This window comes from Erpetoichthys calabaricus, chromosome 14, assembly GCF_900747795.2.
Source record: "Erpetoichthys calabaricus chromosome 14, fErpCal1.3, whole genome shotgun sequence".
In the NCBI taxonomy this organism is placed as follows: domain Eukaryota; kingdom Metazoa; phylum Chordata; class Cladistia; order Polypteriformes; family Polypteridae; genus Erpetoichthys; species Erpetoichthys calabaricus.
The window spans coordinates 67,859,814-68,003,992 of NC_041407.2; positions in this window are offsets into that span (position 1 = coordinate 67,859,814).

The following is a 144,179-nucleotide window of genomic DNA, read 5'->3' on the forward strand; positions in this document are numbered from 1 at the left end:
AATCAAAAAAGACTTTTTAATGTCAGAGTGAAAACAAATCTCTGAAAAGTGATCTAAATTAACCACAAATATAAACCACAAAATAATCAATCACATGAACATTGGCCCCCCTTCAAATGACACCTCTAAATCATCAGTGGCACAACCAATTGTCTTTAAAAGTCACATTATTAGTTCAATGGATATCACCTGTCTGAGGTTTCCACTGATTGTAGTATAAGCACCTTATTTGGAAAGTCCAACTTGTGGTGAGTCCATATGGTGGCCTAATCTAGACTATGAAGGTAAACAAACACTACAACTAACTCTGTGAAAAAGGAATTGAAAAGTAAAAGTCAGGCAATAGACACAAGAAAACATCGAAGACACTGACTATCCATTGGGGTCCATTAAATCAATCATTAAGAAATGGAAAGAGTACAGCATAACTGTAAATCCTGAGCTTTTTGGCCATCAGCCTATACACCATGTTACATTGTACATTATCTTAAAACAGGCCTTATAAGGCTTATGGGTGTATAGAGTAAAATGAATGCAGTAAAATACTGATAAATCCTGGAAGAAAACCTGATGTGATCCACAAATCTCCTAAACCTTAGGAGATTTGTTTCCAAGCAATCCAAGAACCCCAAACCATAAAACCAAAGCTACACAGGAATGGCTCAAAAAGAAAAATGTTATTTTCCTGGAACAGCCTAGTCAGAGTCCAGGTCTTAATCCAATTGACAATTTGTGGCTGCTCACTGACAAATCCCATAACATCATGACGGAGCTTGAGAAGTTTAAAAAAAAAATGGGGAAAAACTGCAGTGTCCAGAAGACTTCCAAAGCTGATAGAGGCCTGGCTATCATGGCTGCCAAGGATGAATCTACTAAATAGATGCAGGACTTTGGATACTTTGTAACATAAATTATAAGAGAACAAACAGCCCTGGACTTTGATTCTCATCCTGCCTTAAAAGGGTCCTTCAACAGATCCAAGTACAAAATACAAGGAAAATACTGTAAGAGAACCTTAACCAAACAGAATAAATTTAACAAACTATATGTACTTAGACAAATAGTAAATTATCAACACAAAGCTATAAAGAAAAGAATGGAAAATAATGAACTAAAATGAAAAGTGAACAAAAAAGACAAAAGTAAGCCATTTAAACATACACCAGGGGACCCTGGCTTGACCATGAGAATTCAGTAGTATGCATACATTTGTGCAAAACAAATATATTTTTCATAAAATTTTGTCAAATAAATACCTCAGGAAATTAAAAGCAATCTTTAAACAGAAATCCCATTCACACTTTACTCATGACCAATGAATGAGTGGGAGAAGTAAGTCTTCAGTTCAAAAGCATTGATCACCATAAGCTCCTATTGTCTTAAATGTCGCTATTTCCATTCTCCATGAAAATGTCAGATTCAAAGTTTTTCTCACCCATCACTACAAACCACATGGAGTAAGTAACATATACAATTCTTTTTTTTGGTGGAGTATTCCTTTAAGGCCAGGTGAAGGTGAATTTAATTGGACAAACTATGAACATGTGAGAAATTACTATGAAAAATGTGACATATTGATTCTTACTCTATATTCAACAACATTTCGTCATTGCTTTTATTTTGTCACAATACATTTTGAAAGCTGAATGTCTCACAGGGTTGTACTATGTTACACCCTGTAAAAAAATTTAAAAAGGTTTTGGACTACAATACTATTTTCTGCTGGCATCCACAATCTGAGGCAGGCATGTAAGTGCAGCTCAAAAATTCCCATGTTTAGTCATAAACCTTTTCTGCTGGCTTCTTTGTATCATTTCATTCCTTTCAGTGTGCACAAGAACACTTTTTGACTCAAAACAAAAATTTGTTTCAGAGCCTTTAATGAAATGAAACCCCTAGCTGCTATACACAATTATTAAAGCAGATATGTCTATAAAAATTGATGCTGCTGTGCGAAGCCAAAGTGGATACAATGTAAGAAAATGTTTACAGTTCATGCCAAAACACATCAAGGCGAAACTGAATACTAATGAAGAAGAAATTGTCTAATTTCATTGTCTTGATGAATAATGTAACATTGTGGTTCTTGTGGGTTTTGTATTTTCCCTAGCTTTCAGTCACTGAGGCTAGCCACCCTTACTGCCATGGAGGACTGAGGTTGGCATTAGCTTAATGGGAAACTTTCTCAAAGCTGCACCTTGTATTCCAGTAAAAGACTTCAGAGGGAGAAAATGCAATGGACAGTCCTTCTAGTAATGAGCCTTTTACACTTTGTCATTAAGGACAGGGTCAAAGCCATAATTGTTGGCTAGTCTGTCGCCATAGAATTTTATGATTCATCTCACGTCTAATGCTGTAGCTGTGTTGCGTTTGAGAAGCTAAACTACCACACAACACGTTTTTTTTTGTAGGTCCATTTTCCAGTCTAATGCAAAAAATAAAATAAAATGTAATAAAACATGTGGTTGTTTTATGTTTTGTTGCCACCAACAGCCCATATATCATGGAAAAATTTTAAACTGGTATTATTGTCCTTAAACTTGTAATTAGTGTTAAAAACTCACTTCAAAGTGTCTCTAACAATGACCAGCCTACCAAAGGACATTCCAGGTAGGATACAGTTGCTTACAAATTTCTACATTTAAAAATTACTTTTTCATGAGCACATAGTAAACCAGAATTGAACTATAATATTATGAGCCCAAGCCCACCTTTTCAGCTACTGCTCTACAGTGTAATATTGTTGTGGCGAGTGCCCTCTTCTACGCGATGGTGTGCTGGGGAGGCAGCATAAAGAAGAAGGACATCTCACGCCTGGACAAACTGGTGAGGAAGGCGGGCTCAATTGTAGGCATGGAGCTGGACAGTTTGACATCCGTGGCAGAGCGATGGGCACTGAGCAGGCTCTTGTCAATAATGGAGAATCCACTGCATCCACTGAACAGTGTCATCTCCAGACAGAGGAGCAGCTTCAGCGACAGACTGCTGTCACTGTCCTGCTCCACTGACAGACTGAGTAGATCGTTCCTCCCCCACACTATGCGACTCTTCAATTCCACATTATGCTGCTGCTGGAGTATGTGAATTTCCCCTAGGGATTAATAAAGTATCTATCTATCTATCTATCTATCTATCTATCTATCTATCTATCTATCTATCTATCTATCTATCTATCTATCTATCTATCTATCTATCTATCTATCTATCTATCTATCTATCTATCTATCTATCTATCTATCTATCTATCTATCTATCTATCTATCTATCTATCTATCTATCTATCTATCTATCTCACTTATTTATCCAGTCACACATCGATTCACCAGTGGCACTAGCAAGAAATGTTTTCATTGTTCCCTAACTTTACAGTAACTTGAACCAAACTAAACTGAATTTAAAGGCAGACTTCCCCATTTTAACTAAAACATTCAAGTGTTTATGTCAAGTTCTAGTTCTTAAAAAAAAGTTGCTTGGATACCAACATGATTCCTGTCTGGCACAGTTTTTGTGTGTAATTTTTTTTTTCCAACAGCTCCCTTGCACGATCTAAAATTATTTACTCTTCAATCCTTAGTCATATAACTTTTTCAAGATATTATCAAAATGAGATTTAAAGTTTCAAAAGTACTACATGATTGGTAAAATTATTCTGCATGTCTATGCCTTTGTGTGAAAAAAAATAATTAAATGTCTGTGTGAAATTTACCGAAGTGTAATGGAACAGTGGTTTATGCAATTTTGGCACAAATTCTAGTATCTAATCCAAATATTTTAATGACTGTCAGGGTATGTGTCTTAAACTTATGGTTTAGTTATGACATATTCCTACAACCTTTTGTTCAAAGAAAAGTTTCCTGGTGTCAATCTGAAATTCACTACCCCTTAAGGTCCACTTGCGTGCTTGAGTTCATGGTTTACTGTCTAAGAGTCCATCTTGATCAACTCTGTTGATGTCTATAAGAAATCTGAATGCAACAATTAGAGTCCCATATGGCCTTCTCTCCTTCTTCATGCTTTAGGTCATGATTTGCTGTCTAACTAGATCAACTTAGGCAATATCAATGAGACAGAGCCAATGCAGCCTTCTCTACTCCAGACAGGCTCATTTATGTTTTGTCCACCTAAGTAACACATACACTTTATTCTAAGAATTCATTTGGCTGCTTTGCAATAAACAGCTTCTGTACTAGTAGAGTATGTCTTTCTTGATCAGAAATCCACAAAGTGCTCCCATTGCAGTCTTAATAGTTAATTACTGACCTGGGGCATAATATCACTCAATATCAAATCAACTAACAGTGTATTCATGATTTTAATTGCTGTTGTACATGGTTCGGGGAATAAGAGTGTTATGTCAATGCTGACCTTTAAATCCTTTATATAAGTCACTGTCACCCATCTTGTAATTATAATTTTTGTTCTTTTGACCAGCATGTAGCCCTGTTCCTTGTCTGTATTTAACTACATTTTCCAAGTGTTTATCCAATTACTGGACTCATCCCCATACATTTGAAGTAAGAAGACATTAATGCTACATAATTATCTTTCCAATAAAAACATACTTGCCGTAAAATGTCAGTACTGGTTAATTATCATCTAAACTTTTCCATCATTTTGGAATATTGCAGTATACCATTTAGAACTAATGTTTATTATGCAAGGGGTTCATTCATTCCTTAGTTTTTGTTTTGTCTAGACAGGCCTAATTAATTGTCAGCATGAAGGCGGAACATATTTGCTAACATGAGTAATTTAGTGCAAGGCGAGTTGTAAACTTGCTAAAATAGTCAGGTGGAATGTATTAGCTGGGACTATTGAATTATGGAGAAAGCTGGTTTCTTTTTTATTGGAATGCCAGATCCATAATAAGCACATTGATCATTTGTCTGAGAGTAAACCATGGTGTTTGGAGGGTTGGCAGATATTCTTCTTTAAAGAGGACAATGGAGAAGGCTCTAAAATCAGAAGAAAACTCCCCTGGTGCCCATCTCTATTGGGCATTAATGTGTAGGCAGTAACACAAGAAATGATGACATAAAATGGGTCCCAGGGCTGGCTGAACAGGGTCAGAGATTGCAGTTCTGGTTGCAATTGACTTTTTTCCCACAAGTGGTCTCCTTGAAATTTGTACAGAAAAAAAACAGAAGAATGCAACAAGCTTATTCATAACAAAGCAATAACTAATAAGAATATTGTCTCGTTACAGTGGTTTGATCTCCAGCCAACATGCTCTCTTGGGAGACTTCAATAAGCTGAAGAAGAAAGCTTAGCTATGGTGAGCCTGACACCCTTGATGGGTTGAAAATGTCATAGCATTTATCAATCATGCCTTCTGCACGACAGTATTTTTGCCAGCTGTTAATTATCCACACGTCAAACAAGAGTGAAACATCATTGCACATGCAAGCTGCTATGAATTTTGTTCACAGTATATTTATATTGCGTTATAATTGAGTGTGATTCATATTATATCCTAATTGTGGTAACTGCTGTGAGCTAAGAAGTAGGATCTTGCGGCTGTTTCTGCAAAGCAATTCAATGCTGACTGTGTAAGAGTGATATGATCGAGAGAACCATTGAGGAGCACCTAATGTTTTTCCATTGTATCCTTTAGGTAGCACCCTTCTGTGGTACTTCACAATTTACCGATTTAAAATTTAATTACAACACAATAAAGTGAGCAGAAAGTGAAGAGGTATGAGTACTTTGTAAATCCACTATAAGTTTGAAACTGAAATATCATAAGCAGCAAATTAATTTTGTAATATGATTTTTTTTTCTCTTCATTTTGTGTGAACTGTTTTTACTTTGGAGTTCGCTTAAGTCTTTAAAACCAAAGACATACTATTGAAAACAATTGAACATTTCCAGAAGCATCAAACAAATGTAACTACATCGAGGGGGCTGAACAGCAGAAATTAGAAACTAAAACCACAGCAGTTTGCCTGAGGCCTGCTGGGTGTTTAAATGGGCAACGCTGTGTCAGGAGGACCCAGCTCCTTAGGTCCATCATACAAGCTAACACAAATTAAAACAATTACCAAAGTTCATCATTTCAAAGCAATTTAAGAAAAAGTCTGAATTAGCATATGTTATCCTAATTCAGGGTGTTCATACCAAATGTAATGATTTACTATATGATATAGAAGTATAATAAACATTAGAACAATCTAGATGAGAACAGGGCATTCAGTCCGTCAAAGGTTGCCAGTCCTATCCACTTAATTCTACCAAAATAACATTAAGTCGAGTTGTGAGAGTCCCTAAAGTTCTACTATCTAACAGGGGTGCCCAATGCGTCGATCGCAAAGGTAGTGCAGGTAGATCGCGTTGCATTCAAAAAAAATTTTTTTTAAACAGTAATTTTAAAAAAAATTGTTTGGGGAGGGTATGGGCTGGATGTGGAACTGGAAGAAGATTTTTTTTTCTCACAATGTCACAATCAAAGTGCGTTTGTCTGATCTGTCAATCAATCATTGCTATTCCAAAAAACGGAAAATGTGGAAAGGCACTTTTGAACTGTTCATAAAAACTACGAAACTGAATTGAAAAAATAGCACGTCCAATCGGAACGTTTGTGCTATACACATGCAGAGCAAGTTAGAGATTATGAAAGCAGTGGAATTCGAAAGACTCAAAAAAAAAAATAGTTGGCGTGATACACATGTAGAGAAAGCTAAAGAATATGAAAGATAGGAAAATTAGAAAGTATAAAAAAAAGAAAGTAAAGATTGCAGGAGCGCAAACAAATAGAAATTATTACTCGAAAAAGGGAAAATAATCACCAAGGACCAGGTGTCATTAAAAAAGAAAAAACAGGATAAAGCAAGGTCAGAAATAAAAGAGAGAGTAGAAAACAAAGTAAAACGTCATAAAAAGGTTAAAAAAACTAGGGGGCCAAACACATGCAGAGCAGGTTAGAGATAATGAAAACTGGAATTCAAAAGACTAAAAAAAAATGTAAGCATGAAACACATGCAGAGCAAGATACAGAATATGAAAGCAGAAAAAAAGGACAGTGTCAAAACTTTGACAGACAGTTTCAAGACTCAGCTTTACTTGAGCCAATCGCTACATTTATGTGCTATCCATTTAGGGAAGATGTTGAGGGCGATTCACCCACATCAAAAATTGCAGCACTGTTTCACCTAAAGCTCCTCTACAGTGGAAGATGAGATTTTGACTAAACAGGATGACATTCAGCTGAAGTATGGGGCTTATGGACAGTTTTGGAACTTACTCACAGAGGAAAAGTACCCAAACATGAGGAAATGTGCTACCTCCTTGACTGCATTATTTGGCTCTACTTATTTATGCGAGTCAGCCTTTTCCCACATGAAGATTATTAAATCCAAAAACTGTAATGACAATAAATCTATTGAATTGTTATTGTGCCATAAAGGTTATTCAGCTATGCAAGGTACGACAACATATATTTTATGTATAAAGTATACTCAGCATATATATATATATATATATATATATATATATATATATATATATATATATATATATATATATATATATATATATATATATATATATATATATATATCTATGCACATACTAAATCGACAGGACACACATTCAACTGGGACAATGTAAAAGTAAAATTTAAGGCCAGTACTAAAAGTGCCAGAGAGTTGGCCGAGTCTTGGCTATCAGATGAAAACGCCATCAACAGACACTTGGACATAAATCCAGCATATGCTAACTTAAGAAGAACATGTACATAATAAATAAACTATACAAACCCCCCCCCCCCGATCATACGGACTTAGTCACCTCCCCCCCCCCCCACTTAATGTGTTGCTATATATTGCCTTTGCTTCTTGTAAGTCTAAGCATTATCCTCTGATGAAGATCCCTGATAGGGGTTGAAAGCCCACGAATAAAAACTACTTTATGATACATGATTCATTTTTTCTCCCTTCGTGGATCTCCAGCTGCAAATATATATATATATATATATATATATATATATATATATATATATAGCATTTTTAATGTAGGTAGATCTTTTTGACCTGGTTATTTTAAAAGTAGCTCGCAAGCCAAAAAAGTGTGGGCACCCCTGATCTACCACAATACTTGGCAGTTTGTCCCATGTGTCTGTGGGTCTCTATGTAAAGAAAAAGTTCCTAATGCTTGTGCGAAACTAACCCTTAACAAATTTCCAAATGTGTCCCTGTGTTCTTGATGAACCCATTTTAAAGTAACAGTCTCAATCCACTGTACTAACTCCCTTCATAATTTTAAACACTTCAGTCATGTCACCTCTTAATCTTCTTTTGCTGAAAAGGTTCAGCTCTTTTAATCTTTCCTCACAATTCATCCCCAGCTGTCCTGGAATCAGCCAAATCTCTCTTCTATACACTTTTTCTAGCTCTGCTATGTTTTTTTTTTTGTAGCCTGGCGACCAAAACTGCACACAGTACTACAGACGAGGTCTTACCAGTACATTATGAAGCCTCAGCATAACCTCCGTTGACTTGTACTCTACACATCGTGCTATCAAACCTAACATTCTCTTAGCCTTCATAATGGCTTCTGAACACTGTCTGGTAGTTGATAGTGTCGAGTCCACTACGACTCCTAAGTCCTAAGGTGTACGTTCAATTTACAAACCTCCCCTTGTGTTTTCAAACCTAACATTTTTACTTCCTATGTGTAATACTTTTCATTTATTAACATTAAATTTCATGTGCCAGAAATCTGCCCAGGCCTTTATGCTGTCAATGGCCCACCGCAATGATTCAACAGATTCTACATTATCTACCAATCCAGCCAGCTTGGTATCATCTGCAAACTTAAACAGCTTGCTATTTGGATTCTTATCCAAATCACTTATATATATATTAAAAAAAGCAGTGTCTGTGCCAGTTTTCCTCTCATCTACAAAAAACATTCTGAACTCCCACTTGTTTTAGTTTGATGCTCAACCTCATATGTGGCACTTTATCAAATAAAGTATACTTCTGTCATATTTCTGAAATATTAAAATGTGTGTTTCATGTTAAATGTTCAAAATAAAAAAAATCTTGATTGTAATAGAAAAAAATAACATCAGGTTTGTAATCTCTGACCTTGAAATAGTCTAAAAAGATACCCCACATGCTTATGTTTGAAGCCTGTCATTTTTAACCTTAGAGGGTTAAGACCACCAGTAAAGAATTAAATATCAAAACGTTATCATTATCATGATCAGCAACCTCAGAATAGCATTAAACAACACTTTATGTTTCTCTATTACTGAACCCCATTTTTTGAACATTTTGTGTAAAGGAGTAAATTTGACCACTTTTATCCCATTAAGGGGTAATGTGGTTTCAGTTGATGTGGTATACTCAACTTCAAGTCCTTCAAATCATTTTTCCCTGAAGACACCGATTGGTTTAATGTTTACAATAAGGGTTTAATTTCCTGCACAAAATATAGTCCAAGGGCGGCACAGTGGTGCAGTGGTAGCGCTGCTGCCTCGCAATAAGGAGACTTGGGTTTGCTTCCCGGGTCCTCCCTGTGTGGAGTTTGCATGTTCTCCCTGTGTGTGTGTGGGTTTCCTCCGGGTGCTCCGGTTTCCTCCCACAGTCCAAAGACATGCAGGTTAGGTGCACTGGCAATCCTAAATTGTAGTGTGTGTGTGTGCCCTGCGGTGCTCTGGTGCCCTGCCCGGGGTTTGTTCCTGCCTTGGGTCCTGTGTTGGCTGGGATTGACTCCAGCAGACCCCCATGTCCTTATGTTAGGATATAGTGGATTGGAGGATGGATGGATGGAATATAGTCCAAAGATTGCCTAAAAAATGAGAGTTTTTCAAGTTTAGAGGGGAAAAAACCAAAAAGCTTGAATCTTACATAACCAGACATCAAGAGGAGTCCAACAGTAGTTTTCTCACATCGAGGAATCAGAAGGTGTTCAGCAAAAACAACTGAGGTGATTTTAAAGCATCCCTAAGTAATTTTTATGAAGACAAAAAAATTATCAAATGAAGGAAATTAACATGAGTAACCATTACAAAATAATTAATAAAAAAAAATAACAAAACAAATAAATTTAAATACATTTAAAGAGAGTAGGGTCAGGGAAAGAGCTATGGTAAGACTATGGCAGCAGTGAACCAGATGGAATGTTGTACTTATCATCTAAAATGTATGGAACTTTTAGAAATAATAAAATGTGGTATAAATTTTAAAGTCCTTGTTTTATGTTACATAAGTTTTTATGTAACCAATAAAATTTGACCTTCTGCAACCCATGATATATAAAATCCATTCACAATATCTACAAGACGGATAATTTTACAGTGTTGAGAGACAGGTTTGTTGCACAGTATTAAATATCAGTTGCACAATAAAATCAGCAATAAGCCAACAAACATAATCCAGTGCATACCATGTTACTGACTCTGGTGCAATTTTGCTTGAAGCACTTTGGCAGCAACATTAAGCAATAATCATTTCAGCAATGAATCAGAATGAGACTCAATGTGTGTATGTGAAATTTTCACCTTGACAATTAAAATTGCAGTTAATGTGCATTGCTTGGATATTTGTGAGTGTGTGTGGATTTTGTTGTTGTTGTTTTTCTCTCTTTTGGTATCTCCAGATGAGTTCTCGGCTTGGTCAGCTAGTCTGGCTTAGGTACCTCTAGCATGAACTTGTTTATTTTAAGCAAACTATCAGACCTTAAATCTCCAAATTCACTGAGACAAAATAACTCTGTTTGAGTGACTTCAAAGGCTGTTTGTCAAAGATAACAAAAAAAGACACTTCCTGTAAAGGACACAAAAAAAGAAATGGCTGAATATGTGTCTCTTGTTGTTCAGCAGAATCTTGTTGCCACAGATTACATTAGATACGCATTCCACATGATTTTTGGATTGGCTGCCAGTACTAACATTTTTGCATTCAAATATTTTAGCTGCACAAACAAGACCATCATTCCTGCTCACTTCCTCAGAGAGATCCAGTTACATCTAAAAAATAGAAATAAATAAAGAAAATCATTCAGTCACATTCTTGTAAAACTTTAAAAATGCATTTTAACCAACCTGAGACCTGTTGGAAGTTAGAAGTCTCAATGTATTGTATTGTGCAGTGATCTGCCAATAGAGGGCAGACAAGCTTACTATTTTAAAGGCTGGAGTGAAGATTTGATTTAACAGCATGCCTGGAGCTGGTTTGGTAGCAGGTAGTTTTGGGGTTACCAACAATATGGAGCTGGGCTTGATTTCCATTCTGGACATTGCATTGCATTTTCTTCAGGTATCCAAATCAAGTTTAACACCCTGAAGGCGTGCAGTTTGGATTGACTGTCAGTTCTGAATTTACCTGGTTTGAGCATGCATACCTGTTGTGTGAAACTGCACCCTGCAAAGGCCTGATGGTCCATTCATTGTTTTATCTTGTGATGCACCCAGAGCTGCTATTGCAATTGAAATGTTTTAAATTTATTTAATTCATTATACACTTTTATTAAGACTTCCTAAATTTCTTTAGCTTCATAGTTTGATAATGCCACATTGTTTTTTTTCATCAAGATAGTTTGTGATTGTATTTACAGTAATCCCTCCTCCATCGCGGGGGTTGCGTTCCAGAGCCACCCGCGAAATAAGAATTTTCCGCGAAGTAGAAACCATATGTTTATATGGTTATTTTTATATTGTCATGCTTGGGTCACAGATTTGCACAGAAACACAGGAGGTTGTAGAGAGACAGGAACGTTATTCAAACACTGCAAACAAACATTTGTCTCTTTTTCAAAAGTTTAAACTGTGCTCCATGACAAGACAGAGATGACAGTTCTGTCTCACAATTAAAAGAATGCAAACATATCTTCCTTTTCAAAGGAGTGCGCGTCAGGAGCAGATCATGTCACAGAGATAGAGAAAAGCAAACAAATCAATAGGGCTGTTTGGCTTTTAAGTATGCGAAGCACCGCGGCACAAAGCTGTTGAAGGCGGCAGCTCACACCCCCTCCGTCAGGAGCAGGGAGAGAGAGAGAGAGAGAGAGAGACAGAGAGAGACAGAGTTTGTTTTTCAATCAAAAATCAATACGTGCCCTTCGAGCTTATAAGTATGCGAAGCACCGTGCAGCATGTCGTTTCAGGAAGCAGCTGCACAAAAGATAGCAACGTGAAGATAATCTTTCAGCATTTTTAGACGAGCGTCCGTATCATCTAGGTGTGCGAACAGCCCCCCTGCTCAATCCCCATACGTCAGGATCAGAGAAAGTCAGCGAAAGAGAGAGAGAAAAGTAAGCCGGGTAGCTTCTCAGCCATCTGCCAATAGCGTCCCTTGTATGAAATCAACTGGGCAAACCAACTGAGGAAGCATGTACCAGAAATTAAAAGACCCATTGTCCGCAGAAATCCACAAACCAGCAAAAAATCCGCAATATATATTTAAATATGCTTACTTATAAAATCCGCGATGTAGTGAAGCCGCGAAAGGTGAAGCGCGATATAGCGAGGGATTACTGTATTTATTTTTTACTGTTTCTTGCATCACCATCTTGTTAATTTTTTTGGCCGACACTGGTTTGGGTTGCCAGCGGATTGGCCGAGAGTTGTGACACGAGATGTTATGAGAGGTTTTAAAAAGCCATTGTCACAGATGTTGAATCAGCTGAGATTGTAAAGCTGTTTTCTTCAGCGACTAGGGGGCTCCGCCCCCTGCTCGCTTCGCTCGCCAACCCCTGGCGTTGGGGCATGACAAAGAGTGAGATGTATGAATTAGATATAGAATAGTGTGCAGGTGTGGATGATGCATATAGAAAGCAAAAAATACAGTGTTTGGCACAGAGTAATGGTTTATTGGAATATTTCTTTGTACACAACATTAGTAGTAAAGATGGTGTTCTGTCCTTGAATGAGTCTTTCTTGGCATGGAGCATTTATAACTTTAACTTTAACGTCAGATGAACGTCGAACACGTGAGAAGGCAACATAAAGTTGTCCATGTCCAAAAATGGGCTCAGAGAGGTAGATGCCAACCTTGTCCATGGTTTGTCCTTGTGATTTGTTGATGGTCATGGCAAATACAGGTTTAATGGGGAAGTGTCGGCGTTTCAATGTAAAAGGTAATTCTAGGTCAGAACTCGTAAGGTCAATTCTAGGAATGAGAACAGCATTGTTAGCATGTGATCCTGTAAGAACTGTTGCTTGAATAACATTGTGTGTCATGGTGTTGACGACTAAACGTGTGCCATTGCATAAACCCTGTTTAGTGTTAAGGTTTCTTAATAGCATGATTATTGTTCCATTTTTAAGGTTAAGATTGTGCTGTGGTAATCCGGCTGGGTTAATAGTGTTCAAATATTCTAAGGGGAAATTTAGATGTTCATTGTCGTTATCAGAGTCAACTTTGTTAGAGCTTAGAAAGAGCCGTGCCTCTCCAGGAAGTAATGAAATGACCTGGTTATTAATGTGATCAACATTAATATTTTTTGGACATAATATAGTGCGTTGTGTTAAAAGGGGCATTTGGTCTAATGAGACCACTGTTCCAAATATCTCCATAAGTAAGTCGTCGCAGATGAAGGGTTGAGGAATTGTAATAATATCTGGGTGAAGTCCATCTGTATTGGTGAGTGTATAATGTTCTAGTTGTAATCACCAATTGTTATATTCGGGATCTGGAAATCGCATGTTTTCTACCAAGTGTATCTTTAGAAAGTAAAGCCAATTTTTCGCGTAACATTTTTTGTTCCGCGGTTTTAGAAGCGCGCCGAGGTGAATTTTTTTGTTTGATGCGGGTTCGTGTTTGTGGTCCCGTTACTCGAGCCGTCTAGTTTTGTATCCGTGATCGTGAATTGATGACTTGTTTGATCTTTATCGTTAGGAATATGGATAAGTAATAAGTAGGATCGAAGTCACTGTTAATATGCGGACTGTTCGTTTCTTCGTATTATCACCAATCAGGTCTCGCGCCTGTATATGTATTGTAGTTCGGTCTCGTGTTGTTTATATGACGTCGTCGCGTATTTTAAGGTGGACTGAATAATAGCTGAGCGTATGGCATGTGGAGCAATAGGTAAGCACTGTCTAAAATCTACTCCTAATAAAAGTACCTTAACTCCAAAGGGAATATTATTACTCATCAACGCAATGCCAATTGTCCGCGTATTTTAAGGTGGACTGAACAATAGCTGAGCGCATTGTAAGTGGAGTAATAGTTAAGCACTGTCTAAAATCTCCTCCTAATAAAAGTACCTTTCCCGCAAAGGGAATATTATTATTCATCAACGTTTGTAGAAGTTTAACAATGGTGTTGAGTAAGTGACTGGATGCCATTGTACATTCATCTATAATTAATAGTGTGGCAAGACGGATGTCACATGCATTGTTACTGTGCATTGTCATAGTGGATACCGATGTTTCTGTGATTGGGACCGGTATTTGGAATAAGGAGTGACATGTGTTTTTGGAGCCGAGACATTTTTTCTTCCGCGGTTTCAGAAGCGCTTTGTAGGTGCCGACGTGATTTGTGCATATTTGCGTTCTTGATTTGTTTCAGGGTGCACTGTTCCAATGCAATGTAATATTTTTCCACATACGCGAAAGCAGTATGGGTCACTGCCTTTTGGTGACCTGATATTTACTCCGGTAGATGTAAAATGAACTATTGTAGGATGTAATGCAGATGCGCCGCCGTGTATTTTGTTGTTTCATGCGGGTTCGTGTGTTTGGTCCCGTTATTCGAGCCGAATCGTTTTGTACCCGTGAGCGTGTATTCATGACTTGTTTGTTCCTCAGCATGCGAAATATGGATAAGTAATAAGGAGGATCGCACTCACTGTTAATATGGAGCCTTTTCTGTAGTTGAACGGTTAATAGTGCTTTATTGTAAGGAGATCCACCTATGCTGCCTAGTGTGAAGGTGTTGAGATGATGTATGTTTAATATGGACGGTTCCTTTAGAAATGGGGCTTTGGGTGTCACTTCTTATTGATGTTAGTGTGTTTGTGGGTCTGAATCGTCGTTGTTGTGAACGTTTCGTGTGCCATGTCTCGTCTCTAATGGGCCTGGCGTGGCGGTCACGGCTTCTTTTTTTTGGTGCGTTAGGAGCTTGTTAAATCCTCCTGTTTGTGTGGGTCCCGTTTCGTGTGCAATGGGATTCGTGCGGCGCTGTGTGCTTTTGCGGCGTCTGAGCGGTTGAGGGTGAGGATTGGTGGGGCCCGAGCGTCTTCTTTATTTTTGTGTGCCAGGGGCTTGTTGAATCCTCCTCTTTGTGTGTGTCCCGTCCGTTGCTTGTAGGGTGGGTGGGGTGATTTTGGGTTCTTTTTTTTTTGTGTGCCAGGGGCTTGTTGAATCGTCCTCTTTGTGTGTGTCCCATCCGGTGCCTGTAGGGGGGGGTGGGGAGGGGGGCTTGCAGGTGGGCAAGGTTCTTTTTTTTTGTGTGCTAGTTTCGTGTGCAATGGGTTTCGTGCGGCACTGTGCGTCGCCTGCGTTTGACTCCTTTTTTCTGTGGTCGCGGGGCCTCATTTCTTTGACTCCTTTTTTCTGTGGTCGCGGCCGCCTCTCGCGGAGCCTCATTTCTTGGGGCGCCTGCGCAGTACGTCTTTTTGCGGCTACGGCCCATGGCCGGATGTCCCTGCGTCCATCCAGTTTAGCATTCTCGGTTAGTAATATGGATATTCTGATCAAGATTGTTTCTGATTTTGGATTAATGTTTTGGTTTAGGCATTTTGTTTCTTAGCCTTCCTGGTTATTAACCCTTTTCTGACATTAGATGTTGTTTTCATCCCCTGGTCTGGTTCTGTTTCTATATTCTGATATTTCTTTCGTTGCTAGGATAAATTTCAGATTTTTCGCACACTTAATAAATGGGGTGCTTAGTATCAAGTGAATGTAGTCAAGTATTTATGCAACTGATGATTACTTGGACTTAGATTCTGAATAACTACAAAAAAGTCTTACATAATATTTAGGCATCCTTTTTTCTCTGAATGTTATTTAAAACAAACATAGAAAGGTAGTGAAATATTCAAAAGGTCAGGAATTTTTCAAGATATTGTCAGATGTAGCTAATTGTGATTCTGCTTTTGGATTAAAACTTTCAGAAGCTCTCAATCAGCTATTTCAATTTCCTCAGTATGTTTACTTCAACTACCTCCGACAGTCCATTAGTATCAGGTTCTAGTAATCATGTTTTGCAGGATAGTAAAAAGCCAATAAAAGTTTAAAATTCATTCATTTTTGCAAGTCACCTAATTCAATGCAGGCTTGTGGGGAATATCAGGTACCACTACTTTGTGGATGCCTTCTTTACAGTCTCTAAAAAGTCTGAAACATTTGAGGCATTTCTTCAATTCTGAATGGCCATCAGGACTGAGTACCTCTAGATATACTACTGTAATGAGATGGACGTCTCCTGTTTACCTCAAGGTTCTTTTTATGGAAATTAAAACAAAGACATGGAACTGTTTGTAATTTAAGAACATTGAAGTGTTCTCTAATATGACTGCCTGTTCATTTGTTGTTTTATATAATTGTTAAAATAAGTATTGCACTACTTGGAATTTTATGTGTATTGTTTTAATAATTTAGTATTAAGCTCATCTTCACTCTTTTATATTTTCTTTAGAGCATCAGGCACCAGCATGGTCAAAGCTGTACATGGTGGACAAAGATTCACTCTACATCTTGAGGATGTGAAGAAAGAACAATATAATTTATATCCTAAAATAAAAATAGCTTTTCAAATTATTAAACATAAACATTTTGGTTGAAATTTTTGGTTTGGTTGAAATTAATAAAAGTCTAATGAATATTACCTAACCTAAAATGGAATGCTCCTTCCTGTCAGGTATTCACAAAATACCTTTATTAGTTGAGAGGTTAATATACATTTGGGTCTGCTGATTAGGCCAGTTGTTTAATATAAGTGGTGAGTCCAAATCCTATAAACAGTTAATTACCCTACCACACAATAAAATACAGTATGTGTGTAGAATCTAAATTAATAACTTTGAGGTCCATAGGCATTGAACATATATTGAATAAATGTACCAATCAGACTCACTGACTCATTCTATGACTGAATTGCTGAAGAATAAAACTGAATGAACACTAAGAGAAAATTGGGTGTAAGAATTCTGTTTTTTAAATGGAATAAAAAAGGGTGCCAGATGGTAATTTAAAATACTCTTTTTCCATAAAGAAATGTTTATTCTAAATTGGCCCTAGTGTGTGCTTGGTGTGTGGGTGTGTTTGTGTGTGTCCTGCGGTGGGTTGGCACCCTGCCTGGGATTGGTTCCTGCCTTGTGCCCTGTGTTGGCTGGGATTGGCTCCAGCAGACCCCCGTGACCCTGTAGTTAGGATATAGCGGGCTGGATAATGGATGATGGAAGAAATGTTTATATTCTAATAGCAATTTTTCTTTTATTAAAAGAACTGAAAATACTACATGTGGTTTAAAATTGCTCCAAGAGTCCTGAAATAATGACCAAATAGTTTGGATTATTTCAGCCTGAACATAAATGCAAAGTTAGTTTTGACTGAATGTCCTGCTCAAACCAAGCTTATTCTTGTTGTCATCCTACCTTTAGAGAACAGTTTATGGGTGAAGGCACTTGTCAGATATCTACAAGGATGCTGGTTAAATCTCTACCACTGACTCACTGTATGACCCTGAGCAAGACCTTTAATCTGCCAGGGCTCCAGTTATGCCAGAAGTGTTTTCAGATGGTGTTTATCTTTGCTTTATAAAGATACTATATAAAATATGGGACAAAAACAAAAAAAGATGAACTACACTCCTACAAATATTGGTTCTTTAATAGCACTTTATGATTATAGCTGTTTAACTCTTTTAGGGTGGATGTCGACTTTTGTCGACAGGAGGGGTTGAGGGCGAATGTCGACAAAAGTCGACATCCAGGGATAGAGGGCGACAATCAGCTGTTAATGGCGACAAAACTCACTGACACGTCGCAGGCATTCCCTCTGTGCAACTAATCCTTGCGTGTGCGTGAGTTGCGAAATGTAAACAATGGCAAGATGGTATCGACATGTCACAAGGGAGCGAAGCGAGTGCAGAAAAGAAAACACTCGGCAGAGAATGTTTTGCGCATTATCGCAGAGTCGGACTCTGATTTTTCAGAATCGGATTTTATTGACAGTGATCAGGAGATCGAACAAGAGAGTGAGAAGCCGGCATCAGCTGATTGGACACCAGCCGATGCCGCACCAGATGATCCACTGCCAGCTGAACGCATTCGCATAGCTGATGCATCTACGGCAAGGTTCGCGTGGGAGGAATACACAGACATTGATCCGTGGGCTACCGGACTTCACAAGATGGCATGGCTTGCTGTTGGACACGACAGATCACCAGCTGCTGAACTACTTCAGGCTGCTCTCTCCTGATGCTGCTTTTCAGCTACTGTCAGACGAGACAAACAGGTAGGCAGAGAAATTTTTTGAATCGCGGGCTGCGCTTGCATCGCATTCTCGTTTTTCAAAGTGGAACCCCACAACAAAAGATGAGATGAAGCGTGTTGTGGCATTACAAATAGAGATGGGACAGAACTGGTGATATAACTTCAGAGAGCATTGGTCCAAACGTGCTTTGTCCCCTGGTGGCTTTGGACAGGTTATGCAGCGTGATGATAGGTACGTGAGGCTGCCAAGTTTTATTCAGAAAACTTGATGGCAGTGGCATGGCACAATGGCAAATGGATGACTTGTCTCTCTACAGTACACACTAAGAATATGTGAGAAAGTGCAGCAACAGACAATTGAAAAGTAGGCACCAAAGCAACACGTATTGTAAGGAGTGTAATGTGGCAATGACTGAAATTGGCTGCTTTGAGCAAGATCAGGCTTTGTAGGACTTTGCTGTGTAAAATGTATGTGATATGTATGTGAAATCATAGAGTATGCAGGCTCTTACAACATGCAAGACAGTAACATTTGTCAAAAGTAAATATTTTTTGTTGATTTCAATTGCTTTGTGTTCTTTTTGAAAAAAAAAAGTTAGTTTTTAAAAAAATATTCAGCCCTGGGAGAAAAGAAACAAAAAAAAAATTAGCCCTAAAAGAGTTAAGGGGATGTGAGGTTCCTTGTTGAACCTTTGCTTGACAAAGCACCATTTCACTCTGGGAAGGATTCTTTACATATGAAGTTGGTTCTTTGTGCTTTGAAAAACTTCCTAATATATAAATCTTTAATGTATGGTAGGCAACCAAGCAGCACACTTAACAGGTTAAGAAAATCTGGACCTAGGCTGTGTTATTGTATGCAGTCCTTTTAAAGTTATGACCCACTGGTTTTTCACAACCACTTTGTCATGTTTATTTACTGTATGGAGCAATGTTCCCTCTAAGGAGTAGCATATAGTGAGCAAAAAACATTGTTTATGAGCGACATTTTGTTTAAGCCAAAAATTTATGAGCACCAACTCCGACGGTCGGAGTGAGCGATCGTGCGATAAGTACGAGCGATGCCGTCGGAATGAGCGATCGTGCGGGAAGTATGAGCGACGCTCTGAATTCATGTGAGCAATCGCTCACACGCTCAACTTAGAGGGAACATTGGTATGGAGCCTGTTACAGATCTAAATAAATAAAGGTTCTTTCTGCAACTTTTATGTAGTTGGGTCTTTTGAGAATCAAAAATGGTTCCACTATGGCATTGGTATGAAGAACCAGTCTGGTACCTTTATAACAGTGTACATGGTTTTGGCTGGAGAGATGGACTATCTTTTATAGAACAAATAGTGTAACTGTAATAAATATTTAATGCATAGACACTGTATACAAATTCTAGTGTTGCTTTTTGTTTGCTTCAAACTATTAACATTTTTACATTTCAGATCTTTAATGCATTGACTAGCAGAATGAAGTTAAACAGGGGACTTACAGAAGAAGTAATGAAAACATAGGCAACGCTTTAAAAGGCTGAGCATTTCTTAAACAGTGAGATTTTATTTTTTGTTTTAATACAGTAATTGATAAAAGCAACACCCACCTTATTTATAGATGGTGAATGCATTTCAGGCACCAAAATGATGCTAAAATATTAATCAAAACTGGGGAGAAGGTTACTGCCATTACAGACACCAGCTAAAATGACTCTGAAAGGAGAAGCTCCTTCATTGTTACCCACTTGTGCACATATTAGTAATTAATTGCAGAAATACCCTGAACATTAAAAAATAAAAGGAAAAAGAATGAATTCTAACCAATCTGACATATACACATTCATGCTTCATTGCCAATTTTTTCATTTCTGGAAGGTTACAGAGAAAAGCCAAGCAAAATGACACCTTTTATTGGCTAACTAAAAAGATTACAATATGCAAGCTTTCAAGGCAACTCAGGCCCCTTCTTCAGGCAAGATGTAATCAATGTCAGGATTCAGAAAAACAGAGAAACTGGGAAATAACGGCTTGCTTAATTAAGGTTTGAGTCCAATTAAGAGAAGAACGGGACGAGACAAACACCTGCCGAACGTGAGAAGTTGAGAACACTGTGAGTCTACGGGTAGACCGAGATTTCTGCTTGGCGGCCGCGTATTCAAGGCGCCCTCTGCAGGTAAATGGCTCCAATTACAACCTGCTTTTGTATCCAAAGTTTCCATTGGACTCCTACAGTAAAGCAAAATGCGTCTAGGAAACTTGTTAAGCTTACTATTAAATAAAAACTCAGGATATCCAGGGAAACGCTCACAGTGTATAGGAATGTTCAAATTAAGCACATTGATGTAGTTAAAGCTACACAAATACACAGCAAAACCGTCAGTGTTAAATTAACTCCAAAGTAACTTTTAGAAGCTTATAAAGAATGATCATAAATAAACATGTAAAAGTGTTAACACTGGTGATTTTGCTGCGTTGTGACTATTGCTTTCATAAAACGGTCTTGGGCTCACCAGAATGAAGAATAATGTAAGTAGTCGCTGAAATTATTTTTTTTCTGTTTAAATAAAGCCTCTTACATTATTATATCTTTTAAATAAATGTAAAATAATAACAGAAAAGAGCCCACATAATAGCCTTGTATTTCTGTCCAGGTACAGTCATTTCATTCATTACAGGCACCCTGTCGAATTGTCATCGACTTTAGGGCAACCAGGAGGACACCACGACAAGACATCTAGTCGTTACGCAGAAGCTAAAAAGTCGTGCATTTTACGCCTATTTGCGCCTTTAAGTGCTAGTGTTTATGCGTGTCTTTCCTTAAATCTACCGACTTTCTGTCCACGGCCCACCATCCATCCAACCTTTATCCAACCCGCTATTTCCTAACAGAGGGTCACGGGGTCTGCTGGAGCCAATCCCTCATTTGGATTAATTGGGATTAGTAAATGGATGAATGGGGTGATAGAGGGATACCTTGTATTGATGTTGCGCCAAATTTGCCTTCTTTGCTTTTGTCGAATTTTCCGACAAAGGACTAAATGCAATTTCCATAAATCACAGCTGTTGGTCGTGGTGAATTCCCCAAATTCTTAGATAACCAAAGAACGTTTGGCTATTTAGTAGATTAAGCGAAAGACACCATATTACACTACAATGTCCAAAGACTGCCCTTGTCACCCTGATGGGCCACATCTTTTATTGACTTTGATCGTATATTTTAATTTTGGTTTCTAAAGACACTACGTGATGGTGTGCTCAAACTGAAATTTATGATCACATCTTTCAGTTATGAGGCGTTCATTTCCATACCTTGAAAATAAAACTTGAAGGATTAAGAATATGAGATTTTGGGGATGGAATTCGGGATCTGAGACATCCTATAAGATCAACTCAGATAAGGATTTTTCCATTTCTGCCTTTTAATTGTGTTTGTCTTGGTAATTTTTCATGTATTATTTGTAAAACACTTTGAGGAACAATTTTGTATTTATAGAGCACATTTCATATATGTTGCTGTTAGGAGCTTCATTCCCTTCTTCTATCCTAAAACTCCTGAAAATGAAAATACAATAAAGTAAACCCGAGAGATTAAAAAAAATCAGTTACCAAGCAACGATCTGAAAGTTTTCATTATTAAATTTGTTATCATTTAATGGCAACGAAGAAAGTCAGGATCCTGTATCATGACAAACAGTTCAGTTTAGACAGTGGAAGTTAAATATATCTGTTAAGTGAGAAGACACCTGAATTTTTCACACTAGACCTCTGCAGCTTGATTTATTATGTCTTCTAATATGTAATGGCAAAAGAAAGTCACGTGCTGGCTGTCACGATAGATAGAGTTTTATTTGTGCCGAAGGAGAAATTGCGCTCTTTACAAACGATAGATTACTTTAATATATGGTGAGGATTAAATGGCTATTGGTAAAAATTATGATTGTATATGCGCTGTCTTAATAGATTATGTTTCTTGTTTGAAAAACCTTTTATTTTAACCTCCCAGAAGTATAGGGATTTTAAAGTTGACTGGATTATTTTCTTTTGCAAATGAGAATATTGGAGTGTTTTTTTGAATATGTGTATGTTGAAGTTGAGTCGTAGGCCTTTGCTTCCACCATGTGGATAAACAGTGTATTACAATTATACATGAATAAATAGTCAAGACGAACAACCGCGAGGAATGTTAACTGGCCAACTAAGGTATGCATATATTGGACAAAGTTAAATTATATTTGGTAGCTAATGCTTTAAAATATCATTATAATAATCTGTACAATTTTATTTATTTCAGTCAGACCCTGAACTGCTTTTTATGCAGGTTTCAGGTCATTTAGGAAATTAATTTTTGACCTAACAAAATACCAGAAGAAGGCATCAGCCTTGCCCTTCCCCATGTTAATATATATATATATATATATATATGTATATATATATATATATATATATATATATATATATATATATATATATATATATATATATACACATTCCTATTATTTGCTGATCCTCATCCAAACCACTTCACAGTCAGTTAAAAACTATTTTAGTGTATGCTGGGGATGAAAGTGTCTTGGAGTGGAAAGACAAACAATAGAGATGCCAATTCTCAGGTCCCCAAGCTGGATACTCCTCAGGCCTTGGTTGCACCTTGATATTCTATAAATGAAGACTATGACCAGTATGGGAAACAAGATACTGTACACTAAAGCCTTAACCTTATATCTAACAGATTTGATTCATTGCTAAGAATGCCAACTAAGCTCTCACTCTGCAAAATACAGAAAATTGGAAGAAATAGCATATTTGTCATAACTCTCCAAGCAATACAGTCATACGCTTAATGGAAAGTTTTCAACTTTACTTAAACTTGTGTGGGCAGGATTTGCAAAGCATTACAGGCTCAGAAATATTTGTGGAAGTTTCGAGGATTTAGTCTACACTTGTCATATTCAATTTGACTTTCAAACATAAACTAAATTCTCTTTTCCTTCAGCCTTGTATAGACTGAAGACAGAGAAACAGAAAATATCTGGGTCCTTATTTTTGAAAATAGGGGCTACCATTCAGGAGTCCCATCAGGAAGTACAGTCTGTATTTTCCTACAAGCCTTTGAAGTGATGTGATACTAAAATATTCCAAATGTATTCTGTAACTTGAGCATATTTGGGCAGATGTTCACCAACCCTACATTCTTGCCACTGGGGAGCTTTTCAACTATCACAGGCATGTCAGTCATAGAAAAAGATGCAGTTCCATCAGGGGTATATATATCTACTATGTCTGCTACATAATTAGAGTTCCTCACAACAATATAGAGTTCTATATTTCCATTCCTGAAGCTCTGTTAAACTTTGTAAGTGAGTAAATCCCATTGTGGCTGCCTGAAAGTCACTCTTCATGGTCTTGTCCAGTAATCAGGCCCTCACATTAACTACTGTCTTGTACTGATGTTTATTATACTTAGCAAGTACTTTATATGAAAAATAACTGCTGCTGGTACAGGAACCTGAGGTTTCAGGCTTTTAAAACCTCAAAGGTGCCAAGAAGAACTGAAATGCACAACCACTAAGACTACACAGGTGCAGGTATACAATACTGTATTTAATCATGAACAAAATAGGTCAAAACAGTTTTGACTCAATAGTTTTTGCAAAATTGAGAATAAAATTCATTTTGCATGTGATTTTACAATTGGGAAACACAAAACACTCTAAAAAGTTTTTGGGAAATTCTAAAGTTTTTTTAGGATGGAAAAAAAGAATATTTTTCTCTAAAGCCTCATTCACACTTCCGTGTTTACCGTTCATCTTTTCCGTACTACGTAATGCATGTAATCTGTCGCACAGCTTCAAATCAATTCTATTTATGACTCTCATTCACATCACCGTGGAGGAGTGCAGCATGTTTTTTAAAAATTTGACATGCTGCATTTTTTCCACACAAAGACACATCAAAATGCTCCGTTCTGAACATTGTGCACAGCATATTGCATGCTCTCCACAGGAAAATCTCTCCACAAAAGAAACCATATTCCACTCCCACTGATGCATAGCAACTACACTTTCTTGTTTTTTAATTTCTGTGCATGAGATGGAGGATATACACTCAGCAAGTGGCATGGAGCTTCGAGTTTCTTTCTGTCTCCAAAACATTTTTAGGGTTGTGATGGCCAAGATAGTTATCATAATGGCAAAGTGGGGATCGTACTACCAGGACACATCCACTGCATCAAGAAAATGTCTGCAAGTGACAGGGAATGAGTCTTGTGGGTTTTTTTTTTCTTAGTAGAGATCTTTATTTAAATACTAAATGGCATACAGACAAATGTGGAATTAATGCATTTAAGTGCTTCCAGGCAGGACTAAAAATCTTTCTTGTTTCAATGGCATGAATTTCACCAGAAGTGAAACACAATTTGTTTTTCAAATGTTTTTGTAAAGAAAAACATAAGCAGACTTTTCCTGTGAAATCAGTTTTATGCAAATTGTTTTTCTCATCACTATTTATATTCCATCATATTACAGTAATGTGTTTTATGAAGGATCAAATTCTGATACTTATGCATCTTTCACTATAGGCTCTAACGGCCTTTTAATTACAACTTCTTATTGCCATTCATATGGCCCAATATGAATCTATTGCTTCCGTTTCAATAAGATGCAAGAGAGACTGTGCTAGAGGGGATATTTGTAGATGTATGGGCTAGGACCCTGAAGATAGTTATCGAAGGGGAAAATGAACAACTGAATAGCAATTTGGAAAGTCATGTTGATCATTGGGAGTGACAGACTTATTGAGGAAGGTATGTCTCTTTTAACATTAGATGGCGGTCAGAAGTACAACAAAAAAAAAAAAAAAATGAACAAACAACCTGTAACTCTTATATACGGCTCCAAGGCTTCTACACAGCACATGTGACACTGAATGTGGCTCCTGGGTATTCTGCCACAGAAAGAACTGAAATAGAATTTTATGAACAAGGTTTGAGAGAAAAAACATTGTTAAAAGTTAGCCAAGATGGAAAGTCGATTTAACATCAAGCCTAAAGTTAGTTCGAGCGGAGTGGTGGCTCTGAGGCTAGGGGTCTGCACTGGCAATCGGAAGTTTGCCAGTTCAAATCCCTTAAGTGTGAAAAGTGACTCTACTTCATTGGGCCCTTGAGCAAGACCCTTAACTTGCAATTGCTCTATCCTGGGTATGATGTTAATCTGCATGTAGGCCCTCCAAACTGCAGAGAAAAACCTGGGGGTTGGTAGCAGAATTGGCACTCCAGCCACCATATAAAAAACCTCATACTGTTTCATATCTATCTGAACTAGTGTGGTGCTGAGGTGACACCCATTCCATGGCTGCCCTCGAGTCCTAACCTCGGATCCTGAGTTGGTTTGTCATGTGCTGGGTATGTCAATTCTCTGTATCAGTGCATAACTCCTAACCTCTCTCCTCTAAAGTTAGCTCCAAAAATTAAAGTTAAAAAAAAACAGACAAAGCACAGGGTGATAAACAAAATGCACTAATAACAATCAGGGTTTCTATCCAAAAATGTGGATTCCAGGAAGAATATCAAGCTATGGAAAAGCTGACCAGCCAGCCACTCCAGATGGTGTATGGATATTCAGCTGGTAAGCCTATACCTATTTTTCTCATTTGCTTGTGTAATGGTCATTTAAACCTTCCCGTTAAATGAATCAATCGTGGATGTCATTTTTCATTTCAAGCAGAAGAAGTTTATTTTTGAATTAAAATAATAAAAAGATTAGTCATAGGGCATAGTTCAGTACACAAGGTGAACAAAGCACATGTGTCATGATGATGGTAAGAATGAAAGCAAAACTCAAGGTTAATAAAGAGGCAAAGATCAAAATCAGTTGCACCTCTTAAATCAAACTGCTAAATAATATTTTTATTATTATTAGATAGATAGATAGATAGATAGATAGATAGATAGATAGATAGATAGATAGATAGATAGATAGATAGATAGATAGATAGATAGATAGATAGATAGATAGATAGATAGATAGATACTTTATTAATTAAAGCCTTCCTTTTATTTTTCTACAGCTCATATGCCATGCAGATGCCAAATGCAAATGATTATCATGAAGTCATACTGCATAGTGTGCATTCAGAAATGACATATTGTCATACCAGTTGACTAAAATTGCATGAAGAAAAGGAGACAGTGTCAATGGAAAACAACCCTCATAAAAAGATGTGAACAAAACAGCAGAAATAATTGTATTTTTGGAAATGAGTAAAAATTAAGCATGCCCAGAACCCATGTTTGCTATGCTTTATGCTCTCCCTGTGTGATCCTTATAATAAAACACCTTTTAATTTATATTTTTGGGCTCCCTAGTCGTAATTTAGATTCAGGTGCCCAGTGGGACTCTCAGTATATTTCCACTTTCCTACACTGTCCATTGTTTGTCTCATTCATGTCACTGCACAGTGTGTCACAGTGTAATCTTCTGCACAGAGATTCCACTGCCTTTTGAATCTTTATATATAATCTTCATTTGGATCTTGATCTTTATTTGTTCACAAATTCATGTTCCCCAGACACTGCCTTGTGTGGTGTTCCTGCTGTGTTCAGTAGGGGGCAGTAGTGATGGAGGAGAGGAAGTGAGGGGGAGGATCGTTGGATGAGGTTGGAGTGTGGTGATTAAAGAGGATTGAACTAAAGGAGGCTATGAGCTGTTTGTACTGGCTGAATACACAACATCTTGGTTGTTACTTTTGTTTAGAAACACTGTCGATACCACTCTTTGTGTTTAGATCTGGCATTGACACCGTGCTTTGTGTTTAGATCTGGCGTCGACACCTGCTTCGTTGTCGAGACTGTGGTATTTTGTGTTTCTATCAACTGTCGTTGGCAGCACTTCCTCCAAATCGAGTGTTCACCCACTTCTTGGAGTCGGCAGTCAGAGTATATAAGTCGGACACACTTCTGTGATTTTCCATCAGTCGGCGTTTGGAGTTCAAAAAAGAAACATTGCTTCTTCCTTACTCTTTGGATTGCCACAAAGCAACCTGCGAGATTGGAGAAAGGTTGAGAAGAGATCGTGAGAGGAAATAACAGCGTCATGAAAACGAGATGGACTGTGAACGGAGAGAAGCAGAAATGCTCCTCCACCACCACATAATTACTATTCGGACAGTGATTCCGAGTAGGCCGTTCCATCCATCCATCCATCCATTTTCCAACCCGCTGAATCCGAACACAGGGTCACGGGGGTCGAATCAATGTCCAAGGGTTTTGTTTTGTAATTTTGTTTCCCTTATAAAAAATCATAATGCTGTGCGACAAAGGGCCCAGTTCACGACTGGCAGCCGCGTTTAAACAGGGAGCCCTTCACAGACAACTTTAACACGCGCAACGTAGTTGGGCGCACATGGCTAGTATAGATATATTTCTTAATAATTAGTCAGATTGTCAGTATTTATTGAGTTTTTCCAAGCAACTTGTTACATATCCCCTGGACGTTTGCTGTGTTAGCTCCATTTACAGAATACCGTCTTATGAAAGTTCTTCAGGCCAATCTGATCTATTGGGATGAACACAACAACCAGGAAGAGAGCTCAAAGAGATGCAGAAATCACTGCAGTAAAGTTTTTGTGTAAAACCCATTTAACTTCCTCTGAACTACGAGAGTTAGTAAAAAGAAAAGCAGCCCCAGACTGACATGACAGTGTGCAATAAAAGAGAAAAGGTTCATGCTGAATCAAAGTCCAAACACTGGCAACAGCTGGGAACTAAACAACTACTAAGAAAGTGAACAGCAAGGTCAAAGCCCAGACCAGAATCATAGTCAAAAAATAATCATTGCAAGACCGTCATACACTATAACATTCTTCTAACCAATACAGGATAGATTGGAATTAATATCTAATGCACAGATAAATTGTGCAAAATGCTAACATCTTCAATAGAGACCACATACTGATATCACGTTTCTCAAAGCTGTCCAGTACCGAGCCAAAGGATATCATTTCTATAAACAAAATAGCCACAGAATCAGATATAAATGCCAAAAGGGCATTGTGACAAAATCATTGACATTAAAATAATATAAAAATATTCAAACCTAACAAGTACATAGAAATTAAAACAACAGGTCCAAAACCATAGATTAAAACACTGGGTTTTGTTAAAAAATATGAAAATGTTGTTGACACTTTAGCTTAGGTATCCATTATAAGTGATTAATAACATTCTGCACTATCAATGAAAAAAGAAATCACAGTAACATATTTCAAGAGTCTATTATTATTTTTCGTGTTAATGTATTATTGTTAATAGCATACTTAATATGTTTATAAACTATATTAAACATGTGAACATAGGGAGTGTTTTGTGGGCTTTTGCTTAAAGAATATAGAGAAGAAAACTAACATTTGTTACACTTATTTCCCCAGAGTGGAGGAAGAGAAATTGCCAGAAGAGTGTAGGCATCATTTCATGTCCCAATGAATCCTGCCCAATTTGGTCTCATAGACACTTAAACAAAGCAACCACCAGAGTCTGGGCGGACTTTTATTTTCAAATGGCTTAATGCTGGTGCTTATTTTTCATTTCTTCCTTTAAACAGTCCAATTAAACAGGGCATTCTCCAGGACCCCATCACAAATTTTCTTGTTCTTGTCTTTTGCTTTACAACTGTTAACAGCTGGTTTATAATGGATACCTTAACTTGAATGTGACCAAATTGGGAATCACAGACCTTTTTCAGATTCCTGTTTATTATACTCAGTTTGTGAAACTGTGTGTAAATTATATTTTCATTAAATATTCCTAATAACCCCTCTTTGCCTAAAATGACAGGGCCAGATCCTCGCCAAATAGGCAACCCATTACATCTGAAGCATCCTTTTGTAAACCCCACCAATCAGTTAATTCCCTCACACAGATTTTACTTTTATAAGACTGTGGAAAGCCTCTTTTATGGAATTGAAGTGTGGTATGTAATTATAATATTAATTGGAATAAACATTTCTAGAAGTGAAAGCAAAAAATTACATCTTTGTAAAACTCTAAGGTACATGGTTCAACCATGCAACTTAAGTATCTGTCAGCTTTAGTGTAAAAGCTTTGAAGAACAAATTTTACCTAGCATAATTGTAACCTAAGGGACTAGCAGTGTCATTGTCCACTAAAAGGCTCCTGGTGTTATAAGGGAACTACAATCTGGAAAGAACTATGAGAGACAAGTGGTAGGAGCATTATAAGTAATGTCAGTGTGGTAAAAATAGCTAAATATATGCTGTGTACCCTAGAAGGGCAAAAAGCAAGGATTAATGGGAGAAAAAGAAGTGGGTCCTGGACAGGTAATTCTGGGCTTTGGCCATGGGTAACCCTGGGGTGGGGTCCTAATGCTTGTTTCCTGTTGGGGGGAAATGGTGTCTAGTGACTGGCTGGCAGATGGAAGAGAGGCCAGGATGGAGAGAAAGCTCATCAAGAGTTGGATGAGGAACAGGGCGCTATTAGACAGAGAACGTTGATCAGGAGTACTTGAGGCACCTTAATGCATGCCAAAGGGCAAGCCACCCCACCTGGCTAACAATAGCTTGAATCCATATAAACAGGACTAAAGAGGATGTAGGTTCCGCTTTGTGTTCTGTTCTTTGTTAGATTTGTAACAAATAAATAACTTGGGAAATCATCCCTTTCTTGTGCTTATTCTTAACTTTTCAATAGTTTGGTCCCAGTGCCTTTACTGTGGTGTGCTATAAATGCTGCTTCCATTATACTGTGAGATTATCAGTAAGAGAATGTTCAGTGCTGTGTGATTGTGGATAACTGCAAAATTCAAAATGTGATAAAAGATGCAGGATGTGATAAAAAATTTGTAGAATCAGAATTGTGCATAGAGCTCTAATTAGCAGTCAAACAAAATGTATTAAATTAATTACAATTCAAATAATTAAAATATTATACTACAACTAGTACATATTATTATTATTATTATTATTATTATTATTATTATTATTATTAATGACTAGAATACATTTAATTGAAATAATTTAATTGTATTATGTGAGAACATTAAAAATGTCCTGAGTTCCACCAATAAGAACACAATGGTACACTGGGTTGGACTGTCTAATTGCATTAATTTGGGCTGCAAGTTAACTTTCATGGAGGAGTACCTTCCATGTCTAGTATGTCATTGGTTTCTGCATTTATGACATTCTTTTAACAATTGGTGGTTAAATGGTGGCTATAAATTGCAGCCATTTTTCTGTGTTTGTCTTTCTGACAGTTTGCATCTATTGCTTTTAGGTATCATTATGGACACTTCCAGACCCCAGTGAGAAATTTGAGTGCATTAAATAACTGAGCACATTTTTCCTTTTTGAGCAATGTGATCTACATGATGGAAGAACTGGCATCCAGGCTGAATGGGTAGATAAAGCTTTCTTACCTGGCCTGGGAGTCACCATGGATGGACAGTATAGATGGATGCACATCTCCAGCTGGTATGGCTCCTATTTCATTTCCCAGTCTGGAGTAGGATATACTAGATGGGCAGAGGCAGTCTGTCTCCTGAGAGCAGCTGTTCCCTCACTGCAAAAGATGGCAGTGCTCCTCTGGCATGCCTCTGGTTTGGACAGCTGCAGGGCTGCATGGTAAGTATAGTTCTGAAGGGCAGCCTTGTTGCATTCCCTGGGTGCCATTATGAGGTACTGCCTGGAAAGGACTCCCTTTCTCAATGCTGGTTCCAACTGACCAGGAATTACTTCATGGATGCAATGTTCTGGGGAACTGTTGCCAAGTCTGGCATAGAAACAGCTGCTCTGTCTTACTCACTTGAGTCAGAGTCAGGCATAGAAAAGGATGAACCTCACCTGAGGTAGAGGCAGTGGAGAAAAATAAAATAAAATAAAGATAAAAGCAGGAAGGATGAGGAAAGAACAAAGAAAAAAGATCGTACCTGCTGCCAAGTTAAAGAAGTATGTCTAATGGACTCCTTTTGTATCCAGGGCCTGTGTCTACCTCAGATTTGTCTGGTGTTTGGGGTCTGAAACACCCCTTACAGGCCACAAAAGGAAGTTTTTATAATGCTCCAAGTAGAACTACTTAGAAGAGTAAACTACACACCATTCTTTTAATTTGTTTTTTGCGGAATCTAGTTTGATACATGATTATAATGAAGATCTCCACAGCCCCAGCTGTTCCACTATTTTTACTATTAACACAAACCACATTAGAAAATCAATCCTGAGAGAATGATGAGAGAAGGATGCAGACTTTAAGCGGTGATAAGGATGTGCATTTTCAAAGAGCTTTTATATCTGTCACCCATTTTTACCATGTATATAGTATCTCAACATTGAAATTGCAAATCTGACAGTAGTAGGATAAAAGAAGATTATTAAAATAACACACATCACATAAAATTCAATGTACAATATTGCAGTACTTGAAATTACGTGATTATATTTAGGCAAAATATGGTATTTCTGATAGATTGCATGCTTTCTATATACATATACTGTATATTGTAATGGATGGCATGCAGGGACTGGCTTCCCAGCCGAGACTGAACAAAGATCTTAACTTGGCAGAGAGGCCAGTATAATAGAAGGACAGGGGAACACAAGTCATTTGGATTATTTTCTTCCCCAAAATGATTTGTGGCAATGTCCCTGGGTTATGGTACCTTTACTGATACCTATAAGGCAGGTTTGGAACTGTAGTTCCAAAGAACAGCTCTCTTGTGTTCCGTGGGTGCCACCAGGAGGCATTGAAGGGATTAATGGTCCCTACTTTGTGGGGTTACAGCCTTACCTGGAAGTGCTTCCAAGGGAGAATCCTGTGAAAAGTTATCATGAGTGTTAATTTCAAGGGTAGAACTGAAGTTGTCTATCTTCTGATCTTTTTCCATGAAACACGTGGGAGTTGCATCCCACACTGGCAACAACTGCCCATTGCATGAGACACGCACATATTGAATCATATCATGCTAATTTACAGTCACCCGTTCACTTAACATGCACATCTTTGTAATTTGAGAAGAAAAAGAAAAAGCAAAGGAAACCAACCATGATGTACCGACAAAGACTGTGGCCAAAATCTGTAGTGGTCCGGTGCCACTAAGATTCACACCGTCGATGAGAGTGTGATTTATTTATTTTTTTGGTGGAGATTCCATTGACGCACCCAGCCTTGGCCCGACCGACACACACTCAAAAGCAGAGTCACAAAATCAATGAATGAATAAATAATATAATAAATAAAAACCCAATACACAACAACAACAACAATCAGACAAACCTCCCCTTTCCCCTATGGCAATGCAGTTGTAAAATAACAATGAACCACAACGATAATCACTCACAACAATGTCCTAATACAGTCCAATACAGCAAATGCTAGAGAACAGCTTCCATAGAAAATGAGTGAAACAGTCCTACCGGTAGTCCTGAGTGGCGAGGGGTGAGATTTGCTGGAGCGCTCCTTTAGAAGACGCATGACGATTAATCCACCACTATACACACGACAAGCAGGTTTGGGTGGATTGTGATTGAGTACTCTTTCCAGAGGCCCATTAACTTGTCTGCCTAAAGCTAAATATGCAGGGGTCTTACCTGTAACCTCATGCACCGCTGTGTTCAATGTGAACCAGTGCTCAGGCAGCCACTTAGTCCAATCCTGATGGTGGTCTCCGATGAAGGATGCAATCATTGTCTTCAGGGTCCGGTTCACCCGCTCAGTGAGTTTAGATTGGGGGTGGTATACTGTCATCTTCAGGTGAACAACCACTCATTGTCTCCAAAATTCTTCAGCCACTGAGCCGGTAAACTGCGGGCCCCGGTCTGTGATGATGTTCTTTGGCACCCCCCGTCGGGTAAATATCTCGTTCTTCATGGTGGAGCATATCTTCTTGGCTGTGACATTAGCCATGGGGAATAGCTCCACCCATCGGGTAAAATAGTCCACAACCACCATCAGGTAGGTCTTCCCGTCCTTACTGGCAGGAAATTGTCCAATTAGGTCCACGCCTAGGCACTCCCCTGGGGTAGTGATGGTTATTGGCTGAAGCTGCCCAGAGGGGAGACCAGGGGTTTTGTACTGCTGACAGGTGGTACAAGTCTGGACATGGAACCAGATGTCTTTGCGTATCGTCGGCCACCATGCCACCTCCAGTATTTTAAACAGTGTCTTTGTGCATCCAAGGTGACCACCGATCGGGCTATCATGGTAATATTGTAGGAACTTGGGCACATATGTCTTGGGCATAATGGTAACCCCGATCTTTTGCTGGAACACAGCGATAGAGTGTCCCTTAATGTTCCCTATAATGTATGCAGTCAGGCCTCCCCGCTGTGCTCTCTCTCAATTCCTGACATACAGGACTTGCTGCTTGAGACTGAACAATTTCCTGCATGCTCAAGTGAAGATCAGGCCAAGGGTTAGAGACCGATACCACACATACCGCTGAACCCATGACACGGCATTGGGCACAACATAAGCACAGCCCTTTCAATAGCACACCTTGAATGTAAACTGCTGGAGGCGCAATACCCACCTGGTTAGCTTAAACAAGGTCTTTGGGCAATTAAATACCCAGGTCAGAGCCTGATGGTCAGTGTAGATTTCAAATGATGTCCCCTCCAGGTAGTGGCGCCACTTCACCACAGCCCACACGACAGCGAGGCATTCCTTCTCGGTGGTGGAATAATTATACTCGGTGCCCTTTAGTGACCGTGAAGCATAAACCACAACTCTTTCCTCCCCCGATTAATTTGGGAGAGGACGGCGCCGTGCCCAAGGTCACTTTTGCCAGTGTGGATCTGAAAGTTTAAGAATGGATCAGGCTGTGCCAGGACTGGTGGTGATGTCAGTGCCTTATGGAGCCTCTCAAAGGAGTCCTGGCATGCCAGCGACCACTCCCAGGGAGATCCCTTCCTCAGCAGCTGGAACAACGAGGCAGCAATGTCGGCAAACCCATGGATAAATTTGTGGAACCACCCAGCCATCCCCAGGAAGCTTTGGAAGCTTTTTAGCTCCTGGGGTGCTGGGTAGTCCAAGATGGACTTAATTTTCGTTGGGTCCACCCGGACCCCATCTGCTGACACTTCATAGCTGAGGAAGGTCAGATTGTCTTGTAGAAATCTACACTTCTTGGTGTTGAGTATAGGATGAGCCTTGCGTAGTTGCTGGAAGATGGCATCATGGTCTTTTAGATGTTGATGGACAGATGGGGAGAACACAATGAAGTTATCAATATATATGAAGTAGGTCTTCCCAATGAGCCCCCAGAGGACCTGCTCCATTAGCCGTTGGAATGATGCCACTGCGTTTTTAAGTCCAAAGGTCATCTCCCGAAACTGGAACAACCCCTCCGGGGTGATGACAGCCGTTTTCACAATGCTCCTTTTCCCCATCCTCACCTGCTAATACCTGAACTTCAAATCTAGGGAGCTGAACACTACTGCCCTATGCAAAGATTCCAAGATGTCGTGGACGAGTGGCATGGGGTAAGCATCATTCATGATCTTCTTGTTCGGCTCCTGATACTCCACACAGAATCAGTAGGTCCCGTTGGGCTTTTGAATGAGCACCGCAGGACTAGCCCATAGTGAGGTGGAAGGCTCGATGACCCCATCCGCCATCATCTGGTCGACCCACTCCTTGATTATTCCTCTTTTCAGAGTTGACACAGTAGGCTCTGTGCCGGACCGGGACTGAGTCAACTGTGTGGATGTGGTGACACACCACCTCAGTCAGACCCAGTTTGTCCATCCACACAGAGCGCCACCCCCTAAGCAGTGGATGAAAAAGCTACGGCTGTTCAAGAATTGCCTTCTATAAGACGGTGATTTATTTTTTTTTTTTGGTGGAGATTCCAGGGACGCACCCAGCCTTGACCCGACCTGCACACAACCTCACAGAGACAAAAAAGCAACCAGTAATAAAACAACAATTAAAGAATAATATTAAACAATAATAAATGAAATATAACTACATGCTAAAACGATCCCAACCCAGTTCCCTTCCAGCAATTACACAACAAACACAAACAAAAAAAAACGCACACTATAAAGTTCATGGAAAACAGCAAATGATGATATGCAATGATGGAGTCCAGAGATCAGCATGTTGAATGGGAATGTAAAGATAGTCCTATCAGTATTTCCTGAAGATGAAGATGGGTGAATGGGATCAGGAGCTCTCAATTCTTCACAAGACGACAACAAATCCTCAGACAGTCCTCATACAGCAGGAAACCACCAGACTGTCCATACACCCAAAACAGGAGATGATCCAGGGCAAAACAAGAATCCACAAGTATCAAACGGGAAGGCAAACAGACAGGCAACTCCAGACACAAAACACAAAAGACTTTCCCCTTTTTGTATCACTGGCCCCTTTTTAAATGTTGCGTTGTCCTCCTTGTACCCAGCAGTCCCTGCAACCTCAGCCGATGACCGCTGCAGGGGCCTCTGGGAGTTGAAGTTTTAATCCCCAATAGCACTGTTACATATGTTTCTGAAGCTGGAAGGCTGCAGCACTAATCACTTTGTCTCCCAGGATTTACAAACATTTGGAAAGCAAAATCAGTCTCGGAAAGATTTTAGCATTTTTAGAAGGAACATGAACATACCAGTATGCTTTCTCTTTCTAATGCATGTTTTAAATGATGTCATATTGTAAGCACAGAACATAATACAAACACATAATACATTCTTCCAGAATGCCTGCTGAGGGGTGCCCTGAAAAGCATTTCTGAAGATTGCAGAGGGTTTGGAAAGTTATAATCACAATGTAGAGATGACCAATGAAGGAAAAACAAGGACATCTTAGCATAACAGCATTGTATGGAGGTTGAACATTGAGTTTTATATGCAGTGGGATGGTGGTTTTTAGATTGATACTATAGAATTTTAATCTAATATTTTTAATCAATACATAATTTTTACAATTTAATATAAGCATATACTTAAAGTTGTAACAGTGGATTGTTAAAAGTATAAGTATAAGTGAGTGAGAGCAGAATGTAAAGGTAATGGCAGCTAACTTGTTTGCTTTTTGTCTTTGTTTCTTTTTCATTTTAACATGCAGCGCTGGGTAGTGTTTGTATGTTCTCTTGTTCATGGGATTGATTAAAGTAAAAACTTAAAATACTAAGATCTTACTGTGGCATGGAGTCATGCAAGCAAGGAAAGAGTGCAGCAAGAGAGTAAGAGAGAATTCTGTATGAGGAGAATGAAAGGTATGAAATATGAAAATGCTTTAAACGTGTTGAAAGAATGCTCCATGTGTTTGAAAATGCTGTTCTATGACACGTGAATGGGACTTCTTTGTCTGAAATGTATTAGTATTGAATGTTCAAAGTGTCTGCTGAAAATATACAGTGCACACACATTTTGAAAAATCTGATATAAATTTCCAGAGCTCAGTGTAAGTTTGGGTTAAATGAGTTTTGAATATGTATTTGTATATATGCATATTGTATGAGACGGCCGGCAGCTCAACCTGGCCTGGACGCCCCTGAAATGGAAGGATGGGGGAAGGCAGCTGCTTTGGGACACTGCCTCCCCCAGGACGCTAGTTAGCAGCTTCCCTGCAGCATAGCAGTGCCCCGGCTTCCCGCAGGGCACCATGGGATCAGCAGTTCAGCTTCACAGCCCTGCTGGGTACCGTGGGTGCCGCCAGGAGATCCTGCAGGGAGACTGGTTGGTTCCTACTGTTTAAATAGCCAGAAAGTACTCCAAAGTCACAGGGATGGAAGCACAGAAATTACAAGTTCTCCATCTGACCCGGAAGTGCTGATGAGTCACATGGACAGAAGGACAGGAGCACTTCCGGGTCAAGGACTATTTAAAGGACTGATGGAAACCCAGCAAGCGAGCCAGAGTTGGGAGGAGTGTGACAGAGCTTGCTGGGAGGTGTGGAGGAGAAATTTGTGTTCATTATTCGTGATTATTATTGTGTATTGCCAGTTTATTGTGGCTAAGGGTGCTTTGGAGGCACTACTTACAAAGAGAAAGAATTAAAAATACTTCTGAGTGCTTTTAACCTGTCTCTGTGTCTGTCTGTTGAGTTTAATGGGGCGTCAGCGACCCCTAGCATTCTTTCAATATATATTATTTCAAGATCTTACTACTTTCAGTTGCCAGAAGCTCTGAAATGCAACAGATTCATTTCAGATGTTACTTCATTAGAAAAGTGTAATAAAAATCTTACATTTTATTCACACAGAATAAATAATTATGTTTTACCCTTATACCAATATACCCTTAATGGAATGAGGATTAAGTGAAAAGTTGTATCAAACTTTTGACACTAAGACTTGGCTGCAACAATGCAATTAATCAGCCCAGATGTAAAACATGACAATCAATTTAATTTTCTGTCATTTTGTATGTAGAGGAATACATATTCACTTTTTTTTCTTAAAATGAACTAAAACCATTTAGCTTTTTTTGACAATTATCTCTTGTAGATGGACAATCACGCAGTCCATGATATGATTGATCATTGCAATAGAAGAAAAGATGTGCCTGTACAAAAGCATGATAAAGAAACTGAGATCTGAAGGTGTTGGAGATTGACAGCCACCTGCTTATCTCCTTGACCAAACCTGTTCTGGATCAGAGATTCCAGACACCAATATCTCCTTAAAGAATGAAAAGTAATAAGATATCCACTATATCATCCATTGTCATATCTGCTTAATTTTTCTCATATTCACGATTTACCCCTCCTTTCCTATCTGATCCAAACTCAGAATCATGTAAAAATTAGTTCATTTTTCCTTAGGTAGTTAATACTGCACACACCCACAAAGTAGGCAACAAGGATGAATAACACAGGCTAAACAATAAAACATTGTCAAGCAAGTGAGCTGCCGAAGCCATTAATCTTATCATTTACTCTATGTTCTTGCTTGCACATACTTTTGTAACTTCTCACTGTGCTTTGTAGTCCAGTATAAAACATGTTCTGTCCTGCTTCTGAAGTGTCAAGTGACCCTTAGGGCTTAGTCAGTTAGTTCTTGCAATTACTTGGTTCATCCCTGTCAAAATGGGGATTGAGTTTTGTCCCCAAACCCATCCCTTTACATGCTGGTTGCCCCTGTCTGCCACAATATGTTGCTTGGCAACACAGATTAGTAGTCAGATGATGGGAGGTGAAAAAGGAAATAAGACCTTAAACACTGTGCTTCGAGCCTCTGTAAAAGCCAACTAATAGATTTTTTTCCATTGTTTTACATCTCTTGATTGACCTTCTGCCTGTTTCTTGAGGTTTCTGTCTTGAGATTGTTGCCTTTAATATATTTAAGAGAGAGAGAGGGGTAAGGAGCATGTGCTGATACAGCGCATTACCACACCCACCACATGACAAACCAACTCAGGATCCCAGAGTAGGACTTGAGTGCAGCCATGAAATGGGTGACACCTCAGCACCACACTAGTTCAGATGGAATGGAACAGTGTGAAGTTTTTTATGGTGCCAATTCTGCCACCAACCCCCAAGTTTTTCCCTGCACGTTGGAGGGCCTACATACAGGGCTGGATGCAGATTAACATCATACCCAGGACAGGTTAAGGGCCTTGCTCAAGGGCCCAATGGAGTAGAGTCACTTTGGACATTTACGGGATTTGAACCGGCAACCTTCCAATTACCAGTGCAAATCCCTAGCCTCAGAGCCACCACTCAGCCCAGCATTTTTACAAATTTTGTTCTTGATTTTTCATAATTACATTATTTATAAACCATCATGTTCTGATTTGCAATTTCAGTTTAGCTTGCATTGTGAATTAGCTGCCACAGGGCATCATTTCTCTCTCTCAATCCTTATGATATGGCTGCCACACTACTGAAGAGAGTGCTGGAGTGATTGTTTGTGTAGTGGTCTCATTAGTGTCTCAGCCTTGAGTTTCACTTTTTCTGTAATTTGCTTAATATTTGTTTATTTGATATTCTGTTAATTATATTGTAATTGTTAGTTGTTGTTCAGACCTTTTGTTAAATCCCTTTTGAATGGCATTAATTATCTAGTTTTATTTCTTATTAGGTTTTGGGCATGAGATGCTTAATTAGGTAACTATCCTGATCTGCTATTAGGTGGTTATAGCAGTACCACCTGTTAGCACTACCTAGACAATTTGGGATAGATGCAGTTTGCTATGAGCTCAGGATGATCCAGTGCTGTTCTTGTAATAGTATGTATTTATATTTATATTTATTTATTTACACCTCTAATTTTCAGGATTAGCCTTTTGCAGTGTGCCTCAGAGCTGTTGACGAGCAGCGGACTAAAACCAAGACTAAGTGCAGTGCTTCTTGGAGACAGAGAAAGGGACCAAAGTTGTATACTAACTTAGACTATCCTATGAGAATGTTTAATGTAATTAGTACAGTGGGTAATTTAAACTTGGTATTGTTCTTGGTCTGCTGATCACGTAGACTTGAGGATCGTCTCCACTTCGTACTGTAATACGTAGCTTGGTCTTGATCCGCAGCTAGTAGCAGCTCAGATACACTGCAACTGACCCATCAGCATTAACCTTGTGTGGTGTTTCTTTTCTTGTTTGTGGAGTCTTTTTTGTTGATTCTTTGACTTTTTAGCTCTATTTAAAGATATTCAATTAAGATTGCTGTTCTTTTTGTTTTGATAATGAATTATTATTTCGTTTTTCTTTTACCCATACTTAATTTTTTTGTTGTCTTTCATTTTCTGGATTTTGAATTTTTACATTTCTTATTTTGTAATTTAAATTTTGAATTCTGTTAATATTTGTCAGGTTTTTTTTTTAATTTTATCAAATGCCATTATTTGTTTAAGACATTTCTTAATTATTATAAAGTACCATAGTGGCCAATGATTCTGCAGACAGTTTCACCCGTGTATGGCATTCATTGGGTAGCACAATTACAACAGGTTAGTGCAAGCCTGGCAGTAGTACTGACTCTTGATTGTTATGATTGGGTCGTCTTGACAATTAATTTCCTAACATTATACATTTTTCTTTTCTAAACTTTTGGATCGCATGTTTTAAAATATGAAAATCGCAACTATTTGTTTACTTTTGTTATTAATTATTGTTGTAACTTTCTAAAAAAAATGTATGGTTTATTTTGAAATAATTGGTGCCACCATGGGCGGCACGGTGGCGCAGTGGGTAGCGCTGCTGCCTTGCAGTTGGGTGATCTGGGGACCTGGGTTCGCTTCCCGGGTCCTCCCTGCATGGAGTTTACATGTTCTCCCCGTGTCTGTGTGGGTTTCCTCCGGGCGCTCCGGTTTCCTCCCACAGTCCAAAGACATGCAGGTTAGGTGGATTGGCGATTCTAAATTGGCCCTAGTGTGTGCTTGGTGTGTGGGTGTGTTTTGTGTGTGTCCTGCGGTGGGTTGGCACCCTGCCCAGGATTGTTTCCTGCCTTGTGCCCTGTGTTGGCTGGGATTGGCTCCAGCAGACCCCCGTGACCCTGTGTTCGGATTCAGCAGGTTGGAAAATGGATGGATGGATGGTGCCACCATTTTGAGCACTGGAGGATAAAGACATGTTTGTGGATTGCTAGGTGATGTCTTTCAGAAATCACACCAATGACACCATGCGATTTATAAGCCAGCATTGTGGATTATTTATCATCCAAGATAGTGGACATGTTCTCAAGAGCTTAGAGTGTTTATAGTTAAAGACTTAGGGAAAATGACCTAGTGATTGTGTTGTTGACTTGGACTTTAGTTTGTATTCTTGTTTTAATGAAAGATCAGTTTGAGTTGTTGATTTGACGTTAGCATGCTTCTGACCCATCATTTTCTGTCCTTGCAGTTGCCATTTGTCCACATCTTGGCAGTGCATTGATGGACCTGTCTCATTTAGCTCCTTTAAAAAATTAAATGCATCTCAAATATGTGGAAGCTTCTACTCTGGCAACAAATGATGAATAGGGTGAGGGACAGTTGTACATTACTGTGCTGATTGTACACCTGCTGGCCTAATTCTTCATCTAGTAAGAACCACGGCTACACCAGAGAGTAGCTTGCACTCTTTGTCAAGCTTGCTTCAAGTATTTTAATAGATGTGTATATGTATGTGTGTGTGGTATTTTGTCCTCAAACAAGCAGGCAGAGTCAATGAGCATGTTACAATGGCAGAACAAAATGCTGTGCATGAACAATAGTCTTGTGGGGTGTGTCTTGCCCAGCTTAAGCATGAAGCAGGGAATTTAGCACAAGTAGTGATGATTGAAATGATTCCAGTGAAACTGGATTTGTGGCAAAACTTAGAGTATCGCTTCACACAAATTTGCAAAGCAAATTGTATTTTGCAATAAGTAAAATCCTCTCCATTACTACGTATATTTTCATCTCATATGAAACCTTTTCCTCCAAGTGCAGAAGCATGTAGGAATTTATTTTGTTTGCAAAGAGATGTAGCTGGAGTACTGCTCCATTACTAAAATCCATTGGCTTGGGTGCATGACCACTGGTGAGTTTCTGGAAGAATACTTGCTTGAATTAGCTTATGCAGCCTGGAAAAGTTAGTGCAGATGGTGCCAGCTGTCCATTAAAATGATCAATGCAAAGCAGAAGGCAGGCAAGAGCATGTGGAGTTGTACGGAAAAAGTTGTGGAAAATCAGGTGGGAGCTGCAGCATTGAAGGCTGGCTAAGGAAAGAAGTGCAGGTATTGGCCACAGAAGAACCTTTATGAAGTAATATTGCTTGCTTTCCATACTAAACAGCATAAAAAAGTGAGCTTTTCATTTTGTAATTTAGCTAAACAAACTTTTGGAGCAATTTCAGGAATCAGTACGCAAAATAAAACTCCACTGTTTTGTTTATTACTGGTTACACTGAACTGATGTCTTTAGAAACAGTCTGAACATGCTTCAGGTGCTCCTTCTATCTCTAGTATAATACTGTTTCAAACAAAAACAATAGAAAGTAAAGAAATACTGGTGTCACTCAGAAGACCCATCATTTGGCATTGAACCACTGTAACTATTCTGCAGTTGTGAGAAAATAAGGTAGACTCAACTGAGACAGATACTAGGGAAAAGAGCTAGAAGGAAAACATAGTCAAAAGAGTAGCAAGGGTCAAAACCAGAAATACAGAAGCATGTGTTCAACAACAAAATCACTAAACTAGAAACGTTTGAGTCAATATAGCAGGAATATAATAACAAGAGGGTTTTTAGAAGACAGCTTATGGATATTTTCAGAACTAGGATGATAATCAAATCACTGTCACATGTTTTTGTGAACAATTGTGCAATTTCTGATGCCAGAACCCTAACAACTGAATGTCGCATCTTAACAAAAGTACCACAAAATGACAGTGCCCAAGGAAAAAACGAAATGGTGTTGTGATACCCATACAGTGTAACAGTTACAGCATTCACTTATTTGAGGACACATTCTGGAGAAGAGATAAAGTTAAATTCAGATTTTCCATGAATTAAACACATTCTAAATGACAGGAAAAAAGGTATCCAGTGAGAAACACATTTTTAAAGTTCTTCAGATCATAATAGTAATGGCTGAGGGCCACTTCTTCACTTATAATGACTTACTGGACTGCGGCCTCCAGATTGACTTAACCTTTAAAATGGCAGCATGGTTTCACTCCTCATGTTCTGAGACTGTTCTGTCTTTTAATTGTGAGGTGCGGTTTTCTACTTCTATTTACCCTGTTAACCATTTTAATCCTCTAGTATGCTGGGGGGACACTTTCCAATTCCTCTCAGGCCACACATTCTTTCTTACTGTCTGACTTTGCTGAGACCTATTTCTGCCACTATTTCTTCACTTGATAGCCTTTACATTGGAAGCAATTGAGGAAGCATGTTTTTTTTCTGTCCTCCCTGGCCATCGGACCTTACTCTTATTCTATGTTAATTAATGTTGTCTTATTTTAATTTCTTACTTTGTTTTTTGTTTTTCTTTTCTTCATTATGTAAAGCACTTTGAGCTACATTTTTTGTATGAAAATATGCTATATAAATAAATGTTGTTGTTGTTGTTGTCAGAAAAAGTGCATTAAAATTTAGAATAAAATGAAAAGAACACATTTTCCCTACCTCATACCTCAGCCACCCTGTTTGCCTTCCTTCTCATTTTCTAAAATGTGTAAATCAATCAAATGTTGGACAAAAGATGTCATAATGGTACTTATCCACAAGCTTTGTCATGCACTAACTAACCTTTAGAGCTGTAGTGACAACTTCATTAATGGGATGAATACATCTAAGTGAGCTTTTGTTGAACTGGATGTTTGTGTCCTCATGCTTTAATTGTATGGCCTTCAATAATTCAGATTTAATGTATGTGTTGTAGTTATGGCAATAAAGTAAAATATATAACTAATTAAAGCTGTGATAACACATTTTAAGTTTCTTAAGTACAGTTGCTTTTCCCTGACTACAGTAAGACATGGCATAAAAGCAAAGAAAGGTTGTCTAATTTCAATACCGAGTCAAAATGAAAGATTATGAAGAACATTCAGCTACATTCTATTCTATGGCCAAATTTATGGTCCTTTGCTATAGTGTACTGTGGTGGGTTGGCACCCTGCCTGGGATTGGTTCCTGCTTTGCACCCTGTATTGGCTGGGATTGGCTCCAGCAGACCCCCGTGATCCTGTGTTCGGATTCAGCAGGTTGGAAAATGGATGGATGGATGCTATAGTGTAATCAAAGTTCGACTTCAGTACTATCCTGACACATTATCATTAACAATGATCCCTCTTAAATTATTGAAATGAAGTGACCAAGGACGAGTAAATCAAATATTGTGCATTCAGAACTGAGCTGCATAGCTTTTTATAGACATAGCTCCATAATATGAAGCAGAGCTGTCCAAATGGCCTCAAAATAGGGCATAGGTTATTGATAAGTGAACAACTCAATTCCCAGGCAGAGTTCAATTGGCATAAACGAGGATTTAGAGTCCACAACAGTTTGAAAGCTTTTGTACTCCAGCCATAGACTGCAATTGCACTGTATTCATACATAAGTGCACACACTGTGCTCCTAGATTGTGGATTCTCAATTAGCAGGCAGAGGCATTTAGGACAGAGGTCTGTGGTAAGTGCTGCCTGTTCTGCTGGCCTCTGCTTTGAATTTTAGTTCTGATACAGCAAAGTGATTAGAAAGATCTCAATGGCAGTTTGATTATTTCACTCTCCATGGGGTGATTTACGGCATTGGAGAACCCTTTCTGACTAACCAATCTTGCAGTATGGCAGACCCAGCACAGCTGGTGAGCAGAGCCACAAATTAAGCACTTGGAGAGCAGCCTTTTGGAAATGAAGCAAGTCTCAAATGAAACTGTACACAACAATTTAAATGCTTTTGTCTTTTTGTTTTTGAAAATGAAAGTGGCATAATCATGAGTTGAAATGGTAGTGAATGGAAGTTAGACAATGAGGTATGTCCTGCTTGAATAAAGCATTCTACGTACAGTAGCATTGAAGATAACTGGTTAATGGATAGTACTGATTGGGTGACAGAGTAGTGCAGCGGTGAGAGCTCCTGCTTCCCATGTTTTAATGCCTTTTCTTTATGTCACAATAACAGTAAAATCCTTCACTGAGAACTATTCTGTATTATTATCCACTAGAAGCAACACCCAGTGTTGCATGGGTAAGTATCTTAAAGCTTTGGGCAGTTTTTATCTGTTAGTCTGTTCTGGTGTTTCACTTGTTCTGAGCCACTAGTTGGCACTGTCGTTCAAAGTGTAGTGAAAGGTGCCGCCAGGGTCAAAATGTTGTGTCAATATATACCTATGGTCTGCTGCATATCAAATGCTGGAGGGGTGTACATTTTAGCAGAGATTGGTCCATGGGTTTGGATTTATACAGTGTACCAGACATATACAGTAAAACCTTAAGTAATTGTCAGGGCCAAAAAAAAAAAAAAAAACCTGCACAGGCCAGGACTCACTTATTACTGCACTATTACGCTGTGAGCTGTGCACATTGAAATAAGTCTCCCTTGTGCTATCTCATAGTGTTCTTCCTCAGCACCACAGTATCAGTTACATACCTTCAGTTATAATATCATTTCGTAGCTTTTCTCTTTTGATATAATTAACAAAATGTTCACACATGCTGAAACAATTTAAAATCACCATATAACCTAAAATACATGTCTTTGGGATGCTGCAGTAGACCAAAGTGCCCAGAAAAACATTTAACAACTTATATCTTATTCATATTATACTATATATTTGCATAGATTATATCATCACAAGGGGGCTTCGCCCCCTGCTCGCTTCGCTCGCCTACCCCCGGCGTTTTGAACCCGTGCCCGCTGGGCAGCCGTAGTTTCAGAGGCGCGTTGTAGGAGCTTGTGTTGTTTTGAATCCATGCTTGCACTGCTTCTGTGGTTTGAGACGCGCGTTGTAGGCGTATATCCGTCAGTCGAGCTCATTCGGTTTGAACCCGTGCCTGCTTTGCCTCCGCAGTTTCAGACGGTGGGTCGCGTTCGGCGTTTTGTACGATCCCAAGCAGCACATTATTCCTAACTTCACTTCGCAGTAGTGCCACGCACAATATGGCGGTGACGCCTGCGCCTTCACTACGCAGTAGTGCCACTTACAATATGGCGGCAACGCCTGCGCTTTCCATATTATGTCGGGTTTTACCATGCTGTGTAGGCGCCTTTGTCTTTCGTACTTTCCCGCTCCTTCCAACGCGCGATGTAGGTGCCTGCACCTTCTGGGTCTGCCTCCGCTGTGTGGTGTGGACGTTTAACTGTCGTTTTTCTGCTTTTATATTCTGTATCTCGCTGTGCATGTGTTTCGTGCCTAGGTTTTTTGAAGCTGTTGCATTCCAGTTTTCATCATCTGTAACCTGCTCTCCATGTGTTTGGCCCCGTTCTTTAACCTCTTTATGACGTTTTACTTTGTTTCCTACTCTGTCTTTTATTTCTAACCTCGCTTTATCTTTGCTTGCGGCATGTCAGACGGTTCGTAGTCTATCCCGTTTCGCTCTGGGGAGGGGGGCTTTGTGTGGCGCCTGCGCACTATGTCTCCTGTGTCCACGTGCAGGTCCCTGCGTCCATATCCGGTTTACCATTCTCGGTTAGTAATATGGATTCCACTTTACACCATAAGTACTTCACATTTGATGGCACAGTTTCACATTGTTAGCATTGCTGCCTCACAGCTCAAGAGTCTTGGGTTTGAATCCTTCAACCAGTTGTGTTCTGTGTGGAGTTTGCATGTTCTCCCTGTCTGTCCGATTTATCTTTGGATACTGCAATGTTTCTTCCACCTCCTTAAAGATGTGCATGTTAGGCTAACCTGCAACTCAAAACTGGCCCTTTATGGAAGCATGCATGAGTGGGCCTGCAGATAGATCAGTACCCAAAGCAGGCTGTCTCATACTTTGCACTCAGTGTATCCAGGATAGACTTCATCCCTCCAAATTAGAACTGATTTATTAAGTTATTTCTTTTCTTTTAATATTGTAGTCCTACTGAAAGTATTAAATCCTTTCACCACATAATCATTCTCACAGTGGGGAGGTCCCATAAGACACTCAAACAACAGCAAGTGAAGGGATGCCCAATGTATTAGGGTGACAAAGGAGACTATGTACTGTACATGTCCCAGCTTCATAGAGAGATGCAGGAATATTTTCCAAGCATTTTTATGTTATGTCTGGCCGTTAATATTTTTGGATTGGGTTTTGCTTCCAGACCCAACAATGACATGTTGTTTCATTTTACAAGTAGTTGCATGCTACTCTAATTATATATTTCAGGGGTGGTCAACTCTGATCCTGGAGAGCCGCAGTGACTGCAGGCTTTTTGTTCCAACTCAGTTGCTTAATTAGAAGCCAATCTTCACCAATAATAGATCTAATTTAATTCATGACTTGTTAGTGTTTTAACTCCACCATGACAGTTCATTCTTAAATCATCGATTTTTTTTTCCTTTCTAATGATACATGTATCACCCAAGTGATTTGAAGCCTAAAACATGCAGATGAGTAATGTTTAGTTCTTCACTTTCTCTTGAGTTCCCAACTGAGTACTTAATAAACCCAAATAGTGAATGATAAATGCACATGGGTGGAAATGGAAAGAAGCTAAATGCAGTACTGCCTTTATCATTTGCATTTTACTGCTAAAAAGGAGTAGTTAAAACAATGAATACAACTTTTTAAGATTAAAATAAACAATTAAGGGTTCAAAATCTTAACAAGCAAGACAACTAAAATGAACAAGAAAAATGTCACTTGAGCAATAAGTGCTTCGTCAGCAATAAATGATTTCTCATGAAGCAATGGGGTTGGAACAAAAACGTGAAGCCACTGCGGCCCTTCAGGACCGAATATTACTCAGCCCTGATTTAAAAGGTTTAAGTCTTAAATAGCAAACAAACTAAATAAGTTAATTAGTAGCAGAAACTAGTCACTATTTAAGAAAATGATTAGAGTGAAAACCTGCAACCACTGTAGCTCTCTAGCATCGGAATTGGTTACCATTGTTATACTTGCTCCCTCTTCTTCTTTTCATGGGTTGATAAGGTAGCTGAGAATCTTCATCCTGTACATAACTTTTAACCTCCTGACTTAAAAGTTTTCTACCTTAATCAAACGTTATGTTTGTATAGATGTATATTATTTAATCATCATTCATATAAAGATTAGCTGTTATGGCTCTCCTGATATTTTTGACATTTCACACAAGTGCTTCATACTTGTTAATAGTGATCCATTCACTGATATTCACCAGCTACTGAATTCTGGGTCCTCAACAGTGCCTACCTTCTACATTTACTTCAGGTACTCACCTCTACATTATGTCCCACCTTACCAGACAAAAAAATGCAAATTTCTTATTGATAATGAATAGTACATACCTCTTTTAATTCACCAGATATACAATTTCCTCAATACTCATTATCACTGTCCAAGGTACCTTCAATAACATTCTATACATTTGCAGCATTTTTATCTAGTTTTATATTCATATAATAAAGGTGGGTATAGGTATTATTTGCTGATTCTTTCGATTGTTTTGAAATTTGGAGACCACAATTTAACAATCTTTTGCATGCTGTTAAACAAATCTTTAGCTTTATCAATTCTTTTGTTTTTCAGCATTCTATTTTCTATCTTTTGTTATTGTATGACCCAGGTATGTAAATTTTCTAACTTGCTGTAATGTTTTATCCATTAATCTTAATCTTGGTCCTTGGGACTATCTCAGTTCCTTTTTTTCAGCATAGTGCTGTCTTCTTTACAGTCATCTTTATATCAAATGACTTCACCACTTCATTCCATCATTTAAAATCTCCTGCAATTCTGCTTCTGTCGTCAACACAGTGTCATAAGCATATCACAACTTATTAGGAATCATTCCATTGATGATTAGTCTCTTGATATTATCAATGCAACTGGAGATGTTTATAGAATATACACTGCCTGGCCAAAAAAAAAGTCACCACCTGGATTTAACTAAGCAAATAGGTACGAGCCTCCTATTGGATAATTACTGCATGGGCGATTATCTTTCAGCTGGCAACAAGTTATTTAACCCCAACTGGTGCAATGAGTTGCTTCTCATTTCTTAAACAACCATGTCGAAAGACACATCTTGTGGTCGTGGAAAAGATGTTAGTCTGTTTGAGAAGGGTCAAATCATTGGCATGCATCAAGCAGAGAAAACATCTAAGGAGATTGCAGAAACTACTAAAATTGGGTTAAGAACTGTCCAGCGCATTATTAAAAACTGGAAGGATAGTGGGGACCCATCGTCTTCGAGGAAGAAATGTGGCCGGAAAAAAATCCTGAATGATTGTGATCGGCGATCACTTAAACGTTTGGTGAAATCAAATCGAAGAAAAACAACAGTAGAACTCAGGTCTATGTTTAATAGTGAAAGTAAGAGCATTTCCACACGCACAATGCGAAGGAAACTCAAGGGATTGGGACTGAACAGCTGTGTAGCCATAAGAAAACCACTAATCAGTGAGGCAAACAGGAAAAAAAGTCTTCAATTTGCTAGGGAGCATAAAGATTGGACTCTGGAGCAATGGAAGAAGGTCATGTGGTCTGATGAGTCCAGATTTACCCTGTTCCAGAGTGATGGGCGCATCAGGGTAAGAAGAGAGGCAGATGAAGTGATGCACCCATCATCCCTAGTGCACCATCATCAATGCAAGATCTTGGTGAAAAATTAATGCAACACTGGATGGAACTAAATCTTGTGACATTGCAGAAGCTTATCAAAACAATGCCACAGCGAATGCGTGCCGTAATCAAAGTTAAAGGCGGTCCAACGAAATATTAGAGTGTGTGACCTTTTTTTTTTGGTGGCGACTTTTTTTTTTGGCCAGGCAGTGTATAATGAATAGACACAATGAAAGAGCATGTCCCTCCTAAACTCATCTATTAAACCAAATTTGTGGCAATAACCTATAATATGTTTGAATAAAAGCATTATGATTCCAATAAAGATTACAAACTAATCTTAAATCTTTTGAATCAGTATTAATTCTGGTATAACTGAGATGATCAAATGGTTTCTCGAAAACAATTAAACAAATATACAGAATCGTTACTCAGTTAAGATATCTATGTATTATTGCTCTTAAGTTGAAGATACCTTTCCTCTTGCTTTTTCACAGAAGCCTCCTTAACTACTGCTTTAAAAATCTGGTTGAACATGAAATGCTCTACTATCAAGATCTTGTTCTCATACGTTATTCTTCATTTTACCCACCGTTCAAACGGCCCCGGTTCGCTTCAAATGCGTTCCCCCATCACTCTGCGCTTCATCTTGGGGATTGTTGATTCCAATTCTTCATTTCATCTTCTGCATTTTTAATGTCACTTTTGGATCCTGCCCTTGTCTTCATTCCACGCTCTCAGCTTGTAGCCTTCATTTCATGCCTTCGCTTTTTTTCTTCATTTTTCACACCCCTTTTCTAATCTTCCCCTCATTCCGTGAATTTTAAATCTTCATTTCAGGCCGTCACTTTCATGCTCTTTCCCGGCACTTATGTATTCATTCTTCAATCCGCCCACTCCATTTCTTCTTTTCTTTTCGCACTCTTTACTTTATTCTGAGACCACCATCAGTAACGTGTCTCTTCCATCTATCTTATCCTCAATCTCACATGAACTCCGTGTCATTCACCTTCCTCTTCTTCTTTCTTGCTCTTTCGCTCACGTCACCCACCCCTTCATCATTTCCTTTAGGTCTCCAAAGTGTCATGTTTTTGGAATATTGAGTAATCCTGACACGTGGGAGCGGGCAGCCTCCCAGTCCACTACTGCTTTGCTATTCAGTTGGAAGATGCAGCGCAATGCACTCAGCAGACAGTTCTTCAGATCAGTACCCTTACAGGTGCAACGAAGGCCATTCTTCCCACTAGAGAGTAACACCGATTGAATTACTTGAACAATTCTCACCGTCAGCCGTCAGCTGCCAGGTGGCCAAAACATGTGCTGTGTCATTGTGCTTATTATAGGGCCTACGTGAATCGATAGCTAGTAAAGAAATAAAGACAAGAAGGAAAAAAAGTAAATAATTAAACAACAACAACTCCAGGTAAAGGTGTGTCTTTATTTCAGCATCCCCTTCGCAAACGTGATTCGTGGGCTGGGATTGCAAGCCAGCACTTCGGTCCTGCACCTTCGGCAAACTACGCACTGACAGGCGATTCCCTATTCACTGTACTGTACTCTTTGGCCACACACGCTTACGCTAGAAGAGACAGACTCAGGCTGGCGCATGCCCACGGACTTTTTTTTGCGTAAATTACACAGGGATCCTTACGCAAACTCTTTGTGAATACCGACCCGCGTAGGAATTGGCGTAGACAAAGGCTCCCTGCATAAGCCCGTTTTAGTCATTGGACTGCAGGAGGAAGCTGCACAGGGCCATTTCATTTCAAGTTGAGATGTTTTAATGTTCCCTTTGTGCTGACATTTTTTTCAGTTTTGATGGCTTGCTGCATTCGTCTTTTAATGACGATTTCAAACACACGCTCTGCTGTCAAGTTCACTCTCTGAAACGTTACTCTTCAGGCCATGCTGGCAGGGCGCACACCAGCCCCATGGTGGCGACGCGCCGCAGCTGCTGTCCACCATTCAAACGACCCCAGTTCCCTTTCTTTGCATTCCCCTTTCACTCTGTACTTCATCTCTGGGACCTTTGATTCAAATTCTTCAGTTCATCTTCTGCATTTTCAATGTCACTTTCGACACCTGTCCTTGTCTTCATTTCATGCCTTCACTTTTTTTTCTTCACTTTACGCACCCCCTTCCTAATCTTCCTGTCACTCTCTGAATTTTAAATCTTCATTTTAGGCTGTCACTTTCTTGCTCTATGCTTCCATTATACTAGGAGATTATTGGTGAGAGAATGCTCAGTGCTTTGTGTGTGTGAATTACTGAAAAATTCAAGACGTGATGAAGATGCAGGATATGATAAAAAATTTGTAGAATCAGAATTCTGCATACTACTTTTATTATCAGTCAAACAAAACTGCATAATTAATTACATTTAAAATAATTAAAATATTATACTACTTCTAGTACAACTAATAATAGTAATCACAAGTAAACAATGACTAAAATAAATTTAATTGAAGTATTATAACTGTGTTACGTGAGTACATTAAAAATGTCCTGCGTTCAATCAATAACAAGATAATGGCACACTCGGTCGGACAGCCTATTTGTATTAATTAGCTGCACGATCACTTTCATGGAGGAGTACCTTCCATGTCTAGTATGTCATTGGTTTCTGCATTTATGACATCCTTTTAAGGATTGGTGGTTAAATGGTGGTTATAAATTGCAGCCATTTTTCTGTGTTTGACTTTGTGATATATTGCATCCATTGGTTTTATGTCTCATTATGGACACTTCCAGCCCACAGTAAGAAATTTGAGTGCAATAGATTGATGAGTACATTTTTCCTTTTAGGGCAACGTGATGGACATGATGGAAGAGCTCACAATCCCACTGGATAGATGGATGAAGCTTTCTTTCCTGGCCTGGAGACCACCATAAATGGTCAGTATAGATGGATGCACATTTCCAGTCTGGGGGGGAGGGGGTATGGGACGTGGGTTCCTATTTCATATCCTGGTCAGGAGTAGGATATACTAGATGGGCACAAGAAGTCTGTCTCCTTAGATCAGCAGTTCCCCCACTGCAATAGGCTGCAGTGATCATCTTGCATGCCTCTGGTGTGGACTCCTGCAGGGCCGCATAGGAAGTATAGTTCTGAAGGGCAGCCCTGTTATGTTCCCAAGGTGCCATTATGAGGCGCTGCCTGGAAAGGACTCCCTTTCTTAATGCTGGTTCCACCTGACCAAGAATTGGATGCAGTGTTCTGGCACTAGAAGTGCTCCCAGGTTTGGTATAAAAAAAGGCAGTCTGCCTTACTCACTTGAGTCAGAGTTAGGCTTGGAGAAGGATGAAGCTCACCTGTGATGGAGGCAGTGGAGAAGAATAAAATTTAAAAAAATAAAAGCAGGAAGGAAGAAGAAAGAACAAAGAAAAAATATTGTACCTGCTGCCTTGTTAAAGAGGTATTATGTCTACCGCAGATTTGTTGCTTTTGGGTTCTGAAATAACCCCTACAGGCCACAAAAGTCTGTTTTTATAATGCTCCAAGATCATTATATGTGTACAGCACTATAATGCCTGATTCCTGAATAAAAATATTGCAAATAGGATATAAAACATTATTCTTATTTTGTTATACCATAATTTTAACAGTCTACCCTGTTTCATTATTTACAAGTAGATGTACTTGAGAGCTTAGGCAAATCCAACAATCCTTTCAATAAAAACTCGAATGCAAATATGATTCTAATGTATGACTAGTGGTGTTGTTTTATTCTGCAAATTATATGTTTACAAACAAAACAATAAGATTTTCCAACAAGATTACCATCGTTGTTAGAAGAGCAAACTGCATGCCATTCTTTTTAATTTATTTTTCACAGAATCTAGTTTGATAAATGATTATAATGAAGATCTCCTCAGCCTGAGCCCCAGCTGTTCCATTATTTTTTCTATTAACACAAACCACGTAAGAAAATCAATCCCGAGACAATGATGTAATAAGGACACAGACTTTAAGCGGAGATCAGGATGTGCATTTTCAAAGAGCTTTTATATCTTTCACCTGTTTTCGCCATGCATACAGTATCTCAGCATTGAAATTGAAAATCTGACAGTTGTAGGATAAAAGAAGATTATTATAATAACACACATCACCTAACATTCAATGTACAATGTTGCAGTACTTGGAATTACATTACTATAATGAGGTAAAAGATATTATTTTTGATAAATTGCGTGCTTTCTGTATATACATTGTAATGGATGGCATGCAGGTACTGGCATCCCAGCCATGACTGAACAAGGACCCTTATGCAGCAGAGAGGCCAATATAATGGAATGGCAGGGAAAGACAGGTCATTCAGCTTATTTAATGTGTGATTGGTGATATGGAACCTCTATGGATACCCACAGGGCACGTTGGGAAGTGCAGGTCCTGTTGGGATCAGTGGGAGCTGCCAGGGGGTGCTGAGGGGATTAATGGTCCCTATTTTGTGGGGCTTCAGCCTTACCTGGAAGTGCTTCCAAGGGACAATCTTGTGATACCGGAAATACTAAAGGGTTCTATATAAAAGGAGTTGTCCTGCTTCAGTATAGTGAGCTGGAGTTGGGTGGAAGTGGATGAAGTTGCCTGGAGAAGCAGAGGATAGAAGGAAAAGAGATAGAAGAATCATAGTGTGGTTTGGGTTGAGCCTTTTTCACCCTCTGTATAAGGTAGTTATAAGATTAAGCATATATAAATAAATGGAGAAAACCATAAACTAAAGCAGCTTTTCTCAACCTTTAGGTATTTGCGACCTGAGTTTTCATAACAGTTTTAATCGCGCCCCCCTAATGTTTTTTTGAAACCCTAATAAAATTTATTCCTATATTTTTTGCTGCCAATACACCACTGCAAGTTTAAAATTTCCCTACAAATAGCGAAATTACACCACATATGACAACTGTCGCGCCCCACAGTTTGAGAACCACTGAACTAAAGTATGAGTAAGGAATTTAAACTTAGAAGGTATACATTTCTTGTACTCAAATTCAGTTAAGTGTTATCATTTTTGTTCATTTTAAGGGCAGAACTGGAGTTGTCTACCTTCTGATTTTTTTCCATGAAATACATGGTAGTTATAGCCCACACTAACAACACCTGCCCATTGCAGGAGACACTCACATATTGAATCATACCATGCCAATTTACAGTCACCCATTCACCTAACATGCATATGTTTGGAATTTGAGAGGAAGAAAGAATAGGCAACAGAAACCAGCCATGATGTACTGTATACAGACAAAATAAGCATACCAGCATGTTTAAAATGATGTCATATTGTAAGGACAGAACATAATAAAAACACATCCATTTTCTGTTCATTATCTTAGCTTGTCTACTAAAGTATTGTACAATGCAGGCAGTAATTTAAAAATCAGTATTTAAAGAAAAGTGTAGACATTAATCAAAAATGTTTTTTTATTGTATTGTCATAAATAGTTTTCTTGAACATTCCCTGATAATACATTTAAATACAAGTCTTTACCATTGGAGGGCACTTTAACACCACAAAATGGAAGAAAAACCTAAGACATCTTTAAAATGTTGCCAATGTCAACCCTAAACACAATTGTATATTTATGTTTTTATTTAGGTGACATTGTTATGCAAAGTGATTTTCTAAAATACTAGTGCACAAATACAAGAGAGAGGAAGAGAAGCACTAAATCAGTAAATTAGAGGCAATTCATCAAAATGACTTTGAACTGCCGTACAGTTAGTTACTTCACAGGTTAAGCAAAGTAAAAGTCACAATTAAAATGAAGAGAATGAGTACTACAGGAGATGTAGGAACAGAGTTATACAACCAGAAAGTCTGCCTGAGGGGTGTCATGAAAAGGCATTTCTGAAGGTTGCGGATGGTTTGATCAGTTCTAATCAAAATGGAAAGATGACAAGTGAAGGAAAGACACACACGTCTTAGCATAACACCATCGTATGGAGGTTGAGCATTGAGCTTTACATGCAGTGCGATGGTGGTCTTTAGATTGATAGGCAAATCTTGCCATGCCATTGACCTCAGCTTTATGTTGGGCAGAAAAAGCTTTTCATGAGAATTTTAGCATGTGTGTATCATCATACAATGGCTGTTTTATTCTGCTATTTCCAGAAGTTATCATTCAAAATCCATTTATGCATGCTTTTTAAAGAATTGTTTTTAAAAAGTAGGACAAAATCATTCGCCCCATTACTGCCAATGTATTAGCAGGTATGTGTGTTAATATATTATTGTCATTTTTGTATCTCAAAAGTGACTATTCATTTCTAATAATGTATGGTTCCTTAATAAACTGATTGAAAACATCTATCATGGGCTGTTCAAAAAAACTCAATAAGTAAGCATTGCATCTATCATTGTAGACACCTAGCGTCTAGCTATTGATAAAGTGACAGTGAAATAGTAAAATAAATATCAATGTCAATGCAAAAAATAGAAATAAAATCAGTTTTCCACAAGTATGTTTAAATAGATTTTCAGTGATAAACCATGGTGATTATACCGTATATCTTAGCAGTATGTTTATCAATGTGGTGCACAGGTGGGTTGATAAACTAACTGTTGTATGATGTTAAATGTGTTACATGTATAATATCTTAGGAGAAGTGGGAATCACTAAGTATATACTGTAACTTCAAAAATAAGAATTCAAAATTATTTCAAATATTTTGGAAGTGGGTAAACATGATATTAAAAGGATCCAAGCCTTTCATGACCTTACATAGAGAAGCATTCTCAAACTGCAAATGAAGAGAATATTATTAACCTGCCATTTTATGCCTCCTATGGAATTGGCACAAGGCACCACTGCGCTCATGGTTTGTACATAATTAAATAAAGATTAAATGAAAAGAATTTGCATTTCATGAAGAGAAAAGTTACATTTTAGGAACGAGCCTCTAAATAAGAAAAGTCTGACAAAACAAAAATTACTGCGACTCTAAGAAATTATGACCTTGTAAGGGAAACGTCAGAGCATCAGGGGTCACTTCTTATGCCAAATACTCTAATTAAATAAAGGAGGATTTAATTTGGTAAAGTCACTTTGAAGCAACTGCACTTTAAATTTTGCTGTGGTCCTTCAATTACCAAATAAATCAGTTACACTTCATATTTCCAATATTAATATTAATGCAAGCATAAAAACTTAATTATATAGGTGGTTGAATCATGTGCTTCACAGACATTGATTTTTAATGTAAAAACGTATTCCTGAAAATTGGCAAAGCTTTTATTCTGTTATATATTTCTGTCTATTTGTACTATATACAGTATATATTGTGGAAAAACAAGAGAGATAAGAGAAAGGTTTGGGGTTCCACCCCATATATTCAAAATCCTGGGAAGGAACAAAACAAGACAGTAAATTAATAGCACTGAATGTAACTGAGTAGTCACTTTGGACTGTGTCCAAGACAGGACTGATGAATATGGTAAAGTGGCTGCCTTTATAGCTGGTGAGGAGGAAGGGGTGTGTCCAAAGGATTGGAACTGGATGTGAGGTCAGTCAGCCAGAGGTGGAGCTAAGCAGACTTCTATTCAGAGGATCTGAATGGGAGAGAGAAAAGGCATTAGTGGACCCTGTTAAGCCCTGATCTGGCATACAATGTTCATCCAAGCCCGTTGACTGCCTCCCATGTGCTCATGTGTGACACAGGCCCCACATCGGCCCAGACCTGTCAGGAAGGGTGGTCCAAACTGAGAGCTCATGAATGCGGGAAAGGGCATCAGCATTAGCTTGGAGGGAACCCTTGTGATAAACGATAGTGAAGCGGTAAGATTAAAGGTCCAAAAACGATCGTGTGACTCAGGGTTTGACTCCTTATGCCTTAAGACGCCTTGATGCTTGATCTGCTGGATATAGGGCTGGTGTGACATACCTCCACTTTGAAGGATGTCCATGATCTCTGATCACTGGGATTTTGTTGGCAACAAAGGTCTTGCATTGAGTGTTTTCTTGATAAGGAATATGTTCTTTGTCCAGTGGAATAGTGGCCTGCATATAAACCTTTGACAAATCAATATATGCATTATCATTGAGACCACAAACTTGCAAATCTGATAAAATAGTACTTTTGGTTAGTATTCTTGTATCAGCAAAATAATTACTCATAGTTTTGAGTAGTACTTTTTCTACGGAGACTTAACTGTCTCTGAAGATTTTCAGTACAAATTGTTACTGTTCTACTAGGGTGTAAAAAGGCATATGTTTCCAAGTACCTTTCACTCTCCTTAGATTTTACTGACCATATACACTGCATACTTTTCTCCGGACCCAATAAAGGCACAAATTCCCTTTTCAATTTTCTGTTCAGTGCATGCAGTCTTATTAGATATGGCTTTACTGGATGTTGCTCCATCCTTCCTTTTGATATGAAAGAACATATCTGACATTTCATTTTTTTTCTTTACAACTCTTTCCAAGGTGTCCTTGTTTGAGACAGTGAAAGCATAAACTTTTAGATTTTAAAAAGTCAATTCTGTCTTTCTGAGGTGGGCTAACACCCTGCCCGGGGTTTGTTCCTGCCTTGCACCCTGTGTTGGCTGGGATTGGCTCCAGCAGACCCCTATGACCCTGTGTTAGGATATAACGGGCTGGATAATGACTGACTGATGACTGAATTTTATCTTTATGTGGCAATTCTTTGATTTTACTACATTCTGCAAGAGTATGCTTGTCACTACAAAATACACAAGGCTTTTTAAATGCACAGACAGTAGTTGCAGTCTTTTTGACCGAGACGTCTTGAGTCCCCTTTTCAGCAGCATCAGTAATACCTGTAGCAAAAATACTTCCTGTTCTCTGGCCACTATTTAGGGGAGACTTTTCCTCATCGGTCTTGTCTTTTTTCTCTGTGCTACTTTGTGGAACAGCTCTAGGCATGGGATGCAACAATATTTTAGCCTGTTGATGTAGAAAGGTAATTAGGTTGTCAATGCCTGCCCTTCTTTGTTCCCTTCCTTGAAGTTTGTAAGCTAAGCTTTGCCATTTATCTCGTAAAGAATAAGGGAGCTTCAAGAGTATAGTATGGATATTTGAATTACTGTTGAATTCTTCACCGTTCTCTGCATTGGACATGGTACTCATACAACTAAGAAGGAAGGCTGCATAATCTCTCAGAGCCGCTCCATCATTATGCTTTATTTGAGGCCATTTCAATGCTTTATCCAGGTATTCATCAGCTATGTATATTTGGTCACCATAGTAACTGTCAAGTGGCCTTCTGGCTTTGGTGTAGCATTCCCTTGGTGGCATCCGGGCACAGCCTTTAGCCATGTCTTGAGGGGGGCCCCTGTTAAACTGGATTAAGTAATCTATCATATCTTGAGGGTCCTTTAACACATTGCCTACAGAGTGATCAAAAGTCCTGATGAAGTCTGCATAAGCCATTGGGTCATCTGAAAATAAAATGTACTTCAGTACACAGTGCATTTGATTCTTCTTGCCTATATCTATTTGCTGGGCTAACATTCTAGCGACTTCAATGACTGTTTTCTGACCCTCAACAAATGCCTTTTCGCTTTCAGCAACTGCCTTTTGACTTTCGGTTTACCTCTGCATGATCTCACATATATCCCACAAATATTGATTGATACTTTGAGTGTCAGTGCCTGCGTTAGATGTTGGTTGCTCCTGCTTGCCTGCTTTAAGCTCAAGCTCTCGAAGCCTTCGAAAAATTCCATGGAGTTCTGAGCGTATAAGCAAGGCTATCAAAGATGCTGATGCTGCTGCAGCATTTGTCTGTGGTGGCAAAGGGTGTTTTTTTACTTACAAATATGCGTGAAGCTTGAGATGAAAAGGTTTCCATGCTAACTTGATCTCATAGTAGTAGTCCGCAAAGTTGAATTGCTAACTCTTCATTAAGAGTTAGCTAGTCTAAGCTTTGCTGTTTTCATAGAGTCATATCATTGTTCTCTGCACAAGTTCATTGAAATTTTTAAATTTGGAAGCAATCTGCCTTTTCGCTCCTTATCTTTAGCTAGTAGGGGTAATATTATTTCATTCAGCTCTTCAAGATGAGCCTGTATACAGCAAAAATCTGTTTCATACAGCTCTGATACTACAAGAAAATTTGTGGGTTCGTTTTCAAGGCTTTCGATTCTCGACATGAGATCAAAAAGCTGTGTGCCTTTTCTTAATGTGAACGTTCAGTGCATTTAATTGATCTTTGTTTGAGTCTGTACTCCTATTACTCCGTGTGGCTTTTCTTCAACTCCATTTAGGCACATTTGAAACTGCGCTAGTAACTGACAGCGTTTCCAGGCAATGGCGTCACAACAGCAGCTACGTCACAATCGCAATGTTCCTCAGTGTTTCTCTGGCAAAGTAGGGTCAAACTTCTTTATCATACCAACAACAGAAACCATCTTCCGCGATGCCTTTAAATTCTAACACATTCTCTTTAAGTTCAGGTATAGTGTCTTTAGCTTTTAATTCCAATCATGCATATATAGAAGAAAAGAGCACAGTACCTCAATAGCTCAGCTCTTTTCTTTCGTTGACAAGAGAGAGTACTCAGAGAGTAGTTTTCAGTTTAAAGCCTTCCGATGGCAGTTTTCTGACAAATAGCGTATCTGTGTTTATCCAAAATTACCAAAGTTCTGCAGCCTTTAGTTTGCTTCATAGGATTCAGGCAATAGTGTGACACATCTTATATATACTGTAACCTCCATGCATGGAAGTATGTGTGTCTGTCTGTCTGGCCCGGAAGTATGAGGCTACAGCAATGAAGCTCAAAGATCCGGCAAGGCGGCCCAAGTTAGCAAGTCGGAAGACAAACTCGCTTATCTGCTGTTAGGCAAGGGGGACGAGCACGTCTGCAAAATGAAATCGCTGACTCTGCATTTCAATTTTTTTTCTGACGATTTCAATAGTTTCTAGGAGCCCGGGCTTTTTACATCACAGGCTTACACAGCTAGTGTTGAAATAATTCCACAAACCAAATATCCTTGTTTTATAATTTTTAGTAAAAGTTCAAAGCAAAGTAGTTCACACAAAAATAGAGAAAAAGTGGTATTGCAAAGTAAAGAAAAGTTCTTGTTTAAAGAAAATTGTGATTAAGGCTTATTTATCTTGTTTCAAATTTGGTCATATAGTCAAACCATTTATAAATGTTCAGAAAATTGTATGCCAATCCCACTTACAAATTGCAGATATGTCTAACAGTCTATGCTAGGAATGTGACTATTTCCTAAATGGCTCAATTAACATTTTGTATTACAGTTACAGCCAAAAAGGTTCTATTTCATGTTAATTTACAGGGGGAAAGGCTATACCATAATCTATAGCTATGAGAGAATTACATTCTATTCAAATTAAGCAAACACATTAATTTATCTTTAAGCAGTAACTTTCTACGATTAGGTCTTACAGTCAGCTTCTCTGCTCAATCCCCTCTCCCCCCTTCCCTTGGTGGATGCTATTTCAGTTGTTGGAAAATACAGCAGCATTTACAAAATGATAGTAGCTTGATTAGAACTTCATGGGGGAAGCACGGCATAGTCTGGCACAATGGCGTGGCATACCTAAGAGATCAGCAATTACTCCAGGTGGGCCTGGAGTAAGATGAGGGGTTTTGGAGTTCTGTTATTTGCTTCAGAATCATTTTGGTACTAGCACTGAGATCTTTAAAGGTGGTTAAGTTAAAATTATAGTACCGGTCCAACACTTCTACTTAGTCTCTTGGAACTATATACTGAATAATTTAAATACAACAACATTTTATCAGGTAACAAAAAATATATAGAATTCATGTTGGAAAAAAAATAAAAATAAAATAAAAACAATGTTTTAACTGGTGATTGTTATTTGGGTATCTGGTGTCTTATCCTTTTATTTTTCAGTATGGAAAAAAACTTTTGCTGTTGTGGCAATCTCAAAAATGGGAATATTTACTGACTGACAACTTAAAATTGTCCAAGTGAGAGTGACTGTGGTTGTATGAATGTGCCATGTCAGGGACTGATGTAAAATTCAGGCCTGGTTTCTGCCTTGTGCCCAATTTTCCTTGAATAGCCTTTGACTTTTTGTGTCCTTGTAATGAGAAAAACAAGCTCCAAAAATGGATGAACGAAAAGTTATAAATCCTGATTACTTTTACCCAATTCCTACGGCATTGCTCTGATACATTCTCTGTACTGCTAAGCACTCGTCATACTGTATAAGATGACATAATTATTAAGATGCATTTTACTACAACCTTAAAGTCTAAATTTTATATAGCACTAGCAAAATACCCGCGCTTCGCAGCGGAGAAGTAGTGTGTTAAAGAGGTTATGAAAAAAAAAGGAAACATTTTAAAAATAACGTAACATGATTGTCAATGTAATTGTGTTGTCATTGTTATAACTGTTGCTGTCTTTTATATATATATATATATAATTTTATATTTATATAATATACACACACACATAAACATTTATATACATATACATATATATACATATCTACATATACACATCTACATATATATATACACACATACATAAACACACACATAAGACTTACTGACTGAAACGGGCTTTCATTGACAATCATGTTACGTTATTTTTAAAATGTTTCCTTTTTTTTTCATAACCTCTTTAACACAGTACTTCTCCGCTGCGAAGCGCGGGTATTTTGCTAGTATATATATATATATATATATATACATATACACACATACATGCAGTTTTAGTAACACAGAAATCAATATAAACATTAACATCATTATCATATGAGAATATGAAGTAATATATAAGAAGCACATTTCATATAAATATAAATTATTAAACAGTAAAATCTTCTGTAATTTGCTACCGTGGCAATTTGTGTGTCTGTCCAGGATTTTAAATGACCTGTAGCTCGCAAACCGTTTCACCTATACACTTGAAATGTGGTACACATATAGTACGTCACGTCTACTATCCGCTTTATGGGTGATGATTGTTTTACTCTTTTTATCTTTATTTTATTTTATTGTAGAATCAACTCCTATCTGCGCACAGCAGGGCAGCCGTGGGCGGATGCGTATGGTGTATTCACTCCATGTTATCGTGCATTGCGCTGTCAGTGGTATTTTGATAAAAGAATTTGAACAACATATAAGAAGCGTATAAATTATTAAACAGTAAAACATTAACATTTAAGAAGTAAAGTTACATTAAGTACTACTGCAGTGCCTTCGGGTATACCTCATTTTTTGTTTGCCCATTACATGCTTAAATGTATACATTTTTTGGTGCACCTACCCGAGAACACGCGACATATAACCGAGCGAGTGAGAAGCATGGATTTTAAACACACGTTGAGTTGATCTGCTGGTCTCCCTCGTGGAATAACTGGTAATGTTTGACTAAAATCTACAGCGAGTAAAACGACATTACCTCCTATTTTTTTTTGTACGATCTGTGAGATCTTGCTTTTTTCGGTTCAAGGCTTCATAAGCTCTTTTATGTTGTATGGTGTACTTATCCCAAACCATCATCTTTGAATGTTGCAAGACTTTCGCCTTGTATGTAGATCGGGGTAATTACATTCATTGCATTCCTAGTCTGAATCACAATCTGATTGTATGGGTGGTTACCTGGCACTGTAGGGTTGCCACCCGTCCTTTAAAATACGGAATCGTGCCGCGTTTGAGAATGAAATTGCGCGTCCCGTTTTGAATCAATACTGGACGGGATTTATCCCGTATTTTTTTTATCATTTTTTTTTTAAAGCAGCGTCTCATGCAAATCATCCCACACGCATTTTATGAAGATGCCTCCTTTCCTACTTTTGATTGGGTAATACTTGATGTCATCGTTAGTTTGATTGGTCTTTTTAACTGTCCAGTGAGGAGGGCGTGTCTTTTAAGTAGAGTGTGCAAAGTGTTGGGACTGAGATGTGGCGTCAGCGCCATAGTTGAAGCCCCTAACGTTGCGGTCAGCAAGTCGGCTAACATCCGCCATGTGCCGTCTTTCAGTTGCGAGAAGCAGATCATAGAATGGTTGAAACTGTTGCCCCTAACGTTGCGCCACGGCGTGTGGTTCGTTTATACCTCGTGTCTTCTCATTAAAGTTTTATCTCGCGAATATGTTATTGCAATCCGCAGCGGGAGCGTTTCTATAAACTTAATTTAAACTTACGTTTTACACCGTGCTTTGTTTCCCTTATGAACATGCTTGTATGCTTAACTCGCTCCGTTCTCAATTGTTTAATTAATTTTTTGCTGTGCGCTGTTTGCGGCTCTTCCTCCATTTCCCCCTACTTCGTTCTTTTATCTCGCGAATATGTTATTGCAATCCTTAACGGGAGCGTTTCAATAAACTGATTGAAAATAGTTTTGCATTTACCTTTTTAGTAAAAGGCGAGCTTTTAAGCCTGAGAAATCACCCCATAAATGCACATGTTTAATTGCACATGTGTTAATATGTATGGTTACACAGTATTAAAAGACAGTGAACAACGTCAGTTACCTTTGTTCCCGCGTTTGATAAAAGGTGAGCTTTTAAGCCTGAGAAATCACCCCGTAAATGCACACGTTTAATTGCACATGTGTTAATATGTATGCTTACACAGTATTAAAAGACAGTCAAAAATTAACGTCATTTACCTTCGTTCCCGCGTTTGACTCGTGCTGTAAATCTCTTCCTTGTTTTTAGTTCACGTGATTACGTAGGAGGCGTGATGACGTGATACGTGACTCCGCCTCCTCCATTACAGTATATGGACAAAAAATATGTTCCAGTTATGACCATTACGCTTTGAATTTCGAAATGAAACCTGCCTAACTTTTGTAAGTAAGCTGTAAGGAATGAGCCTGCCAAATTTCAGCCTTCTACCTACACGGGAAGTTGGAGAATTAGTGATGAGTGAGTGAGTGAGTGAGTGAGTGAGTGAGTCAGTCAGTCAGTCAGTCAGTCAGTCAGTCAGTCAGTCAGTCAGTCAGTCAGTCAGTGAGGGCTTTGCCTTTTATTATTATAGATAATTTGCATCACTGACAAGATTAAACAGTTGTGTATAAAAATGAATAAATCAAGCTTTTAAAATATATTATTTCGAATTAAGTGGTGTAACATATTGTAAAATGTGTTTAATTTTGTCTAATTTATGTTTTGTGAAACCTGGGCCTGCACAACTCCAAACAGGCTTCAAGTCTAAAATTAAACCTTAAAATTCAATACAAACCTTAAAACACAAAGGAGCCCTGAAACACAAAACAAAGGATGGCGGCCTGATGCTGAAACCATGCCATGCCTATATTGTATCTTCAAAAACAAAGACAGGAACCATAAAACCCCTGGGGGGTATTTTTCGTACGTCGCTTAAATCATCCGAGATCAAATGCCTCATCTTGGATGAGTTAATGCCAGTGAAACTCATGCGGGATAAGTCGGTTTTTCAAACGCAGCCGTGTAGTAGATTAGTCTAGCTGGATCTAATCATCCGAGATGAATGCATGCGCCCGCGCTGATTGAAAAGCCCTTATATATTGAGTCTAGAAAACATGATCAGCAAGTCTTTGATAGGCTATAACAAAATGACGAAAGAATGGGCGCATTTTTTTTTCACACAAGCCGAGCAGTACCTTTTATTCGAAGGATATGAAGAATTTCAAGATTTAATATGCACAAGGGGTAACACTGCAAAAGCAGCCCAAACCAGAAAAGTCGGCTGGCAAAAAGTGGCCGACAAATTAAACGCGTGTGCATTGTACTTACTGAAAGCTGTGTTTCATTTCATATGTGTCAGATTAATTATTATTTAATATGTCATAATTCCAGATCAAATGTGAGCACAAGGAGAACATGGGAACAGGTTAAAGTGAGGTACAAGAATATACTTCAAACTGGTAAATATTGGTAAATAAAATTTAAAAATTGTTGACATAAAGAATCATATATAATGTAAAGAACATTAATTTTAAAGCTAATAAGAAGGCAGACAAGCAAAAAACAGGTGGAGGTCCACGCGGTCCAGACCTAACCCCTGCAGAAGAGTCGGCTCTCCAGCAAAATGCCAATCACCCTGTTTCTGAGGGCATTCCAGGGGGAAGCTCCTCCTCAGAACCAGTGGCAGGATGCAGTGGTCACTTCATTTCAGGTAAAGGATGGTCATTGCATATAATTGTCCTCAATGTGTGCCATAGGTATGTTCCATAGAGCCCTCTTTTATTTGTTGGTCAGTTGCAGGGAATGTCATATCCCTTGAACTTGTGTCTGACCAATGAGATATTGACGAAGGTCAAACATTTCATGAAGACACTGTGTCTGATTATTCATCATCAGGAGGAGAGGTACATTTTCCAAATAATGTTTGATCAGACTCCACTCTGGTCAGTCCAATGTGCACCAATTACATTTGGAAATTCTGGGTAATGAGAATGTTAGGCTAATTGTGAGATTCTTCATGGAACTGTGGGTATTTTTGCCTGTGTATTACCTACCTGCAATGGCATGAAACACCTCTTTTGTCTGCACACGCAGGTGTCCAGGAAACACTATGAAAACCCGAAGGAAATATTTCAGAGCCAAACAGACTTTACGAATTGCCTGGCAAACTGCACTTTTAGATAGATTTTCCGCATTGCCTTCAGTATATAAAAAAGTGCCGCTTGCAAAAAACCTCAAAACAATGCATACTGTCTGTGTGGTTGTGAGAGCCCGACTTCGCCAAGTTTGACTTCAAATATAAGGTCCTAATAAATTTTTGAGGTACAATATTCCCCCTCAGCTAAAGCGGTATCTTTCGAAAAGAATTTCCTCCGGGAGCAATAAAGGATCTTGCCATTCGCGCAAACCCCCCTCTATATGAAATTTTCTTCTTATAATTTGCATACCGATATCAATTGGTCGCTCATTCATGAACGGCGAAGTCATGACTGAATGAATTCCATGCACAGACACTGATTAAGTGTGTGAAGTAATCCTTGTTTACATCGAACAAACCTGCTCCAAGCAGGTTTGAGGATTAGGATGTGTTGCTATGACAACACATCCAGCAAGAGTTTCGAAAAACCAACAGATCCAGGATCATGCCAAATTGTCAACAATTACATCTGGCTAAATGAGTAATCCACATATGAAAAATACCCCCCTGGTCCAAAAAACTAAAGAAAGTTTCTAATAATAATAATTTTTTTTCAAAAGTGTATTCAAAATAAAACAAGCACACAAAATGTTGCCTCAAAGAGGGATCCCAAAAATGAAAAAAATTGAAATCAAAATTATTCAAACAATCAAACACCAAACTTACAAAAACCATTAGAGAAATGGGAATCCAAAGTAGACAACCAAATGACAAGAGCAGGAATTAATACCTTAGCACTAAGCTGAGACATCTTGGGCCATGTATAGGCCACCTGTAGGTACAGCTGCAGCATTGGGAGCTTCACCCCTTTAGCTTTGACATGCAAAAGACAAGAAGAATTATTAACACAATTAGATGACTAAGCAAAATAATTGACAAACAAGAAAATACTAATTTGATTGTAATGTGATACAAGAAGAAAGAAATAGAAACATACGCAATAACATAAAACATAAATGATTTCATAAAAAATAAAAATATAAATGAATAAATAGTAAAGAAAGTAGAGCTGGGGATGGGGTCCTAGTTAAGCAACAGCAATGTAATACCCAAATTAGAATGTACAGTTTGCAATGCTACATTTTTGGTTGAAATTTGCTTGTATGTGTTTATTTCAGTGACTTTAGCAGTCCAAATACTTGGAAATAAATTGGTTATATTTTTCTCCATATTGCTCCTATAATGGTGTTGTGTCTCTTAGATCTCAGCAATGGTCTACCATTCTGTCTAGGGCTTTTACCTTTGTTAAATATTTTGTTATCAGAATATATGTTGGTTCCCTGAAATCATGAAGTAGAAAATCCTGAAGTAGAAAGGCCCGATAGGGGAATCTCTGATGTTACTCCAGTAAAATGGCCTTTAAACACTAGAATCCCTGAAGCCTACGAAAAAACTCGTAATCCAAGTTTACTTTAAATTCCTTGGCACCTTTCCATTAGTGTCTTTTGTTTTGGAAATGTGTCGATCAGCACAAGCAGCTTGCTATTCCATCCTCCCACTGCCACAGCTCAACTCGGGCAAAATGTTCTCCCAGCTAAAGTCTGCTTATATGGGTGTGAGGTGCCTGGAATTGTATAGTGTAAATAATATATTATTTGGAATACATGCATTTCATGTGTGTGCCATGTCTACAACAATCTACTGCTGTTGAATACTGCTGTTTTCAAATCAAGACGTTCTATAACAGAGGATGAACTGAGATGAGGATGAGAGTTCTACATTGGAGAAAGAGAACAGAAGCCATCCCCGCAAGAAACGTCCAGTCATACATAAGAACAACACAGCTGCACTAGGCGTAAAGGTGAAAGATGGCACTGTTTGGATGCAGCAACAGATTGGGCGTCATCCTGCCAATCAATCTGCCACACGTATGTCCTTCAACAAAATAGCAGGGCTTACAGAGCCTGCCAAGGTATTGTGCAAAGTTCCATTTCTGATTATATTTTGTAATTTTTGGTCTTTATATGAAAAACATTTATATGTTAAGCCACATTCAATATTGTTTACCTATATTTATTTATTTATCTTCCTACAGCGTAAAGTCAAAGTTGGCTGCAGAGTTTCCTGTGTTTAATCGACTTAGGCATGCTGACAAAGTACATGTGCAATGCCACTCCTTATTCAGGAAAAGATCCCAGTCGTCTCACGGGAGAAAGACTTTCCGAGACTAAGGTCATTAAGCTTATGGAGCCATTTCTGGACAAAGGCAGAACCGTAACAACAGTTACATAAAGTGCAGCAGGACCTTCCACCTGCAGCTAAAGTCATTCATGTACTGAAGTAGCATTGTGCATTTTGTTGAGGTTTACACAATAAACAGTATAAAGGGGAAAATACGGCCACCTAGGACTCTGACAAAACGTACCCATTGAACTATTTCCTTTTATGCTGCTTTTTGTTGTAAATAAAAACGCATAAGATAATCTATCTAGGTAAAAAATGGACGATGTTAGTATGTTTTATAAACAAAAGTGCACATATGTTTGTTTACATTTTATCTTTTACTGATATGAAGACCATTTCAACTTTAATAAGGTCTAGTAACAAATAATATTTAAGCGAATGGCAAATTTATGTGCTTTAGTAAAAATAACGCACTTGCTTAATGCAGCCCAGGGTAATGCGGAGACTGCAGTGATATTTCAGTTCTGATATTAATTATAGTTTTATTTTTTATTTTTTATTTTTATTTTGTTCTAGTTTTCAGTGGAGTCAACAATTTTTATTTTTATTTAGTTCTGTGTTTAAAATTTTAGATTTTATTTTATTTAGTTCTGGCTTTTTTACATAATATTAGTACAATTTTAGATTTTTTCTGTTGCAAGACCCCAAATGCTGGCCTTCACATATTTCAATGAAAATTATGTTTCAGTCAACAAAATACACTCGCAGTTCATAATGCCGTTAAACACAGCTTGACTTTCAATGATTAAACAGATTAAGTGGCCTAAGAGTGTTGTCAGCAAGATCAAATGTTTTAACCAAAGAAACCAGTCTGTGCAATCATGTTGCTGTTAAGCTTTAAACAAGCACATATTTCTGCAGATTTTTTCATGTTGCAATGATGTCCATTGTGCAGATAGCCACACAGTGAAAATATTCGCTGGACGAGCGCCTGTAATACAGGTGCACAGACGAAGTCCTCGGCCACTGGCGCCAGCAGACTGTATGTTGATGATTTCTGCTGCCAGTACTGAAACAGTGACGTGCGGTGAGGTTCATGGCTGCCGAGGCACTGACGTCTTCAGAGTCAGAGTTACAAATATATGAACCCCAAAGAGTAGCTTATTCACTATTAATTTGGCAGCATGCACATTGACTACTGGTTATGTTTCATATCTCATCAGCATTCGTTACACACATAGGTAAAGTACATATTTGGCTAAGAAAGATTGTTACATTTATAGCGATCCAGAGAGAGCGGAGAGAGCACATTTGCTCCTCACCCTCCATGTGTTCTAAAATTGCAGTTGCAATTTTACAATTCAAACTCATTCAATTCAAATGAAAGTATAGAGTGGTGCACAAAAAAACAGATTTCAATTTTGGCCTTAATTGAAATATTTAGTTGTTTTAAAAAATTTTTAATTCTGATGCTTTAATTAATTTTAATTCAGACTGTTCAACAAAAGGATAACAATGGAAAACAAAAGAATATTTTATTTAAGGTCAAAATTTAGTTTTTAAATATTGGATTTTTCTTCTTAGTCTGATCTCTGTCACTTTCTTGTAAAAGTCCTCCTTATTTTTCATTAGTTTTAAAAGTCTTAATCTTCCATTTTGGCAGTTGGTCGAAATAAAAAATAAAAATAAACGGGCCAATGCAGTGCACTTGACTTTCGCTATATATCGTTAACTTATTGGCGCCAAGACCCTCTGCGTAGAACAGCAGAAACAAGCACCTATTGGGCTTCAGTGCGGCACAGTACTGTCTGCCTCAACTCACGCCTTTTGCGATTTTATGTCCGATCAGTAAGACTAAATATGTCACACACATTCATTAAAGATATTAGCCAGACTGTGGAAAGTCAAGGTGTATAATAAACGTGCGTGCAAACATTATATTGGCCACATACAGAGAGACAGTAACAGACACACAAGAAATGCATGCATCATCCCAGTGTGTGAGGGATAGCGCCTGTCCGAAATGAGGCTTGTCTCATCTTGTTGCTGCTGCACCTTGCGTTTCTCCCCTATATTTGATCAGGAAATGCGCAAATTCAGCGATTTTGACTATAAAAATGATCAAAATTATTAGGATCATACAGAAAACAAATTTATAGCACAGACCAGTGGACAAATTTATTTATGTTGTCATTAATTTTTTTACTTTTCATGATGACAGGAGAGACCACATGTCACTGTATGAAGTGTAGTCATTGTGCCAGAGAAATGCTGGACTTCCACTAAGCACTTATCCATCTGACCCTGCACTGAAACTCTGAGACTCTTTTCTTCTTCTCGCACGCTGCATTTGCTTTTATTGTCATCTGTAATTAAAGTTTTTCCATTTGTTACTTCCTCGCTTTCTACCCACAAACATCTGTGCAAAGTCACCATCGTCAATCACACTTGCTTACTGCTTCAACCCGACGAGGCAAATGTGCACAACAAACAAACAACGGTCCTTTACGGAAGTTGCGTAACATGACTATAGTAAGCCCAAGTTACGAGATCACTGTATAGTGAACAGCAACATAGCAACGTAACAAATGTACAAACAACCCTACTGCACAACTCAACCAGATTGAACGAAAATGCTATTGCTGTTTTTTCCATTTTTACTCAATTTTCGTTATCATTTTAGTTCATTCACATAACACTAATTTTTATTTTTATTTAGTTTTAGTTTCTCTGTTTGCCTTAATTTCAGTTCTCGTTCTTGTAAAACGAAAAAACAATATTTTTAGTTCTAGTTCTCGTTTTCATTATGAAAATATCACTGGGAGACTGTAGCCTGTCTTGCAGCATTTAGGTGCAAGGCACAAATTAACCCTAAACAGGGTGAAATTCTATTCTTGGACCATTTCAAACACACAACCATCCTTTAGTGAACCCAGAGGATGAAGTTAAAGTTCTCTTAGTAAAAGAAATGCCAATTTCGGTCTGCCATGGGAAGGAAAATTATTTAGTGATCTCAGTGTTTTTTATTTAAAGTATCAAAGCTTTTAAGAAACCTACAGAATGAGACATGGTAAAAGTATGGTTGCCAGTGTAGTGAGCACACACAGTCAAATTCAAGGAATGACTGATTTCATATAAAGGGTCTTGAAATCAGTTGACATTCAACCCATAAGCAAAGATATGTCAGGTCCATCTAGCCATGCCAATTAAAAGATGGACACCGGCAAAAGTCCCTCTATGGCCTGCTGGTCAGTAATAAATGACCTCATCTCATACAACGGCCTGTGCCACAGACAGTACAGGCACACTATTTATCATTTGTCAAGAATAAGATGTTCCAAGAAGACACTGCTGTTAAATGTGAGATAAACTCTCATTTCATAACTTCCCACCTTCAACTCACTTTGCAACCTTGTTGTGTAAGTCACTTAAACTCCTTGTGATCAAATTGTAAGCAACTGCTCTGTATCCTTGTAGTTCAGTCTGGGTCACTCAAGTATGCTGTACAAAGATAATAAGCTATTAAAAATGACAGGAAGTGCATTTAAAAAGAAAAGAGATTTTCAAATAAAGTGAAAAATATATAGCACATTGTGATATTTTTAAAACAACACCCCAATTTTAGCGTGAAGATGTCACTTTGAATGACCATCACCATACTGTCAAGGGTTCTCATTTAGAAGCACCACCTTTGCCCTCCTTGACAATATAAAATTGACTTTGCCCCAGCAGGCTACTGAAACAAAAGTCTTCTGGGTTAAATGTGTCTTCAATGCCAAAATAAAATAAAGTAAAATATTTATATTGAAATTTAAAAAAAGCTATCTATTTTGGTATTTCATATCCTTTTTACTTAATTTACTTGTTTCAAGATCTTACTACTTTCAGTTTCCAGAAGCTCTAAAATACAACAAATCCCTTTCAGATATTACTGCATTAGAAAAGTGTATTCAAAATCTTACATTTTATTCAGGCAGAATAAATAATTGTGTCTTGTATCATATACCCTTAACAAAATGAGAATTAAATGAAAAGCTGTATCCCACTTTTAACACTAAGACTTTACTGCTACAAATGTAATTAAATCAGCTCAGATGTAAAACATAGCAATCAATTACATTTTTTGTTATTTTGTAAGTAGAGGAATAAATATTAATTTTATTTTTCTTCTTAAAATAAACCAAAACTGTTTAGCTTTTTTGTGTCTGTTATCTCTTGTAGATGGACAATCATTTAATCTATGGTATGATTGATCAAGGCAATAGAACAAAACATGTGCCTGTACAAGAGCATGATAAAGAAACTGAGATCTGAAGGTGTAGGAGATTGACAGCCAGCTGCTTATCTCCTTGGCCAAGCCTGTTCTGGATCGTAGATTCCGGACACCAATATCTCCTCAAAGAATAAAACGTAATAATATTTTCATCCATCTTCATATCTGCTTAATTTTGCTCATGCTCGTGATTTACTTCTCCTTTACCATCTGATCCAAACTCAGAATCATGTAAAATGTAGTTCATTTTTCCTTAGGTGGTTAATTCTGCACACACCCACAAAGCAGGCAACAAGGGTGAATAACACACCAGGCTAAGTAAAAAAACAAGAAAGAGCATCTTATCTGCCCCATTTTCAAGCAAGCGTGGTGCCGAAGCCATTAATCTTACCATTTACTTTATCTTCTTGATTGCACATACGTTTGTAACCTCTGACTATGTTCTCTAGTCCAGTGTAAAAACATTCTGTCCTGCTTCTGAAGTGTCAAGTGACCCTGGGGTTTCAGTCGATTAATTACAGGGTCTTGCAATTACTTGGTTCATCCCCGTCAGAATGGGAATTGAGTTTTGACCACAAGCCCCTCCCTGCTCTTCTTTTTTTCACCTTCTCTCTCTCTCTCATTTTTCCTAGGACACGAAGCGGAAGCGGAAGCAAAGCAGAAGCGGACAATGGCCGACAGTGAGGTGAATCGCATTGCAACTGTAGTCGAGGAACTCCAGGCACTCGATGAACAGATTCAGAATCTTCTGTCCAGACGAAGATACCTCAGAGATCTGAAGGCTCGGCTGTTGGATAAACCGTCCTCGCCATCTGTTATCGGCGTAACATCAACCCCGCGTTGTGCCGCGCAAGTCACCTTCACCCCCGCGCCTCGTAGGAGCGACTCCGATGATGACCTCGGTGTATTTCAGCTATGCAGGCGGGGGTTCAAGGCCAGAACACCTCCATCGGCACAGGCAAGCATCGTAACCCAGAACCGGTTTGACCCTCTAAGCGTCCCCAGTTCGCCTTCAGCTCCTGGTGATGTAATTGTGGTAGGTGATTCTATTGTTAGGAACCTCAATATCACTTGCCCTAATAGAAAATCTTTTGTTTCTTGTTTTCCCGGTGCTCGTGTCCGAGATGTGACGAGACGTGCACCGGCGATCTACAAGAACAGGGCAGTTGGAGCCATTGTTATACATGCTGGCGTAAACGACATAAGGCACCGACAGTCGGAGATCCTCAAGGCAGACTTCACTGCATTAATTAAAGACACAAAGGAGAGGACCCCATCGGCAAAGATATTCATCTCGGGTCCACTCCCTCTCGTCAGACGATCAAACGAGTATTACAGTCGTCTGCTTGGTTTAAACAACTGGCTGCAGGGCTTCTGCAAGAATCAAGACATCGGGTTCATTAACAACTGGGACCTCTTTTGGGAAAGACCGCGTTTCTTCAAGCGAGATGGCCTGCATACGAACAGCTTCGGCGCCCGGGTCCTCTCCGAAAACATATCGAAGGTAATTCGTTTATCTTGACTATCTATCTCTGCTTATAACCCCTTCCGAAATGCCACTCCTGTGTTTGGTCATGATAATTGTTTAAAAAAATCTTCCATAAAAGTGCGCAACATAAATACTGTAATAACCAATCTTAATGCACATAGAAAATCTAGGCAATACGGCATAAACGCCAATAATTTAATTAAAGTTACTACTTTAGATGAACAATGTATTAAAACTGTAAAAACAGATCATAGATTAAACAAAAAATACACGCAGAGCGGCGCTAATAAAAATAACTTAATTCCTGTTCCCTATATCAATAACGCACATAGTATTCATCTCTGCTCCTCCGAAACATTGAATATGGCACTATTAAATATTAGAGCTTTAACTAACAAGACGTTTTTTATCAACGACATTATTAGTGAAAAAAAAATAGATTTTATTGCACTAAGTGAGACGTGGCTTAGCTCAGATGGCGCAGCTGTTTTAATCGAATCTGCGCCTCCGGATTACAGTTTTACTCGTGCTGATCGCCAAGGAAAGAGAGGTGGAGGGCTAGCAAACATTTACTCTAGCAGGTTAAAATGTAAAAATATCAGTTTTGGTAAGTTCAAGTCTTTTGAGTATCTCGCCATTGTTATTCAGGGAGATTCTCACGTTCTAGTATTATCCGTGTATAGACCTCCTAAATTCAACGCGTCTTTCTTTGAGGAATTCTCTGACTTGATGTCAATCTTAATTACGAACTATGACGCACTCTTAATAGTCGGCGACTTTAATTTTCATGTAGATAATCAATGTGACCAAAAAGTAAAAGAATTTATGAACCTCCTGGACTCTTTTGATTTGAGACAGCTCGTTAATCAGCCTACACATAAAGCAGGTCATACGTTAGACTTAGTAATTACTAAAGGACTAAAAGTTGATATAAAGCAGGTCATTGATACGGGTCTTTCAGACCATTTTCTTCTGCTTTTTAATATAGAAATAATGATAGAAAACACTCATGAGAAGCATATTGTTAAAAAACGCTTCTTTGACTCATCAGCAACTTTAAAACTTACAAACATTCTAACCAATCAGTCCGTTTATAGTGCCAACTATAATAGCGAGGAGAATGTAAATAGTAAGGTGGAAAGATTTAATACTAAAGTGAGGGCTGCTGTTGACTTAGTTGCACCTGAAAAGACAGTTAAAAAATCTTCTAGCATTGTTATACCTTGGAAGACCCAAAGAGTGTCTGATTTAAAGAGAACATGCCGTAGAGCTGAGCGTAAATGGAGGAAGACTAAACTAACTATTGACTATGAGATATTAAAAGTTAAAATAACAGAATACAATAACACAGTCCGTCTTGAGAGGCGCTGCTATTTCTCTAAGATTATAAATAACAATGCTAGTAATCCCAGAGTCTTATTTTCGACAATTGATCATCTGTTAAACCCAGGTAACTCAAAGGAATGCCTCCTAAGTACTTCCAGTAAAACCTGTGAGGCTATCGCTGTATTTTTCAATCAAAAAATTAATGATATTAGAAATAACATAGTATATCTCCCCAACACTAAGGATCCCCCGAAACCCCAGTACTCCATAATAAATAAATTAGAGTCTTTCACTAGGATAGATTTACCTGATTTACATAAAATAATTTCTCAAATGAAACCATCCACCTGTGCCCTTGACCCAATACCAACAAATTTTTTCAAAGAAGTATTGGGTGTGCTTATTGATAATGTTCTTGACATTGTAAATTCGTCATTAGATACGGGGGTCTTCCCAGACTGTCTTAAGACTGCGGTAGTTAAACCCCTACTTAAGAGAAATAATCTCGACCCCTCTGCTCTTGAAAATTATAGACCCATCTCTAACCTGCCTTTCTTAAGTAAAATTCTAGAGAAGGCAGTCATTATGCAGTTAAATGAGCACCTCAATAAACATGCTATTCTTGATAAATATCAGTCAGGTTTTAGAACAAATCACAGCACAGAAACTGCACTCGTTAAAGTAGTAAATGACTTGCGGGTAAATGCAGACAGAGGCCATTTATCTGTTCTCATCCTCTTAGATTTGAGTGCCGCATTTGACACTATTGATCATAATATTCTTAAGAATCGCCTTAGTCAATGGGTGGGCCTCTCTGGCAGTGTCTTAAACTGGTTTGAATCCTACCTGGCAGGGAGAAAATTCTTTGTTAGTTGTGGTAATTACAACTCAAAGACACATGATATCCTATATGGTGTTCCACAAGGCTCTATCCTGGGTCCGCTGCTCTTCTCAATCTACATGCTTCCATTAGGTCAGATTATCTCGGGACATAACGTGAGCTACCACAGCTATGCTGATGACACACAGCTGTATTTATCAATAGCACCTGATGACCCCAAATCTCTTGATTCGCTAACACAATGTCTAACCTGTATCTCAGAATGGATGAATAGTAACTTTCTCAAATTAAATAAAGAAAAAACCGAAATCTTAGTGATTGGCAACAATGGATACAATGAGGCTATTAGAAATAAACTGGATGCATTAGGATTAAAAGTCAAATCAGAGGTAAAAAGCTTAGGGGTAACCGTTGATTGTAATCTGAATTTTAAATCGCATATTAATAAAATCACTAGGACAGCATTTTTTCACCTAAGGAACATAGCAAAAGTTAGACCTCTTATATCATCGAAAGATGCAGAGAAATTAGTTCATGCGTTTGTCTTTACTCGGCTAGATTACTGTAATGCACTCCTCTCAGGACTACCCAAAAAAGAAATCAATCGTTTGCAGTTAGTGCAGAATGCAGCTGCTAGAATCCTTACCAGGAAAAGAAAATCCGAACACATTTCTCCAGTTTTGATGTCACTACACTGGTTACCTGTGTCATTCAGAATTGACTTTAAAATTCTGCTTATGGTTTATAAAGCTTTAAATAATCTCGCCCCGTCTTATATATCGGAATGTCTGACACCTTATATTCCAAATCGCAACCTCAGATCCTCAACTGAGTGACTCCTTAGAATTCCAAGAGCAAAACTTAAAAGAAGTGGTGAGGCGGCCTTCTGCTGTTATGCACCTAAAATCTGGAATAGCCTGCCAGTAGGAATTCGCCAGGCTAATACAGTGGAGCACTTTAAAAAACTACTGAAAACACATTACTTTAACATGGCCTTCTCATAACTTCACTGTAATTTAATCCTGACACTCTGTATATCCAATTCATTATAATAACTATTCATTCAAAATTTGTACTAACCCCTACTCTCTCTTCTGTTTCCTTTTCCGGTGTCCTATTGGTGGTGGCTTGTGCCACCACCATCTACCCAAAGCACCATGATGTTCCAGCAATGATGGATGGATTAAAAGCCAGAAGTCTGTATAACCATCAGCATCAAGTGACTCCGTGAGAACACTAACTACAAAGAGGACTATTTCATTTATGTTAGGTAGAATGCCCAAAGGGGACTGGGCGGTCTCGTGGCCTGGAACCCCTACAGATTTTATTTTTTTCTCCAGCCTTCTGGAGTTTTTTTTTGTTTTTTCTGTCCACCCTGGCCATCGGACCTTACTCCTTTCTATGTTAACTAAGGTTGTCTTATTTTAATTTCTTATTTGTCTTTTATTCTTCTTTTCTTCATTATGTAAAGCACTTTGAGCTACTTTTTGTATGAAAATGTGCTATATAAATAAATGTTGTTGTTGTTGTTGTTTACATTCTGTATATCTATGAGGGAAGTGTGACAGTGGTGAAGTCTGTGTGTGTGATGAACAGGAATTGTGGAAGAGAGGTGAAAAAGAGAGTGCGGGCAGGGTGGAATGGATGGACAAGCGTGTCAGGAGTAATTTGTGATAGACGGATATCAGAAAGAGTTAAAGGAAAGGTCTACAGGATGGTAGTGAGACCAACTATATTATATGGGTTGAAGATGGTGGCAATGACCAAAAAACAGGAGACAGAGCTGGAGGTGGCAGAGTTAAAGATCCTAAGATTTCCATTGGGTGTGATGAGGACAGATAGGATTAGAAATGAGTGCATTAGAGGATCGGCTCAGGTTGGATGGTTTGGAGACAAAAGTCAGAGAGGTGAGCATGCGTTGGTTTGGACATGTGCAGAGGAGAGATGCTGGGTATATTGGGAAAAGGATGTTAAGGATAGAGCTGCCAGGCAAGAGGTAGGCCTAAGAGAAGGTTTATGGATGTGGTGGGAGAGGACATGCAGGTGATGTGTGTAACTGAGCAAATGCAGAGGACCGGAAAATATGGAAAAAGATGATCCACTGTGGCAACCCCTAACAGGAACAGCTGAAAGATAGATAGATAGATAGATAGATAGATACTTTATTAATCCCAGGGGGAAATTCACATACTCCAGCAGCAAAAAATATTAAATTAAAGAGTAATAAAAAAATGCTCCAAACGCATCAGACAGACTTTTACTGATGTGAAAAAGCACAAATATGTCATTAAAAATATGGAAACCGTGTTTTATATTTATATTTGGACTGAAGTACAGTGTGATACCCTGAATCAATATCTGACTCAATGCCGCAGAAAAAGACAAGCAATGGGGTGGAAATATTTATATTGTGTAATGTAAGAGATGGAAAAATATGGATCAACACACATTTAACTATTAAAATTCAGTAAAAAGATTTTAGAGTTTGTGTTCTTAATTAATTACTGCTGGTTCAAGAAGTGGGCACTGAAAGACTCTGCCAGTTTCTTCCATACTGTATTCCTTCTTAGTGTTGTGGAGGTATCTTTGCAGGTGTTCTCAAGATCAGATAAATGATCTCTCACAATATATATTATACAGAGCTTGTGTTCTACTGTGAACTTTGTTCTGGAGTGAGACATTCTTTATAAATATTGTCCTATCACTGATTAGGTATTTTATATACTTTAACTGTTGGAATAATTTGGTTATTAGGAAAAGCTGGGCAGATAATAAATGACAAGTATTTATTCTTCTGTATTATCTACATAGTTGGGAAATGAGTTACAGCCAGACCAGATTTACACCCATACAGCCCCCAGGGTTTCACATGCATATATTTGCATTCTATGAACATCACATATAAAAATAAAATAAACCGAAGTTGGTCTCCCTTGGAGATTTAAGACAGTGATCACTTGTACATTGGATCAATTGTGTGGAAGAGCACGAGGTATTGCTCAAACAGAAAAATTCTAGCATTAATTCTTTCTTGTATATGCCAATGTTCCAAGGCATGCACCCAGTTCACCCTTATTGTAGATCCACCCAGGAATTACAGATAGACAATTATATGTTTCAGATATAATTCCACTAACGTGTACATATTATCATCATTATTTTCCATTACCAAATCCGCTATATACTAACTACAGGGTCACGGGGGTCTGCTGGAGCCAATCCCAGCCAACATAGGGCGGAGGGCAGGAAACAAACCCCGGGCAGGGTGCCAGCCCACTGCAGGGCACACACACACACACCCTCACACCAAGCACACACTAGGGACAATTTAGGATCGCCAATGCACCTTACCTGCTTGTCTTTGGACTGTGGGAGGAAACCCACGCAGACACGGGGAGAACATGCAAACTCCATGCAGGGAGGACCCGGGAAGCAAGCCCTGGTCTCCTAACTGCGAGGCAGCAGCGCTACCGCTGCGCCACCGTGCCGCCCTTTTGATTTAATGTATTTTTTAAATAAGTTTACATGAGGATGTACTTTTTCCCCATGTTCAGTCCCTTTAAATTGAGAGGAATGTGCAGTTGCAAGTCATTCTTTGAGACAGAGTGAGATGATAATTGCTGGCACAATCTCATTAATTAATGGGCAACCAGACTGCAAGTTGAGCAAACCAGGGAGAAATACAAGTCCATAACAAGATTAGCTTCAGATTAATTGAACTTGGCATTGATCTTGTTCTGCTGATCACTGCAACAGCAGTTAGACCTGAGGATCGTCTCCTCTTTGTACTGTAATACGTAGACTGGTCTTGATCCGCAACTAGTATGGTACTATCTCAGGTACATTGCAACTGACCCATCAGAATTAATCTTGTGTGGTGTCTTAATTTCTTGTTTGTGGAGTCTTGTTTATTGATTCTTTTGACTTTTTGGCTCTATTTAAAGATATTCAGTTAAGGTTGTTGTTCTTTTTGTTTTGGTAACTAATTATTATTTTATTTTTCTTTTGCTCTTACTTAATTTTTTTTCTGGGTTTTGAATTTTTCCATTTTTTATTTTGTAATTTAAATTTTGAATTTTGTTAATTTTTGACAGTTCTTTTTTGTCCTTATTTGTATAACACATTTTTTAATTATTAGCAGTGTTTCACCCCTGTATGGCATTCATTGGGTAGCACAATCACAACAGGTCAGCGCAAGCCTGGCAGTAGTACTGACTATTGATTGTTATGATTGAGTCTCCTTGATAATTCTTTACCTAACATTGCACGTTTTTCCATTCTAAACTTTTGGACTGCTTTACATATTTTGAAATATGAAAATTCCAAATATATGTTTACTTTTATTATTAATTATTGCTGTGACTTTATAACAAAATGTATGGTTTATTTTGAGAACAATAGGTGCCACCATTTTCAGCACTGGAAGTTAAAGACATGTTTATATGTTGATAGGCGATATCTTTCAGAAATCACACCAATGACATCATGCAATGTATAAGCTCACATTGTGTATCACTATCATCCAAGATTGTGGTGTAATGGACAGGTGAGACTCTTACCCACCCAGGATGCCTTCTTAAGGAAAGGACTAGGGGAAAGAGTTTGCATGGGACAGTACCTCCCCTGGGATGACAGAGGGCAGACTCCCTGACTTACTATGGTGCCACAGGTTTGGAACATGGATGCTCAACTCTGCTGGAGCATGTGACCACTGCCAGAGGACACAGGGGGAAGGACTGAGCCCTCCTCTTCAGGACTGCTGCCACTCCTGGAAGTATGCCTGGAAGGAGATCACGGGACACCTGGGGCACTTTCGGGTGCTCTATAAAAGGAGCCGCCTCACATAAATTTGCTAAACAAATTGTATTTTGCAATAAGCAAAATCCTCTCTATTAGCACATATATTTTTATTTCATATGAAACCTTTTTCCCCAAATGCAGGAACATGTAGAAATTTATTCTGTTTACAAAGTGTAGAAATTGATGTAGCTGGAGTACTTCTCTATTGCTAAAATCCATTGGTTTGGGTTCATGACCACTGGTGAGATTCTGAAAGGAAACTGGCTTGGATTAGCTTATGCAGCTGGGAAATATTAGTGTAGATGGTCCCACCTGTCCCTTAAAATGAGCAGTGCAAAGCAGAAGGCATATGAAAGCGTGTGGAGAGAAGACAGATTTTGGAGAAGGTCAGATCACCATCACGTATGTGATGAACTTCTGATGCCACACCACTAACAAATGAATGTCACATCTTAACAACAGTACGACAAAATGGCAGTGCCCAAGGAAAAAACAAAATGTTGTTGTAATACCCATACAATACAACAGTTACAACGATGACTTATTTGAGGACACATACTAGAGAAGAGAGAAAGTTAAATTCAGATTATCCATGTATCAAACACTTTTTAAATACCAGGAAAATAGGTATCCAGTGAGAAATACATTTTTAAAGTTCCTCAGATCAGAACAGTAATAGCCAGGGGCCATTTCTCCACTTATAATTACCATACCACAACACTTCTTCCAACACTTAGTCTCTTTTCCTTAGTCAAGTACTTTGTCTTTGTTGTCCTCCTGACTGCACACTCACTAAGCCTTTTGTTTTGAGGCAGATTCAAACCCTATCTCAATTCACCTCCAGACATTTTTGAAATTATTTCCAGGATTGGGGTGGATTTATAAAATCTCAGAGTCACCAAGCTATGAAGTCTTCAGTCCCCAAGATTACTCCTCCACTTCTATTTCATGACCTTACAAAGGCAGTTTCTCCTTTACAGCCTCCAGTGTGCCCTTCGTAAAAAGCAGCACAGTCCCACTGCTCCTGTTTCAAGATATTGTACTGCTGCTTAGTGGACTGAGGCCTCTTGATTGTCTTAACCTTTAAAATGGCAATATAGTTGCATTTTCAGGGACTGTGCTGTCTTTTATTGGTGAGGTGGGGTGTTATACTTCTGTTTACCCTGTTAAACATTGTAAAGAGATCAGGAATTCAATGCAGGTGTTGGATTGATTGCCCTCTAGTGTCCTGGGGGTACACTGTCCACTTTCTGTCAGGTCACACTACCGTTCTTTCTGTCTGGGCTTTGTTGAGCCCTTTTCCTGTCACAATTTTTTCACTGGACACCCCTCACATTAGAAGCAACTGAGGAAGCATTTTGGATGGGAAAAGTCCCTTAAAAGTTAGAATAAAATGAAAAAAGACACATTTTTCCCAACAGAAAATACCTCAACCACCCTTTTTTCCTTCCTTCCCATTTTTAAAAGGTGTAAATCATTCAAATGTTGAAATAAAAAGATTTCATAATGGTATTTATCCACAAGCTGTGAGATGCACTAACTTAAACTTTAGACCTGTACAGACATCTTTAGTAATGGGATGAATACATATAAGTATTACCTCATGCCTTAATTGTATGGTCCTCAATAATTCATATTTAATGCATGTGATGTTGTTATGGCAATAAAGTAAAATATATCTCTCTATTATAAAAAAAAATCTTTGGGAGGGAGACTAGGGAGACAAGACGTGATCTTCTCAGAAGACAATTTGAAGTTCCACGAGAGACACTTTAACTTGCTCCCAGCTCTTAAAACAACGACAAGCAGAACATGCAGCTCGCCAGCAGCAGAAAGCCAGCAGATGATCCGACCGCTTCTCCTTAGTGTGTGTTCAGCCCCCTGCCCCACACCCCCTTCACAACGCGAGCGGCAGAGACACAAAGTAGCAAAAGGACAGCTGCTGTACAGGCTTTAAAATGATCGACGGGCTGCATGACAGCAGCAGCAGAAAGGCAGTAGATGATCTGACAGCATCTTCTTAGTGTGCGTTCAGCCGCCCCCCCCTTCACAACACGAGCAGTGTTAAACGTCCTGCGAGAAAGAGATTTAACCACACCCAGGGCCGGAAATAAAGGACAAGTATTCTTTTTACAATGTCACGTGAGACAAGTCAGTGAGACATCATTTAAAACAAGCCCACGGACATCTAACCTAGCAGCTGTTGGATTGCTTTTGGCGGAAACACTTCATGTTCTCCCAGCTCTTAAAACAATGACAAGATGATCCGACCGCTTCTCCTTAGCGTGCGTTCAGCACTCTAACTCCCCCACCCTTCACAACGTAAGTGGCAGAGACACAAAGTGGCACAAAAGGACAGCTGCTGTACAGGCTTTGAAATGATCAGGCAGCAAGACAAGCAGAACATGCAGCTCACCAGCAGCAGAAAGACAGCAGATGATCCGACGGCATCTCCTTAGCGAGCGTTCAGCCACACCACCTTCACAACATTATACGCCCTGCGAGAAAAGAGATGTAATCACACTCAGGGCTGAAAATAAAGGACAAGTATTGTTTTTACAAAAGTTTTAAAGTAAAAGTGAAAATAATGCATATGTAACAATTCCCATGGAAATAACAATCTCTTTAAATTGTATATGCAGTAAACCAAACCCGGGGATGGGCAAGCGAGCAGGGGGCAGAGCCCCCTAGTAACTAATTAATTCAACAGTAAAACATTTTAAGTTTCTTAAATATAGCTGCCTTTCCCTGACTAAAGTAAGACATTGCATTAAAAAAAAGAAAGTTTGGCTAATTTCAACACAGAGTCAAAATGAAAGCAGTAAAGATTATGAAAAACATGCAGCAATGGGGAATTCTATGGCCAAGTTTATGATCCTGTGCTTTAGGGTAATCAAAGTTCCACTTCAGTGCTGTTCTGACTCATCATCATCAACAATGCCATCCTACAAAGTCGAGAAGTGAAGTGACCAAACAGGAGTAAATCAGATATTGTATATTCAGAACTGAGCTGAATAATATTGCCTCAAAATAAGGCATAGGTTACTGATAAGCGAACAAGTCAATTGCCAGGCAGAACTCAATTGGCATTAATGAGTATCAGGTGTCCACAACTGTTTGAAAGCTTTTGTATTCCAGCCATAGTTTGCATTTGCACTGTATTCATACATAAGTGCACACACTGAGCTGCTGGATTGTGGATTCTCAATTAGCAGGCAGACGCATTTAGGACAGAAGTCCATGATAAGTGTTGCCTGTTCTGCTGTCCTCTGCTTTGAATTTCAGTTGTGACACAGCAAAGTGATTAGAAAATCTTAATGGCAGTTTGATTGTTTCATTCTCCATGGGGTGATTTACGGCATTGAAGAACCCTGTCACCTAACCAGTCTTGCAGTACGGCAGACCAGCACAGCTGCCAGAAGCTAAATGAGAAGTGCCACAGACTAAGCTCTCAGAGGGCAGCCTTTTGGAAAATGAAGCAAGTCTCAAATAAAACTGTACAGAATAATCTAAATGCTTTGGTCTCCTTTTGAAAATGGAAGTGGCATAATAATGAGATGAATGGGAGAGAATGGAAGGTAGACAATGAGGTATGTCCTACTTGATTAAAACATTCTATGTGCAGTAGCATTGAAAAAAACTGGTTAATGGATAGTAGTGATCGGGTGACAGAATACCGTACTGGTGAGATCTCCTGCTTCCCATGTTTTAATGCCTCTTCTTTATGTCACAATAGCAGCAAAATCCCTCACTGAGAACTATTCTTTATTATTATCCATTAGGAGCAGATCCCAGTTTTGCATGAGTAAATAAGTAATTTTAAGCTTTGCTCAATTTGTCTGTTAGTCCATTTTGGTGTTTCACTTGCTCTGAGCAACCAGGTGGCACTGTCGCTCAAACTGTAGTTAAAAAATTACCAAAGGCTTACACAGGGTCAAAATGTTGGCTCAATACAACTTCTATGGTCTTCCCCTCAACAAATGAGGAAGATGTGTAAATTTTGGCAGGGATTGGTCCAAGGGTATGGAGATATATTGTATACTAGACCTAAATATATATATATATATATAAACATCTGCCAATCAGTTGTTTCAAAGCAGTCCTGTAAGACCCCCTCAGCTTCACTGTCCCATTTGTAGATGTCCCTGTAAACCGGTTTTTCCTGTTTAAGTCTTTGTTTATATGCAGGCAGCAGCAATATAGAGCAATGGTCTGCTTTTCCAAAAGCTGGTGGAGGGAGGGATTTGTAGGAGTCCTTGAATAAGGTGTAACAATGATCCAGTGTTTGATCACCTCTTGTGGGGGGAGAGATGTGCTGATAGTATTTAGGGAGAAGTTTCTTCATGTTTGCTCTGTTAAAGTCTCCCAACACAATAAATGCTGCTTCTGAGTTAGCGTTCTCTAGTCCACTGATAACATCAAACAGTTCATCCATAGCCGAAGCTTTATCAGCTTGTGGGCGAATGTAAACAACTGAAAGGAGAACTGAACTGAACTCCCTCGGGAGGTAAAAGGGTCTAACTTTAATGGTCAGCAGCTCGAGAACCAGTGAGCAGTGCGTTTTTAAGACACACACATCCGTAGCCCACGAAGAGTTAACCATAAAGCACAAACCCCCTCCCCTTGACTTGCCTGAGTCCTTCGTTCTGTCTCCCCGATAAACTGTGAACCCGTCTGGTGTGACTGCGCAGTCGGGTACGCTGGGCTCCACGTCTCTGTGAACGCCAAAATGCAGCAGTTCGTGATGTCTTTCTGGTGCTTTATCTGTGCGCGCAGCTCATCTAATTTGTTGACATGCAGATTTTGGAGTTGACTGGTTATGTCTCTCTGTTACACAATGAACAGAAAGTGAAGGCTGAAGTGGAAACCTTGTGGTGTCATAGCCACTGCTTCACCCTGACTGCCTTGCTTGCTCATGTTATGATAGCAAGGCCTTCCTCTTGGGATTATACTGTTTTTTCACACATTCCACACTGGATGGTCATCATAATCAGTGCCAGTCCTCTGTGATTTAAAAGGCAGCAACCATGATGCCTATTGGGTAGCTACATTATTGCCCTGAGTCAGTTGCTTATCTTTTTATTGTTCCAATTTAAAGAAAAAAAATTAACCAGTTCTAATATACTTTTCCACTACTGTAACAAATCACACTATAAAAAGTTATTTTGCTGCTTGTTATTAAAGACACTACTGTAAATTACTATAGCTATTCACCTCATTTAACGAAGCATTCAGTTCTTTCAATTTTTCAACCCATTAATACTGAGAACTATGAAGCTAAAGATCATCTTGACAGCAAATGTCTGCTGAAACATACATGCTCAGTTATGCTGAAACAAATTAAAATCACCATATAATCTAACATACATGTCTTGGAGATACTGCGGGAGGCCAGGGTGCCTCCATAACATTTACATGATACATCCCGAAAAACATTTCATAATTAATATCTTATTCATATTATGCTATATATTTGCATAGAATATGTCAATATTCCAATTTCCAATTAAAGTATTTCATATTTGATGACACAGTTTCACATTGTTAGCACTGCTGCCTCACAGATCAAGAGTCTTGGATTTGAATCCTTCAACCAATGTTGTTCTGTGTGTCTGAATGTTCTCCCTGTCTTCATAATTGATCTTTGGATACTCCAATATTTTTTACACATCCTTAAAGATGTACATGTTAGGCTAACTTGCAACTCAAAATTGGCCCTTTATGGTGTGACGATGCGGGTTCTGTTCACTCTCCCATCGTCCTTATGGGAGCCCTGAACCCAACACCGTCATTAATGTCACCGAGATGAGCTGACAAATGGGGACAAATCACACATGAAGCCTGGGGATATATTCAAAAAGTTATAAAAGTGCTTTTATTTAAAACAATAATCAAAACAGTGCAGTATCCAAAATTCAATAAATAAATCCTTAAAACCAGTGTATAGTGGGGATAAAAACAGTCATCCATAAATAAATCCTTTAAAATCCAAGGTTAAATGCAGTAGAAGTTAAAAAGCAGTCTCTCTCGTTCATCTCCGACCTACCTCTGTCACTCTCCCCGGCTCACCCATTGATCGTTGCCAGCAGAGACCAGCAGCCACAAGCTCCTTCAGCTAATCTCCGTCTTGGCCTCCATTCGGACGTCACTGCCAGACAGTCGAGGTCAGCTCTCCTCCCGTGATCTTTTGTGCACCCGTAGTCGCTCCTCAGATCCAACGGGAGGACACCTCTCTGCTCAACTCACTCGCTAGTTTTCAGTGGGTCGAACTAGCCCCTAGAGCACATTGGCCAAACGCTCCTATACAGGGCCCCAGCTCATGGTGTCTCCTCATCAAAGGGGGCCAGATCCTCCTGCTAAGCTGCCATTCATTTACTTACACCTCGATTTACTTCACCTCCATCGATCGATCAATACATCCCCCTTTCTCTAGTGTCGACCTGTATATATACACATCTACCTCCGTGGGCACAGCACCTTAATCACACACCGCAGGAAGCCAATGAGGCAATTTAGAATGACCGCACCCACACGTGCAGGTGCAACTCGCTCCAATTACCTCATTAACTGCCCGCAGTCTGTGATCACGCCCACGGAGAACAACACGGCTAAACGGATTTAAAAACCCGGCCTTTTTTTTCAGAAGCCGCGGACCCACTATACCACATATGGGTGCAAACATGAGTGGGCCTGCTGATAGATTGGTACCCAAGCCTGGCTGTTCCGTACTTTGCACTCAATGCATCCACGGTGGACTCCATCCCTCGAACTGAGAACTGGATTATCAAGTTATTTCCTTTCTTTTAATATTGTAGTCCTACTGAAAGCAATACATTCTTTCAGCACATAATCATTTTCACAGTGGAGAGGTTACATAAGACACAGAAATCAGCTTTCACTCCCAAATAATAGTAAGTGAAGGATGCTCAGTGAAACAGTATGATGGTAAAAAGGCAGACTATGTACATGTCCCAACCTCATAGAGAAATGCAGAAATATTTTACAGGCATGGCAAGGGGTGAACTTCTGTCACCCATTAGGGGGTTTCAGAATTTTCATATGTTATGTCTGCCCTTTTATAATCTTGGATTGGGCTTTACTTCCAGACTCAACAAGTATTTGCATGCTCCTCTAACTTATATTTCAGGAGTGGTCAGCTCCATTTGTGTAGATCTGCAGGGGATGCAGGTTTTTGTTCAAACCCAGTTGCTTAATACTAGAATTACCAAAGCCTGCGAAAAAACTTGTAAATCCGTTCCACCTTAAATCCCTTCGCACCTCTCCATCAGCGTCTTTTGTCTTGTAAATGTGCCGATCAAGACAAGCAGCAAGAAGACTACTATTCCATACCCCCACCACCAAACACATGCACAACACAGTCCCAAGCACACCAAACAAAACCCACACAGTACTTCTTTGCACCACCACTCCTCCTGGCAAGCATAGTCCTCCTCCTCCCGACTCAAGCTCCTCGAGTGGTGGTTGCTGGTCCCTTTTATAGTCCACCTGGAAGTGCTCCAGGTGCCTGATTGCCGAGTTCCAGCTGCACTTCCAGGTGTGGTGAAAACACTGCCCATAAGGGCTCAGGAGTCCCAGCTGCAGCACCCCCTGGCGGCGCCTGCCGGACCCAACAAGGCTGCACCAAACTCTGATTCCCATGGAGCCCTGCGGGAAACCGAGGCACCGCTCCAACCCAGGGGGGTTGGCATCTGGCATCCAGGGTGAGGTATTGAATGGTCCATGGCTGCTTCCCCTGAAAAAATAAGGAAGGGGTGTGTCAACCAGGCATGGGCCCCGGCCATCCGACACATCATTTATTACTAAAATATGAAAAACTTTTCTGTTTTAATGATGTGTTTGTTTACACAGATTATTGTAGAAACGGAACACACATGAAATGCATGTGTTCCAAATAACAATCTATTATTTCCAAACTAAAACTCCAGCAATTCACTCCCAGGTAATCAAGGCTGGAACTGGGAGAACTTTGTGCCTGTTCTGCGGCAGTGGGGGGGTGGAATAGTATGCTGCTTGCTGCTTGTCTTGATCGGCACATTTACAAGACAAAAGTAGCTGACGGAGAGGTGCGAAGGGATTTAAGGTGGGCCGGATTTACGAGTTTTTTCCTAGGCTTTGGTAATTCTAGTGTTAATTAGAAGCCAGTTCTCACCAATAACAGATATTATTTAATTTCATGGTTTGCTAGTGTTTTAACTCTATCATGTCAGTTCAATCTTAAATCATAGATTTTTTGCTTACCTTAATAAAACCTTATGTTTGTATAAATGTTAATATTTAATTATCATTCAGTGTTCTCATCCAGGTTAGCTGTTATGGCTCACCTCTCCTGATATTCTTGACCAGTCCTCACACGTGCTTCATATTGGTTAATATTAGTCCATTCATTAATATTCACCAACTACTGTATTCTGGGTCCTCAACAGTGTTTACATTTTACATTTATTTCACGTAGTCATCTCTATATGTTGACAAAATATGCAACTTTCTCCTTCATAATGAACATTACATATCTTTTTGAATTCACCAGATTTAGAATTTCTTTATTACTCATTTTCACAATTCATGGTATCGTCATCAACTTTCTGTACATTTCCAATGTTCTATTTTGTTTTTCATGCTTAATTGAGTGAGTTTCCAAGTTTTACATTCATATAATAAAGCTGGGTATGAGTAATGTTTGCTGATTCTTTCTATTGTTGCTAAATTTGTAGACTTCACAGCAACAATCTTTCGTATGATATTAAATGCATTTCTAGCTATCTCAATTCTTTTGTTTTTCAGTAATTCTTTTTCCATCTTTTGTTAATGTATGACCCAGGTATGCAGATCATAAGGAGGGGGAACATCCCAGCTGTTTGGGTTAGCTACCAAACAGTCGGTGGGCACACTAATAAATTTGGCCTAGGGCAAAAAAAAACCTAGCACCAGCACTGTAGGGATGTAAATGTTCTAATTTGTTCTAATCTCTTTTCCGTTAATCTTAATCTTGATCCTTGGAACTGTCTCAGTTCTTTTTTCCCAGCATACCCTTTGTCTGCTTTACATTCATCTTTATATCAAATGACTTCCCCACTTCATTTACATCATTTACAATCTCCTGCAATTCTGCTTCTGCCATCAACAGTGTCATCAGCATATTGTGATTTATCAGGAATCACTCCATTGATCATTTTTCCCTTGCCATTATCAATGCAACAGGAAATGTTTTTAGCATATATGATGAATAGACACTATGAAAGAGCATGTACCTCCTGAACTCCTCTCTTAAACCAAATTTGTGGTGATAAACCATCACCTGTTTGAATAAATGCCTTATCATTCCAAAAAAGATTACAAATAAATCTTAAATGTTTTGAATCAGTATTAATTTTTGGTATGATTAACATGATCAAATGTTTATCTTGTAAACAATTAAACACATATGCACATCTTTATCCAGTCCAAGATATCTTAAGTTAAAGATACATTTCCGCGAGCTTTTTCCAATCTTCAGAACATTGCTCATTACACTTATGGTTCTGTAATCTGGAGAGTTAGATGTACTTTCCAAACAAATAGTACTGTCTGATGCCCTTAATTATTTTAGCACCCCAATTCAGACAAGGTCCCATGTTGTGCCCTCTGGTGTGTACTACCAGATACGTGGAACAAATTGAGAGCTATGTATTAAAGAGAGACCACTTAACATAGTCAACATTCAGGTTGCCTTGAATGTCTGGCAAAAAGATATACAAAGATACTAATCCTGCTCTAACTATTGTACATCACTTATAAATAATGTAGTAAATCATACATATGCACACACACACATACAGTATACATACAGTATATAAAGTTCTGGTGTCCGGGATGAAATTGTTGTTTAATGGTCAGGTTACCTAAGTTCAAAAACACATACAAAGGAGTATTGTGATTCAAGATTTAAATGCTGGCGTGTTAATAATTCTCTCCTGAAAACACAGAATTTTCTCTGTCACATACAAGCCAGTAAATGCCAACTTCTGGTTTGCTTTGTCTTTATTAAGTGATCTGGACAGAGGTGGAATGGACGTGACATCAGAGCTCCTCTTTTACTTCCTTCTCTGTTCTAAAGCCATAATGGAAAAATGTATTACTGACAATGTTACACCCAAGTTGGATGTTATTATTGTGGCTCTCTACCTAAGCATACTGGCTTTGAAATGAAACAAAGGATATGAGCTTTTAGTATAGACGTTCAGCATTAAACACAGGGTATTTACATAAGAAACAGGTGATAGTATAGTATTTGCAGAACTTCTTATACGCAGTACTCTATTTTAAGAAACCAAATGTAATTTGAGAAATGGCCATTTACTTCCTTGGCCAAGTGTGTGTTACTTCATTGTCAAGTCATGCACAATTAATCTGATAAAATGTCTACAGATGACTATAAGTCTGTTATTTTTATTTGGAATCTGTTGCTGTTATCCCACAACATGTGACCAAAAAGATGTTAATGTCAGTAAAGATTAAAATTACAAGTGCATATATCATGTGTGAAAAAGAGACAGATTAAGGGTTGGGGAACCATCCCCATATACTGTAAGTGAACCAAAATATTCGCTTCTTCTTGTACAGAGTGTAACAATTAGCATATACATTTGTTAATCATACTGGAAAGGTGGCTGGTTTTTATGGAAGATGGACCGGAAATTGGTGTACATTACATTTACATTTACATTTACATCATTTAGCAGACGCTCTTATCCAGAGCGACTTACAACAGTGTTTGTTAGTTTTTTCGCATACCCCTTGGGGTCAGAGCGCAGGGTCAGCCATTGTACAGTGCCCCCTGGAGCAATTACAGGTTAAGGGCCTTGCTCAAGGGCCCAGCAGAGTAGGATCTCTTTTGGCAGTGACGGGGATTCGAACCGGCAACCTTCGGGATACCAGCGCAGATCCTTAGCCTCAGAGCCACCACTCCGTGGTGTAGTGGTGAGATGACGTGGACCAGATGGGACGGAGATGATGTCATCAGAGAGCAACCAGGTTGAAGTCATCACATGGGGACGGGTGGAATGCGGAAGGTCTTCCTTGCTCGTGCTCATTTTTTAGCGGAGACTTAACGTATCGGGATTCATCTGTTCTTCGGTCTTTCTGATGAAAAAAGGAGATAAGCATTAGTACGCCATCTTATATCCCTGTCCGGTGAGTTTTTGCGCTCCATTGGTCCTTTTGGCTGCTCCCTAATCACGTGTGTGTGATGCATGCAATTAAGTAAACTGCATATGAAATTGTATTTGTTCACTTTCAAATAAATAAATAAACATCCAAAACAAGCAGATTTCAATCTGAAATCCTGATTAATAAATAGTCAGAAATATTTTGTCACCTATGGTTCATGACTAATGTAAATATAGGGAGCATGCATGGCTGCCACAGGTCCTGGCAAACTTATCTTCACTGATGGTGGAACTGCAGACAGCAACTGCACAATACATTTTGAGGTGTATAGAAACATCTTATCTACTCAAGTTCCAGTAAATGCTTCTAAACGTATTGAACAGCACTTCATCCTACAAGAAGATAATGATCCCAAACCTACTGATAAGGAAACACAGAAGGTTTTCAAAGCTAAAAAATGAAGAATTCTTCAATGGCCAAGACAGTCAAGTCACCCGATTTAAATACAACTGAGCATGCCTACCATATGCTGAAGGGAAAACTTAATTGGACAAGCCCCAATAACAAGCAGAAGCTAAGGATGGCTGTATTAGAGGCTTGGCAGAGCATCACCAGATCCTCAACACCTTGCAATGTCCATGAACTGCAGACTTTAAGCAGTCATTGCATGCAGGAGATATGCAACGAAGCACTAAACATGACTGCTTTAACATACATGCCATTGCTATGTTACAAACATTATGGTGCCCTGAAATGGTGTGACTGAAACGCATGCAAATCCACTTAAATTCATATCTGCAATGTGCACTTTCATCACATCTGAATTGTTTGATTTGTAATTGTAAACTGTGGAGTGGAGGGGTAAACCAAGGAAATTGTATGTGAGCAAAAGACAAGTGCAGAGTAGTCGATTTGTGTGGTAAAAGTGCCTGTTTTATTTTATATCCACGTAGGAAAAACATAAGACTAAACTAAACATTTGTTTATTGTACAAACTGTAATGATATATTGAATAGATTAAATATCATTCTAGAGAGCCTAAGTTGATATTTTATTAACTGGACTGTGTTTTCAAAAAAGGATTACATTTTGCTCTGTATTTTCATGAATAATACGTTTTGAGTCACTGTTAAATTACTCCCAAATGATATAATAAATTGGAATATTATGAAAAAGGTAGGGCTAATTTGCTGCCAAATAGAGTAAAACCAATTTATTATCTCAGCACAAACATTCTGAAATACATTGCAGTGCAGCATGAAATACCCATTTATGTGAGTGTTAAAAAGTTGCCATTTTTGCAAGCTTCATATTCTTTTATTAATTTTACTTTAGACTGGAATGACTTAATATGAACAGATATTCCTAATTAAAGCTTTCCTTCGATGATCACAAAGGCTGTAAAACTACAAGCCTTTATTGTCCAATTAATATGCAGTAACACACTACTAGACTGTCAAGACACACTATAACAAAAAAGAAGAATATATCCATCCATCTATCCATTATCCAACCCGCTATATCCTAACTACAGGGTCACGGGGGTCTGCTGGAGCCAATTCCAGCCAACACAGGGCACAAGGCAGGAAACAAACCCCGGGCAGGGCGCCAGCCCACTGCAGGGCGCACACATACACACACACCCACACACCAAGCACACACTAGGGACAATTTAGAATCGCTAATGCACCAAACCTGTATGTCTTTGGACTTCGGGAGGAAACCGGAGTACCCAGAGAAACCCACGCAGACACGGGGAGAACATACAAACTCCACGCAGGGAGCGAACCCGGGTCTCCTAACTGCGAGGCATTTATTTATTCATTTGTTCTGTTAATCCTGAGAGAAAAAACAGTGAACTTTCAATGTCCTGGGTACATACAGCAAATAAAATGAACACTTAATATAAGTCATTTAGAAGGTTTCTTTAATGACTTTAATAAATCTTTTATTATAAATTTGAAAGTTCTCAGTGGAGGATAAAAATAGAAGAAAATTGATGAGTATGTGTAAGAACCAAAACTGCAACTTGCCTCACAAATATCTTGCGTCACTAACCTTTTAATATCCTTTGTGTCCTCATCTGATTCTCACCTTCATCAATTCTCTCATTTTCTAATATTCGGTTTTCTGTGGTCTTCATACTCTGACACAGCAGAATGCAAGTTCAGATGGATACTGCAACACTTAATGAACCCCTCAACTGGATCCACTCTACTGTCATCCTGTACAATAACTTTTTTGTTTTTATCCTACCAACTTACAAAGGTGTTAATTCCAATTCCTAGATTACCTTTCATTTTTGCTTATCTAAAATTAACTTGTCAAACCCATAAAATTCACTGACTCTTGGAATTTATTATTCCTAAAACTCATTCTACAAATCTCGGTAACTGCTACAGTCTGTTGTGAATCCCCTTAATAGTTGAAATTTATTTAACCAATTGAAAAACTATTTTTTAGGAGGGGCAGAGGACATGGACAAAAGCAGTAACAGGAGGTCAAAATGCTGGAAAGGCAAGGACACAAATATGAAAACCAAAATCAGATCCAAAAATCAAAAGTCAAGCATTCATAGTGTTTAAGCTTTTACAAAACAAAAAATTCTAAAATTCGAACCCAAAAAGTATTTAGAAAATTCATCACAAGGTTGTTTTTAAAAAGTATTGAAAAACTAGGATGCCCACAACACATCGTGTAATGGTCTGTTGCTCCGTGTACTTTTTGGTATTTGAAATTTCATTTTAGAAGCAAAAATGAAAAAACAAAAGTGAAAGGAATTTTCAGATTTTGATTTTTGATCAAAGAATGAAATGATGGAAAATAAGGTATTTTTTAATTCTGTGGTAGCAAATAACAGTGATAAACTTAAAATTACACATACTTTTCTCGATTTATTTGTGATTCAAATAATGAAAGTGTAATAGCTCAAAAACAACAAAACAGACACATTTTCGTTGTCTGAAACCGGAGGTACTTCTTCTTCTGTGCGATTTTTGATGCCACGTACGAACAGTCCTCCTCCTCACAACACATCGACCGACGACCTTGAAGTTACACTACATGGCATCAGTAGAGGATGGATCATTACGTTGTTTTTCGGAACAGTAAAAGAGTGACACTCCGGGACGAGGACATAACTGCAGAAAAACTGAGTCGCATCTTTCAGGTAAAAATACAAGCTTTGCAAGCTTTGCTTCATTGATGTGGCAGTTCTTTTATGAACGTTATTGTTATTACTTACTGTGAAACAGCTAACATTTAGCGATTTCATTTACTAACACTAAGTCTGGCAATTTTTATAGTGCTAGCATTTTGAATGGTTGCTCATTGACTTTTACCGGCTACTATAGCGAGTAATCGTTTCGAGTATTAACAGTGCGCACAAGTGTAACATGTTAGGAGAGCAACGTGATTTACAGAAAGTTTTCTTAACATGTGCTACACTTGTCAATGAGCAACCATTCACACATTTACACACATTCAAAATGCTAGCACTACAAAATTTGCCAGGCTTAGTGTTAGTAAATGAAATCACCAAATGTTAGCTGTTTCATAGTAAGTAACAACAACAACATTCATAAAAGAACTGCTACATCAATGAAGCAAAGTTTGCAAAGCTTGTATTTTTACCTGAAAGATGCGACTGTTTTTCTACAGTCATGTCCTCGTCCCGGAGTGAACATTGAAATGTTCTTTTAATTCTGAAAAACAACATAATGGTCCATCCCCTGCTGATGCCATGCAGTGAAACTTCAAGGCCGTCGGTCGATGAGTTGTGAGGAGAACTGTTCGCACGTGTCATCAAAAATCGCGCAGAAAAAGAAGTACCTCCGGTTTCAGACAATGAAAATGCGTCTGTTTTGTTGTTTTTGAGCTATTACACTTTCATTATTTGAATCACAAATAAATCGAGAAAAGTATGTGTAATTTTAAGTTTATGACTGCTATTTGTTACCACAGAATTAAAAAATACCTTATTTTCCATTATTTTATTCTTTAATCAAAAATTAAAATCTGAAAATTCCTTTCATTTTCGTTTTTTCATTTTTGCTTCTAAAATGCAATTTCAAATACCAAAAAGTACACGGACCACCACGGACCATACTTGGACCTTTATGTATGTATTTTTGTGTTAGTTTAAGCTTTTATGTGTACAGAAAGTATTTCTGGTGTTTATTTTGTTTTTGAATTGAAATACAAAAAATGCTTTTCATTACCTTTTTTATTTTCTTTGTTTAAGTGGAGCATTGTTTTAATCACATGACCGTGAACATTGCCCCTTGGACGTCATTGCACATTATCTATGAACCAGTAATGACGCACTGCATGATAACATGCAGTGAATCCATTTGATTTGAGCATTCCTAGTTTTCAGACTCTTTCTCTGTACGTTTAGCATTCATTTGCTCGGAGGATGATGCACTTGCTGCTTCCTGAGCAGCTCTTCTTTTCTCCACCCTAACGGCATCTTTTTGTGTTTGTGTTGCAATTACTTAGTACATATTCCTTACTTTTTCACTTAAGCTGGCACTTAAGTCCTCAATCTGCCTCAAAAATGATTTAAGATATGAAGAGGTAGGGGAAGTGACAGCAAAGGTGGTAGGGAATGAGAATGACGCTGATGAACGTTGATTCTACAAAAAATAAAATAAAAATTAAAAGAGGAATAACCTTGGAGGTCAATCATAACCCCGAAAGCGGGTAGTAGACGTCACGTAGTATATGTGTAACAAATTTCAGGTCAATAGTTCAAACAGTTTGCGAGCTACAGGTGATTTAAAATCCTGGACAGACAAACGGACAGCCACAGTAGCTTATTATATTAGAAGATAATCCTTTCAAGTGTGGTTAAAAATAAAAAATCAAATTTGACCCTTTTTTGAGTGAGAGTATTTGTGCTTTCCAGGGTTGGTTCCTGCCTTGCATCGAATGCAGTTTTCTCGGGCTACAGTCCCTTCAAACTTGAACTGCATTGAGCAGGCTATGGAATGGAAAAAAAAGGCTCATCATTACAAGCAGAGCACAGATCTGTAGCTTAATCATTATGCTAAGGAAAACATAGTGAAATGAAGTGGAATTTCTGTTTACAACCTTTAGATTTTATTCAGTCTCCTTGGGCAGTTTACCATACTGAGTTCAAGTAGCTGAAAAGGTGCCCAGGCAACTATAAATTTCAGGCTCCAGTTGTCCTTTTTCTGTCCTTGAATGTATTCATTTTCATTGTAATTAAGCACTAAACAACTAAATAATGCTATCACTCCATTTCCTAAACCTCTTGTCATGCAAAGGGTGATGGAGACAACAGTAGTAAATAGGAACCAGCCTTGCCTGGGATACCAGTCCATGACAGGGGCCATTCATAAACACATCATGCCAGTTTACTATTGCCAACATAAATGGCACTTTGAAAAAAACCTGGATATCTGAAGGCAGGAAGAACATACAGAGTTAGCACAAAATCCACACACAAATGAAACAAGTAATGGTAAAAACAGGGCCTTGATGTTGACTTTGAATTTGTTCTTCTGTGAATTTGCTCAGATGTGGGAAAATAAAAATCAGCCCACTTCAGCTTGGTAACACATTTATGCAAAGCAGGGTGAAAGTTGTGGCCCTGTTCCTTCTTTCTCCTTTTTACTCATTACTTTACCAGACATTATTATCAAAGTAATTTACAAATCAAAGTCCATGATGGAGAGACATCACCTTAGCCTTGCAAGTGTGTCACTCTGTACTAAGTTACAAATGCAGTAAATGCTGTGATGAATGATACAGTACTTTTACTACTAAAGTGTGTCGCAGATTGAGGCCCTTGCCGTCCTCTTGAACCCTTCAACCACTCCAGACACCAGGTAAAAGTCCAATAGTAATATTTATTTGGACAATGTACAGTGCACAAAGCACCCTCCAGTCCACAATACTCATATAACTAACCAATAAACAATACAATAATCAATCCTCCACACTCCCAGACACTTAGCCACCCTTCCTCCCAGCTCAGCTCAACGTCTGGGCTTTGCCATGAGTCCTTTATACACCCTGACCCGGAAGTGTTTCTCCCTTCTGTCCATGTGATCATGAACACTTCCGGGTCGGATAAAAAGCTCCTTTCTTCAACCCGGAAGCACGTCGTTTCCTCTTGTCACGTGATCATGACGCACCTCCGGGTTATAGGGCAAGTAAGAGTCCGGCAGTCTCCCCACAGCAACTCCTGGTGGTCCCCAAGGTATCCAGCAGGGCTGTGCATATAAACTACAATGTCCATGAGGCCCTGCTGGAATTCGGGGAACGTCCACGCTGTTGGGAGAGCTCCATCTGGCGGCCTGGGGGTGAGGGCTGGAATATTAGAACACACACCACAAGTGTTCAAAAAAGTTCAGTCCCCACCACCGACTCACTACATGAATCTGAGTCAATTCAGTTATCTTGGGCTGTCAATAAATATTAAAAGCACTTTATAAAGTGAAAGTGACAGGATTTGTTATGGTCAAGCTAGGGTTCCTCTCCTGGCATATGTTTAAAGTGCTTCTTTTTGTCTTCTTTGTTCACTTTTAATTATTGTTCATTTTTTTGCTCTGTTTATTTATTATTTACCTAATTATGTACTATCTGTTAGTTTTATTATATTTAGTTATTATGAAGAATCTATGTGTTTTGTGGTTCTCTTATATTTCTTGTACATTGTGTGTGGTTCCCCAAGAGGCCGCACGTCAGTCACTGTTAAGGGATCGCTCCTAGGCCTACAAAGGCAGGCTGAGAACTGAAGTCCAGGGCAATTCATTTTGAATGAGCAGTGGTGGATGTTGGTGGGATTTGTCTGTATTGCAATGTTTTTTAATTTTGATCTTTGTATCTCAACTATTTTTTGCTTCTGTTACTTGGATTTTCTTGTAAAGTTTTATTTGGGACTTGTTTGATTTGAAATGCCTGCCAGGCAAGTCCTTTTTGCTTTTTCTATTTTATTTGTTCATGTTCATCCAATAAATCATTCTCTTATAAAATTTCTTCATTGCTTTACTCTTTACAAGCCAGGGGCTGACAGTGATCTCCTTGATTGTTTGGGGAATTTCATGTGTTTTTCAGGACATTACATATTATATTTTTTAACTTTGATTTTAAGGTGAATTTTGGCCTGGGATAGGTCTAAGCCAGCCACTATAGTGGAAGCTAGGCTGCCTTTTGATGCACCTCCTCTGGGTAGGATGGTGGGACCCAAGTCTATTTTCCTGGATGTTTTTGAAGGTCTCACACAACTTTGGCCATTTTGTGAGATAAATCATAAGATAATAGGCCTGGGACTATGCCCTTCGCTCTTCTTTATGCCTGGCATTTGCACCACCCTTCCATTCTATTTTCTGTTACTATGCAGTAATCAGATGATGGAATATGTGGGGGAAATAAAAGAGTGGATCTTAAAATGTGGCTTGGCTTGTTTTATCACGTTATCAGATCACCTATGACATGCACCTATGCAAAAGTCACCAACTAACCTCTTAAGTTCTATTTTAGACGAGGGACAGGTGGAAATGTCAAAATCAACAATATATGTGTTATCTGTTACCTGTTACTTGTCTCACTCTCTGTGCAAAACCTTGCATACTTCACCTGTGGGACCTCTATGGCAGGCTGCTCACTGACAAAGCTTTATTTGAAAAGTTTACCATCAGTAGAGGGCTTTACAAAGGTGGCCCACTTGTGCCCTTAAGGGAAAAAGGAACGATCTAACCTCCCCGCCCGCTACTAGTAATCAGACAGAGAGACAGGCATTAGGCTTTCACTCACAGATTATGTTTTTGCATTAAAACCAATAACAGCAAGTACAAAGTGATATATAGAATATAAACAAGGGGCTTAAATGCAGTCTCATTTGCAACAACATTACACTGGTAAATATTCCCAAATGGCTCTGTTTCTTAATTGCAGATTATGTTTTCTTAATCAAAAACCAAAAGAAGATTTCACTCCAAAAGAGACAAAACTGTCTAAAATTGTCAGTTATTTAAAACGCAGCAACTCCCCCTCATATCTTGCCCAATGAGCAAAAAAACAAGGTAACATGGCTCACTTAGCTCAGTTAGCCAAAACAAATTAAAAGAATGTAAAAGCAAAGTGAAGGAAATGTTACAGACCATCATTATCACTCAAGCTTATAAGCAGAAAAGTCATTCCTGCAGCCAACCCAAGATTAGTTCCTTGGACTTGAAGCTCATAAACAAGCTGACTGTGCGTAACACTTTGATACCGCCTTCCACCTTCCTACACACCTTCACAATACTCAAGCTAAAGGCCTATCACCTGACATCTGTCAGCTAAAATGTTTAACATATCCCCTATGCACATGGAACACCCTGCACCTCCCAAGTGTTTTGGGCATCAGTTCCTTTTTGAACCATTAGATGTGTAGTGTGTCAGACTTTTCAGACCTTGTTTTCTGCATTGTGTACATTTATAAACTACAGTTTGATTTTCCCTTCTTCCATGTCTCTTCTCCTTGTTAGGTCTGCATCTCAAGTTAGGTTTATGCTGGCAACCATACTTAACTGTATGGAGTGCCACATTCTAATCTCCCAGCTCACCATTTCCTCCTCAAAAGACTAAGGTTATGCACTGTGCATGCCCACCTATGTAGCTGTGACAAGCTGGCATACGACTGACAAAAAGTTGTGATTTAAAATAAAACATTTTTGTTTGTCCCATCAACATTAATCTGAATTATAATAGTTCAGTATAAATGGATGGAACTCTGAGCCTAACTCACCAGTTTTAGTGTTTTTACATTGCTTACCCATGTCCTTTGGAATTGACTAAAATACTACTAATGGTTTATTAAGCCTTAAATAATCTTTTGCCTTCATATATCCTGGAGTGCCTGACCCCCTACATTTCAAGTCGTAATCTTAGGTCTTCTTTTAACTGCTTGCTTATAATTTCAAGAACCAAGATTAAAAGAAGGGGTTAGGTGGCCTTTTGATATTATGCACCAAAATCTGGAATACTTTACAAATTGAAATACGGCAGGCTAATACAGTACTTTGGAACATTTTAAGAAACTCCTAAAATCTCACTTTTTAAATTGTGCTTATCTGTAGCGTCAGTTTAGTTCTGCTCTTAACAACCAAGATATACATAGAATTATCATTCTCTTCAGTGAATCTGCAAACATTATTAATCTTTAATTTTCTCTGCCACCACCACCTGATCAAAGTCCTCTGCAGCCATCTGTGATGTCTGAATGAAAACGAATGCCCAACTTGTCTCAATAGTGCGGGTGGTTGGAGGGGTCTTTTGGATTGGAGCCCCAGCAGATTTTTTTTTTTTCTATTTACCCTAGCCATCTGACCTTTTTACCGGACTGTCATATAGAAACTAAAAAAACTATTCTATATTTAATGACTGTACTCATCTTAATTTTACAGGGTGAGCCAAAATGAAGTACTACATTACTCAAGGTCATTGCATGAAGTAGAAGCAGCCAAGTCGGTTGGGGGTGGGAGTCCTTTGTTAGGTGATCCCTTGTAGTTTTTAGTAGGCAACATGCCTTGGTTGAGTGCACATCGTGCTTTTGCTGTCAAAGCATTCTTCAAAAACAACAAATCCATCATCACTATTCAATGCGCCTTCTGAATGCACTTCAGCAGTCCTCCTAACAGTGATGTCACATATCATAAAACAATTCTTCACTGGGTGGTTAAATTTAGACAGACGGGTACAACATTGAACAGAAAATCTCCAGGCTGCCCTCGGACTGTACGAATGCCTGAAAACATCCGAGCTGTAAGGGCATCAATTTTGCAGTCTCCTAGACGTTCAGCGCTCTTCTGCCTTAGGCACTTCCAACACATCTTTGAGGAGGATTTTGCATGAGGACCTTAATTTCCATCCATACAAAATGATGGTATTGCAGGAACTCATTGATAGAGACAGGGAGAGCCGTAGAGAGTTGTGCGCGAAACATTCTGGAAAATGTTCATCGAGATGCCATCATCATGTGCAGCAATGAAGCACATTTCCATTTGAATGGTGGCATAAATAAACAAAACGTTCGCTATTGGGCTGAAATCAACCCTTGTGAACTTCATCAGAGACCCCTGCGCAGTGATCGTGTTACAGTTTGGTGCGCCATTGCAGAATTTGGCATTGTAGGCCCTTACATTTTTGAGGAGGGGGGAGCAACGGTCACCGTCACTTCAGAACGTCACATTGAAATGCTAGAGAATGTTTTGCAGCCCCAACTGGAAGAACTGGATGTGCATGGTTTCAACAGGATGGAACAACAGCTCATACTGCATGGAGATCCATGCACGTTTTGCAGGAGATGTTTCTGTGGAAGCTGATCTCCCCGCACGGTGATGTTGGGTGGCCTTCATGTTCGCCTGATCTTGCTCTGTGCAATTTCTTCTTGTGGGGCTATCTCAAGTCGAAGGTATACACACACCAACCTCAAAATATTGAAGCCCTGAAGGATGCTATTCACCATGAAATCGACTCTATTCCCCTTGAAATGGTCGAATGAGTAATGCAAGCATTCTGAAATCGTCTCTAAGTGTGTATCGCTAATGATGGCCACCACCTTGAAGACATCATTTTTAAAACACAGTGAAAAAAATCTATTTTGTATACCCATTCTTGTGTTGTAATGAAATTTATTTTATCTTGTAGCATTTTGTAGAATAAACAATTGTGGTACTTCTATTTGGCTCACCCTGTATAACTTTCTTATGTAAGTGTGCAATTCGTAGTGTATACTATTTATTCATTATTATTCTAATATAAATGTAATCATTTTTCTTTGCATGTAACTACTTCTTTGACATGTTGTAAAGCACTTTGAGCTTCATCCTGTGTAAAAAATGTGCTATAGAAGTAAATGTTGGTGTTGAAACTCACTCATACTCATTATCTTTTAAAGGCACCAATGTGCACTGCTAAACTCAGAAAAAACAAAAAAATGATAATGTTTTATTAATCACTTTTATTAAATGTATTAAGAGCTTAGTGGGAACAAAAGTGTCCAGGCACTCAGGCATGGTGGAGACTCGACCTCAAAATCTTCCCTGTATTGATGATCACTATGGCTTGGGCAAGGGCTCTATGAATTTTTCCTGTGCTAAGCATTAAATGCACTGTACTTCTTTACCCGTAATTAATGTTAATCAAAAACATACCCATCTGTGAGTAAGTTCAGTGGGTTTAATAATAATATGTATTAATGGAGAATATGTATCTGTAGTCTTCCTGCTGCAACCTTTAACAGAATATTTTTTACTAGAAAATAGCAGATGCCAATCAAAATATAATATGAGGAAGCATTTGTTATTCACTTAGCTATGGATTACTGTGCAGACCCAGATAATATTTTTTAAATTATTTACTTTATAAAACATAGCATGCTGAGTTTACACTACATTATAAAACAGTTAAAACTGTGAAAAAATAGCTGTTTAGAGCTCCTCTCCTGGGCACTTATAATCTGCTTTAAAGAAACACTACAATAGAATATAGCGTTCCGCCACTTTTCACGGCTCATCAGGCATGATGACCACCCGTATGATGAGGGCACATCTCAGTGATGGCTTTTGGGGACTAAAGCTGCTAACCTTGGCTGTAATTATTAATCACCATGTATATTATGTTAATGAACACTAGGAGTTCCCTGAAGCAAGAAGAGCTGAATTCACAAGCTAGGCTGAAATTGTAATCAAAAGATTAGTTGCTGTTCATTTAATGCTCTATAAAATGGTTATTATGACATAAGCTCTATAAATATGTAAGGCTTTGGCTTTTCTCAACAGTAGCTCTTCCGTTTTGTATTTAAGTGCTGAGTATTTGTAAATGGTCTAAACTTAAAATAGTACATCCAGGCAACTTGTGACATGTTTCACATGAACCCAGGAATAAACATGAGTTGTACAAAAACTGCCATTGCAAATTAATGTTTTTCCACTCTGAGTCACTCAATAATTTATTTGGGTTGGTTATTTGGATTTGAGCAAAATCTTAGATTTTTTCTAGTTTGAGAATGTGAAAGATTACGAGTGGCATCATTTATACAACTGAGTTGAACAACAGGAGCCTAAGGCTATACAGACTATTTGCTGATGACTTTGTAGAAAAACACGAAGACAAGAGCATCATCAAGTTTGTGGATGACACCATTGTGACTGGCCTCATCAGACTTGACTGTATGATGCCATAACAACAACCTGTCACCGAAAATTGACAAAACAAAGGAGTTCATTGTCAACTTCAGAAAGAACAAAGGCAATCATGTTGTACTCCACATCATCATCTCCTATCCAGAAAGTTAGAAGCTTCGGGTTTATGGGTGTCCACATCACTGACCTACGTTCATGGTCTGCTGACACAACCTGCATTTTTAAAAGGCTCAGCAAAGGCTCTTTTTCCTGAGAAGGCTAAAAAGCTTTGGGATGGGAACCAAAAAACCCTGGTGAATGTCTACCACTGCATTACTGAAAGTATCCTGACTGGATGCATCACAGTGTGGTTTGGTAACTTGACTTGCTAGGATTACAACGTCCATCAAAGGACTGTCCATATAGCTTCTAAAATCATTGGGGCTGACCTTCCATAGTGTCATACCATCTACTCCACCTAATGTCTGAGGAAGGCTGAATCCATCATTCCTGAATCCAGTCATTCAGCTAGTCCCCTGTTTTCACTTTTGCCTTCTGGTAAACACTATCACTTCAGGGAAAGCCTCTTCCTCCAGGCCATACGGTCAGTAAACCCTCTTAGTAACCCGTTCTTACCTGCCCTGTACTGCTAGTTTATGTCAAATTCCACAGCAAGTTACGTTGGCACTGTCATATGCACTTTTTTCTTCACTATTTTCTTATAAAATCTATATGTCTGTATAGTTCAGCTGTACACTATGTACATTAGGTCATTCTTCAGATACTCATATTTATTTTACTTATTTATTTATCATGTTGTTGTCTTATTGCCTGTATTGCCTGAATTTCACTCTTCATTCGCAGTGTACTGTATGTAACAATAAAAATCTAATCTAATCAAGGATGACAAGAAAAAAATAATTAGGAAATAAAGGTGGACTGGATAAAAGGAGCAGACCAGAACCACAGAAGTAGACAACAAAAGAAAAAGGAACAAAAACTAGGCAAAATAATGTTTAGAGGTAAAGGGAAAAAACCTTAGCTGAAAGCAATCAAAGGCAAGGTCAAAAAACAAAAGAAATTCTGAAACTTGAAATAAATTAGACAGAGGAACAAGCACATTGAAAGAACAACAGAGAAAAGGAGAGAAGCACAGAGACTTATTAAACACTACCATGATCGGCCATAAAGGGGCCTCAAATGGCACCTGAATAATTGCCCTCACAACGCAAGGGTAAGTTGAAGACTTAACACAGACCATAGTCAAGTGTGATAAGGGACAGTAGTGAATGAGAGCACTGGGACAAAGAGGTATCATTCTTGCCACAGGCCAAAACAGCAATCAAACGTGGAGACATAAAAGTGAAACAATACTTTGAGGCCTAGACGGTTAAGAAGCATGAGTAACTAGGGATGGTAGTAAACTAGAAAGATGAGAAATGAAAAGTTTCTAATTTCAATACTAAAGTGGCTGCCCTGGCTATTTGCTAGCTAATAGCGGGAGAAACTCACCTGACTGTGTTATATAAAAGATGCAACATCTGGAAAGGATTTTAGCTAAAGTCTTTTAGATATCTGTGGCATAAAAGCACTTCTGCTTAAGGTATAAACTCCTATGCATGTCATTTCTTTAGAAGAATTGCTATGAAGAGCATGAAACATCAAGATAGCATAAAGACTTTGTGGAAAAGTCATCTTTATCAATTACAAAATATATAGGTTTAGAGTAATTCAAATATAAGCCCTATTCATTGGCAAAGTCAGGCCTGAATGAGGCTCCATACTTAATACAAAGAAAGAATATGAAAAGATACAAAAGACTGATCCCATTTATCAGTATAAAAATACACACATATATATATGTGAATGTATATATAGTGTAAGAGACGGCCGGGACTCCCCTGTGATGGAAGGATGGAGGAAGGCAGCTTTTCAAGGACACTGCCTCACCCAAAACGCTAGATGGCAGCTCCCCTGGCCCCAGATTCCTGCAGGGCACTATGGGACATGTAGTTTAATACCACAGCTCTGCTGGGTACCATGGGTGTAGCCAGGGGATGCTGCAAGAGGACTGGAGTAGTTATATCTCATCTAAGCTCCGAACTACTTCCGGGCTGAAGAAAATTCAAGGAAGAACAGAAGCACTTCTGGGTCAAGGACTATATAAAGGACTGTTGTGAGCCCAGCAAGCGAGCCAGAGTCGGGAGGTGTAGGACAGAGCTTACTGGGAGGTGTGGAGGAGAGAATTGTATATGATCACTGGGAATTGTGCTTATTTATTTGCATGTTTACTGTGGCTGTGGTGCTTGAGGGCACTATTATAGGAAGAAAAGAATTAAAATACCTTGTTGCTTTTACCCTGTGTCCTGCGTGTCTGTCTGTTGGGTTAAGGGGCAACATTACCATCTAGTGTCCACAATAGATATTGCCAAATTTCCCCATGGGAACAAATAAAGATCTATCTATCTGTGTGTGTGTGTGTGTGTGTGTGTGTGTGTGTGTGTGTGTGTGTGTGTGTGTGTGTGTGTGAATATATGTGACTCTGTATAATGGAAATAAATTTAAGCAAAATTATCCTTTTATTCAAAGGTGAAAATGACATATTTTCAAACAAGAGTCCACTACAGAACTGATTTCAAATGCACAAACTTCCAGTCATATGGATTCCAGGCAGGAAGTGAAAGGTCCAGGAGAATGGACCATGGAAGTCATGTTGGCAGTGGAATGGTCATCAGTCTTCCATTCTGCAGAAGAAAGAAGAGAGAAGGCATTAGGATACAGTGCCATCCACTGTCTCAGCAGGTAGCTACCATCTCCAGAGCTTAGGTTGCCTCACAATGCACACATGTGTGACTATATATACAGTCATATAAAGAGCACATACCAATAAAAATGAGTATAGTGTATATAAAAAGCTGAAACATACTGTACATCACCCTCTTGGCCTGTACATACAGTAACTGACGTCACAGTACTTTGGTACTATAGTAATGTCTGCACAACACAGTATATCCACATTCACCTATCAGTCACAAAATTAAAACCAGTGGCAAAGTGAATAACATCATTTACCTCATTACAATAGCACCTAATCAAGGAGTTGGATATATTTGGAAGCTAGCGAACAGTCAGTTCTTGAAGGCGATGTGTTGGAAGCAGAAAAAATTGGCAATCGTTAGAATCTCAGCGATTTTGACAAGGGCCAAATGGCGATAGGTAGGTGTTGTGCAGTTTTCCCAGTGTGCAGTGGTTAGTACCTAACAATAGTAGTCAATGGAAGGACAAATGGTCAACCAGCAAAAGGATCATGGGAGCCTTTGTCTTAATGGAGTATGTGAATTTCCCCTTGGGATTAATAAAGTATCTATCTCTCTCTCTCTCTATCTATCTATCTAATGATGCAAATGAAGAGCGAATGTTAACTCACCTGTTCCAATCGGTTCACTGACAAATGCGCGATAGACAAATGCGTGCCGACAAATGCGCGCTGACAAAATCGCGACGTCAAAATCGCGTCGACAAAAACGCTTTGACAAATGCGCGATAATTAGTAATAATAATAATAATAAATTTTATTTATATAGCGCCTTTCCCATGCTCAAGGCACTTACAGAATATAATAAAGAACGGCAGCGTATACAGTATATAGCATTGTACAAAACAGATAAATAAATAAAGAAGATTAAAGACAGTGAATTCTGAAAAAAAAAAAAAAAAAGTAGTAGTATAAAAGCATAAAAAGTTCTACTTAAATATGGTTTGTAAAACTTAATTTAGATGTCAATATTATGAGATATGAGAAATAAAACATTTTGCTATATATTACATGATACCTGGCTACATATTAGTGGGTCAGCACAGTCAATAGGCTTTCCACAGCTTTTTGATACAGAGATTTTGATTTTCGCGATTTTGTCGGAGCGATTTTGTCGGCGTGCATTTGTCGAAAATCATTTCGCGGTTTTGTCGGCGCGCATTTGTCGGGCGCATTTGTCGAGTCACAGTTCCAATCCCACAGAAGAGCTACTGCAGCACAAATTGCTGAAAAACGTAATGTTGGCCATGAGAAGAAGGTGTAAGAACACACAGCACACTGCAGCTTGCTGCATATGGGGCTGCGTAGTCAAAGACTGGTCATACTGCTCATGCTGGCCCCTGACCACTACAAAAATTGTGGACAATGGGTATGTGAGTATCAGAACTTAACCGTGGAGCAATGGAAGAAGCTGGCCTGATTTGATTAATCATGTTTTCTTTTAGATTGTATGGACAGTTGGATGCATGTATGTTGTTTACCTTGGGAAAAGATGGCAGCAGGATACATTATGGGAAGAAGGCAGGGTGATGCTCTGAGTAATGTTCTGCTGGAAAACATTAGGTTCTCGCATTCATGTTACTTTGACACGTACCACCTCCCTAAAGTTTTTGCAGACCAGGTACATCGCTTCATTGCAATGGTATTCCCTGTTGGCAGTGGCCTCATTCAGCAGGATAATGTGAATTTCCCCTTGGGATTAATAAAGTATCCATCTATCTAATACATCCTGCCACACTGCAAAAATTGTTCAGGAATGTTGTGAGGAACATGACAAAGACTTCAATGTGCTGGATTGGGATAAATAATACTGATTCTGTCTTTTGCGACTTCAGATAAGTGAAACAGGTAAAGTTTGATTTGCTTAGAGTTTCATGGAACTAACACTAAAATTTGTTTTGTAATTGTAAAATGCAAGACTCAATAAAGAGTTTGGAAAGAAAGGAAAACTGTTCTCTAAATTTTTTTGCACACTAACAGGTTTACCTGTAATCCATTGCACAACAGTAAAACAAATTCTATTTATGCCTCACATCATCACAGAGGAAAGCAGTAAATTTTTAAAAAATGTGACATCATTTTCCACATAAAAAACACACCCAAATCAGCCCTGAACACATTACAGCGTTTTCACCTCCTGACCAACTCCACTGTTACCTTGCAAGCAACTTATCCTAATTGAGGATACGTGGAATTCTGGTGATTTTTTATTTTCAGTTAAGAGCTTTATATTTAAATGCAAAATGACAGGTAGACATATAAGGAATTAATTCATGAAGACACATCTGGCCATGAACATAATGCTTTTCTTCTTGTGTGAATGGTATGAATTTTACTGGAAGCAAAACACAATTTATTTAGCAATTTTTTTTTTTGTGAAGAGAATCACAAAGTTTCACTGCAAGTTCAATTTCATGCAAATCATTTTGTGCTTCACTAACTGTGACTAAATCTCCAGTATTTCTCAAGATAGGTTCATATACAGTATGAGTCCCTGTTTTGTTTGAATATACAAAAAATGGTGTTTAGACTTACTCTTAAAAAACTGATATCTCCAACAGTACATTTTAAACATAACTAGTTTACCATTTCAGTTTCCTAGACAGTGTGCTCAAGAATGTGTAGAATTACAAGTGGCACTATTTATAAAACTGAGCTGGAGAGCATGAGACAAGAAGGACATTGATAGCTTTGACTACATTTAATTATCACCAATCATGAAAGTGCTATATAAATCAGACAAGATATGACCGATAAGGTGTGTTGTGATTGTGATGCTCCTGTATATGTCAAAGCATTCACTGAACTTTGCTCTGTAGCCAAGAGACAAACACAGTCCTCAGACAAACGGCCATCTATGATCCAAACACTTTACTTATGTACATTTTCTTTTGCCATAGCATAACATTCAATGACTAACTTTAACTTTTCACACAAACTTTAAAATGTGTGGCTAGTGACTTGCATCTTATGGGATGTTGTGCTCTGTTTTTGAAGCATTTTATATGGTACACTAAAATTCAGTGTTTGTAATATGAGTGGCTGTGTACAGCCTTCTCCTAGTTCTATGCCAGTGTCATATACACTGTGTGAGTCGTATTAAACTGGCGGCAACACAAGTATATGCAGATTAGTGTTCTAATTCTCAGATTATATCACATAATTAAAAAAGCGCTTAATGTAATTACAAAAATGTATCATTATAAGCCCTCCCATCCACCTACCATACTGCTTTCAGGGAGAATTTAATCAAACTACTTCTAAAAGAAACATAAGAATAAAATTCACACAATTCATCAGAAGTCTGTTGTGTCTGATTAGACTATTCAATATGTCCTGGACAGCCCACCAGTCTTTCTCTAACAAAGAGATGGCCTGTCTCCTGGGATTCCATAATGAATGGTTTCAAATTATGTAAAGCCCCTGCTATAGTAAACACCATTTCAGAAAACAGTATTGGAGTTTTCACCAATAAGCCTAGTTTTCAGCTTCAGTTAAGCATTTAGACACCCTGCAAAGTTACTTGAATTTAAATTTGGACACCATCAGTAGTGATAGTCACCTCGTGAACTGTTTGAAAATAACCCAAAACAGAAGACAGTAATGGAACAAGCAAGCATTTCTTCAGAAGAAGACTAGTGTTTGCAGAGACTCTAACAAAGAAGAGCACTGGGATATTACAGAAACTGTTACAAAATCCCAGTTCTGTATCCTGATCTTGTAAGTAATTTTGATATAGGTGTAAGCCAAATAAATAATAATAATAAAATAAAACACTGTCTCCACTGAGGCTGGTGTGTTTTAAAAGAAGTCACACAGCATGATAGGATTTTCAGACTTAGGCCCACCACCACTAATAGGCTTTCACTTTAACATGCTTTCTTACTCTAGAATCAATTTGTAAGTCAGTATTTTTTCTACGATGCACCCAAACATGCATGATCGCTCATTCTGTTACCATTTTAAGGTAGGTGCATTCCTCCACTCATTCAATAAACTTCGTAAGCTGTGAATTCCAGCATGTCTCACCTCCATATCTATCTTATGTTCAACATAGAAGACAGATGAACAACATTCCCATTAAATGAATACAACTGTACTGTCCTGCAAAAGAGCCCCGGCCAAAAGAATTTACAGTATGATCATCATTTTTTGATGACACATGTAGTGGTTTCTACTTGTTACTAATTTCTTCCGACACAGTTACAAATGGTAACATCTTTTCCATATCATTTTGGTCCTATATACATTTTTTTTTGCAACTTTTCAGACACCGTTTTGTTTTTTCACTTGTGGCATCATTTCCATGATGGGGTGACCCATTGTTAAGGGGTATGGTCTTGAATGTCATGACTTGTGATTTACCAGTGCAATGGTTACATGGACAGCACAATACAATTCCTGGTTATCTGACATTTTGTTTTGCCTTGCTTTTTTGTTTTAATTTTATTTAATTTGAAGTAAATAGTTGTATCTGTTATGAAATGATTACATGTTCGATTAGTAGAATGCTTCCATAATATTCTGGTTTTTGAAAATAAAATTAAAAAAAAACAGAACCTAAGGGTTAACGAGTATATTTCTTTTTATGACTTTTATTGTACTGATCTTGGGTTTTAAGGGAAAGTAAGGAAGGATCTCTGCTTTAGAATGTTGGCTTGTTTTTTTGATTACATTTTATCTTCTGGTTCGGTACATTCCAACTTACATATTTTATATTTCCAGGCAGGGCGTAATTCAATTGAACACAAACGTCGTTCTAATGAATTTCTAGCTCTGTGCATGTATTGTTTTCATTTTATTTGTTTTTGCTTTAGTCTGTTTGCCTTTTCTCTTCTTTTTTTGCCTCTTCCTTAACTAGTTTATTTTATGCAGGACCTCATCGTCTTAACTTTGGTATCCCACTACTGGTTCTGCCCTAAAGAATTTGTTTTTAGCTTATTTAGCTTATTTTTAACAGCTGTTTTTTATTTGCCTATTATTTATTTATTGTCAGCATAATAATCCAGGTGTCTCAAAAGCATATTTTTGTATCTCAGTCTTTTTTTTAATGCCAGCTGGGTCAAGGTACCATGAGTTAATCTCCGGCCTTGAGTTGCCCATTTTTATCAGTCCACTGACAGTTGTGGACATGAGGAAGCACTCCAAATGCCCAAACACCCAACACAAGCAGGCATAGACTAAATTGTAAAAGGCTAAAGAGACTTTATTTGTGGGAAGCTCTTCTTTATCAAGCGTTTCCCACCACAGCCACAATTATGTGCAATAAGCACAATTATCAGCACAACAAAGCACTCTTTTCTTCCTTGATTCTCTGTCCTTCACTGCCTCCTAGACTCCTCCTTGCAAGCTTCCTCCACCTTCCAGTTGACTCTGGCTCATCGATGTGAGGCATGCACCTTCTTTTATCTTTTAACACTCAGGAGTACTTCTGGTCTTCTGTACACATGGTCCATAAGCACTTCCGGATGAGGTTGGAGCTGCAGGAAGTAAGGCTCCCTAGTCCCTGCAGCACCTCTGGGTGGCACCCATGGAACCCAACAGGACTGAGTCAAAGAATTACATGTCTCATGACGCACTGTGGGAATCTGAAGAACTGCTGCAACCTAAGGGGGCTGCCATCTAGCAATTCGGGGGAGATAATGCCCTGTTCATGCTCTCTCCCTTGGTCCTCCTGAGGGCATCCTGGCTGAGTATGGGCACTGGCTGTCATTCACACTGTAACAAGTACAGAATGAAATACTTTTTTCTGTCCTTGGTCAGTGAATTGGAATACAGAATAGTATCTTTAGAGTATTTTATGAATGTTTATAAATATTCTAATACTGGCAGAGTAGCATGGCAAATTATGCCATTGCCTTATGGGTCCCACATCCCAGTTTTGAATCCTCTGCCTGGACATTGCCCTTATGGAATCTGCACATTTATCCCATATAAGATTGAGTTTTCTTTTCACATTCCTCAAGGATTTGTAAGTGAGATTAATTCTTGCAAGAGTAGGTATGTGAGTGAGTGGACCTTGTGATGGTCCAGTGTCTTGTCCAGGGCTGCCACCTTCTTTGAATTCAGTGCTGCAAGAAATAAAGTTTGGTCACCTAAGTGGATTAAGTGTATTTGAGAATGTTGTGTTATGTAATGCTATGTATGACATTATATGTACTAACCAAAGTGTATCAAATCAATTAACAACAATGATAAAGAAATTAGGGTTTATAAGAGAGAAGATGTCAGTAGTAGTGCTTCAAACTGGCTAGGATAATCTTATGCCTGAGCCACAGAAAAGAATGAAAAAAAGCAAAGCAAGTCAGAGAAAAATGCTCAAGAATATATCTTCAGTCACATTGGGAGGGTGAGAAATAAAGTTGATTCATGAACAACATAGCAGAGGGAACTGTTCAGAAAATGAGTTTGTGCTTCACTGCTAGCTTGCTTGATAACTACATGCTTCCCTGCAGCTACTCTGAGATTATTTTAATTCCAATGGGTTTGGTGGGGGGCGAATCTGGCCTTAAACTGACTCACTTGCTTGTGCTATCTGATTCAGCAGTGAAACCAAATTATAAAACTTGTAGCAGAAATCCGTTTGGTAGGTCAACAAATGAACTTTTTGTTTTCATAATTAGATTATGACGATCTGAAAGTAAATAATTAGTTAAATGTATTTTTTCTGTCGTGTTCGACAAAGGGTGAGAAAGCAAGTCATGACAAATTAATGCTGTAATGGTGAGCATCTCTTTCGGTTACAAAAACATAGAACATGAAATGACAAAGCAAATTATTTATCACAATAACAGGTTGATTAATACCAAAATAATAAAATGTGCTATAATAATAATAATAACTTGGGGTAAACAGTCAGAATACAACAAATTATCAAAATAAATGAACAGACAAATGGCCTGGCTATCAAATCGGATGCCACTACAGGGATAGCTTGTCCACTAGCACACCATTACAGAACAGCTGTCACCCTATGGTGTGGGGATTTTCATGCCCATTCACTTTTACCTCCTGATTATTCCAATTCCGCTTGGAAGGTTTACTCTATAAATACCATAGATTTCATGGAGCACAGCGCCAACTAGCTGGTTCTTACCCACATTATTAATTATGCTGACCAAATTCACTGAAGCAGTTGACGCTTCTCAAAAAATGTGAATTATCTCTTGTCAGTGTCCTGTTACTCTGGTGTTTCCTGTCCATTTTCACATTAAAATTGTCTTAAAAATTGTCTGGTTTGAGTGAACACTGGCGGGACTGGTCGCCGCTGCTCGCCGGTAACTAGACTATTGATTTTGCTATGACTAGTGATTTTGATGGTATTTTTTGCCATTTTTGCTGACATCTCTGCATGGCTGTATATGCTGTGTATGCATTTAGCTTCAGCCTAACCCCTGTTTCATTTGAAACTTACCGGTTTGTTCTCTGGACGCCTGAGCTGCCTATGGCCTCCTCGCCTACAATGTGGACTGGAAGGATATTCGCCTGGTTAATGTTTGTTTGGAGTCTTCTGTCGCTCATTATCCAACCTGCAACTGGCCTCCTCCAGTACCCAGCTGCTGAGCTTCTTCGACTGCGTCTTCTCCAGTCTGTGCCTCTGCTGTTGGTGCTGTATTTCGACCCGGACGTCATACTTCTCCCTCATCGGAGATACATCCACCGTGGGTCCTGCCGGAGATTCCGAATGGATGCCTAGAAAGGAATTAACTCTTTTTGGTCTGATTTTCAGCACCCTCCACAGATAGGAACGCTAACCATAGCATGTTGGCCAGCTTTGCTCGGTCGACTAACACCACCGTCAAATGCGACAGCAACATTGTCAGCTTTGGTCTACTGAACATCCGCTCACTCACAAGCAAGGGACATCTCATTCAGGATCTCCTCATTGACCGTAAGTTTGACTTTCTCTGTTTAACTGAGACTTGGCAGCAACCTCAAGACTTTTCACAACTTAATGAATGCACACCCCACCGGGGGTTTGTTTACACTTGTCAACCCCATGCCTTTGGCCGTGGAGGAGGTGTCGCGATAATTTATCGCGAGAAGTGGAAAGTCCTGCCGTTGCCTGCTCCTACTGTTAGCTCTTTTGAATCAACTGTGTGTCAACTGTCTGGGCCAGTTCCTACCATCATTGTAACTGTCTACTGTCCTCCTAAGTCAAACAACAATTTTTTGAACAATCTTGCTACCTTCCTTACCCATTTATCTATAATTACTCCAAATATAATTCTGCTGGGGGATTTTAATATACATCTGGACAATATCAATATCCCTCTCACTACAGACTTTTTATCTTGCCTGGAGAGTTTTGGATACCAGCAGCACACTGATGTTCCTACCCATTGTAAAGGACATATCTTGGACCTGATCTGCTGCTCTGGTGTTGCTCCTTTTGATCTTACAGCAGATGAACTCACTATAACCGATCATTTTCTCTTTTCATTCAATGCCAAACTTACCTTTTCTGTTCCTAAGCTTCCACGTCTCATAGCCTTTCATAACATTAAGAATATTAACTTGAATTTGCTGTCTTCTAGAATTGATTCCCAAATGGACTTTTATAATTTATCCACTCCCATAGAACTGGTCTCATATTATAACACTTGTCTTAATGGTATTCTTAATTCTCTTGCTTCACTAAAAACCAGATCTGTTCCTTTTTCTTTTTTTGCCCCCTGGTTTACGCCTGAAAGCTAAGGGCAGGCAACTTGAAAGGTTGTATAAAAAATCCGGACTCTTTGTCCACAAAGAGATGTATAAAAATCATCTACTCTATTACAAGGATTGTATAGCCCAAACCAAATCTAATTATTACACACAGTTAATTACTTGTAATACAGGTAATGTAAGAGCCAATCATAGAAAGTTAAAGTTTTGAGTTAAACTCATATTAATGTTTGTTTTATTTGAATAGAATATAATTTCTTCCATAGTCATAGACAATGGTATAGTCTTTTCCCCCTATAAGTTAGTAAGAGATAGAATCTTCTTGCTATCTATATTACTAAACAACAGTTTAATTTATGCATGGACGGCGGACGCACCGCATGCGCACTGCGCCGCAGTGCCCCAGAGTCAAACCCAGCGGCTTCCCAGAGTCAGTAGGTGGCGCCCAAACAACACAACCTGTAAATTAAACTTGCTCTAATCCACTGTGCCAGCAGAGGCAAAGGGGTCACGGCTACAAATGGAAAGAGCTCAACGATGTGTAATACAAAACCGAGCCCGTAGTTCCCAGAGTCAGTGCATTGCGCCCAAACACCACAACCTAAAAACTACACCTGCTCTAATCCACTGTGCCAGCAGTGTGTGTAAGTTGGAGTATGCTTCCTAACAGTAAACGACTTCTACCTAACGACACAGCCACAGAACAACAAAGACGAGACCGCATGGATAAAAACAATACACGGAGGCTCCTACGACGCGCTTCAGACACACCAGAAGCAAAGACGTCACAGGCTCCACAATGAAAGAGCTCAACTAACGGAAATACAAAACAAGCCCGTATGGATAAACACAATGAACGAACGTGCCCACAACGTGCTTATGACACAGCAGAGGCAAAGGAGTCACGACTCCAAATGGAAGGAGCTCAATGATTAGTAATATAAACACGAGCCCGTTTATTTAATTAAATGAAAACTTTACCATGGCTATGACCTGTAAACTAAACCTGAGGGGAAGCGTGCACGCCAGGTTGTACAGCCGCCCGAAAGCGACCACCCACACCACCGCATATACCACGTTCGTTTAGTAATGTAGCCCTCCATGCCCGGATCCGCCGCCATGGTCACTTCAGCACGCGAATCCGCCACCGTCAGCAAATGACTTCTCGCTGACGACACAGCCATAGAAAAACAAAAAAGAGACTGCATGAATAAAAACAATAAACTAAGGTGCCTACAACGCGCTTCTGAAACACCAGAACCAGATGAGTCACAGCTCCAAAAAGAAACCGCTTTAGTACAAGTATGTTTATTTTATTAAATGAACTTTCCCAGGATGCACCCACCCTCCATGATATTTCATCCCTCCAAGTATCGGAGGGAACAGAAAGTGATTGCCATTCTTGGATTTGCGATTCTTTCGAGAATCGCGGGCTTGCTGGTAACTGAGAAACAGTGTGTTAATAAGCTCTTGTTGTGTTTAGAACAGGTCCCAGTAAACAGGGACTTGAAAGACCCATTTTCTACTCAGAGATGGGATAAGCATACAGTTTTCTGACCACTTTGAAATGGTTCGGAAACGTTTTGAAATGGTTCAGAAATTATAAGTGATTAGTAACGATTTAAGATGTAACAAGATTAAGCTTAGAACTGAATTTTTCTTATTATAAATTTTTACTTTTTTTTGCTTTTTTAATTTTGTTTTTTGTGTGAACTGTTTTACTTTGAAACTTAACTAAACACTTAAAAAACGAAGATATTTTGTCTGTGGAATCATTTCTGCGTGTCAGGTTTTTGTTGAATCCCATTTTTTGAGTTAGAGCTGCTGAATTTTGGAAACTTTGGGAAAACGCAGCTACAGGTAACACCAAGTCTTTGTTTTCTTTACTTAATAATGTTACACAACCTTCAGACTCTTTACCATCTCACCTTTACTCAACTGTTTTCTGTAATTCTCTTATGTCTTTTTTCAATGAGAAAATCCAAAGGATACATCAGCACCTTGGTCCAGATCCTCTCTGTATTCCTTCTGAACCACACTCGCCTATTCACTCTCTCTCTTCTTTCCAGCTTCCCACTTCCTCTGAAATCTCAGGTCTCATCTGCAAATCCAAGTCATCTACTTGTCAGCTGGACCCCCTGCCTACAGATCTGGTTAAAGCCTGCCTCCCCTCTCTAGTCCCTCTCATTTCTGCCATCATTCACTCTTCTCTTACTACTGGTATTATTCCCTCGTCTTTTAAAACTGCTGCTATAACCCCAATACTAAAAAAACCTAGTGCTGATCCTACTAATTTCAATAATTTTCACCCCATTTCTAACTTGCCCTTTATCTCCAAAATTCTTGAAAAAATAGTAGCTATCCAACTTCACACCCACTTATCTCACAATAATCTATATGAAAAGTTCCAGTCTGGTTCCAGAAACGGCACTTGTTAAAATTACCAGTGACCTCCTTATGGCTGCTGATTCTGGTCTAATCACTATTCTCATCCTCCTTGATCTGAGCGTGGCCTTTGATACTATTTGTCATACCACTCTCCTTAATAGATTATCTTTGATTGGCATTACCCACACTCCACTTGATTGGTTTAGATCCTACCTCTCAGGCCGCACTCAGTTCATACAGCTTAAAACCTTCACATCCCAACACACCACTGTTACTTCTGGTGTGCCCCAGAGCTCTGTCCTGGGGCCTCTTCTTTTTATTATTTACCTTCTTCCCCTTGGCAATATTTTTCGCAAATATAATATTAATTTTCACTGTTATTCTGATGACACCCAGCTCTACCTTGCTAGTAAACCCACCTCCTCTTTTCCACCACCCTCGCTTATTGACTGCATGTCTGAAATGAAATCCTGGTTTTCTTTGAATTTTCTTAAATTAAACAGTGACAAAACTGAGGTTCTCCTCATTGGTTCAAAATCATCATTATCCAAAACCAATAATCTTTCTTTTATTATTGATAACTCTATTGTTTTCCCATCATCTCAGGTCAAGAGTCTGGGTGTCATCCTCAACAGTACTCTATCCTTCCAATGTCACATTAATAACATCACCCAGTCTGCTTACTTCCACCTACGTAATATTAATCGCATTCACCCTTCCCTCACTCCTCATACCACTGCCATTCTTGTTCATAGTCTTGTCACTTCTCTGCTGGACTACTGCAATTCACTCCTCTTTGGTCTCCCTAATCTCTTCATAAGCTTCAGTTAGCCCAGAATTCTGCAGCACGTATCATCTCTCGAATCCCATCTATTCACCATATTACTCCGGTCTTGCAGCAGCTTCATTGGCTCCCAATCAAGTTTCGTACTGATTTTAAGATTCTGCTATTAACATTTAAGGCCATCCATAACCTTGCCCCTCCATATCAGTCTGACCTTCTTCATGTTGCCATTCCATCCCGTAACCTTAGATCCTCTTCCTCCACCCATCTGACCGTCCCTCCCGCCCGTCTAACCACCATGGGGAGCAGAGCTTTCAGCCGTTCTGCTCCCAAGCTCTGGAATTCATTACCTGCGGAGCTCCGAAACATCAAATCATATTCATCCTTCAAATGTAAACTTAAAACGCATCTGTTTAAAATGGCTTTTTCTTTTTCCTTCTGATTACAGTGGTTTTGTTTGGTTTTAATTTTTAGATTTTCTGATGTTTTAAGTTGTTTATAATTGTGTCTTTTATTTATTTATTTATTGTTTGTTTGTTCGGTGTCCTTGAGTTCTCTGAAAGACGCTTTGTATAAATAAAATGTATTATTATTATTATTATTATTAAAAATCTGACACCCATTTTTATAACATTTACTGTATTTATCTTTTACATTTATAACCAGCTTCAAAAAGGCAAAATGAAGCTGTGATTGTAGATTACTGCCCATGAGATGTTCCCAAAAATGTAACGTAATTCAGCATTATTAGACATTGAATGATTCAATAAACAGAATATTTAGGGATGTTTCTAGCTTTTTGGAAAAAGTGAAAATGTTGCACTCAAACCACAGAGCTTTGAAGGCAGTTGTTGTATTTATTATTGCAGATCTAGAGCCAGTCCCCCTTGGTATTTTGCATGACTCACTCACAGATGTTGTTTTTAAATAGATTCCCTCTTGAAGATTGAATGGAGTCTCACCTTAATGTTATATAGAACAGCATGTCACCTTTGAGACTCTGCATGTCATACGTGGATGTCACATCAAATAACAATCCGCCTTGGAGATTCATGCTGTCATCAATTGATGTAATATTAAGGGGCATTGGGGGGGGGGGGGGGGATGGCTTTTGAGAGTCACACGAGTCTCACAAAGAATGGGTGTCTGAAGCAGGGAAAATCAGGGGGCTGGCCGCCAAAAATCACCTGACGTCACTTCCTCCCTTCGCCAATGGCTGCTGCCACTTTACTTAACAACATGCCACCACTATAAAAACTTTGACACTCTATAGGTGACCACCTACTATGTCTATTTGGTAGAGCTGACCCAGAATGTACTTATCAACTGGACTAAAGATGAATTTTTTTTTTTGGATATTCCTTAAGTGAAATGATTAGTCATGAACAATTTAGAAACTCTAACTAAAGACTCACGATTTTGAAAAGTACTCATTAGGCATTGTAAAATGTCCCAATTTAAAGAACTTTATTTGTCCCAGGCAGAAATTTGTCAATAATTCTAATAAACTAATATGACAGACACACAAATAAGAGAATTGTTGACTCTTTACATTTAATGCTTTGTTATAATGTATGCTAGAAAGTAATGTGCAGAGGAATGACCAATGTAACCGATTTGTGATTGCATGTCAATAACATCCGGGAGCTTGCCCAAGTCACATCTTCAAGTGAGGCGGGCCACAGATTGGGAACCTTGGCTTTAAGATGAGTGATGTCTTATGTCGTATTAGTGTCCACATCTAGGTTTGTGTGTGCCTTTTTTTGTCAGGTTCCAGATAGCTGTCTAAAGCTGTTGTGTTAAGCTTCAGCATAACAGAGCCCTGAATTACGTGAAGACATTATGAAAAAGGAGAAGTAGTTAACCTCTATATCTTTATTACAGGGAGTTAAAATCATTTCTATGGAAGTAAGAGCTAAAATAAGGGAAACCAAATAAAATTGTGAGGTTGTAAAGCAACTCAAATTTGATTTAGTAGGTGCCACCTCATTGCTAAGGTGATGGACTTTAAACTACAAAGGATGTTATTTGACTTCTACTGCTGACTTTTTGTGTTGTCCTTAACAATAACATAAACTGTCTGAACAACAAGTATAAAAAATATGTTAACAATTGTAATGTATTTTGATCAGTTGTCTTGGGTAAAGGCATCTGATAAATAAACAATAATAATTTTACATGACAAGTAGTCCATAAGGTCTTCCTTGGTAAGCCTACTAATTGATCTTTCACATTGTATTGTATTACAACATAGAATCTTAAATCATTTAATTTTTTTTCATTGGAACTATAGTCTACAATGTTAATGAAAAAACAAAATCCCCAAAATATATATACATATAAATGGTAATCTCCCTTCAGCTAGTATTTTTTAGAAGCCCCTCTTTTTTGCAGAAATTAGGGTTATATAATATAAGGCAAGGAAGGGTAACGATGTAAAAAGATGTGGACCATTCTGGCATCTCTCCTCACTGGAATGATGCTAAAAATACAGGATGTATCTAAATAAAATAATTATTTGTAATTTAAACAAAACACTGGGGTGAAAATATAGGAAGAAAACAGAAACCCTGGCTACCCCTCTGGACCTTAACCCACCAAGCTGAACCTTTATCTGTCTCATGATCTGAACTTTGTTTTACTTTTTTTGTAGATTTTCCTTGGCTTCAAAAAATAAACAATACAGTGAAACCTCAGTTTGTGAGTAATGTTTTGCAAGACAAGCTAAAATTTTTAATAAATTTTGACTTGATAAACGAGCGAGGTCTTGCAATACGAGTAGTATGTATACGCTTTGTTCACAACTGAGCTGATGGTTCTTCTCTCTCTCTCTCACTGTGGGATTGTGGGCAATCGTCTCCTATTCTCCGTCTGAGTCGGCGTGCTTCACTCATATAGTCAACATCCGTACGAGCGTATACTGTTTACTACAGCATTGTGACTGTGTGTGCGTGCTGTGATGTGCGAGTCCCCGTCTTGCACCCCAAAACACGAAGCTGAGTCTCAGTACTTTAGCAACACCAGTTTTATTCAGCTTGAAACAGCAACAGCACGGTTATTTATTGTAGCGGGATTTGCCACTCTCCTATACACAGACACAGCAGTCAGGCAGGGCCGTGGCCAAGTAGTACTGTGCTCTGCGCATTTATAATGTTCCTTGTTCCTTGTATCACCCATCAATGGCAGGTGCTTATAGCATGTCTGCAGTCTTTTCGGATTTGTTTTTACGGTGAACTGCTACAACCCTGGGAGACTGTGATTGCTTTGGGACGCTCTTCCGCGAGTCGTCACATTGGGTGGAATTCCACAAGAGTTTAGAAACTCACTCACACCAGCCATGATTCTTTTCAAAGGTAAAGTGCAGGTTAATTTGTTTTATGTATTTTTACTTTATATTTTGTATTAATCATTTTTATATGAATAGTTTTGGGTTGTGGAACGAATCATCTGAGTTTCCATTATTTCTTATGGGGAAATTCACTTTGATATACGAGTGCTTTGGACTGTGAGCACGTTTCTGGAACGAATTATGCTCGCAAACCGAGGTTCCATTGTATATTGTTTTTCAGGGTGTTAATTCTGAAATATTTCTTCCGTGGAGTCATTTAGTTTTTTACTATGTGTGCTACCATCTTGTAAATTCTGTTAGGCAGGAAGGTTGGGAGTGTCTCTGCCTCTGTCATCTTGGTGCTACTTTTGTCATGGAATCACAACACGATCCATCCTATGCTGGCTATTTTTTCACTGTGGTAACTGCCGGTAGCCAGGCACAAAGCCATGACATCTGAATTACAAATGCCCTCAGAAAGAGTTTCTCTATAGTGAGAGGAATTGAACAGCTTCCATTCTTGGGCACGCAGAGACTTAACTCTCCCCTATCCACAGTGCAAGTGAAGTGTTTGCATCCCAGGTCACACACTTTGAGCTGTGGTAACTGCAGGTGGCCAGCTGCAAGTCTGCAATGTCTGGATTACAAGGGTCATCAGAAGCAGTTCCTTTAGAGCAAAAGCAATAGAAGAACTGATATTCCACAGAGAAATAGGCCAAGACTGCCTTTAAGCACTGAGAGTCGAGCAGTTCCTTGTGACTTCAGCTGAGTTCTCTGTCACTCAGCTGCCACCTTGCTAAATGGTACTGCCACTTCAGTGCTTGTTACAATAACAACAATAATAATTCAAAAAACAACATGAAATTCAATAAAACAGTAATCAATGCAATCCTGACACTTGAAACATCATATTTTACTTAATCCACTTTTGCACAAGGGCCAAAACAAACAAAAAAGCTTTCTTTTAAATAGTATCTTTCAGAGGACAACAAAATCATGAGGTGCTTTGTGAGTATACAGCTATAGTAGCAATGTTTACTAATACTGTATATTTTTTAAAAAATGAAAGAAAGACAAGTTAAGTGACTCACTCAGAGAACTGAACTGGCTACCTCATGACTTTAACAGGTAAACCCCTACACACTGGACCACTCTGTCAATAGTAAATAATAAATAACAATGTAAAAAGGATCCCTAATTTGAACTTGTGCATTCTTTAACTCTACACCATCGCAAAGAAGACCATCAAAACATTAAAAAATGGTTAATGGGTCCACGAATGCAATGCACAGTTCACCATGCCGAAGAGAGTTCTTGTTAGTGCGTTCTACGTAATGGAGTTTGCTCTTGCTTTGCAGCCAGTATAGTCTGCCTCCAGTTGAGGGCAATTCTGAAGCAGCAGACTTGGAAAATGGATCAATGTTAATAAATACATTAACTGTTTATGATAAATATAGAAGAATAGTCCCCCTTTATATGAAAATAATAATTTCCCCTGACAACAAAACCTTTTTGGGAAAAGCAGAACTCTACTAACAATTGTGGAAGGAGTCACGAGAAGCCAGTTCGCTCACAAATTTAAGTGAAAAGAGAAAGGTCAGTTTGAATATTTTCTATGCACTTTAGAAATTCAACCCAGTTAGTATTTTTATTCGCTTGAGCACAAATGACAACATCACATTGAATGAGACTTCAGAGTGAATAATAAACCATTCAGTAACAGACTGAGAAGAGCTGGCTGAGGGAAGCTTGAAGTGGCAATCATCCAGGCCATTTCTTCTTTTCTTGTGATTTAAAATGCCCAGAACAGTCTAAGATTTGCTTAGATTTAATGGAGAAAGAAAGCACAGACAAAAATCAATGGGTTTACTGTGAAAGGATGGAATGCAATACAGTGCAGTGACAGTTAGCACTGTTGGTTTTTTGGAAGATGGGCTGGTAAAGTGTTTTGTGATGTGCTCTAACAAAAGACAGAGCTTTATAAAAGAATATATACCTATAAATATATAAAGGAACCCCCAAAAGAGGAAAAACAGTATGAGACACAGCACAATATACAAAGTAGTGACACGTCTTATAAAGAAAGTTGGTGTTTTTTTCTATTTCACACATGATCAGTTCTATACATTTTAAGCACTGAAGTTAAATATATATTGATTTATTTTATTTTGACTTAGAGAGCTGAAATACTAACAAGCTGCAATTGTTTTGTTAACTTAACAAAAACCAACTTAATTTATTTCAGGTTGGTAGTGGGCTGAAGGCTATCACAATAGCACAGAGCACAAAGTAAGAACAAGCCCTGGATAAGGTGCCAGTTCATCATGTAACCATTTGTTTGGTTAAAAATGTAATTATCATCTTTAAATAGTTTGGGTAAATTAATTAAATTAAAGCATTAATATTTACAGACTGGGTGCAGTTACACTGTAGCTTTAACAACTGATTTTAGATAGAACAGAGAGTTTTGGCTCTTGTATGTTTGATTAGGCTTAGTATCAATTGTATGGCGCCTCCGAGCAGCCATGAGTCGAGGTAATTCTTGGTAGCGAAAACCAATCAGATCGCTTTCTGCTACCAAGATTCTACCAAGAATTGAAAGCTCGAGCCAATCGCGGCCTGTATCGGCTACCAAGAATTGACCATTCACAGCTCGCTTCGGCTACCAAGAACTGGCCAATGATGGCTTGGTCAGCTACCAAGAATGGGCGAATCACGGCTCGTGTTGGCTACCAAAACTCAGAAAGGGCGGGCCAGCCTCTTGTCAGTTAATGTATTCTGCAAAAGCTCGTTCGAGTCTGCACACAGACGCTTTGCGATTTGCGTTTCATTTTGAACTTTCTAAAAATGTTACTCACGAGTGTGGGTTTGTGCAGATATATTTACATTCACGTACACATTTTTCAATGATTTTTTTTTTTAACCATTCTTGGTGCAGTTTATTACATTTATTAAATATGTGTGCAAAACATGTAAAGACAGATATAATAATATATAAATATAATAAACATTGAATTGTATAATCATAGTTTCATTTTTTATACTTAACACTAATTTCACAAATCGTTCACATCAATGCTAATACAGAATAATTATAGTTATACTCGATATTAACATTGATGTTATAAAACAGGGGTGGGCAAAGTCATTCCTGGAGGGCCGCAGTGGCTGCAGGTTTTTGTTCCAACCCAATTGCTTAATAAGAAGCACTTATTGCTCTAGAAACATCTTCTGCTTCATTTTAGTTATCTCCCTCATTAAGATTTTGAACCTTTATTGCTTATTTAAGTCTTAAACAGCTGCATTCTCGGTTTTTAATTGCTCCTTATTAGCAATAAGATGCAAATGACAAAAGAAACCAGCAGTTATCCATTTTGCTTGTTACCCTTTGTACCTGTGTGTATTTATCATGCACTATTTGGTTTAATTAAATACTTGAAAGGAAAGAGAAGAGAAAAAAGTGAAGGACTGAGAATTACCCATTCATTTTAGACTTCAAAGTATTTGGATGATATCCTTAGAATGGAAAAAAAACCTAGGATGTGAGAATGACTTGACATAGCAGAGTTAAAACACTAACAAGCCATGAAATGTAATTATTGGCAAGGATTGTTTTCTAATTAAGCAACTGGGTTGGAACAAAAACCCGCGGCCACTGCGGCCCTCCAGGAATGACTTTGCCCACCCCTGTTATAAAAATACGCTTATAAAATAGACCTACACCTTTAATACTCAGACGATTCTAATCGTGCTGTAGAACAGCATATAAATGGGGTACAGGTCGTAACGTTTTATTTATTATGAACATGTTCTACTTAAGTTTGCATATGCTGGGTTTATGTCCAAGTGTCTGTTGATGGCGTTCTCATTTGATAACCAGGATTTGGCCAGTTCTCTGGCACTTTTAGTACTGGCCTTAAATATTACTTGTACATTGTCCCAGTTAAATGTATGTCCTGTTGATTTTGTATGCGTATAGATCTGTGATCGTGAGTCCTTCCTTCTGACAGCATTGCGATATTCCTGTATACGAGTTGCAATTCTTTTTGATGTTTGTCTCATGTATACCGCTGGGCAAAAACTGCATGGAATGCTATAAACTTCGTTTCATGTTTCTGCTGTCAATTTCTTGTTTTTTGTGTTGAAAAAGATAGTGCGCAGATTGTTCGCGGGTTTGTGTGCTATTCTGATGCCTGATTTGGCCAGGATATATATAAAAGATGATCCGCTGTGGCATCGTCTAACGGGAGCAGCCGAATGAAGAAGAAGAAGATATATATAATTAGCTAAATGGTGTGTGTGCTGTTTACTATAAGTATATAAACATTTCCCTTCTCAATATTTCCAAACATTTACTTTTACCTACTTCAAATTAATTAAATGTCAGCATCAACTAGAATATATTACTTCCCAAATTTTATAAATACATACAAACACAAGGCTGTGAACTATTATTTATTCATTCTTATTGTGCTTTCATTTTTATTATACCCCTCTTGATTATCTTTGCGGCCATCTGAGACCATGAAAAGGTGCTATATAAGTAAGTGAAATGTGTTATTATTTGTTATAATTATGATTCAATAGAATTTGCAGGCAGTTTGTTTAATTGTTATTTTAACTATGCTTGTTGTCCATGTGTTCCTTAACAAATCAATCAAACAGTTTTTGTTTAATCAAAAAATAAAAATAAACAACTAAATCTGTAAAGTAGAATTCAAAGCACCGTTCGTCGAAGAGAAAGTTTAAAAAAATATATATATTAGAGATATATTCTTCCATTCAGCAATGTGCCATGAGCGGGATTCAAACCCGGATCTCTGTGATAATTCTTGGTAGGTCGTCTCTCAAGAATCGCAGCTATACCTCGACTAATACATGATATCCTTAGGGCAGAGTGGTGGCTCTGAGGCTAGGGATCTGCACTGGCAATCGGAAGGTTGCCGGTTCAAATCCCATAAGATGCCAAAAGGGACTCTGCTCTGTTGGGCCCTTGAGCAAGGCCCTTAACCTGAAATTGCTAAGCACTATGAGTACTGAGAAAAGCACTATATAAATGCAAAGAATTATTGCAATCAAAATGATTGTCAATTTATGCCTAAACATCAAATCATAGACTTTATGTTAATCCCTTTTAGTGGAGGATAACATAACACATGTAACTTATTTTTAAGTTCTACGATATTGAGTTTTTTTCTTCTGTTTGAATAAACAAAGCTAATGTGTAGCAAACATACTGCATATTTCACTTTACTACTGTATAATGTATCCTATTTTCCACTGAGTCAGACATATGAGTATGGGGAGAGATTTACGGGTTTTTGCTGCATGAATACAAGAAAGGAAAGGAGTGTGACACCACCACTAACTTTTGATCCACCTGTTTCCTTAGAATTCAGAAGGAAACACTTGAAGACCAATGACGTCACTTCCCTTGTACATGAAGTCACACCACTTCCATTCTCAGTGCTATTTAATCAAAGCCTTCACTGGTACCTGGCGTTCACTACCAGACCAGCATCTGAGGAGGATGCACATCACAATCCCCAAAGTTTCTTCTGTTTGCAGGTCTTTCAACAAACCTTTAATTTGCAAGTTGGTGCTAATTTTTCTGGTGCTTTGGGCAACAAAATTAAATAGGGCATCCTCCGGGACCCCAACCTTCACATTTTTGTTCCTGTTCTTCCTTTCACAACATCCAGATATAAAACATTCTGGTTGTGTAAGTGTGCATCAATAGACAGGACAAATGAAAAATGTGGAAAATTAATATATTAGAACAATCTAGACGAGAACAAGGCATTCAGCCCAACAAAGCTCATCAGTCCTCTCCACTTAATTCTTCTAAGAAAACATCAAGTCCCTAATGTCTTACTGTCTACTCCACTACTTGGTAGCTTATTCAATGTATCTATGGTTCTGTGTAAAGAAAAACTTCCTAATGTTTTTGCAAAATTTACCCTTAACAAGTTTGTGTCCCCTTGTTCCTGATAAACTCATGAAAGTCTTGATCTGATGTGCTAATTCCCTTCATAATTTTAAAGACTTCAGTTATGTCACCTGTTAATCTTCTTTTGCTTAAAATGAATAGGCTCAGCTCTTTTAGCCTTTCTTCATAATTCATCTCCTGTAGCCCTGGAATGAGCCTAGTCACTCTTCTCTGGACTTTTTCCAGTGCTGCTATGTCCTTTTTTTAAGCTTGGAGACCCAAACTGCACACAGTACTCCAGATTAGGCCTGTGCTATAGCGGATCTGCAGCTCAGAAAAAAGGTAATAATGGACGCACTCGCGCTTGGGAGTGGAGCAGGTGCAAGTGATCTGCTGCGACGACTGCTCATCTCTAGATTGGTGTGAGGCAGCTGGCTGACCGTGTGTTGCCTTGCTGGCATGTGCGGGCAGTTTGATTATCTCATTATCAGCCCGGGGTGGCAATCAGGCGATCGCACCTGCAACCGCTCCCCAGCATATACAAGCAAGAGCAAGATCTGAAAGGAGGAGAATAAAATGGAGGTTAAAAAGAGAAAGAGAGAGAGAAGAAGGCAGGAGGTGAAAGGAACTGGTGTGAGCGAGCTCAAGAGCGAGAGCAGAGACAGGCAACTGTGTGGAGACCCCCTGGAGAGGAGCAGGAGACCAATGCCTCTGGCGGCTACTGTAGTGGGCAACTTTAGGGGAGTTAAGAGTGATCAGGTGATCGCAGAAGCCCAGGACGCTTGCGGGATTCAGTGTCTTGGACTGACAGCCCCATTGTGAATGCAATGGCCTTTGGGGACCCAAGCCTAGGTCTGGAGAGAGAGCCTTACCAGTGCCATGGAACTGTGGAAGGTCAGCTGTGTCTGTAGGTAGGGTGACTCCTCTGCTGCAAGGCCCGCATGGGATAAGCAGAGGAGATGCCAGTTAAAAGAACAATGCACTTTTAGAAAGGACGCTTTCCTGCCAGCTGGTTTTAACCTCATTTTAATGGATTTCTTTATTATAATATTAACCTCCACAAATTCACCTTTTTAATTGGATTATTAATTTATTTAGGAACTTTGCATTGCACTTTTTGAACACTTGTTTCTTTTTTTTTGAATTGCTATAATAAAAGCACTGAACACTTTGCACCTTCCCCTTACTTTGTGTGGTGTCCTCATTTGCCAAGCTCATCCCTCGGAAAAGTTATTGGCGGTGGTGGGTTGAAGAGGCTCCTGGAGGAATCTGGTAGTGTGGAGCGGACACAGACCATCACAAAGCCTCACCAGTGCATTATAAAACTTGAGCATAACCTTCTTGGACTTGTACTTGTAGTAGGATATATATAAAAGATGATCCGCTGTGGCATCCCCTAACGGGAGCAGCCAAATGAAGAAGAAGAAGAAGATATATATAATTAGCTAAATGGTATGTGTGCTGTTTACTATAAGTATATAAACATTTTCCTTCGCAATATTTCCAAATATTTATTTTTACCTACTTCAAATTAATTAAATGTCAGCATCAACTAGAATATATTACTTCCCAAACTGCACACAGTACTCCAGATTAGGCCTGTGCTATAGCGGATCTGCAGCTCAGGAAAAAGGTAAAGATAAAGGTAGTGTGGAGCGGACACGGACCATCAAAAGGTCTCACCAGTGCATTATAAAACTTGAGCATAACCTTCTGGACTTGTACTCTGCACACCGTGGTACATAACCTAACATTCTGTTAAGCTTCTTAATGGCTTCTGAACATTGTATGGAAGCTGATAGTGTAGAGTCCTCTACAACTCCTAAATCCTTCTCATAAAGGTGTACTCTTGATTTTCAGACGTCCCATTGTATATTCAAACTTAACATATTTACTTCCTATGTGTAATACTTCACATTTACTGACTTCATCTGCCACAAATCTGCCCAAGCTTGTATGCTGTCTAAATCCCTCTGTAATGATTTAACATATTCCAGATTATCTGCCAATCCACCTAGCATGGTATCATCTGCAAATTTAACCAGCTTGTTACTTATATTCCTATCTAAATCATTTATATATATTAAAAATAGCAGCGATACTAGTACTGACCCCTGTGGAACACCACAGTTAACATCAGCAAATTCTGATAAAGTTTCTTATACCATCAACCTCTGCTTCCGTTGTCTGAACAATTCTGCACCCATCTAAAAACAATACCCTGAACTCCCACTTCTTTTAGTTTTATGCCGAACCTCTCATGTGGCAACTAATCAAATGCTTTCTGAAAGTCCAGATAAATAATATCATAAGCTTCACTTTGATCATGCCCTTTTGTTGCTTCCTCATAGAATTCCAGCATGTTTGTAAAACATGACCTCCCTCTTCCATGCTGACTGTTCAGAAAAACTCCTGTACTTGTTGTGCTGCTCAATCTTATGCTTAATAATTCCTTCCATTAATTTTCCTGTGATGCACGTTAAGCTTACTGGCCTATAGTTGCTTGGATCTGCCCTGTCACCCTTTTTATATAATGGGATAATATTTGCCATTTTCTGGTCCTTTGGAATCTCTTCATGGCACAGCAACTCCCAAAAATATGTGTCAAGGGTTTATATGTGTACTCGCTAACCCCCTCAAAGACTCAAGAGTAAATATTATCTGGTCCTAGAGATTTATTTGATTTCAGCCTATTTAATCTGAGCAGTACTTTTCCCTCTAAAATTTCCAAATCAATCAGTATCTCTTTAGTAGTCCAATTTACTTCTGGGAGATTATCTGCTTCCTCACTTGTGAAGACCTCAGAAAAATTCTGATTTAGAATATTTGCTATTTCACTGTCTGTATTTTTTAATTCCCCTTTACTATTCCTGATGTACTTCACCTCCCCCTTGACTGATCTTTTACTACTAAAATACTGAAAGAATCTTTTTGGGTCGTCTTTCACCTTATCTTCTATGTTCCTCTCCAACTGTCTTTTAGCCTCCCTGATATCCTTATTAATGGTTGCCTTCATGTTCTCATACGCCCTACAATTCACATTGGAGTTATTAGTCTCATACACCTTATACAACTGTTTTTTCTTTTGCAGCTTCTTTTTTAACCCACTGTGGAGTTTTTTTTTAATTTCCCATTAATTCCAAATTTAGGTATGTACCTGTCCTACATTACCTGTAAAACATTTTAAACCTTTTCCACTGCTCCTCAACTGTCTCCACACTTAAAAGCTTATTCATGTCTAATCCTCTTTCGATATTTCTACATTTGCTCAAAATTTGCCCTACTAAAGTTAAACTTAACAGTTTTAGTCTTTGCATCTGCACTTTTAAAAAACACTGAGAATTTTATTTATTATGATCACTTGCTCTTAGTGGTTCAATCACCTGAACACCCTCAGTTCTATCCTGATTATTACAAAATACTAAATCTAGACAGCTTGGTGCTTTAACATACTGTGTTATAAAACAGTCACTGATTACTTCTAAAAACTCCTGCTCTTGTGGTCCGCAGTTTGCAAGGTTATCCCAATTATCTCAGTTAAAATTCAGATAATTAAAGTTTAATAACCTATTAATTATTATTTTAACTATTATTTTGCATTGAATTACACTACATTACTAATATTATTATTTAATAAAAGACCCATCTCATACAATAAACACCCTGAATTTTTAAGCAACGTGGACTAATGTCACTTCTGGGGCCTCTCCAGGATTGCGGGCCCTGTAGCTTAAGCTTCATTAGTTTCATAGTAGACCCGTCCCTGATTTAATTGAACACATAGTACATTTAAAACCTCCAATCAAAACATTGAGACTCAAAATTCAAAATGGACCAGTGTGTCCATTGACAGAAAGAAAGGCTTTTAACTAAACCCACTCAGATAGGGAAACCCTAGCGAAAGAATTGTTAAGATCATTGTTCAAACACTTTTGTCAAAGCCAACAATTTATTCCAGTCTTTTGAAAATTGCACACAAGATTAAAAAGATTGCACTTGAAATCTTTATTCTTCTTTTCTGTCAGGCCAATGGGCTCAGGATGTTATACAGAAGGTAGACTAAAAAAATACAAGCAAGTAAATAAAAAAAAATCCAAGAATTAGAAAAGAAGTGAGCCCATCATATAAAAATAACATTAATGAGCAATCTATGTAACCAAAAAATATTTTGCATTGCTGTGTTACTACTGGAGTCTTATAGTGGCATAGTTGTTAGAGTTGGTGGTCCAGTACATAGTTCTAAGTCTTGCTGAAGCCAGACAACCATGAGTGAATTTTGCTTAAAAGTGATTGGGAACAATCAGACAACTCACTGACTGCCACATTCCTAAACCAATCCAATGCTCAAAGTACGGCCCACACCGAGGTGTTCTTGTTAACCTGGTCCAACGGAGAGCTAGCCTATTATTACGATGAACTTTCAACAGTTGAAAAGTCTTCTAAAAAATCCTATTAAATGCATAAATGTATGTCACATGTTCAGAGAGCACATTGCATGTGTTAAAAATAAACATAACCTGTTGTAAGCAAAAAATGTCTCTGTAACATCAGATTATACATTGGCATTCAAAGACATTGGTGGACATCAGCAGGTGCTGTGTGTGCTCTCTGTTGTTCAGTAGGAGTCAATGTGAGTTTGAAAGAATTTGCAGCTATATTCATGAAACTATGTAGTGCAACATATGTATTTGAAATAAACGGCGTGTTGCAGATGGACTACCTTTAAGAGAGCTGATAACAAACACCCTCAGCAGATGCAGATTTCAGTACTCAAAAACACCCAAAACAACAAATCTGCCTATCAATATCAGTAAAAGCACAGAGAAGGCTGCAGAGCATCCACCTTCTGACTACATGGCTAAATGAATAACTAAAGTAAGTTAACCTTACTGTCTAATTGGAAATGCAAACATGTCCTGCCACAATATAGCCATACCACTTAAGCATGTAGTACATACATAGACCACAATGCTAATCTAAAATATATTTGCTGTTGTTATGCCATATAGTGATGCAATAGTCAAAATGACAGAAAGACAGTGCAACATAGAGAAATACTTCTCAAATTAAGAGCCAAGTAGCTGCTGTGGTGTGTGTACATGTGTGTCTGTCTCCTCTGTCACAGCACTCATTGCAAGGTACAAATGAATCATTAAGCTTCCGTTGACTTGTGCTACTGAGCTCCAGGATGGATCACAGCACTTTTTACATTTTTATCTTTTCTGTGTCGTATCTTTTGTTCCATTTCTTTTTGTTCTCTTCCTGACACTCTGACAGATTAAAATGCATAGACTGGATAAATTGGGGACAGGCTTTTAGGAAGAAGCCCCATGGCTGTAGCCTTTGCAGCAAAAGATTTTGCCACTGTTCACTACAAACTTTTGTAACGGGTTATCCATGAACATGTAATATTGTTTGAAAATTACATCTGGCTCTGCAACTACATAGTTCTATAGTCCCAGCCCAGTAATGACCTATGTGGTATTTTATCCATAACTGGGTGTTAGATTAATTAACAATTCTAAATTGATTCAATATGAGTGAATATGGGGATGTGCGTGAGTGTGCTCTGTGGTGGACGGACATTTTATTCAGTCTGCATCTTGCTTTTCACCTTTACTTTGGGAAAGGCACTGTTGTCACATGATTGTTAACTGGATTAGGAAATTAGAAAAAGGATGGATGGGTATTTACAGTTTTATTTGTAATACTTCGGATCACATAATTGTTGTAAATGCCAATATTTTTAACACTCAAAACATTGGAATAAGCCAAAGTGGTGGACATGTCAGTAGATCAATTTAGAAAAACATCAAAGGTTCTTTTCTTTCAGCTATATTTTTCAGGTAGAGTTCACTGGGTGCTAGAAAGCATTCAAGCAACAAGAAATATTTAAGGCACTGTTGCTCATCAAGAAAAAAAACAAACAATGAGCTAAAGGTACTACTGAATCAATAACTATAGCTGAGAAACAGCTGTACAAAATTCAAAGATCTGCAAGAAACTGGAGAGACAGCAACCTGAAATGATCCTGAAATAAAGACCCAACTAAAGACGACAGCATAAAAAATGCAGACCACAGGAGAACAAATATGGGCTCAGGTAGTCAAAGAAAGAGAACATAAATACAATATCCTCTTAGCAAAAAAGAGTGGAAATTCAAACCTGTCAGAAAAACCTGCAGTAACAACACATTCTCCTAAATCAAACCATGCTATAGTAAGTTTTGATGAAAATGGAAACTCTTGGTTGTTGAAGATCACATCTTTCACAACACAGACTGCTCAATATGTAGTCTGCGTGGAGCGGGAGTTCTAACATCACTCAAGGAGCAGACGTGCAACTAGCAAAGCCAGGTAAAGAGTCTTTGTTTCATGTTAGAACAAATGACATTGAGAGCACAAGTGCATAAATCTTACAGAAGAAATTACAAGAGCTTGGAAACAAGATGATGGATAAAAATAAACCTTTCATTTCTCAGATTCTTCTAGCCTTTGAGAAAAAGCTATCCAGTCATCATATATGGCATAGTATGATAAAGAGAGCTTACATTTCCTCAGCCACTAAAAAGCCCCTAACTAGAAACGCCTCTTTTACCAATGAGGTAAGATGTAGGGATGAATACTGTCAGAGTGATGCACATTAGAGAAGTGTACAAGCATTTAAATAATATTGTGTAGGAGAGAAACAAAAATTACAGATACAGGACTGAACAACCCAACTATTTAAAAAATGTTTCCAAAAATACAACTCTTAAACACAAGGAGCATCTGAAACAAAATACGAATGATACAGTCACCGGTATATACCTGGGAATAATATTTGGTTGGAATTATAAAAGTGTTACTATATAAATATATTCTACAAACAAAAATGCTAAACAGACCAAAAAAATATCTAAATAAATGAAGAAAAATATTACTAAAGCCTTAACACTATAAAGATCACTCAACACTTTAATTAGAATGAGCCAAGAAATCAGACCTATATAGTCATTCAGATCAGTAGACTACAGAAATTTGTAGCAAGAGGTTAAAAGTGAAATTAGAAAATGACTATTGAAGCTAAGGCAAACAGCAAGCAGGTTTTTCAGTACTAGTCCAGTAAAACATGAAAGAGAGTTTAACAGAGCTGTACAACGAAAATCATAGAAAATAAGCAGCAAATAGCAAATGAACTAAAATATTAAAATACTTCATCCAAGTCCTTAAAAAACCTAAAGTAAATCAAAGGCCTCAGGCAGCTCAGCGTAAAAGTAAAAGAGTGAGATATGCTTCCGGCTTCCTACGTATTGAAGATTAATACAATCCCTGGGTCCAATATGCTGATACAAATTAAAGACATTATTCATAAACCTTTGTTAAACATACTGTATATACTCGTAGATAAGATCTACCGTGGATAAGTCGGGACTTGATTATACAGTATAATTTCTGGTATTTTATAATGTCGATCGTATTAGTCGAATGCAGAAAACTCACGCTACTGGTACAAGAGATTATGATATGCTAATACCGACCTGAGAGAGTATCCACAGAGCACACTGTCTTTATTTTTTATGTGGGTGCGGCAATGCGTTGTATCAGCGCATGCTCCTAACCCCTCTCTCTCTCTCTCTCTTTCTCTATTGTGCCTACATGACCACACGGTAATACCCAAACCTATTCTAAAGCAGCGTTTGCACTGTTTTGTGCTTTTTGTATCTCACACCCTCATACACCTTTATTGTAAGAACATCCCTTATCTACGATGGAGTGTCCGATCAGAAGAGCTCATTTTAAATTAAATGTCGTTGAAGTAGCAAAAGAAATTGGTAACTGCATTGCTGCAACAAAATTTGATGCGTCTGAGAAACTGATGACAGATTGGAGGAAGCAGGAAGATGTAAAAAAAAAAAAAAATTAAGTGTTACATTTTTTGAATGGGCATATAAGTTGGGGTCTGATTTTATGATCGATTTTTCGGGTTTCAAGACCCGACTTATACATGAGTATATATGGTAATCCAGCAATCAGTTTAGATGGGCGAAATGCATGATGACTCGAAAGTTTCAAATGTGAATCCAGCCCCAAGTAGGGAAACAAAATGAACTCTAATAATTGTAAATCATAAACAAAGCTCTGGAAACTTCATTCAGAAGTAAATCAGAAGACTACCTGTAATAAAATAGTATAGTAAATAACACCTAGCTTGGGTTCATGAGAGGTGGGTTTTAGTCAAACCAATCTGCTAGACATTTGGAACAGACAACTGCAGTAGTGAACAAAAGCAAGCATATGATGTAAATTACTTAAACTTAAAAAAAACATCTGATACAGTTCCAAACTAAATATTCATTCTAAAACTTGAAGCCATTAGCAGAAGAGGACATTTACAAAACTGGATGTCAAGTTGGTTATCAGACTGCAGACAAAGAGAACAGATAACAGGAGAATACTCCACATTGGATGGGCTCATGAGTATATTCCAGGGGTTGGCAACCTTTTAAAGGCAAAGAGCCATTTTATCTTAAATATTTGACCCAAGATTTACAAAGAGCCGTAATGGGTAGAGAAGGGGGTTTAAGATATAATTTGTTAACATGATAAGGGTATATTTAACACAAAAACAAAGCTTCAAGTACTTATAGGAGATAAAGAAAAACGATTCAATGAGACTTCTGGCACTACAGTTCCACAGAGTTGTTTCGTGCTTGTTGAGTAGTTGGAAGTCTTCAGTTTTAAACATGATTCCAAGCTTACATCGTTAAGCTGACTTCTTAGCTTGCATTTGATATCATTCTTGTTGGAGAAGGTCTGCTCACAAGAATAAGTGGACCCCAAAATCTTCAAAATTCCAAGCACTACTATTTCGAGTTGACAATAATAGTCTGAAAGACTTCCACGTTTCAAAAATCAGTTGGTTCTCCTTTCAACTGTTGGAAAGTTCCATCCATTTGTAATTCATGGCTAAAGTCGCCTTTTCTTTTTCCAGGTTTTCTAGATCCACTTGTAAAAATATACATTTTGAAGACCAAAAATCTTTGCTTTTCAAGTCTGTTAGTTGTACTTCAGACTCTGAATGATAATAACGACAGAGTAAACTTTTCATCTCTGAAATCTTTGAAGCGACCCATTAATGAGTCATGCATTTTTGTTATACTTGCCAGAAAGATCTTGCTATCAATGACACTTCCAGTAGTTTCCAGATGGTTTTTTAAAGTTTTGAAATGAAAAAGATTTCCACTTTTCAAGTCTTCTCCGAACAAAAGTAGTTTTGTTTGAAGAGGATAACAAAGCTTTTATTAATACCCGTCAATACTGGGTGCTCCATCAGCAGCAATTCATACAAAATTATTGGTGTCAATTTCCCTAACAGTTGAAAATTCCAAAATTGCTGCAGACATATCTTCACCTCGAGTTTGTCCTTTAAGAGGTATCAAAACCAGAATTTTCACGGATACCTTTCTTGAAAACATACCATCCCAGAATGCTAATTTGTGCAATTTCTTTCATGTCACAACTCGTCACATGCCAAAGAAAATACAGATAACGATTTTATATCATTAATCTGTTGATCTGTCACACTCTTACCCATCTCAATGATCCCATCACGAACAGTGTTTTGCGAATAGTGGAGCGTCTTGAATTTTTTTAATATCTTCTTTATTTTTGAAGTCAGAGTAGAGATGTTCAGCCAAATTTAAAAAGCACTTTTTTTTTTTTACTTATTCTCCATCTGTGAAAGGATTTCTATGTTTTGGAATCTAACAATAAACAGCAAAGCGTGTTGATTTTTGCATATTTTGCTTTAATTCTGTCACTTTTTAGTCTTTCTTCTCTGAATTTTTTTTTTGCAAATATGTCAAGCTTTGTTAAAAAGTGACATTCAAGATTTGATATTTCGTTACTGAATAACCTTTCATTGCAAATTAAATAATGGTAGAAGATCCATAGAGTTTTGCGTCTCAGTTTTAAATCACTCGGATACGCAAGAGGGCTTCCATACAAGGTGACTAATATCACAACACTGTTCAGTTCTGTAGTGATGGTCTTGACCCTGTAACCACCCCCCAAACATGCCCCCCCTCCTTTCTTAAGTAAAGTTAATTTGGCTCTGCAGTCGTCTGCCCTTCACTCTCCACTTCACTGCTTTTATTGTGCTGAGCGAGCAGTGCAAAATGTACTCACCATTCCAAACTCAGCTGGCTATAATATGTGAATAAGAAAAAATATAACAATGTTTACAAATACCTGGGAACGCATGACGATTAACCACGAAAAGTATGTTAAAGAATTAGGAATCCCATTAATCGCTGAAGCGTACATCCAGTCTCAGGCACTGAAGAAGACTCTGGAGAGCATATGATTTGACCAAAGACGTAATCTCTTCGAACAGAATTACTTTGAGGAAGATGTAGATTATGCAGTTAAGAGGTTAAACACAACAGAGACACGCTACGGACAGTCTGATTCACATATAGCTAAAGAAATATCTAAATGAAAAATTATAATATAAACCCAAAAGTAAATTATTTATCTTCATGAAAGTATTATCAAATTATATGTTTAGACGTTAAAATGTGAATGCGCCTATCGTTCTGGGAAGAGCCACAGCCATGTGGCCGGTAAGACTCAGGTTGCCGACTCCTGGTATAGTAAATTATGGATCTGTAATTGGATTGTTACTCTTTCTTATTTATATATTAATGGCATAGACTCTGATTTAGTTGGTAAACTTGTGAAATTGATAATACCAAAATTGGAGAGATGGCAATTACGGAGGTAGCCACATAAACACTGGAAGATTTACATAATCTAAAGAACTGAGCAAACACTTGTAAAATGCAGTTTAATTTAGACAAGTACAAAGTGCTACAAGATGAGTGTCACTGGCCTACAGAAAGCAGCCCTTAGGGGTTTACTTTGATGAAATATTCTCATTATCTTGAAATTGTGCAGAAGCAATTAAAAAATCAAATACAATGCATTGGTTATATAATAAAAACTGTTGAATATAAAGGGGTGTTAAGTTTAGACTCCACAATATGCTAGTGATTCCACATTTGAAATTCTGTGTGCAATAACTGGTTATCACATTACAAAAAGACATCAGCATTTTAAGCTATGCTGAGAAGAGCAACCAACAGTATCCTAGAATTAAATAACATATTGGACAATGAGAAACTCAGGAAATTAAATCTCTATAGCCTTGAGCAGAAAATAGCTCCATGGAAACGTTAAATAGTGGATCATGTACTCGAGGACATTAAACAAGGACATTAAAGGAAATTTAGTGGGACTCCATTTAAAATGGAAGTCAAAAAACAGTTCTGCACACAAAATGGCATTGAAATAAACACATTACCAAGTCGTGTAGTTGAAAGGAGGAACACAGATAACTTTTGAAAATGGATGAATGTTGTGGAAAATACTTATTAGATAAAGAAGAGTCTTGAGCCATTGTTATAAATAAACTCCAACGTGGACACCCTTTATTCGCCCCAACTTGGGGAGTTCCAGATGCTTTGTTTAATGCAACATGACAGACTGAAGAAATCTAACAGAACGCTTTCTTAAATCAGCTAGGTTCATTTACACGTAATGACTATGAAGCATTTCAGTTACGCCAGTCATTCATTCATTTTCCACCTCTTTCTCGAAATTGGGCAACAGTCTTAGCAGTGAGGCCCATACGGCCGTTTCCCAAGCCACATTTGCCAACTGATACTGTGGGATGCCAAGGTGTTCCTAGGCCATCTGGGATATATAATCCTCCCAGTGAGCCCTGGGTCTTCCCTAGTGTCTTCTCCCAGCTGGTTACACCCATAAAACTTCCAGAGGCAGGCCATCCAGGAAGCATTTGTGTCAAATGTTCATACCACCTCATTTGGCTCTTCTCAATGCTCCTTCTTCACCACTATAGATTGGTATAGCAACCGCATAACTATGCTTGCTGCCTCTATCTGTCTGTCGATCTCACCCTTCCTTTTCCCCTCTCTCATGGACAAGAACCCAAGGTACTTAAACTCATCCACTTGAAGCAGTAAATGCACAAACCATTCCATTGTAAGCTGGAGTTCACAGCCCAATAAAGACAACAGTGCCAGGTCATCTGCAAAAAGCACTGATACAATTCTAAGGCCATCAAACTGCACCCCCTCCCCTCCTGCACCTTGATATCCTCTCACAAATCACAAATAGGACAGGAGATAAAGCCAAGCTCTGGAGGAGTCCCACGTCCAGTAAGAAATGGTGCTGAAGTTTTCTATTTGGACACAGCTCTCCTTGTGATTATACAGGAACCCAATAGCCCATATCATGTGTCCCGGAACACTGTACTGTCCCAGCACTCTCCACAGGATCCATCAAGTAACATGGAAATACACCTCCTCTAAATCCATGAAACACATGTACTCCCATGCCCCCTCCAGAATCCAGCTGGTCCACAGTTCCATGGCCTGGATGGAATCCACATTGCTCCTCCTGGATCTGATGTTCCATGACTGGGCAGAGTCTCTGTTCTAGTACTCTGACATAAGCTTTTCCAGGAAGGTTGATAACTGTGATCCCCTGATAGTTAGAGCACATCCTCCAGTCCTTCTTCTTAAAAATGGGGACCACCACCCTCGGTCTGCCACTCCAGAGGTACAACTCCTGATGATCACGCAACTCTGAATATCAGCTCTGACAGCCCAACAATGTCCAGAGTCTTCAGCATTTCTGGGCAGATCTCATCCACCCCTGAGGTGTCATCACTGCAGAGATGCTTAAGTACCTCAGTGACCTCCTGCAGGGAAATGGGCATTGATACCATATGGCCAGTGACCATACAAATAAATGGGTATATTGCAGAAGTGGCCCTCTGCCATTAAGTATTATGTAAAATCCCAAAACAGTTCATTATTAAGGGTCGTGGGTAGAAAAAATAAAACATCTTATATGTAAACTGTTATTGGAGAAAATTTTTTTTATTGAAATACTTTATACAATTTAATTTTCTAATTTAAATGTACTGGCACAAATGTCAGGATGTCCTAGTTAAACATGTAGGCAGTTTCATGCACTTTTTTCTTTTCCCTTTCAATGAAATATCGGGACAATTTGGCTATTGACTAATAAACAAGACTGACGGACTGAATGGATTTCTTTGTCAAACTTTATATGTTTGCATTATGTTCTTCTTACAAAGGTTAAGCTACCTTTCTGCTAAGCTAAACCATCTCTCAAATTTGGACCAAAACCTAAAAAAAATGTGAAAAAGAAAAAGGCAATTAAACAGGGCCAGAACCAAGGTCAAGATCATGAATGACAATGTAAAAAACAAAAATTCAAAGACCTAAGCTGAAACCTAAACCCTTTACTTCCTTATCTGATGATTTAAAACCTCTAACTAAACACACAATTGTTTTATTTTTATCTTTCTTTCTCTGTTTCATTTTTGCATATCAAACATTTCTTTGACAAATAGAATTGTTCTTCAGCCAGCCTGCAAACTAGAAAAAACTCACATGTGTAGAACACATTCATGCAGACAATTGGCATTACTATTCCAACTAAAGCAAGTGAAAAACACATTTTAGAGAGAGTTAGCATTGGTCAACTGCAAAACTAGCAAGCATTTCTGAATGTGTTTCATTTGCTTCAGTCCGATTCCCAGTTCTGCCATCCCCACTGGTCTGCTTTCATAGCAAACACCAAACAACATATAATCTTATGTCATGCAACAGAGGGAGAGGATAAGAAGGTTTATAAGAAGTGTATTGGCTGCTTTACCTGCAGTGTATCATTATTATCTCTCTGTCTGGTGTGATCATGACAGCCATACTGCTGGTCAAAAATATTAATAATCTTCCTTAATATTTTTGTAAAACTGAACACTCTACATATGTGTTTTCTGCTATACATGTACTGCAGAGCCTTTGCTCAGTTCAGGATTATCAAATGATACAGACACCAGCATTCATCCAATAATATACACACAACACCATCAATCAAACTGTACATACTGTAATTAATGGCCATTTACTTCTGCAAGTTGGACTCTTTGTTGTTACACCAGCAATGCACTGTATTCCAAATCCTGTTTTCCAGACCCAAGTGCAGAAAACAAATTTCAGATCTAATCAAAAAAAATTAAACAGATCTGGATCAGGACCAAGAGCTCTAGTTTTACAGCACCTTAATTTGCATTGCTGTTTCCACTACAGACAACACAAACCAAATCTGAACTACACAGCATATGTATCAACCAATATGATCATAATAAAAATGACACTCATCAACATGTTTATCCTCAGTTAGATAATTTAGTTGTTCAGACTAAATCAACTTCTCCTTGTCACCATGTTCTCTGGACACAATCTTTTTTATAAGAGAATGAAGTGCCTCCTGTACATATTTCTGGCATCTCAAAACAAATTAATTATGCCATAATCCTTTGTAACATTTTGTCATATTCACAGAAAGCGTTCTCCATACAGTATCACCCAGGCATCCCAAAGAACAGATCAATTATTACCATGAAAACAGAACTTCTTGTGAGTGAGATATCTCATTTTACTGTAGACTCAGAGTACTGTAACAAAATACACTTTCTGTGGAATCCACTTGATTCACATTATAGGACAACTCCCACTTTAGAAAGCTACGATTCTATTTCTGTCAGTGTTTTACTCACATTTGTCTCATAAAATTTTGCAATGTATTTAGCTGTAATATAAGACAAAGGTCACCTGATCTTGTCGAGCTTCATTGGCGATTGCACGTGATCCTAAACGGTTAAAGTGGTTAAATAATATAATATTATGCTAAATAAGCTGCGGTGGGCTGGCGCCCTGCCCAGGATTTGTTTACTGCCTTGTGCCCTGTGTTGGCTGGGATTGGCTCCAGCAGACCCCTGTGACCCTGTAGTTAGGATATAGTGGGTTGGATAATGGATGGATGTTAAATAAGAGCCATCCTTTGTGATTATATAAAGACACAGCTCTGCCAATTATATTTGCAGAATTCTGTATTTCTGAAATCAGAATTTGCTAGGTGAATGGTTTTAATAATTGACATTACATCGTACTGGATTTGTGAATACATAGGTTCCAGCTCTGCAGCTCAGGTCAGGTATAGTCAAATAAATGTTGGCAACATGAAAAAGGATTCACGCAGCTGTGAGTAGCTCTATGTACTCAAATGCCTAATGTGTGTATACATTTCTGGTATAGAGGTGGAATGCCATTAGTCCAGAAGATACTACAGAATAATCACACTGTGAGACCCCAATGCAGAGTAAAGGAGCCAATTGCATTTTCATATTCAGTAACATTGATTATATAAGTCACCATACGCATGGTTGTTCACAAATGTCATTAAGCAATAAGCTAAAGCTGATGTAACTTAACTTTCCTCACTAATTAGGATTTTTAAGCTTAAACCTGCCTTGTGTGAATTCATCACCCACAAAGTAAGTGGAAGGCTAAGTGTGTGTGACATTTGGATGGCAGGCATGAGTGTGGTAGATTTGGACTAACCACACCAGGCTGTTCTCACCAATCCCTTAGCCAGTTCTTGCAGTTTCATATGTAATTGTATATGATTGGGCATTGTCTTGCAAGATAAATGCTTTTCTTAACATCTGATTAATACACTTGCCATTTCCACTTTTTAAGATCTGTCATATCTTCATAAGAATTAATTTTTCTTAGAGTAGTGATATCTCCATAAGCTCAGAAATCTCTCTTTAGCCACTAAAAACCTCAACTTCTCATATGAGGACCCTTCACAGTCTCCTCTCCATACTTGTTGCTTTCTAACCATTATAAACCTTTGTCTGTCTTATACATTATTACAGAAGTCACAGTGTTTCAGTCATTTCACTAAAATTGGCAGCTGGGATATTTCTTATCAGAGAAGTGCTATGTTAACTCTACATTATTGAAATTTTTAGGCATGTGTTAAACAACCTTTTAAATCACCCACTCATTCATCATCCATCCAACCATACATCTACTCTGCCATTTGCTCATCTAATTCACTTCTTCACTAGCTGCATAATTATGAAAGAAGTCAAAATTTTAAATTAGTTCACTGAAATTCGATTAGAACAAAACTATGCAAAAAGCC